At 46.8% G+C, this 105,299-nt stretch overlaps 6 protein-coding genes across 12 annotated transcripts in view; 4 read left to right on the top strand and 2 right to left on the bottom strand.

Annotated features, from left to right (window-relative positions):
- Positions 1-5,102: 5,102 nt before the first annotated feature.
- Positions 5,103-8,339, top strand: LOC140652047 (protein NYNRIN-like). The gene has a single exon (XM_072862324.1). It carries the CDS (start codon positions 5,103-5,105, stop codon positions 8,337-8,339), a length of 3,237 nt encoding a protein of 1,078 aa, XP_072718425.1.
- On the top strand, positions 7,808-11,778 carry LOC140652044 (uncharacterized). Its single transcript, XM_072862320.1, has one exon. The coding sequence runs from the start codon at positions 8,386-8,388 to the stop codon at positions 11,008-11,010; it is 2,625 nt and encodes an 874-aa protein (XP_072718421.1). The 5' UTR covers positions 7,808-8,385; the 3' UTR covers positions 11,011-11,778.
- Positions 11,779-15,070: 3,292 nt separating this feature from the next.
- Positions 15,071-44,691, bottom strand: KRCC1 (lysine rich coiled-coil 1). Of its 7 annotated transcripts, XR_012042759.1 has the most exons (11): positions 44,485-44,691; positions 31,588-31,694; positions 29,828-29,935; positions 29,564-29,738; positions 28,560-28,808; positions 26,857-26,971; positions 24,376-25,337; positions 23,209-23,340; positions 17,252-17,409; positions 16,278-16,387; positions 15,071-15,281 (listed from the first exon to the last, which is right to left on the bottom strand). XR_012042759.1 is itself a non-coding variant. In XM_072863089.1 (7 exons), the coding sequence occupies exons 1-7, from the start codon at positions 44,549-44,551 to the stop codon at positions 24,536-24,538; spliced, it is 1,623 nt and encodes a 540-aa protein (XP_072719190.1). In that variant the 5' UTR covers positions 44,552-44,691; the 3' UTR covers positions 23,949-24,535. The 7 variants fall into 7 exon arrangements, 4 of the variants coding, with proteins under 4 accessions (XP_072719190.1, XP_072719192.1, XP_072719193.1 ...); XR_012042760.1 differs by lacking the exon at positions 23,209-23,340; XR_012042761.1 differs by lacking the exons at positions 15,071-15,281; positions 16,278-16,387; positions 17,252-17,409; positions 23,209-23,340 and adding an exon at positions 23,378-23,611.
- Positions 44,692-45,689: 998 nt separating this feature from the next.
- On the top strand, positions 45,690-76,273 carry SMYD1 (SET and MYND domain containing 1). Its single transcript, XM_072862016.1, has 11 exons — positions 45,690-45,753; positions 47,280-47,409; positions 47,771-48,113; positions 59,549-59,725; positions 60,418-60,631; positions 62,345-62,475; positions 67,429-67,621; positions 71,019-71,111; positions 72,318-72,481; positions 74,084-74,252; positions 75,744-76,273. The coding sequence occupies exons 3-11, from the start codon at positions 47,977-47,979 to the stop codon at positions 75,900-75,902; spliced, it is 1,437 nt and encodes a 478-aa protein (XP_072718117.1). The 5' UTR covers positions 45,690-45,753; positions 47,280-47,409; positions 47,771-47,976; the 3' UTR covers positions 75,903-76,273.
- A 2,096-nt stretch (positions 76,274-78,369) lies between these two features.
- Positions 78,370-86,542, bottom strand: FABP1 (fatty acid binding protein 1). The gene is made up of 5 exons (XM_072863029.1): positions 86,480-86,542; positions 86,222-86,371; positions 85,021-85,193; positions 82,992-83,084; positions 78,370-78,436 (listed from the first exon to the last, which is right to left on the bottom strand). Exons 2-5 carry the CDS (start codon positions 86,286-86,288, stop codon positions 78,386-78,388), a joined length of 384 nt encoding a protein of 127 aa, XP_072719130.1. The 5' UTR covers positions 86,289-86,371; positions 86,480-86,542; the 3' UTR covers positions 78,370-78,385.
- An 11,679-nt stretch (positions 86,543-98,221) lies between these two features.
- Positions 98,222-105,299, top strand: part of THNSL2 (threonine synthase like 2) — an 8,322-nt gene continuing 1,244 nt past the window's right edge. Inside the window, exons 1-6 of the mRNA XM_072861588.1 lie at positions 98,222-98,728; positions 99,424-99,618; positions 99,886-100,038; positions 100,756-100,986; positions 101,865-102,013; positions 104,777-104,902. Of these exons, the coding sequence (XP_072717689.1) occupies positions 98,461-98,728; positions 99,424-99,618; positions 99,886-100,038; positions 100,756-100,986; positions 101,865-102,013; positions 104,777-104,902 (1,122 nt within the window). The 5' untranslated portion in view covers positions 98,222-98,460. The remainder of the gene's footprint in view (positions 98,729-99,423; positions 99,619-99,885; positions 100,039-100,755; positions 100,987-101,864; positions 102,014-104,776; positions 104,903-105,299) is intronic.

The raw sequence follows: 105,299 nt of genomic DNA, 5'->3' as shown, positions 1-105,299 counted from the left end.
CCACCAAAAGCCTTGCCACAAAGGGCTCGGCTGCTAAAAGTTAGTGTCGGCTGAACTGAATCGCTCCTTAAGTCCTTCCTGGCAGGAGAAAGTAATTTCAGTGCTTTCAAACACATTTCAGTGCTTTTAAGCTCTTGTTTTCAGAGCTGAGCCCCTGCTGCAGGGTGCAGCAACCCTTGCTTTTCCCCTCTTTACCTCCTGCCCACCTTTCCCCTTTTATTTCACATCACTCCCAAATTGAGACCTCCACAGAATGGGCTGTAGGCACCTCTTTTGGGGGGGCTTGTTTAATATGAGAAATGCCACTGGAAGTGAATTTTCCCTTTATCCCCATGGTGAAGTCAGTGACCTGAGCCTGATGTCCCTGGATGCTGCAATGGCTGCGTCCCCCTTTTCTCACTGCTGCTGTCACCTGGAGCATCTTCTGGTCTCCTGGCCAGGACCAAAATGCTCCCAGAGGTGGCTTTTGTCACCGATACAATCTTGGACATAGGGCATGTTACTCTGGGCACCAACTGCTGCCGCAAGGCTGGTGACACTGGGTTGTCTAAGTAGATATTTTGGCTTGGGAGGATTCCCCAGGCCATTATAGCAGCTTTAGAGATGCTTCCCTGCAGCACTTTTACCTATAGGGTGTCTCCTATGGAAATAAAAAGGAATATTTGCAATGTAAAAGCATAGTGTGTGTGCTGGAACAGGGACTAATTTTTAATTTTTCATACGCAGCTGAGCTATTTACCGGCGGCCAAGCTGTTCTCAGGACTAGGTGTTGCTCCTACGAGAAAACATTTTGGAGGTGGGATGCCTTTGTCTGGCAGCCCATTGCCAACAAAAATAAAAGCACTGTGAGAACGTGCAGGAAAGCAGCTGCTGTTTGTAACATCCCCACATTGTTTGGGGCTGCTGTCCTGGGAAGAAAATAGGGGAGGAAAAAAGGCTGTAAGTTGAACTGATCTGTTAACACAAGCAAGATTTGTTGGTGACCTTGGTGGGGTACAGCGGCTCCTAATCACGAGTGTTTGGCTCACGGCTGGGCCAAGATGGCGGGGATTGCCGAATTTTAGTGTAATTGTGTTATTCGGCTGCGCAATTTCTAGGGGGAATTTATTCTTTTTCTGAAATGAAAGACAACCATCCCAGTCCCCAGCCCAGCCAACTCCTTGCCCCATCTCAGTGCTCGCCCTGTGGGTCTCCTCCTCGCCCATCCCAGGGGGAAACATCCCCTCTTCTTTTTCTCAGCCCACATCCCACGTGCCTCACCACACCGACACTAATTCCCTGCATTTTCACCAGCTTCATTACACTTTTAACTTTTTATTTTCTCCCTGCGAGGGGTTTCTTACAGCAAAGTGTTTGCTCTCGGGGGCTTGGAGCAAAGCATCAGGGTAGAAGAAAGGGGTCTACACACAAGAAGCAGGACCTGTCTGGGGTTTCATCTCTGCTAAACTCCCACGTTGCAGCAGAGGTAATTGCAGCTGGGCTGTAAATGCCAGGCTGGAGGAACAGTTGCCATAACAATAAGGGAAAATCCATTCCCTCTGTGCTTTCTGGGATACAAGGGCCGACTTTTGGGATCGGGGAGGGCTGCTCAGCCTCAAGCCTGGTCCAACACAGCCAGTACCACAGGACCTGGAAATAAGGGCCTATTGGCGATAACAGGCTGCTGGATGGAAACTTCCCAGGACTCAAGCAGCCACAGGTGAACATTTGTTTGCTTTTAAAGATTTTTAAAAATTATTTTATTCCAGGGAAGGGTGTAGCTTCTGGAATATTTCATTAGGGGGAAAAGCAGCGATAAAAATGATAGCGTTTTCACTGAGTAAGATGACTACTACCTTTTCCTTAGTGTAATGGCAGAAAAAAAATCAAGTGGGTTGAGTTTTCTTTTCTAAACTGCTCCGAGCTAAGATGTGGTTTGTAGGACAAGGTTGGGGGGGTCCATCTGCCTTTGCCTTTACACCTGTACTTCAGCTGATGTAATATCACAGTCAAGGCTCCTGACATGTTGCGGGGTATCCCCAAGGTATATGCCAGCGTGCGGCAGGCTGGTTTGTGGCATGGAAAAAAGCCAAAATGGATCTAAACTACAAATTGTATGAATTTTCCTGCCATCTTGTCTCCCCCCAGCAAGCAATTTGTGCTTGGAGGGGGAGTTTGGGGGGACTGCGTGTGTTACAGGTGTCAGGTGTGAGCCCCATGTCTGATCTCCCCCAAAACCCAGGTGCTAACGGTGTGTGCGGCAACTGAGGAGGCCATTGGGGTACTTTGGGAGGATGGATGCTGAGGGGACAGGCTCCAGCTCTCCCTCTTCAGGGCACCTGGTGCAAGCAGAGGTTAGCATGAGCGAGCGGTGACTAATCCTGGGCCCCTGCAAAATAGATAAGGGGCAGAACAGCTGCTCCCATGTGATTTCAGCCTCCGTAATCAGTGCCAAAGAGGATAAGGAAAGACAAGGAAAGCGTCCTTGGGGAGACAAGGGGAGGGATGAAGTACCTGAAGGAGGAAAAGCCACCGAGGAAATAAACAGAGGTGTTATGAGCCCCAAACAATGACCTGCCATGGCTATAAAAAGCCACCGGGGTGAGACCTCGCAAGCACCTCGATCTTACAGGTGCTGAATCCACCGGAGCTCTGCAGTGACTGTCTCCAGGTCCCCGGGACTGCCAGGACATCCAGCCAAGGATTGGTGAGATCTTATTATCAGGGTCCTACTTCTCTGCTTTGCTTTGCCCGTTCCCGCGTCCCTTCCCCGTCCCCTCCCCGGGAGCCGGTGGGTCGCGGCAGCTGCCCGCTCGGCTGCGGCCACCCGTCCCCACCTTCCCCTTCCCTTGCTACCAGGTTCGGCATCCCCCGGGGGGCTTTTCAGAGGGGCGGGTCACAGGGTCGCAGCCTTCCTCTGCGGGTGGGTCAGTGGTGCTGGTGTTATGGTAGCTTTGCCCTGAGACGGAGCCGTCTTGGATCTCGTTCCCCTCACTATGATGACCGACATTGTTAGCAACTGGAAGCTGGAGCAGTTTGTGCTCCAGAAGTGTCTCCCCCCAGTTTGGTCCCCAGGGGCCTTCCAGGGCCCGGAGGCGTACCAGCAGCTGTGCCAGCAGTGGGAGAGCTGGTCGGAGGAGACCAAAAAGCCCAAACCCACAAACAAGTGCAAGAAGCGAGCGGCTTTGCAGGGTTTGCTGATGGTGGGGAGGGAGTTGTCCAAATTGCTGAAGGAGGCTCTTGAGAATGTGCAGACACTGGAGCAGACCAAGAGCGAGCTCAAAATGCAGGTGGACAACCTGCGGGCAGAGGTGCAGGGGTTGTGCGGGGACTCTCTGCGGAGCGCAGTGGAGATCACCCGGCTGGAGAGCAAGCTGGGCTATGAGAAGCAGAAATCGGAGGAGCTGGAGAAGGAGGTCGGCAAGTGGATCGGGGAGACCCACGATGCTCAGAGCGCGGTGCGGGCAGTCCTGCAGGATGTCCAGCGCGACCGGGGCACTGGCCCCGATCACAAGGTATGCCACGCCAAGATCCAGGAGCTGCAGGCAGAGCTGGGCGTGTCGAGGGGCATCGTGGCTGCTATTCAAGGCAAGAGGAGCCGGTTCGGGAATGGCGAAGGGGAGGACTCCCTGGACCCGCACCCGCCCCACTACGACTACGAGGATGACGTGTGGGGTGCCAACGGCCCCACCAGGCCATCCCCCTATGCTCCTCTGCGGGAGGAGATGTGCCAACTGCAGGGAGGGGAGGTGGAGGCTTCCAAAATTAAAAAGACCCCCCCTGATGAGCCGGCCGGCCATGGCCCACTCCAGGCCATAGACACCAACAGGGCTGTGCTCTGGTTTACCCCTGAGCAGCTCAAAACAGTGGGGAAAATGCTGGGGCCATTGACAAAGGAGACGGCAGTCAACTGGCTATCCAGGGCCCAGCGGCTGCCCAGGTGCCAGAGCGGCAACTTGGTGAGTGACCTGATAGACGTGGTGAGAAAGTGCATGAAACCAGACGATTTCGCAGCGCTGCCAGGGGACGTGCAGATGGGCAACGTCCAGGACATCAGGGATGTCCAGTTGGCCGTGCTGAAGGTGTTCTTCCCGGAGGTCAACCCCTTAGTGCTCTTCCACCAGGAGAAGCAAAACCCCGAGGAGCGGCCAGATGCCTATGTTAACCGTAAGAAGATGCTCTACCAGATGGCTGGGCTGCCTGGCTCAAAGGACTCCCCCCTTGATTTTGACAGGCCCGAATTCAAGGAGCCGCTGGTGGTGGGGCTGACCCCCCCACTGCGGGTGATTGCTGGTGGGGATGCGGCCAGAAAGCCGCTGTCGGAGCTGGAGCAGATCCTGACCCAGAATTTTGAGCTGCAAAAGCAGGCATTCCCCGGGTACATGCTGGGGGGGAAGAAAGGGAAAACCTCGGCCATGTCCTTCCAAAATGCGGGGATGAGAAAAATGCAAGGAGACAACCGAAAAGATCCCGATGGCAAGGGCAGTTCGGGGAAGGAGAACCAGCAAGGGCTGAGGTTTCAGAAGTCCAACCCTTGGCGGGCCGAGCTGAGGAAGCGTTTGATAAAATACGAGAAGCAGGAGGATATCGACGGCTTGCCAGACGCGGAGCTCTTCCGAAAACTGGCCCTGCATGAGGCCAAAAAGCACAGCAGCTCCAACCCAATTGACCCGGGGTCTAAGGCTCAGCAATAGGGCTGCCAGGCACCCGCATCGCCCCTTTTTGTGGCACCGATTAAGACCGATTCGTGGGGGCGCCTGATAGTTGATATAACTATTGGAGGAGGGGTGCTTGGACAAGTGATGTTAATTGATACTGGTGCCTCTTATTCAATTCTGAATATGGTCCCGGGCAAAGCCGGGCTCTTCCAAACCTCTGAAATTATTGAATTGACAGGGCCGAATGGCCAAAAATCATCAGTGCCATTCACAGGGCCTGTACCCTTTGAAATTGGGACTGCCAAAGGGTCTGAAAGATTTGGGAAAATGGAAATGAAGGGAAAGCCAGGAATTTTAGCCATCTCTGCACTGACAAAGATGGGGGTGGTGGTGGACCTGGCAAACCAAGCGCTGTTACACTGTCCCCAAAGTGATGTGCCTGTTATCCCAGCGAGCCACAGGGTGATGTCGGTGAAAGCCCCCGAGCTCCTGGTCCACCCTGAGTGGGAGCCCCGAGTGAAACGGGTCACAGAGCAGTTCCCCCAGGTCTGGGCAAGGAGCAAGCTGGACTGCGGGCAGATTGACGCTGTCGTGGCAGTCAAAGGGCCGGATCCCCCTCCTCAGCCACAGCCCCAGTACCCGGCTGAGGCTGAGGACAGCCTGTGGGACACAGTCAAAACCTTGTTGGAGCAGGGGGTGCTGGTGGAGCAGCAGAGCACCAGCAATGCCCCCGTGTGGCCCTTGCGGAAAGCCGATGGGAAAACGTGGAGGCTGACAGTCGACTTTGGCACCCTGAACCGTGTCACCCCACTGCGGACCTCCACGGTGGCCAAGTACCCAGATGTCATGGCGGCCATCTCCCGGGGATCCGAGTGGTTCTCAGTGCTCAGCCTGACCAGCCCGTCCTTTGCCATCCCCTTGCACCCCGAGTCCTGGCACAAGTTTGCCTTCACCCTTCGAGGACGGCAATTTGCCTTTGCCAGAGTCCCCCCGGGCTTCCACAACGCCCCCGCCATCTGCCACGCACATGTGGCGAGGATGTGGGAGAAGCTCGGCCACCGGGAGAGCGTGCTGTCCTGTGTCGGTGATGTCCTCATCCACACCCAGACAAAGGAGGAGAACCTGGAGGTCCTGGCGGAGGTGCTGGCGGCCATCCAGAAGATGGGCTTCAAGATCAGCCCCACGAGGGCTCAGCTGTGCTGGAAGGAGGTCTCCTACCTAGGGGTGACTCTGGGGGAGGAAGGGCGCTCACTGGAGAAGCAGAGGGTCGAGCTAATACAGAAGGTGTCGGCGCCGGCTGATGCCACCACCCTGAGGTCCTTCCTGGCTCTCCTGAGGTTCTCCCGGGAGTTCATTGAGGGCTACGCGGAGAAAGCTGCCCCTCTCTGCCACCTCCTGAAGAAGGACACCCCTTGGGAATGGGGGCCAGAGCAGGACGAGGCAGTGAAGACCTTAAAAGAGAGCGTGGCGCGAGCCCCTGTGCTGGTGCATCCCCAGGGGGACAGACCCTATGTCCTGCAGCTGGCCAGCACGGGGAGGGGGCTGCAGGCCACCCTGGGCCAGCAGCACGGCGCCCATCTCCTCCCCATCGCCCATGCGTCGCGCCTCCTGATGCCGGCCGAGCAACAGTTCAACGACTACGAGAGGGAGGTTTTAGCTTTGACCTGGGCCCTGCAGCACTGGGAGTACTTGGTGGGGTCGGCCCCGGTGCTGCTGAGGACCTCCCGTACCCCGGTGAGGTATCTTGTGTCAGGGAAGGGGGACGAGGGCCGCCCGCGCTGCCCCAGGATGGCCAACTGGGTGTTGGCATTGACTGACAAGGAGGTCCCTGGGGACCCCTTGCCCGGCACCTATGGGGTGGTAATCAGTGGAGAGAGGGACCGGGAGGAGCTGGGGCATCCCCCAGCCAAGGCCAAGCTGCGGCGGGCACCCCTGTTTGAGAGCAGCCTCAGCCTGGCAGAGGCCAAGGAGAGAGGCTATGTCGTGTGGTTCGTAGACGGGTCCAACTACCACGAGGAAGGGGTTCCCTACACGGGCTACGCCGCCATCAACCAGGGCACCGGGGAGGTGGTGAAGGGGAAGTGCCTGCCACACTCCATCCAGGCTGCCGAGCTGGTGGCTGTGACGGCCGCCCTGGAAAACACGCCGGCAGACCAGCTGCTGGCCATATTTTCAGACTCGGGTTGGGTGGTGCGGGCGGCGCTGGAATGGCTGCCACTCTGGAGGGAGAGGGACATGCAGTCTGCTGACGGCAAGCCCGTCACCTATGCCAAAAAGCTGCTGTACCTCGCGAGACTGGCGGAGCAGAGGGCGTGCCCAGCCCAGATCATTAAGGTGAAGGCCCACAAGAAGGGAACGGAGGAGGCCAAGTGGAACAAGGAGGCGGATGCCAAAGCCAAGCAAGGCGCGAAGGAAGGGCTGATGTGGAAGCCCAGCAAGACCTTGGAGAATGACCCCGTGTCGGTAGCTCCCAGCAGACACTGGGAGAGTGTGGACCTGCTGGGCTTGCAGGCACAAGACCCCAGCATCCAGGAGTTAGCACAGGGCAGGGAGTATAAAGGGTGCAAGGTGTGGAAGGATGTCTCGGGGCTGGTGCTGGCGCAGAGGGAGGGGGCAGAGTTCCCGGTCTGGGTGGTGCCTGAACTCGTCCGGACAGAGCTGGTGGCCCTGGCTCATGAGCAGGGGCATTTTGGGATGGACAGGACCATGGTGAGGCTGCAGGGCGCTGGGTGGTGGCCTGAAATGAGAGAGGATGTGGAGAGGTACGTCAGCAACTGCCTGACATGTGCGGCCAACAATCCCGATGCCAAAACGGCCAAAGTCCTTCTGGGCCACCAGAGGATTTCTGGGCCGTGGAGCAAGTTGCAGATGGAGTTTATTGGCCCTTTGCCCCAAACAGCCCAAGGGAACAGGTATTGCTTGGTGATCAGCGATAACTTCACCAAGTGGGTGGAAGCGTTTCCAGCTCGAAACAACACGGCCAGCGCAACCGCGAAGATCCTGGTAGAGCACGTCTTCTCACGGTGGGGTGTCCCAAAGGAGATCGACTCAGACCATGGCCAACGCTTTGTCGGAGAAGTCACGAAAGGGGTGTGCCAAGCCCTGGGAATCAAGCAAAAGCTTCACATCATGGGGCATTTCCAGAAGCCTGGCTCGGTGGAGGGGCACAACCAACTGCTAAAGACGGCGCTGAGGAAGCTTGTGAACCAGCAAAGGAAAGACTGGGATGAGAAGCTCCCACTGGTCCTGTTGGCGTTACGGGGGGCTGTGGCATCTCACACGCCTTCTCCCCAAAAGCTGCCTCCTGCAAGAGATCCAAAGCTGCCAGGACACTGGTGGCAAAGAGGGGAGCCGCCGGATGAACTGCAGCCCCGTGTGCTGACGGACAGGTGGGTCCAGGACATGCTGAGGACCGTGTCGGCTATGTACCACCAGCTCGCCTCGGTGCAGGAGACCAACATCCCCAAGATGGATAAGCAGCTGGGAATGCTGCTGCGCCCCATGGAGTGGAACACGGGGGACCTGGTAACGTATCGGGGGGTTAGAGAGAAGAACCAGGTGCTGGGACCCCAATGGATGGGGCCTGTTAGGGTTGTGAACAAGGCCAGCCCCTCCATGTACCAGGTAGAAATCAGAAAGGGGGCGAAAAGGCAGGAAAAATGGCTCCATTCTTCACAATTAAAAGCATGGAAGGGAAATTAACGGGGCTGGAGAGCCCGTCTTGCTTATGTTTTGCAGATAAAGGAAAATGGAAGGCGATTGTGACCGGCGGGAAGGGCGAACTTCGTTGCATCACCAGCCCTGTTTGTGCTGCGGGGAAAATGCTTTCAAATTTCTCGTTGCAGGATTTGCTTTGCTTTCTGGTATGTGCATAGTGCTGAGCACCCAACATGCCCAACCAACCCATCAGCATCTCAGACAAAAAGTCAGTCGTTCCCACTTAGAAAGGCACCCGGACACATGGGCCACAGGCCAGCACAGGGTTAGGAGGTACACAAAGACTGGGACCGATTGGCCCTGGTCTCAAGCTCACATAAAATATACAGGAAGCATGGGATTAAATTCTAACAAATGCTTAAATTTGTCAACGGTGGTTATGCACGGGACGGAGGTGTACTTGGAAAATGAGTGGAGCTGGGATAGCACAAACAGACTTCCACAGCTGCTGGGGAAGGTGGGACAAGAAATAAAGGTAGGGTGCAGGGTAATTAATGGATCCACTTACCAGCGAGTAACTCAAATCTCTGTAACTGAAGTAAAAACTAAGAAGAATCAGAAAAAAACCTGTGCTGTGGAAAAATTGGACTGTTGGTGCAATTTTACTTTGGTCCAGCCAGTCTTTGTGGTCTGCCTCTGGGCACACGACAGCGTGGGGCTGTCCTTTAAATTCAAGATTACCACCATGACGCGCTCCTTTGCTGCCATTAAGATCTCAAAGTGCCATTTTTTGGCCTGGCATGCAGCCCAATATGCTGAAGTTGGCAACCAAGTAAAATTGGAAATAAAATACTCCCAAGAAAGTATAACCGACCCGATGCAAATCGATGGCACCACCGTGACTATCACGGCCCCTAACGGCCGCAAGTGGGTCGTGTCAGTAAACTGCCTCCGTGAGAGCAAAACACTTAATAGATCTGAATTAGGCACAGAGGCTTCATGGTATAATCAGGATTATGGACGCTGCCCACACCTGGTCATAAACCTCCAGGTGTGGTGTCAAGGAAACCTGAGCGTAGAAATGTCCCCTGAGCTTGGAGGAAAGTGGTGGATAGGAGGCCCCGAAGGATTTAAAAAAGAGTTTACCATCATTGCTGTCTTGCGTCCCTTTGTTTCCAAAATAGGCCCTTATGTAGTCAAGCAAAATCACATCCAAGAGCTGTTGACTGGGCCTGTCCGGTCACTGAAGAAGGTGGTGTTGTCTCTGTCCACTGTTAATATTTCATCCATCAGACCGCACTGTACCCCCTTTCTATCCACCCTCAACACTGGCTGGCTGGCATGGCTCCACAGCCGCTCCATCCAGGGGACCCGGGCCAGGAGAGACTTGCTAGCCACGGCACTGGGAGGAGGAGGCACCGGGCTGGGAGTCCTCAACAGCATGAACGTGGAGGTCTTGGCCAACAAGTTGGAGGCTGTCACCTCAGGCGTGCAGGGTGTCCTCAACCCCCTGAATTCATCCCTGGCCAGCCTTGGGATGGGGCAATGGCTCGTGTCAGAGGTGTTGCCCACCTGGGAACAAATAAGCGAGAAAGACCACCAGGTGCTGTTGCGAGCACTGGGCATCGAACAAAATAACGTCTCCCTTGCTCTTAGTTGCATCCAGGCCCAGATGTGGGTGCAGAGTGTCGTTGCAGGCATCCTGAGAGATGGTGACAACGGTGTCCTCCCCACTGAGATCCGCAAGATTGTGTGGGATGCAGCCACAGAGAAGGAGCGGCAGCTCCAAGCATGGTGGAGGCTCGTCAACTTCACCCATGACCAGCTCCTCAACGCAGTCATCGCCCACGTCCTGACCGTGGCGGAGGCCCGCATTGAAAAGGTCTACCCCATCGTGGCCCTGGGGGTTAACACAAACGGGTCCGTGGTCTACCCCCTGGACCACCGTATGTGGGCGAGGGTGTCTGATGGGAAATGGCAATCGGTAGATTTGGAAGCCTGCATTTTGGAAAGGGGGCTGGGATTCATATGCGAAGATGATGCCCTTAAGGCGAGCGATGTTTGCTTTGACACCAAAGAAGGGGTGTGTCATTTTGAGATCAATCCCCAGAGCAGCAACAAAACCGTGTTAGTGTACGTAGGGAAAGGGTGCGTGTGTTTTAGAACGATGTGTAAATACGTGCAAATTAATGACATTTATAATCAGACCGTGTTTAATGACTCAAATATGTGTGCTTGCAATGTAGCTATTATTAGAGGCTGTGATTTTGTGTATAAACCGCCTGTGTTTACTAGCCAGTTGCTAATCAGAAACTATACCTTGTATCGTAGTATAACCCCGACCCCCATCGGTATGGATTTGTCACTCGTAAAAGAAATGTTAGAGCATGCAAATTTACAGCAGCTGTTAGAAAATGCCAAGGCAGAAGCTAAAAAGATCCTAATAACTGTACATCATGATGGTAATGTTATAAAACAGGTAATGGAACGAATTAAGAGGGTGGGAGAACACCACTGGTGGGAAATTTTCTTTGGCTGGTCCCCCACAGCCACCGGCATCTTCAACATGCTGCTGCACCCCATTGTAGTTATACTGCTAATGCAAATCTGTGTGTGCTTTGCTATGGTAGTGACTTGTTACTGGATGAGGCAGGTGAAGCTCTGCATTGACAACCAGGTGAAAGGACTGGGGCTGGCCAAGCGCCTCCTACCATAGTCAAGGGCAAGACTGGGTTGGCCTCTGTGTTTGCCACCAAGAAGAACTTTTAGCTCCGCTGTTGGCTGCAACCCAGTAGGCGTTGAGCGGTGGGGACACACGCCATACCAGACCTTGATGTGAGGGATGGCCTCCTCTGTTACAAGAGGGCCATCCAGGAGGGGAGGGCAGGCCAAGCAGCCTGCGGTTGGCATGAATCACAGAATGGTTGAGGTTGGAAGGGACCGCTTGAGATGATCTAGTCCAACCCCCCCCTGCTTAAGCAGGGTCACCTACAGCAGATTGCCCAGGACTGTGTCCAGTTGGGTTCTGACTGTCTCCACAGATGGAGACTCCACAACCTCTCCGGGCAAACCTGTTCCAGTGTTTGATCACCCTCACAGTAAAAAAGCAAGAGTTAGCATAAGCAACTTGTCTTTGAACCTCCCATCCCCAAATGCTAATGTGAAGAAGCTGCTTTTATGTGACTTAAGACTCCTTAAGCAGAGAACAGGATAAGGAAAGCCAAGGACAGTGCGTCTGGAAGGAAAGAGAAGGGAATGTAACGCCTGAGCGTGGAAAAGCACCCACTGAAAATGGCAGAGGTGTTACGAGTCTCAAAGACTTGGAAAGACAATAAAAGATGAGCAGAACGGAAGACCCTGTAATCACCTTGGACTTAAAGGAGCTGAATCACATAGACCTTTGCAGCAACCATCTCTGGGTTCCCAACACTCCCAGGACGTCTGGCCAACGGATTGGTGAGATCTTGTTTTCGGAGCCTGGACATCACCGCTTTGCTTTGCCTAGTTGTGCATGTTGTACTCAATAAAATTTGTCTGTTAGAGCATGGACTGTCTATTCAGTTACTGCCTGCTCAGCTACTTGCTACCCAGGCTTGTAACTTTGGCTACACTGGTAAAGAGAAATTCTGGTAAAAAGAAAAGATGTGGGGTTTTTTTTCCCCTTTTATAGGCCAAAATCACTCACTTGCTTTTTGTCTGCAGAATATTCACTGAAACACAAAGATTTCTGCCTTGGGCTGAAGAGTGGGGCTCTGAGCACACACCCGCTCTCCTCTTTCATTCTGCCTCTCCCACCCTGCATCACCCCCCTGCCTCTGAATCCAGAAGGAGCCTTAAAATATAAATAGGGCGTCTCAAACGATTTAAAACCATTGGCAATTTCAAAAAAATAAATCAACCACCTCATTGCCAGCGCATGCATCTGATCTCATCTCAGAGGTGCTGCTCTCTCTGAGAATGGAGGTGGGGGGTATGCAGACAAAAAGCCCTTTGCAATCCAGGCTGAAATAAAAAGATTAAAGAACTGGCCTTTAACTCAGCAGGAACTGCTGGGCTAGTTCAAGAAATGAGTTAAAAACCCCCACTTTTCACAATCACCCACCTGGGAAGTGCAAAGAAACGGCATATTGCCACAGCATACTTTTTTTGAAGAAAAGTGAAACTTCAGTGTATAGGTTGGATAAAGACACTTCTCTTTAAGGAGCACACATTATAACTGAGCTCATGAAAACGTGAATAAAAAAAATCACTGTCTAAAAACACAGAAATCCTTTTTCCCCCTCCAAGCACCACGAAAACACCCCCTTCACCCTTGGGACGGGAGGTTGAACTCTCCCCCCCCAGCCCTCCAACCCACCTCAGAAAGGGTCGGTGCCTGGTGCCCTCTATGCTCTGCTGCTCCCTTCATTTTACCCATAACAAAGCCTCACAGAAAACACATGGTTATTTTGGTTAAAGCACCTTTCTTACTTGCTAACACCTTACATGTTTCATGAGAATTAATTTCCCTGTGAATAATTACGCTTTTATACAAAGCCTTTACCCTTCTAACCTGTTTTGGGAGCCTGTAGGGGAAAAAGGAACCACAGAAAATTCACATTATCCACTCTTCAGTCCTAAACTTGCACCAGGACAGTGTGGCACAGCAGGGGTTAGCCCTAGGATGATGGTATAGCCATAGGGAAAGGGGTTTCTACATCTACATGCAGGTTTTAGCGGAATGCAGAGTCCTGCATGGCTGCTGGACGCGGCAGCAGCATCCTCTGCAGCTGCAACAAGCTGCTGCCCTCCGCAGAGCCGGCACACGGTGCACATAGGTTTGGAAAGTTTGCAAAACTATGGCCCCTTTTAGCGTCATTTGTTTATCACCACAAACTGAGGAGGGCGGTTGTCACGGTAGCAGCGGTATCGCTGTGGCTGCGATAGACTTTGGGTGCAGCCTGGGGGCACGACCTTAAGTCACAGTTTTTGTCTGCTTTTCCAGTGGCTTCAGTAGATCCCATAAAGGATTTTACCTAAACTTGCCTGCTTTTCCAAGCCAAATGGGTAACAGAATCGCATTTATTTCCTGGTATTTTTGTTCCTGTCCTCTGTGCTCCGGAGCGGAGGGGAGTCTGCCTGTGCAGAGCATGCAAGCTGTGGCCTGTGGAAACCCCCAACCCATCTGCAATGCACCAGCTTTCCTCAGTTCCAACCAGGTAGATCGAAGAGGCAGTTTTCAGAGCTAGCCCAGCCTGGCTGCCTCCGCTTCAGGCTGCGAAGATCGATGTGGGCAGGTCACTGGCCCCACTGGTCTAGCCCTGTGGCAGTAATTCAGATGATTAACTTTTGAAAAACTAGGGGCTAAGATGCTGCTGCGAAGCAGTTTTGACTCAAGTGGAACAAGTGATGTAAAAATAAGCCTTGGTGGAACCCCGACATGCTGGGATCCTCTGGAGAGTCTAAAAAGAGCCCACAAGGCTCAGGAAGGTACCAAACACATAATTTAACCCAAGGACCCTGTTCTCCATGCAGAGCATCTGCTTACCTCTGGATATGTCTCATGGGACTGCAGGGATACTCTATTATTTCTCTTGGGTACCTGGTGTGATGGACCTTTCCTGCTGCTGCAGAGGATCCTGCCAGTTTTGGGACATGCCCTGCAGCCACGTGGAGGTGCCACAGCAGGTCCTCACTCCATGTGAGCAGACACGGGGAGTCTCCATCTCATCTGAAGCAAAGGTGAGGGGCTACGTGGAGATATCTGGATCGTGGCTGCATGGGGCCACCTCCAGAGCCAGTCCTGGGGTAAAGACCTAACGGCTACCCTGAACCTATAAATCCCACATTGGCTCAAATCAAATGCAGCAGGAATTTGAGCCTGGGTTTTCCCCTGGCTAGGCTTGTACTTGAAGTACAAGTACTTGTACTTGTATTCACAGAGAAGGGATTCATCTGGCTTAGAACCTCTCAGTGCTGATGTCCTTCAAACCTCCTGCATTTTGTAAGCCACTGCGCATCAAAGGAATCCTATAAAAGCAAAAGTAGTAGCCGGCGGATTGATACCCTCGAGGGCTCAATCTCAATACAGCACTGGAATGTCTGCTGCAATGCTCCGGTTGTGACCCCTCCATAAGATACCCTTATGGTTGAGAACAAACGTTTTACTCCTACCAGCCCTGCTTAGTGGCTAGGCAAGCTGTCCCCCAGTTCCTTTTGCTCCCAAGCGTTTTACTCCACCCCAGAGCACACCAGGTGATTCACAGAGAAGCTGTGAACTATTTACAATCTCTAAATTTACTGCAGACACGACCCAGTATAGCAGAGCAGTAAGAAGGGAAGAGCGAGAAAGCCCCAGGGACAGTGATACAATCAGACGGTGATATAGTGCAGTGTGCTATATCCCGGCTGATCACTATTTGTTATGTATGGGCAGGATGGAAGAAATGAGTTTTAGGAGGCGGAATAAAGAAGAGCATCACGGCTCAGAGGCACAATAGGGAGAGTTGGTATGAGAGCTAAAAAGCTGGGTAGCTCATCTGGGATGTGGGACAGATTCTGGCTTGTGTTGATTTTTTTTCTGCTTTGTAGAGTCCCAGAGAAATTCTGTGATGTGCCAGCACTCAGCATGAAGGGAGACGCTTGATTTACTCCTCACAGCAGACTCAGGAAGCGATCAGATATACATCAGCCTGGCTGAGAAGGAGTCATGAATAACTCAGTAGGGAGTTGGTTTACTCTTAGGAGTGGTGAAATGACTGAAGTTATATCCCGCAGAGGGAAATGCAGGGAATTCTTACGGATTTACTCATTTTCTTGAAAAGACACAATGGAAACAATTTCCAATTTTGAGAGAGATCTATCATTGGCACAACTGTTGAGTTTGGCAAAGCTAACATAAGACACTGTAATTAAGAATTAGGCCTTCTACAGCATGGGGCAATCAAAATGCCCTTGTTCCTCTAGCTGCTCTCAGCAGTTTCACCAGTGGATGAGAGTCACAGGTACCTGGAAAGAGAACAGAAAGACATGAGGTTACTTGGAATAGTGCAGGCTAGAAGATATGGGGGAAAAAACATCCCCCTTAAACTTTCAACTACATTTCCCTTTCTTCCCTTTCAACTACATTTCCCTTTCTTCTAGCATCTCTAGAAGTAATGCAAGGCTTTATTCTATCGAGAGGCACGGGAAGTTGTCGATACCTGCACGAGTGATGGTGGATATGCCTTTTGACCTGATCTGAGAGCAGGAAGCAGCTGTAGGGCATGGCTCTACGAGGTGAGTGATGGTGTGAATTTACAGTTCATCGGCTGCTCCGTGGAAACTGCTCTCTCCAGGCTTGTACTGCAGGGTGTGCACAGAATGACTTCTCCCTCAGTCAAACTGAGGTACATTACTCATACTGGTCCTGTGACAAGAGTACACATTTGGCCAGCAAACCATGCCCTATTTTGTCTCCTGATAACTTGTTTGTGCAGCTGGACACAGATTTACAGGCCTGGCCCTCCCACCTCATCTGCCCAGATGGGCTCTGTCCCCTGTATGCCCATGGACGCTGCACTGGTCCATGCATGGTCACAAACAGTGCGGGGATAAAAGTAATGGCTGGAGCCACCTGCATTGTATGTATCTCCCCCTCTCCACCCCTCAAACAGATGAAGGCTTGTCCAGTATGATAATGAAGGTCCTGGCTGATACCAGCACAGTAGGAAAAGAAAATGGGAGTAAAAATTCCCTATCATTGGCAATATGCAGTCAGTACTTTAATATAACCCTTTGTTTAGCTTTTTCATGCAATTCCAGAAAATTATTTTAGTATCATCCTTCCAAGCACATTCAAAGGACACAGACAGGCTTGCATAGCAATATTCTCTACCCTTAGTGTATTTTCTGTAAGACAAACGTGTTTTGGCTGTGTATACAGGACTGACACAAATATTTTCAGAAACCCATATATGATCAGGCATTACTGGGGACAGAGGAAAGCAGCAAAGACAGACTCACCTCACTGTCAGAGCCAAGTGTTGTTCAGTGGGGGGAGAGACAAGCCCCCCTGGCTTATGCAGCAAGTGGTCCCAAGGGACAGAGGGTAGACACCGACCTTTACACTTTCCCTGAGGAAGTAAACAAACAGTAAGTGCCATTAGATAGTTTAATGACTGCAGCATTTCCACAGCCACCCTTAAACTGATTAAAGATCAGAAGCTTCAAACCTGGAGGCTTAACACAAGACACCCAAATCTCTTTTTAGACAGTTCATTGGACCGTCTTTGATCTTTAGTGCTACTGAGCAGCAGGTAGTCAGCTGTTCTCAAAACTAAACCCCTTTCTGAGGTGCCTACAAGGGGATATAGATGCTTATTTATTATCACTTTCAAGAGTGCTTCACTGGCCTAGGCTTCATTTGATGATCTCCTCGGAAGTCTCTTGTACTTGTCAAATGCCACATGAGCACATTCTGAAGCATAAACACTACAAATCCATCTGACTGGGGGGCTCCCATTGCATTATCCTTGCTCTCCATTAGCAAATGTTGCAGTGATGCTGCAAAGATGCCTGCTTGCCTATGTTTGCCTAAGCAAACAGCATCAGAATACTCTATAAAACATTGCTAAAAAAAGAAAAAAAACCCAAAGACTTATTTGCCTCAACAGCACATCCACAAATGAACAAGAAAATACTGCCACAACAGTGGTGGTATGTCTGTCCTCACTTCCTTCGTGCTTGTTCATAAACCTGACCGAAAATCTTAACTCAGTTAGTTGCCAGGGCTAATGCGGAGCAGCAAAATCATAACGAAAGTTGACGTAGCTATGAGAGGAGCGTTGGAGAGCAGGTAAGGCTACACAGTGGAGGTTCAGATGGACACCAGCTTGCGGCTGTTGTCTCAACCTCCTTTTCTTCACCAACTGGTGCTTCTTGCTGTTTTGAGCGTGGAGCGGAAAGATGAAAGGCAAGCTGTGCACCGGCGTACGTACCCCATGCCCAGCGAGCCCCCTTTTGCAGCTGTGCGGCAGGCAGTGTGCTGGCTCTGCAACACAACACCTTCACCGCAGGCACAGCGCCGGGGTCGGCACACCAGTGCTCTTAAATGAGCGTGGCTGGTGTGTGTGGTCTGATTTCTTCATTTGCTGAGCTAGAAAAAAGAAGAATAAAAAGAGATGTAAACAAACCAGAAGGCAGGCAGCAAAGCAGCTGGCATCACCTTCTCCCTCAGGTCTGAGAGGGGTTTTTCTTAAAGCAAAGCCCCTTCCATGCAATTCTCTCATTTTGAGGGCAATTCTAAGGAAACAAGTACGTCGCACGTGCTTGCTTTAGGCTGTGAGTGCAGATACCCTCACACAGTGACATGAAATAACTTAGCAGGGAAGAGACACTCATCCTGAGAGTTTTCAAAAAATATCACAGCCCTGTAAGCGCTTAAACAGGCACAAAAGCCAGCAATACCAACTACTGACCATTGACAGAGGGTCCCAAACCCCAGACTTTATATAAACCTGCAGGGGTAGGCTTTATGTCTCATGTTGCTTTGTAGGATGCAACTCCACTATCATGGTCTTGATTTCACATTGGCTTCCCAGGTATCCTCTTCCACCCTGAGCATGACAGCGTGGAGCAGGGAAGGAGCTCGCATGTGAAGGAATTGCTGATGCACGTTCAAATTTGACTGCTACACGCAATACAGGTGCAAAAGGTGCCTTCCCAAGGGGCCCTGAGGCCTCTGCGTCATGGGCAACACTGACATGAGCTGTTTGGCCCAGGAACCTCAGTGCATGCACAGATGTTGCTGCTGAAGGCAAGCCCAGGTGCTGTCCGAGAGAAACCCATGTGAGCTGAGTGTATCCTGCATGGTCCCTTGATCTGGACTTGCATGAAGCTACCACACCAAAACTTCTATCGACCTCTAAGAAGTAAGCAAAAGAGCCAAATCTTGCAAGCTGCTGAGACGTCTCACATTTCAGTGGTCACACACTACCTTGCCCGGGTGACTCATTTGATCAGACAGCGATGCAACTGGTCTCCTGGTGTTACAGCAAGATGGGGAGTGCAAAGCAGGAGAAGGAGCGTTACTGGGGTGAAGCTGAGCAAGGCAGAGTGATATTTTTTTTTTTTTAAGCACATGAGATGGATTTCAGAAAGGCTGAAGGCAGGGTAGGAAAGAACAGAGCTGATGCAGAAAGCCCCCAGAGCTTCTCCCGTCGTGCTCTGGAGGCACAGGCTTCATTTGCACATGAAGTCAAACGAATGTAAGGATACAGACTTCAGAGTTTTGATTAACACTCCAAGGAGAACCTGTGTATATATATATATACACCATGGTACTTCAATGTGTTATTAACCATTGATGTATCACTGACATGGGAGAGTGAAAAGAAATAGAAATGATCATTTCTGCTGACTACAAAAGGGAAGGTTTTGCCACTGTGGCTCAGAAATAGCATCGATAAAGACTCATTTCAAAAGAAACATTTGAGGGAAAAAGCTTAGCATTGAGCAAGAGCTATCACAGTCAATATATTTCTCATACAGCATATTATAGATAACTGTGGTTCAGCCTGTGGAGCTTGAATTTATAATCCTGATCGTTTGGAAATGCCTAGCATTAAGCTTTGGGGAAAACAACTTTATTTCAACTGTTTGTTAGGTTAGTGCTCAGAACATTGCAGTGAACAGTTTCATCGTTAATTCTAAGAAATCCTACTTCCTTTTAAAGGTTTCTTTTAAAACTCCCCTCCCTCCCACACAGTGGGAGATTTTCAGTTTTCCCCACAGCTCTCGGAGGAAAAAAAACAACCCAACAATGCACCACTTCTTTCACATTCCCCCCAGTGAGATTCTGGTTTTATTTCAAACTTTCGTGTCTTAAGTAGGGAAATAGCAAGGACCTGAGCCTGTCAATGCAAGAAGAAAAGGTCTGTGACCTGAGGGCCTGTGTTTTTGCCTGGTGTTGTTGAGTATCAATCCTACGATGAAGCCCAACTGTGATACAAGTGGTACTCGGCCCATTGAGCAAGGTAGGCTCCTGCAGGTGTTCAAGACTTGTGGAAGTGTCAGCCACTTGTGGAAATTGAGATTTATGCCTGTGGCCCAGTCTTATACCCTGGTGCAGGAGTGATTCCGAGTGCAAACCTAGGAGCAAAGCTGGACAGGCAGTTTGCTGGAGCTCTCTGAAATCAAAACAAAGTTTTCTTAAAGTTCAATAGGAATCAATGCCTCAACCTTTGCTCTGCCAGAAGTAACTGGCTGAAATAGCACTTGATTGCTTTCAGCTGTAAATCGAGCTCTTTGAAATAAAGGACAGTAGCTTATTTGGAGATGAGGAACACTGTTGCTCTTTTTCCAAAGCTTTACCACAGAAAGATTTATGGCCCTGTACCTATTTATGGTTTCCTATTTATTCATTTTTTGTGACCCATTTTTGTGATACCTGCATTCATCACCAGTTTAAGGGTATAGTCAAGAACTGCTACAGCTGGTTGGGGTTAAAAAGATGCTGTGCCTGGCTGCTCACCACCTCACTCTCAAAATATAAGCAGGATACAAAACAGGTACAGCTGGAAAGACACCAGCAGACCTGACAGGGCTGTAACCTCCTCCCTCAGGTCATTTCCACCAGTGGATGTGAAGAACCACCAGAAGCTATATAACATGTTAAGGTTAAATAAGTGGCAGCTGGAAGAGCTCATCTGGCACCACGTTCCTGGCATGTTGTAAATCACAGAAGCAGCTTGTGGAAAGGCTGGAAAGAGGACCCAAATCTCCCAGTCCTCACCCTGGTGCTTTCATCTTGGTGTTCTGGCTGATAAACACAGCCATTAAGCACACTGTCAGCTTCTGTGTTTTTGGATGGCAGTACTGGCCAAGAGCTCTATGCTGAAAAAAATACCTTAATTAAACTGTAATAGTCCTCTAACTAGCTCAAACAACAGTTTTACACTGTAATCTGATTCCACAGATACATGGTAAATTTGAGATGCAGCTCAAGGCATTGCATTCAGGCGATTAACACAGATTTCAGTTGAACGCCTTTCAATCTTTATAGAAATACGCTTAGACAAGTTAGCAAGTTAGATATGATGAGGATGTGTCTCCTAGGCCAATGGCAGGGTTAACTTGCCAGGTGTTAGCATTCCCAGTGTGCCTTGCTGAAACCACAGCCTGAGTTCAGGGCATGCAAGGCGACTTTAGTGGTTCTCCCTTTTATTGCAAGATTTCAAATGAGAACCACCGTGAAAACAACTTTTTGCTCACTTCACAGGACGCAGAAAGAGATGTCCTGTTTCAGTTGTGGCTTTTTTCAGACAGACCTCGCACTAGAATCTCACTACAAATTTTTCACATACTGCAGCCAGTCATGAAACCAAAGTATAAAAAGTCATAAAAAGGAAAACAAACTACAAAAAAGTGACAGTATTTTGCAGAACAGCACATTCACACTACTCTTCATAGGACACTGAACATGACAGCTGCTTTCAGAGGTGAGCATCTAGGCTCTATTACATGTTCACTGAATAAGCAACTCCAATGCTTTCAGGCATTTTTTGTTACTCCTGCTCCAGCAGAAGGGTGGCCCTGTCTCCCTCTCATGTCAGCTGCCCCTATGGAGAGCTTAAGCTGATCTGTTTGCCTGTGAACGAGCATAGCGGATGCAGGGACACAAGGATGTCCCAGGGATGGTAACCTTCAGGAGAAAGGAGGGGAAACTGGGAGCAGCAGGCTGCTTCAGGGACACATCATGGGCAGGATAAATCTGCCAGAGTCCCCTTCTGCACCATTTGTAGATGAAAAAAAGAGGCCTTGGAAGAATTCAGTACTTGATCCAGGTGATCTGGAGAGCGCCAAAATCGAACCAACCAACCATGGAGAGCGCCAAAATTGAAATGCAGGAGTCTTCACTTAAGCCCAGCTTTAAACAGCAGTTCTAACCTTGTTTTGTGCTCAGCTACATGTACCCAGTTTTAACTTTCCTTTTTCATATACAGCAGCTCTTTCACAAAGCCAAGCAGCACACAGGTTTACTGAAAGAGGAGACAGTGCTTTTGGGCCTTCACAGAGGAACCCTCATACCTGCATAAAACACCATTGACTCCAGGGGGTCTCCAGTCAGAACTGCAAGTCTATCTCCTCAGATGTGATAGAAAAATCTGTGATTTAATCTGTTCTCAAATCAGACTTGTAATGCTTTGGTAGTTTTAATGGGAGGAACAGATGAGCAGAATTAGCGTTCATTACAGACAGTGTGGATTCCTTTGCTACTAAGAAGTTAAAAAAGACGTATTTACAGTAAAGGGTAAATAAAGTCATCAATCTCTGTGCCTAGCATTTTAAAATATCTAGTATGTAGATAACTATTGGCACAAATGTGAAAGGCTAGGAACAAGGCAATCAGGAAACACACAAACAATAATCATTATTTATGACCTTAGGAAACTGGATATCACTCATCTAAATGGGAGCTATAAGTCACTTCTGCTAGATGAGAATCCGCTATGTCTCATTTGCGGCATTTACATCATAGATTAATCATTGTTTAATCAAAATATGGCAAGAACACTTCTTTTGGGATCTTATATTTCATGTTTGATATCAATAAACTTTGTTTAGAGCTATTCTACACAGTTTGCACAACCACTTTCCAGTGGGTGGGTGAGGAGGGTATGGAGTTCAAGTACAGATTTGGGGATGATCACTGAAAAAACCAAACACATCTCCTGTTCTGCCAACTCATGCTTTTACCATATTTTCAGAGCTGTTAATCTCCTCCCAACTTTCAAAAGTGCAACTCTTATTTCAAAAGCAAGTAAACTGGTGCTTATTTCCCTTCAATTAGTCTGTTCCCTGTGTACAGAGTACTACACCATGGCCTTTCCACCTGCTGGAGGTCTAATTGTTTTCTTAGACTGACTTCCTAAGGAAAGGAGGTGTACGGGACCATATTGGAGCAAGGGTTCCTTACTAATAACTGTGAAAAACACTGGCCATATTTGTACAGCCCTATTTGACAGAGTGGCAGAAATATCAGAGAGATGTTACAGCACCCCAAGGTTTGCTAAACTAGGTGTCCTGGGAGAAGAGAAAGTAATTATTTGTCTTACATGGGAGACACACTGCAGTGCTGCCCACGTTATTCTCACAGCAAGGAGTATGCACAAGAGAGAGCGCTTAAAAACCTCCCCAGTTACACTGTAGGACAATACAAGCAGCCTGCAGTTGGCAGTTTACAACAGCTCACAACTGTCATCAACAGTTAGCATAAGTAAGTTATGATTGAATCCACTCTCTTCCCAAGTAAATAATGAGAAAAGCAGTTCTTAATGTGTGACTTGAGACTCCCTCATTAGATGAGCAGGGGGTAAGAAAGCAAGCCAGGGAAAGAGTCCTTGGAAAGACACAGAAAGGCATGGAACTCCTGAGCGAGGAAAAAGAGCCACTGAAGAAAGCAGAGGCATTATCAGCCTGAAACAAAGACCAGGGGAGATTAGGAAAGGAGACCAGAACAAGGACCCTACGTACACTTTAAACTTAAAGCTGAATCTCCATGGACCTCTGCGTTCAGGTTCCTGAGACTCTTGCCCAATGAATTGTTATTGGAACCTACGTGCTCCTGCTCAACTTTGTTTAGTTGTGTATGTATCTAGTTAAGCTTGTCTGTTAGAGGATGGACTAAGTTTCTTGACAGGTCAGATGCTAACTACTCAGATTTATAAGTTTATCAGCAGCAGAAAAATCTAAATCCAAAGATTGCAATCAACCACAAAACACAAATCCTTAAAAAATAAAGTAGACTACATTATTTTGAGGGCTTTTCAACTTGCTTCTTATACCCGCAAAACTAAAACAAATTAGACAGAATTCAAGGCTTGAGGGCCCTGGTCTCTACTCCATCTCACACCACAACAACCCACAACAGAAAGTTTCAGTTAGGCAGATATACCAAGAGCAGCAGCTCAGCACAGGTGCCTCTACAAACATTAACCCAGTGGAAAGTGCAGTCTGAGTGGTACAAACCAACAGCGTGATGGCTTTCAGATCCCACATCAAGGTTCAGAAAAAGCTTTCTTGCAACCTGAAGGCAATAAGACAGATACTAAAGGGTGTGTTAAGAAATTGCTTTTAAATTATCACTTTTCAGAATTTAACTGTATTTACTCAATCCAGCAGCTTTCAGTAAGACATCACACAGGCTTCAAATCCTCTACACAACCCCAGCTCGGCACAGTGCAGGCAGACATTGCAATTCCTCTCTTCCTCTTAGGCAGCCTGCCTGCCCCAGGCCCTGTAGAGACTGATGCATTTCTCCAGTGTCCATGGCTCACTGAACGTCTCATCTGAGAGTCCTAGGAGCAACACAAGAGCTTGAACGCTATCATCTAAGTTTCTCAATTAATTGCACATACGTAGGACATGAGTGCTCATGCCACAATAACGTAAATCCATATTGTGAATGAAGGTCTGGTGACATGACATTTCAAATGGAAATACAAAGCTGTTACTGATTTTTCAGAGTATTGTTTGGATCACAAATCTAGCTTCATTCTAACATTCCTTCTGTACATTACTTTGAGTGAATGAAGCAGAAAGCAGCCTCATGCTAGCTATCAATTTTGCATATTGCAGCTTTTCTGTGTTTCCTAAATGAAACTAAAAATCAGGATTACAATGAGAAAAATCTACCAGACAATGTATATCTGACAACCAGTTGCATGTTTAATAGACTCATTTTCCACTCAGAACTGGGTGACAAAAAAAACCAAACCAAACCCCCAAAAATCCCAATATCAAATAAGGTTTGGAATCAAAAGCCTTTCACATTCTCTTTTTAAAATCTGTCAGAGAAATGGTTACAGACATGGCTGGGAACATTGTAGTGACCTTATTTATCTTACAAGTTTATGTACTTTCCTAGAAGAATAATATAAACCTCAGTAGTAGGCACCATTAATATTAGAAAGAAGCTATACATTTTGGTGAAAATTCCAGCAGTATTCTGTAAGCTACTGACTCTTATTTGTGGTATATTCCAGAAGAGATTATAGACTTTCAAACTTGCATCACTGCAATGGCTGCTGTATGTGTAAGATGATTAAAGACTGATGCCTACCTACTGCCCCAAAATTTCAGAAGACAGGCTTTTTCTCGCTTCCAGATTGGAACAAAAACTTTGCTTAAAACATAAAAAAAAAAGAAGTCATAATATAGTACAAAATGGTTAAGTGAGTCTACAAACAGCATCAACTTCTTAAAGCTAAGCAAAATCTTCATCAATATCCCAAGACAGATTCATCCCAAAGCAGCTCCTCTTCTCTTTTGCCATCTGTCTCTGGCTTCTTTTTATCCTTTTTGTGCTTTTTGCTCTCTTTCTCAGTGGGGTTTTCTTTAAGTCTTTTGTCTTTATAAGGTCTTGATTTCTTCTCATTTACCAAATCTATCTCAAATTTAATTCTCTTTTGCTTCTCATTTTCTTTTCCAAAATCTGCACCTTCACAATTTTTCTTTCTTTTCTGCTTTGTGGCTTCTTTCTCATGCTTCAGCTCTTCACTGATGTATTTTTCCTCCTCAAAATACTTTATCTGAAATTTCTGTTCTTTTCTGTAGGAGCTGGTAGTAGTTTCAGCAAGCATAAGTTTGTAGCAGTCTTTAGATTCTGCAACAGATAGGCTGAAGCTCTTATCTCTGATGGTGGCCACCTCAGTTGCTTGCTCTTCTTGCTCTTCTTTACAGTATCCCTTGCTATAGTGACAATTAGGTGCCTTTTCTAGTGCATGCTCACAAGTTGATGGCCAGCTTGGCGATCTATTTTCCCTAGTATTTGTAGGTAACTGGGTTTCTGAGAAAAGGCTGGAATGCTGGCCTTGTTCACATTTAAAGTTTGAAGATATAACCTCACCAAGGTCACTTCCTCCTTCAATGTTTTTATCTTGAAACGCTTCCTCTTCTGCTTTTCCTAAATACCTTCTTGTCTCTAAACTTCTGGCTTTCTGAACTTTCATGTAATCTGTTAATTCATCTTGAAAGGAGTCATATGTCTTTGATTTCTTCATGAGATTGACAAGCACTGTTTCTCTGCATAAATTGGATAGAAAATCTTAGTTATTAATACTGACCAATTTGCTTAGCATCTGTTGAGTTAAAAAAAAAAAAGTTGTATTTCCAGAGTTCGAAGAAGAACATATTCCAAATGTGTTGTTCTGTGTAACTACATGGACCCTGTCACACATGATCATATCTGTAAAGCTGAAGTTACAGGGCACAGATTCTACTCTTTGTGAAAACTGAAAATCCGGAATAACTTCCTGAAGACCAAATGAGTTTCTTGCAACCTAGGGTGCTGCAAGAATAAGATGCTTTTAAAATGACTGCATGCATTTTAAAAACTACTTTTTAAAAATAAAATTTAAGATTCTCTCTTATTAACTAATCTCCAATTAGCTGCAGATAAGAAGCAATTACATTATATACTGACTGTCAAGTAATAAAGTTACTAATTTCTTTATGAGATTCATTCTACTGAACAGTTGTAGTACAGTAATTTCAGGCAAACTGTGTGACTCCATAGCAGAAACAAAACAGAACAGAAACAACCAACCTGGATTGCTAAAAACCCCAAACAAGATAAATGTGCTCCCAAGGCAAAACTACCTATCAGTTTATCTTCTACTCTCCCTTTCCTCAGGCTGGAAGATGTTAGATGTTAGAAGTGGTTAGATGACAAAGACATCCCCTGCGGGAAGAGCATCTCCGAAGACCTATCCCTTAAACATATCTCATTCTGCCTTAATTCACCAGCTTTACACATTCATTTTTTTAGATGGATAGATAGGCTTGTAGCAGTTCCCTACACTCCTGTTTTTGGGGACTCTAATTCTGTTAGCTAAACAAACATTTAAAATCATATCAGTTCTACATCAGTCTCTTGTGGTTATATTATTGTGCCTTCACTTAAAATATGTCTTATCAAAATGCTTAACATGTAAGCAACTTCATATTTAGCCTACTTGCACAGCAATCTCTAAAAAATACATCTTAAATGACCACAATATTCATTCTGCAATTAACACAGTCTACAAGCCCTCTTCTGGGTAAAAGAAAAAGTACAAGAGCTATCATCTATCTCACAAATGATCTTATGCCAAATGTAAGAAGCATGCTGATGAATCCTGAAAGCAAGACAACTGATGGAGACTTGGCACTTTTTGGGATTAAGGTCTTCTTTGCCCTGTCAGTAGGAATCTAAGTTCAGACCATTTCCTTCTAGACTGAGCACTGAAGATGCTGTACCAAAACAGGTCCTGCTATCCCCAGACAGCAAAATAAGTAGGAAAATTGTACAGGTTTCAGGACCCTTCCCCTGTAGGTTGTCACTGAAGATGCAACTGTGGGAACTCTAAGACTGAATGTCAGTCACAAATATGATGTTTACATGGACAGTGCCCCTTTAAACCAGTAAACCAAACAACAAAAAACAAAACCAAACCAAAACCCCACCAACTAGTTAAAGTCCCTTAAGAGCAAACAACAGGGCTAATGAAAGTTTGAAAGTACTAACTACAGAGGAATAGTAACAAAAGACTTATTGACTTACTTAATCCGGTGCTTATTTCCTTGCATGTGGGACTGGTACGTTTCTATAGATGTAAGTGTGATGTTACATACGGGGCATATGTAATAACCAACCCCAAATGCTGAAAAGAAGGAACCTGTAGGTTAGAGAGACTACAAATGAAAGGTAAAACTCAAAGCACAACACGATCCCATCCCACCCAAGAGTCCTAACATAATGTTCCCATAAACAAGGTTTATAGACAGATATAAAGTCTCTGCTGCCATTTTACACAGAATAATATTTATGAAGGGAGCTAGGAAGGTGTTCCCTAAGACAGTTGCAGTGTAACCATGGTTTAAATATGAACAAAGAGTATTTCTGATGACTGAAGTGATCCAAGACAATTCCAGTGAACTGTTGTCAAGTGCTGATGAGGATGAACTGTGCTGAAAAATTAAATACTATTGTAAATACCTGACCCAAAGCAAGCACCAACAGATACCAATCCAGTCAGTCCAGATTTAAGTAAAATAAGATCAGTTTAAACATTACGTGCTCGAATGTTCATGCAGCATTGGTTCAACCCTGTGAAGATGCTGAGGGACTTGTCACTACAGTACATTATGAATATGGTACGTGGAGCCTCAGGCAAATATAAGGCAAGGTCAGATGAGGAAAACCCTTGTGTTTTCTAGGTTGTCATTTTCTCCTCTCCTACAAGCTGTGTCATGCATAGACCCAAGTATTCTGAAACCAGTGAGTAACCTTTTTCCCCATGCAAACCCAAAAGCTTCGTCCATCAGCAAAATGCAGCATTAATTCTAATGGGTTATTGCTTTGCATCAAAACGTAATATTTTGTTTAAATTATAGCATGACTTAATGAGAGCTGGTTTATACTAACAATTACTTTTGACTATCAGGTAGGATTCTGAATTCCTTACTAAAGAAAGGATTGACAGTTCTGTTGTACAGGACCAGATGATGCCCCCTCAAAAGTAATGGAAGTTGCACAGCAACAAGGCCTTGGCTTTGGACACAGTTCTTGAGCGGGATAGAGTCCTGATGGGAGGCTAGAGAATAATGACTGTTTAGGAAAGAAATTTCCTTATCTGGGAAGACTGAAATAATTACAACAACCAGTTTCATGAATAAAAGATTAAGGGAAGACATGACACCAGTTTTCAATTATTTAAAGAATGCGACAAAAAGGAAACAAATGATTCAATTCTTGTGTCTGCTGCTTGTTCTGTGCACAGTGAAGAAATGCATTGCGGTCAGAGAGCGCAGAGTTCAATGTCAGTAGAAGGTTTTAAGACAGAGAAGGTAAAGATCACGAAGTCCTGGGAGATGTTCCTTATGGAGGTTGTGGAGCTTCCAGCACAGATAGTTTTTAAGAACAAGGTGGATGAACATCTTAAGAATGACACAGGTACAACTGATCCTGGCCTTGGATTTAGGGGACTGGGCTATTTTCTATGATCCTTTGAATTTGACTGCAGAACTCGGTGAGGACTGGACTTGGGTCTCCAAGTCAATAAGAAATATGTTCCAACCTACAGCTGTCAGAGACAGAACTTTAGCAGTTCATAGACCAAACAGAAAGGAAGAAATGAACTTGTTCTGTAATACAGGAGGAGAATATAATTTAATTGCACACATCAGAGCAGTTCCTTGAACAAATCAGAACTGAGCACTCAAGCTACACTCAGAGATTGTAACACTTGCTCATGTTCTGCTTACCATTTGTGCTCGATTCTGCAGGGACAGCTTTGTCTCCCAGGTCCTCCAATATCTTTTTCCGTGCTTCATTTCTTCTGTGTTTTTTACCAACATAATGCTGCTGGGCCACAAGTGGATTATTGAAGGGAGCACAGCACAGCTTGCAGTACTTGTCTGGATCATTTAACTTCAACCTTGTGTTGGAGGATGATGAAGACTCTTCAGCTTCCGAAGGCAGCACGGGCTTCTCAGCTGATGACTTCTGTAAAGCTGGAGACATGGAAGTAGACAATAAATCTGCTGACAGCACAGCAATGGAAAAGCTAAAACAATTCCATGGAGCAAAACAGGTGACTGCAGAACTACAGAGCTGGAAAGGAGAACAGTCTGCTGGGTGCTGAACTACTTGCAAAAGGCTATAAAATATCTTAATCCTTGCAAGGATATGAAAGTACCGACTGATAAGGAACACATTCCTGGAATATTCAGAAACCCCACCATTAGACACCTAAAAACCAGCTGTGTTTGACAGCTGGTCACTCTAAGGTCCTTAAACAGTGCAAGAAGATAGATGTACCCTGCAGAGGGTGATTCAGAGCACATACACTATGCTCCATCTTTAAATACAGTTCAGCAACTTGTACAGGACTAACACCAGTTAAGTGTTGCTTGTGGACTAATTGTTTTTTAATTTCTTATCTTAATTTATCAGAGGAACATCTTGTTGGGACTGCAGTGAATTCTCAGAACAACAATGAACACCTTTCATTAATAAAAAATCAGAAATATTTGCCTTTAGTTTCAGTCAATGAAAGATAGGGAATTTGAAAGCAAGGTTCCATGGCTTCAGAGTTGCACAGGGTAGTATCTTTGTTTATTCACCTAAGGAGTTACTACAGGACAGCTCCACAACTTTGGCAGAATATAAAGGCATAGACACATGTCAAGTGTAGGAACATAGTTCTCTATATTTGTTTCAGAGAGTGACAGGAAAACACATGCAAAGCAAACTATTTAGTTCTTACCAGAAACAGGCTGCGTGTTCTGTGCTGGCACGTGGGCTTGGTCTCCTGATAATTGCTTCAGCTTTTTAGCGTGGATCTTTCCCAAGTAGTGAGACAAAGCAACAACTGGGGAAGTAAAAATCACGTTGCAGAGATTGCAGTATTTGTTTTTGTCCAGTACGCCACTCCCATCCACCTGAAACCAGGCAAGGGCAAGCTCAGTTACAAACATTCACTGAAGTATACAAGGAAACATTTTATTTAGCAATGAAGAGGAATAGTCACCTGAAAATTGATACAATCCGTTTTCTTCTGTTTGCCATGCTCCTGCCTCTCCTCTTTCTCACCATGCCTTTGGATGTAAAGACGAACTTTCTGAGCGTGCTTTTTGCCCTGGGAAGAGATTAGAATTATTCCTGTTTCAGTAACAAGGATCCAAGTAGTGATATATCCAGTGACTGGGACTTCATTCATCAAAAACTGCTTTCAACACTTGCCAAATTTTATATGTATAAAGCAGAGCCACAAGTGGACAAACACCAGCTCATTTAACAATACTATACTTTAATCAATAACATAGTACTAGCATTACTCATAACATTTTGCCTTGAGCAGCCCTCGGAGTCATCTACTCTCAACTCTTTGGGGAACCAGAAATCCTGACACGTCCCCTTACAAACAGGGATACTAAAATAGGTAAGGAAAGGAATGCAGCCATGACACAGAGCAAGTCTGCTGTGCTCATTTACCACTAAGCCTGGGGGCTTGACATCAAGGCTGTCCTGTGTTGTGGCACAGGAGAATAACAGGCAGCAGGACTGGACTTACCTTCCTAAATAAAAAGCCGTCTTCCCATACAGACAGTAAGAAAAGCAGGTTTCCCTGGAAGCTGAGTTAAATTATCTCCAGCTTGGAGTCAGTCTATGGAGATTTCTACACCTTTCTACTGAGGATACAATAGTGCAGGTACCTAAAATTGGGTGTTAACATATACTGCCCTCAGCTGCAATTATTTTTTAATTCTTAGATGCTCTCTGAACTCATAACCTTCCAATTCGTCCACTTGTAATGTCTATACCCACGTGCCACGCTATACAGTGGTAACCTACAAAGCAAAACAAGTAACTTGTCTTCTCTGACCTGATGCTTTTCAGATGTCTTTTAAGGATTCTGAGGAGCAGTGCAGGATATTATAACAGTATTAACAAGAGAAAGAGGACCTATCATACCTGGCTAGACAATACAAGCACAACTGAGAAGAATCAGTTATTTCCATCAATTCATTTTGTAATGGTGTAGTCAGGTAACTTTACTATTATCCTCAACTGGATTTTGATCCAAGAAACACAAAATCAAACTGAGGGTCTGAACTCTGTGAAGTTCTGACAGTACAACTGCTGCTTAAGTTCAATTAAAGTAAGGAAATACAACACCTTGCAAGACCTGAGTCTTCGTAATGCAAGAAAGACTCCTGACAGCAACTGACATTTTAAACTTTAACTTTTGCAAGAAGAAAGGAAAAGACAGAAATGTCTGTGCCTGCAAACCTGCATACCGTCAAGATCAAGTTTCAAAATAAAGCACACTTTCCCACTCTACAGCAATATCCCAAGGCACACAGTTATTCCAAGAAATGCCTTCAGCATGATTCATACAACCTGCCTCAAGCAGACACCGGTGCACAAAGCCACACGTGTGTATCGCTGGGTGAAGTGTCAGAAGGCATGACCTCGATCCTCTATACCTAGCACTGCCCCATGCCATACATATGTTCTGGCTCACAGGGTGCAGTTCTGCTTCAATCCCATATACAGCATGGCCTGAACCTGCTCAGTTCCTTCTAAAATCATGCTGCAATATGCAGGTGTTTGCCCTTCACTATACTGAACCCACAACTTTCACATTCAAGTCTAGTTAATGTCTAAGCCTAGCATAGGCCTTGAGAAAGACACTATAAAAAGTCTTTTATAACACTACATAGAAGCCCCAGACAAACAAACCAAAGCCCCAGTGCTTGCTGAGAGAAATTCTCCTTTCCAGCCTACCTTATAGTGTGACATCCTTTGAGACTCAAACTGAAGCACTGCCCCACAGACCTTACAGAAAGTGTCAGTGAAAAGGTCTTTCCTTGTTGCCTCATCTAAAATGTCATCTAAATGGAAAGAGCAAAAGACAAAAATCAGCCAGTAGTTAGGACAAGATATATTTGCATGTCTTTGCTTACACAAAACATCAACCACTTTAATATTCACATGCAGCACAAGATGAAGGAACCAATGTCCATCCACTGAATCACACCGTACCTCGCTGTGGCTTCAAAGCAATGCTGTAAAGCCACCTAAACCTTCCCCCTTACAGAAGTATTGCTCTCATGGACTAATAAAGTATTAATATAAGAGTACCTGGGCTTTGAAAACAGAAACAGGGGGTTTCTTCATTGAGTTTTCAGTCCACTTCAGATAGTCAAGTATTTCTGACATTGTGCCCTAACGGCTGAAAAAGAAGTAGTTTAACTGGACTAGATCACACAGTTAGTTAAATACGGGAATACTCCTTAAAGAAGAGATTTGAAGAAAGTCTGGGAGTAGCTCTGTACATGGGAAACGCCAGGAGGCCTCAGCTTCTTAGGAAGGTTGTACCTGTGTCCCCTATAACAATTTAACTGATTTAGTTATATGGGGAAAAACTGCTCCAATGGCTTGTTTTGATTTTCTTTGCCCTGTTCCCAGTTACCTCATGGTCTATATACACTTTAATTCATAAAAAAATTGGCCCAGACCTGAAGCTATTCCTGAATAATTGCATGTGCAAGCACATTTGATCTGGGGGGACACACTCTAATAAGCACTTAAAAGTCGTACCAACATCATGTCAATTAAGAGAATTAAACACACCCTTCAGAAGAGCATATCTGTGCTAGCAAAACCCTCACAAAGATAAAGCTACATCACCACCCCAGTTCTTTCTCCTCTTAATACACTTAATTCATTAGGGAAACCAGTTTAACTCATATTGCTTGAAACGCTTCTCTGGTACAGGCTACGCTTTCAGGGAGCAAGTTTACCCACACTGCTATACCACCAAAACTTTTTCTGTGCTGACAAACTCTAAGACTACCTGTTTCTTTTTCATCCCCAGTGGGTCACACTATTTTCAATTAAGCTAGAATTTCACTTTTTGCCATGCCCTGCTCTTAAAAATAAGCCAAAGTTAAACAAGTTTAAAGCAAAAATAAAGGAAGCCACATAACTAGACAGTTCAACTAAACCATGCTCTTCAAATGAAGCTGAGGTTAAAGAGAAAATATTGGGGAAAGTATCATGATGTCTTAACTGAGCTTAAACCCTCTAAGTTTACCCAACGGTCCATTCTGGAAGCCACATGTGGAGCAGCTGGCTTTCCGTGCTTTGCACACAGCCTGGAGAGATTATGGGCAAGGAAAGCATCGCTCCCTGTGGTCTCAAGGCTCGGTGCCAAAAGGCACCTAGAAACCCATAAAGGCAATCAGCCTTTACCCTCAATTCTAAGACTGCTCTCCTGGCCCCTTGCCAAAGCAAAGTCAAGTCCAAGGGAACATGAAAAAAACAAATCAAATACCATGTATTGTAGCTGTAACTCTAAACAACGGTGCTAAGCTGTGGGATGGTCAGTTCACAAATGATTAAGGATGGACTAGAGTCCGCCCAGTCCCCTGCATGTCCCGTGGACAACATGACTGCCATCTTTGCACAAGTAAAAAGCTGCTTAAAAACAGAGCCTGAATTTCAGTACAAGCTGTACGACATATACTTTAACTGAGCCAGTATCACCCCAGGAATGTGGCTCCAGTGGAAGCCTGAAACAAGGAATGCCAAACTGCTTTGACAAGCCAACATTAACGTGTGCAACCAGGTGAAAACCCATCACCAACTCGATGGGCACTGACAAAGCCTGAGGAATGGCAGATGCAGAGGTCTTTCTCAGACTGCATGCATGGCTAACCCCACTTCGCCTTCCCAAAGCGGCACTCCTGATTTGTTTAACATACGGATCTTAATGAAGCTGGCTCTGATGAGGCTTTTGGCTGAGATCGCAACAATGACTGGGTATCAAAATGCCGCTGTCTAGCATGGTTTACCATCAGTCCCTGATACAAGAATTCATTTTCTAATAAAACCTTTATTTTCATGAGGCACAATGGCCAGGTGGCTAGTCCTTCAGAGCTTTTGTTTTTTGTATTTTGAGTCATCCAGAAATGTTCAATATTCTACAGTTACTGATTGATGTAGCTTAGCCGCTTCAAGCAGAGGAGTGAAAGATGGACACAGTAAACAACTTGAGTTGATCCACACAAGAAAATCCAATGACTTGGTTCTGGGCACTAGATGAAAGCCCATCTTGCACCTGAAACACACGAATTGCCAATGTTTGCAGCAGAAAAAAGCCACTTACAGAGGAAAATTACACCAGTTTGCTCAAGTGTACTGAAATGTAAAAATAGCTACCTAGAGAAAGATAACTGGAACAGTATTCTCTATTTAAAAAAACAACAAAAGGCAAATTGCAATGCAACTAGGCACAAGACTATGAAATACTACTATCATGGGCAGTATTCACTATATTTCAATTTGTATAACTTCTCACTGGAAAACAGATCTTCGTTTCAAAGACAGACTTCTTTATATTAGTTAAGGACAGTATTCTATGCACATTTTCCTTGACTTAGCAGTGAACTGCACAGCCTTCTTGGCAGACAAAAACCAACCAAGTGCATGCTATAAATAAAATCCTACAAACATTTTAATGTGAAATTAAAATTGGGTTTTTAATTCACCTTCTTCTTGCCTGACCACTGCAATTAGACTGGATTATAGGGACCAGAAGCCTGGTTGTCCAAGTAACTCCTATTGTGCCTCTTAGAGCCATCCTGAACTCTGCTAGGTCTTTGTTCTCAATGGCATTTTGCAGTAACTGATGAATTGCACTAATATATATTCTAGGGACAGTTTTAAATATTGGTCTTCATTGTTACAAGAGTTGTTTTCATTCTTCAGTATTGTAAAAAGGCTGACAGGACTTGACTTACTCAGACTCTTTCTTCTTCGTAAATTTATCACAACTTCTTAGTTCTCTTTTCTCTTTATAGTGTTGTGTTTTCTATTTCTCATTAAGTCTTGCCATTTTTCACCTCCTAACACTGTTGTCCCTCTGTTTTGGCTCTATCTTTTCTCAAGACAAGGTTATGCTACTACAGCTGAGACAGCAGCGATGAATGCAGAACTATAATAATCTCAGTAAAGTCTCCTACCTTGGTCTAACATTTGTAGCGTTGCTAAACCCAAGAATTGGTTTCCCCCAACAGAGATAGATCTACAAAAATAAAGACACAGACTTCACAACAGTTGCCTTGATTTTGGAACCTTAAAGATTTGCTCTACTCAGTTTTCTCCATGGTCACAAGCTGACTATTAACACTTACCACATGAAACAGGCAGGGTTCCCAAACAATAACTTGGCTGGGGAATGCAAGCCATGAGCATGGTAACGTAACCTGCTTTAACGCAGCTCTTGGCATTCACAAGCTGTTAAATTAGCAATAGCACGGGAGTTCAGCTCCAGCTTCATCAGTATGATACAGCCAAGCACAGCATAACCCTGTCTGCTTTCCTTAGACCAAACAAGGCCAGAACATCCTGATCCACAAAAAGGATACAGCAGCTGCTACCCAAGCTGATCAGAAGCACAGCTACCTAGCACTTCTGAAAAAGCTGGGTAGCCACTTTTAAAATCCCTGATCTGATAATTTCAGCCTCAAACCACATGAAAAACTGTACATATAAACATAACATTTTTCTCTTTATTTTCTGTATCATTAGCTGATTTTTAGGCAAATATATGTGCCTTGGACAACGTATTTCTACGTGGGCTTCTGATGAACTGCATGGAGACAAATTCAGGAATAAACTGACGTGTGTCTCACTTAAATCCCAACCAGGCAGTGAGTTGTAAGCGGTCTTCAGTCTGGTCTGGGCAACTGCAGGCTCCTTCCCAATGGCACCCTCGCTTCGTTATATGACACACCTCTGCTCACCTCTAGCAAAGGGTCAAGAACAAGTCTGCTCTTTCTCCTTTTAAATATGTCTCGAGGCTATTTGTGACACACGAAAATAACAGAGCACGGGGAGATGTATGCTACCGCTGCCTATGTGCAACCAGTTCTATAAATATTAAGCTGAACCTGAGGTCTTCAGCTTTCAGATTCACAAGACATCTTTCCTGGCAAGTAAGAAAAACTTTTTTTTAAAAAAATAGCTTACCTTACAGTTTGCAACCATGCCATCAGAAACTTTTCAGAGAATCAATCAAAAGCAATAGCCTTGCAGAACTGCCATACTGACCTCGTCATTTTTATGCTTCCAAAATGTTTAAATAAAGGTACTTGTATCATGAATTCAGAGCAACTGTTTGGATCAGCTTTTTGTCATTAAGAAATGGCTCACTGCAAAACAGACCAACTACTGTTTGTCACAAATTGACTGCTCCTTAATAAAAGGATATGGATTAAAATGTTTTAGAAATAGAAGACATGAGATTAATTTTTTAAATAAAAGATATAAATGTTCATGCTGCATGATGAAGTCAACCAGTAATTTTCAGTGTAGATTTTCCCTTATTTTTAGGCTATTCCCCCAAAAAACATTTACATTTGTCAACAGCCCATACTTCGGAGGAAAAGACAAGTCTCTGGACTATCTGGACTGGAGTCCTTAATCCAGCCCACACCTCCTATTTACTAATGACGCAATGGCAATATTTTCTCATGTGATTCTTAGTAGGTCTTATGGGTTTGTCCTTGCCACAGTTTTCTCAGCTATATTATGAAACCTATGGGATTTAGTACTGCCACAGACATGCTGTGAGATCTCATGTTACGCGAAGTCCACTGACATCCTCAGAAAAGACATACTATAGCAACAGTAAATATTAAAAGCAGTTTATGTGTCTAAAAGAATGCACAAAGTGAAGTAGCGCACATAAAAGTTTCTGGCAATCAAAGGATGAACCTGATCCCACTGAAATGCCAAGAGCAGCTTTGCAAGTGACTTTAGCACAGCCCATTAACCTCAGATACTCATAATGTCATCCCATTAAAGGAAATGCAAAGATCCACCAAAGATTTAACACAATGTTCATGGAAAGTGTGGAGCACTGTAACAATCTCCCCTGGCTCCTGGGCTTAGAAACCCCACCGACCAGATTGGTGCTTCTCTTCAGTAATGGCCCTGTTTCCAATGTCATCTCACAACAAGATTGCAAGGACTGATCCTGGGCAGCATAGCTCCTGAAAGCACAGGTGGTCCAAACTTTGTTGGTGCTTACAGATGTTAACATCAGCTAAGGCTGTCACTAAAAGATACAGGGTCTGGTATGGTAGATTAAAATTATTAGCTTTGGGGCTTCAGTAGTCTTGAGCGTGCTCCCCTTACATGAAGATATGTGACCACACAGGGCTAAAAACCGAGAGTGCAGTTCTTGATTTGCAAGTATCTAGAAGCATCAAGAAAGATAAGAGCCCATTACTAGTGGGTATAGTACAAGCATTAAAAAAAAAAAAAAAAAGAGCTTCTACTCTGATCGAAGGTGACGCTGACCCTACCAGAAGGATGCACACAAATGGAAAGGAGCCAGGATGACAATGGACAACTACAGAAACACGAGGCTGCACGTATTAACCATGTGTATTTATAAATTTCTTATTTCAAGCAAACGTAATTATCAGCTCACCAACACACCATCTGCCTCACCTGTACCATTTGCTTTGCCCCATTATCCTTCCTAAGCTAGAAATACTTCTCTTCAGAGGGAACTGGGCTGAGAAATGTATCTGTCAAAGCTGATTGATTAGACAGAATGGGAAACGAGCATTCAAGTACCACCCAGGCATAAAGGGAAAAATCTAGCAATAAACCAGGTAACATCTTCCTGTTTCATCATGCTTCACTTGTATGCCCAGAAAGAAAATGTGAAAGACAGTCTAGACTTCCATGAAGGTACTACTTATAAACTGTCCTTAAAAAAGCAGATTAAAAAAGCCCCTTCCTGGGCTTCCAAGTGCCTGCCATGCCAAGCGCTCCTGATGCCAGAGACGGCCTGGCAAGCTGCCTTCCTATACAGTCTGCAGAATTAAGAAGTGATCGCTGACTGCAATATCATGCAACCTTACCCTAAACAATGCTTTGGTTCTTCCTGCCCATTTAGCCCTTGCTCTCTTTACTGATACAGCCAAAGAGAGCCCCTTACTGGTGCTAAATTTGGAATGATCTGGGTGTTAAATACCTCATCGCATGCATGTCTCAAGAAAAAGGGATGCACCAGCTCTGGTTATGTTTCAAATGAATGCTAAGGCTGCTTTCTATCCTACTACTAATTCTCCAGCCACCCAAATCACTGTTTTAGTAGTGTGGATTTATAAACATATATAATTATTGATACTTCTGGATGCCCATGTTAAAATCACATTGCAGGACTGCAATAAAAACAGTTCACTCAAGACCTAAGATTGAGATCAAGAAAGTGAATGTCAAATATGCAGGCATCTATGGAAAGGAGGACTTAACTGTTAATGTCATTCAGTTGCATCCAAATGTGACTTGAAGCAAAACAAACCCAAAACTGTTCAGTGTCAGGGTCTGACTGGGATACCCTGGGATTACTCTCAGCTCCGCTGCCAACTTGTTAAACTTTGTCAACGCCTTGAAACCTACATTCTCAAACATAGATATATTTGTATTTAGGCATTTAAGCTTGAAAACTCCAGCCTTCATTTCTGTGCAGCTTTGATTCCTGCAACAGGACCATAGGAGAAACTAGTTACCTACTGCAAAGGAATGAGTTCAAAGCAATTCTTATGAATGTAACTGTGTTGAGTTCCTCACGTGGATGGACCTATTCAATATTATCCTAAACAACAGAATTGGCATAAACAGTCACTTGAAATTACTGTTTTTAAGTTAGGGTACAAACAATCTTGGTTTAAATTCCTTCGTTTTCTTAGAAAACAAGTGTTTCAAACCAAGTGCTTTTCTAAGTGACTCCAGATGCCAACATCTTGCTATTTCAGTATGAAACAAGTAGAAAGAATCAGAGAAGGACACAATTCCTCCTTCCCACCTAAGCTGCATTTTACAAGTTACCTTTTGAAACGTACTCAGTGAGCTACTGCCCATAAAACACACCTCCGCTATAACTTCTCACTGTAGTGGCTAGTCCACACTCACGTAAGAGATGGAATGGTTCCTCTTTCTAATGGTGCTGTGGCCTCAAGAGACTGCAAGTCCCATCAGGTCCTGATCAAAGTTAATAACACCAGCTCAACTTCACAGGGATCAGAGTACACTGGAACTTTGAGCCTGGTGAGCTACTGCTGTAGACAGGTACGTATGGCCAGCCCTGAGCACACGTAGCAAAGATGGGTCAACCCAGCCTGGGAGTGATGATCTTCACATTCCAGATGGCAAACATACATCTAATACAGAAGGGGTAAAAAGCTGTGTAGTCTTAATTCATAGCCAGCAGTTAAAGAAAATAATATAATTCCACAGGAAAAAAAAATAGTACATTTTCAGATGTTTCCAAAGGCTGGAGAAGCAAGCCACAGGGCAAAACGATGTCTTCTATTCTTCTTCGAAGAAATACCATCAGTATATTTGCTTCATTACTGTTCCCTCTAAGTCAGTGTTCCGTTTAAGTCACACTTGGAGTTCTTTATAATGTTATTTTTTATGATGCCACCTTCAAAGCTTGAGATTGAGATGTAACCTAATAATTCAATTCAAATCTAATCTTTTAGTGAGTTGGTTTCACTGTTACAAGTCCTCCATCATTAAGATAAGCCACGAATCATTGAAGATTTATTAATTACCGAAAATCACTCAAACTTTACAAAGACTGGTGCAAGAAAAGTTTCCTAAACACATCCACTTTCACTCTCATAAAAATGATTTCTCATTCTTAACTCCAATGTGACTTATAAAATGTCTGAGTAAAAAGAAAAATCTGTTATTAAAGCAGAAGTAGATCATAATAAATGTATGCTTAAAACCCAGCATATTGGTATAATTTTCTGACTTGGCATCTTCTGAGAGTGTTCAGAAGACACAGAAGTGAAATACTTCATATGAAGTGAAATTAAAAGCAGTCTGATGTAACAGTGAATGACATAGGTGAAGACAGAGAACATCAAGTATCACCTGAATATCCAGGTGGTATCCAATATACTTACGTACATGCTCATTCATTTAGCATTTATAAAAATGCTTCTCCAGAGATGTGTTTTATACAATTATTTTTTTAATGTCAAGAACACATTCATAAAACAAGATCGACTTGATTGTTTAAATGTTCAAACACTGAAATATGGGCACTAAGAAGGCAATGGGAACTGCAGGTGCTCAGCATATCTCAACAAGAAAACTGAAGTAATTTAAATAAATTTTAAAAAATCAAAATAACAGAGGTGGATTTTAGAAATCTGGAACCAAACAGGATGACTAATAATAATAAATCAGACTGTTAGTGTCTGAATTGAAAGATAATGATTTGCTTACTGTTTTTTGATTCTCAGTTATGATCTCAGAAGCACACCCAGCGTTTTTAATTTTCTTTTTTTTTTTTTTAAATCTTCTTCAGTGGAACAGCAATTCAGTTAAGGCATTAAAACACTGATGTGAGAAGGCTCAGGGACATTTTAACATTATTGTACTTGTATATTTTACTACTTGAGAGAAGTTCGAGGATGTCTTTTCAACTTTAAACCTGTGCTATCTGTTTTTTTACTTTACTAGGTTAATTGTAGAGGAATCTTTGTGGTGTGCCATGTAGGAAAGGCAGGGAAAAAAAAAGTCTTCCCTCAAGGCAGTATAAATGTGGTAGGAAAAATACTAACGTTAATTAAAATATCAGAGACCAGGTAATTTAAAAAAGCCTGTTCAGCCCAGGATTTTCTACCACTTGATTAAAAAGGAAATGCTCCCAGCTTTAGTCTATTATTAATTTTTCTTTTCCAATTCTTGAGAGTAGAGAAGACAGAAAGCAGAATAATGTAGTAAAGAAGAAGTCTAGGCTAGACAAATCCCTTAAGGCAAAGGTATAAAGTTTCAAGTTCAAGGTACTAAACCCACAAAATGACATAGCCAAATTCTGCCCTCAAATGCCAACAGCAAACATAGCATTTTAATGAAAAATAGATGGATATACATTAATCAAGTTCAACAACTGCAAGTCCTCAAGAGCAAATTTTGACCCACTTATTTTCTCATTTTACAAGCCCTTTCACATGGCTGTCTCCAAGGCACATCTGGACCAGGACAAGCAATGGGGTTAAGTGCATCTTACCAGGCTACCACCTGTCAGCCTCACAGTAACTGAGTGTGCATGCTGAAGCCTGTCCCAGCTGCAAAGTAAAACAGGTTAATTTACATCACGTGCACTACATTAGTTTGCTTTACTCTGCAAGCAAGAAAGGCAGGAGCCTGCACACAGTCAGTTATCTCATCTCAGCTGGCCGGCTGTAACTTCACGTGATGCACAAACTCTACTGCTTGTAATCAGGCAATCATGTTCCTACAGGATGAAAGACAAACAAAAGCTTGAATGCTTAGAGTATCAGCTGTCCAAAACTGCAGGCAAACAGCATCACTGAAATCCAGTCACTTTTGGTTATGGTACAGTGGGAAAGCATGGTCACTGTACAGTAGGAGTCAGAAAGCAATCTCAGAAATAAAAAATCAGATGTCCACAGGTATCCAACTTAGAAAAGTTGGCAGGCAAAGATAACAAACTTTAAAACCCTTATACAAATACACTGAACTGTGGTATTACAGCACTGTATTGCTATACGAGCAAGGGAGTCTGAACCAGATGGATTTGCATTTCTGCAGTTAGGTTGAAAGACATTTCTCCAAGGAAACAATACTGTAGTAGCAGTAAATTTTCATTTTCTCAGTGAGTTTAGTCATTGAATATCCTTTTGAATTATTGTTTTGTTTTCAAAGCTCAGGTGATCATAAAAAAAAATGAAAAGCCAAACTGGACTCTGTTGTTTGGAAACAAATGCTGTTAATGCCGGCACTGCATGTTTCCATAAACTAGTTTCACCACTCAAACTATAAGATTCTTCCCCACAGAATACTATAACAAGTTAACTTACAAGCATTTATATGCATCTTTGAATACTCTATGTTATCACAGATTTGAGTAAGACACATGGCTAAGCCTGTACACACGCACGAGGCCTTTGAAGCATACAACTACACTACAAAAACAGGGGTTAAACCTAGCGTTGCCCAAACCTTCTCAAATGCACAAACTAAACCAAAACAGTGCTAAAAGCCTTGACGGCCAGATGGATCTGTGATCTGCCCTGGCACACAACAGAAGAAGCTTGCAATTGATGCGAAACACAATGCTCCCCCTTTTGCCCAGGATGAGCAAGTAACAAGACGCTTCGCCTGCTCTCTTAGTGCTCTGAACTCAGCCAGGACACAGAAAATATTTTAAAGCATTAAGACTGAAGTACAATATATCAATCACTACTAACAAAATTAAGGCGTACACTTCTTGCAACACAGTTCCTTGATTCTCTTCATTTTTCTCCCTGTTGGTCCAAGTCCTCTTGTTTCTACTACTCTGCCTCTGCTGAACATCACACTGATCTCTGCTCCCTGCATCCTATCACACCCACGAGGGCTGGACCAGCCTGTCACAGCTGAAGCAGACTGAAATCAGCTATTCTGCTTTTACCAGCAAAAAGGTTGCCATTTTTTTTCCAAGTGTCAAATCATTCCAAGTGCAATAAATTGCTCAGGATTTCAGAAAACAAGTGTTTGATTTTTTTTTTTTTTTAAATTTCTGTGAGCATAGTTTGATCCATCTGTACTTTACTTCTTGAAACACACTGTCAAAATGTGAATAGGGTGCAACAGAAGGCTGATTAAGTCTATGCTGGGTGGTTGGTTCCTTCTGAAGAAGAATCTAATGCATTAGACTTCTTAAACACTGCAGGATAAGCTGTTAGTTTCCTTGCCAGGCATTAAGTTATTTTCTTAGGATAACAGACCCTTTTCCCTTTCCACTCTGTCGTGGTTTAACCCTCCTTGGGTCCTAAGAACACATAAGAAATACACCTCCCAATCCCCACTTTGTAAACTGAGGCAGGTTAAGACAAGTTACTTGCCTTTCTGCCTGGCTCTCTTCTGACATATAAATGCTCCCATACGATTGTATGATAGTAGTTTGTGCAATGTTATTTCTCAGCCTACTCTCAGTGCTATTTAAGATGGGCTTGTGGAACACTGGGTGAGAAACATATAATTAGTGAATTGATACCTGACTCTTTTTTTCCCCTCCAGTAAGTGAAGATATGTAGAATAGAAAAGGAGGGAGAGGGGAAAATTAGTAATTTATAACATGAGCGCGCTACATACTGAGTCTTGAAAAAGGATGCCTGGGTGCAACTACAGAATAATTACGCTCTTACAGGTATTAAGAGTTTTAATCTTGTTGCCACTGAGTCAAAAGAAACCCCTTAGGCTAAAACAAACAGAAAACCCCAAGGGGGTGTGTGTGAAGAAGTTAGCAAGAATGGTTGCCATGAAGTTTCCAAAGCCAACAGTTACTGCTAATTTTGTATTTAAGAAAAGGATACCCTCCCACCCCAACAGGCTATCAAACCAGAAATTACCCATAATATCCAGTTCCACAGCTTCTGTTTGGCACAGGTATGAATTGACAAGCATAACCAGCAATCCTTGCTGTGTCTGGCTTGCAACAAAACCTGTACCAGCTGTGCACTAAAAATAAGGGTGTGAGCTACCTCTAAACACTGAGAATTTAAGAAACACAACCTTCAGACCCTTAAAATCCCTTGAAATTCCCAGGAGGTCAGAGTCCTTCTAAAGTTAAAGGCTTTGTTGCTAATACACCGAAGCATATTTTGGAGTTCAGGAACATGACAATTCAGTTCAAGAAATACATGTGAAAAATGGAATTTAATCCTAAACATAGCAAGACCACATCTCTAATTTTCCCCAAGTATATTCCTTTGAAGAGCATACATACTTGTGTTGCTTTTTTCCTCCAGAAAGCTGACTGCTTAAAATAGCTGTCAGCTTTTTAAACAGAGTGATTAATTCCACCAGAGTTATTTCTGTTCAAGAGTACTACTAAATTTAACTGACAATGGGGAAATCTGCTGTTAATGGATGTTTCACATATTTAAGAAAAGCTCATGTTCATGCATTGCTAAGTGTGTGGCTTTTTTTTTTTTTAAATTTGATTTTCATTATACAACTGAACAGTCAATGCTTATAAACCACTGACCAAAGCCTTTCAACATGCAAATATTTTATACCCATTATGAATGGCTTGGTGTTCCTGGAAGCTCAACACTTTTTTTGGGGTGCTATTTGCTAGATTTCAGGAGAGATTACCTGGGAAGAAGAAGACATGGAAAGGTCTCATCACTTCTCAGCCACAACCTTAAGATTCAATTCCAGGGTTCTCTATCACAGGTCCGGTGTATAAAAGTAACCTGTTTGTTATCTTACTGTCCCAGAAGCATGAGCTTAGCTTACGAAGCTAGAGCAAGACCTCTTTGCACCAAAGAATTAACTGTAAGACCACCTTTTACAAGCTGTGTATCAGTTTCCCATTTCAGATACCCTACCTGCTCCTTCCACGTGCTAAACACAGACAAGACTCTCGTTGCATTTTGCTCCTCATTAATTTCTGCCTTTGGTATCAAACGCCTATTGCTTTTCAATACTGGCATCATGAGAACATGCTTTATTTCACAGAGGGAACGCCGCTGCCATGCCTCTACCACACTCCGGCAGGCCCCTGTCACCACCTCCCCTCACGGCCCCCGGGGCGGGCCTAGCTCCGCGGGGCCGGGCCCCACTCACCTTCGCGGCGGGCGGCGGCGAGCAGAGGCCGCAGGGCCGCCTCCCCAGCCCGCTCCGCCGCCGCCATGGCCCCGGCGCTGCCAGCAGGGAGCCGCCGCCGCCGGCCTTAAGGACCCCGCGCCGCCGGCGGGGCCGGGCCGGGCCGCCTCAGCGGGGCCTTCAGGGCCGGGCCGCCTTAACGGGCCGCGGCCGCCGCCTCTCCCGTAACGAGCTCCTCCTGCGGGCCGGCTTCACCCCCCCCACCCTCACCGCCCCCTCGGGTCCACTTCAACCGCCCCGGGACGTCCACCGGAACCCCAGCCAGCCCAGCTGGCCCCACCGGTCCCCGGCCCGGCCTCCCTGGCTGCCCCGCGCCCGGCCCGGCCTCCCCCTCGGGGGCCCACAGCCCTCCGGGCTGACTAGGGACTACTTGTAACTGCCTGGTAACTACTAGGAACTACTAGTAGCAGCTCAGTGTCTGCCTACTAACTTCCTCGTAACTACCTAGTATCTGCCTAGAAACTACTAGTAACTGCAGCCCTCTCTCCTCATCTTGGGTGGCTTCTCTCCGTCCCCGGCACCCAAAACACCCCCAAAATCCCCCAAATCGCTGCCAATCCACCAGCCGGCCCTCCTCTTTATCACCCCATCGAACCATCCCTCTTCAGGGCCGAATTCCCCCCAGCCCCTGTTGCAGCCACCCCAGGAGAAGAGGCAGTCTAATTTCCCCCAATTTTTCCCTGCTGTTGCCCCAAATTTTCCCCACTGTTTCCCCAAAAAGGGGTTTCATTGGGATGCAGGTGATGACATTTAACGTTTAAAGCTGAATTATAATGACAGCACAAGTCCAAGGAGCACCCGCCTAGGACAGTTGGGTTTTTCCCCCTCTTTTTTTTCCTTTTTTCTTTCTAATTCACAACTTGTCTGAGCACTGCTTACCACAGTCCAAAGCTGCTGCGATTAAATTTGATAAATTGGATAATTTTTTAGAGGGCAGTAGAGGGTGCTGTTTGTTCTCCTGTTAGGAGGACAGGGCCACTCACCCCTCCAGCCCAATATCCAGGCAGATCCGAAGCGCAGAATAACTACCCTGCTGTTGAAGGGTCAGCCTCGCTCGGTGAAATTTGAAATTCAGTGTGTTTCTGAGGGGCTGAAAGTAGGGTCACTGCTCCAAATAGGTATTTAAAAAGCGGGAATCCCTGTTACTAGCCTCTTTTGGCCCTCTCCAACTTTCCCAGTGGTTTTTTTTTTTTCAGATTGACAGTTCTACCACCGTGTTTTTGCACACAGGTGGGTCTGAAAGCATGCCCCGGTGGTACCAAGGGTGGGATGTGCAGCCAGATGGCTGATCTCCTGTCCGACCCGGCTGAGCACACACCACTGTGGCATTCACTGGGCTGGAAGGGCAGAAATTAGACTTCTGTAACGCTCTATCTCAGCCAAAATGGGGGTTTTTTGGTGATCTGAAGGGGCGAGGGGTGTGTTGTACTGGGTACACCATGAATGTCTGACTGTGCAGAGACCTGCTCTGTTGTAACTGTCCTAGAAGGACTTTGATCTGTTGGTTTTAGTTGGCTCCTATGAAAATATGTAATTATGTTCTTTGTTATAGTTATATTCTTTGTTATTCTATTCTATTCTATATCCTTTGTTATCTGGGAATCAGAAACAGTATTTGATGTGATTAATGACTGGGTTCAATATAGCCACACTCCAAATGGGGTTTTTTTTGAGAGAAAAAATCAGCACCTAATTTTGAGGTGCTAAAGTACTGCTGGCAAATGTATGTATCTAAAAGGCACTTACACCCAGGGGAATTAAACATGGGTAACAGGTGAGACCTGGGCGTCCGGACATCACATATCACACAAGTAGAGCATTGCAATTAAAATTGTAATTGCTTGTAGGGGCTAATTGCCTGTAGTGACTTTTCTACGCTGCACAGTGTAAATGCTGGGAGGTGTGTGCTGATGGCTCCGCAACGACTCTGGCCCTCGTCAGGACGAGTGGAGGAGTCTGGTTGTTTGGGGAAGATTGCTCATAATCACATGAACACCCGGATCACCCTGACTTTATAGAGTTGTGGATTGATATCGTTTGTGCTTGGCACAGTCGGGCAGACTATAACACAGGATATTTGTGCTGAAGCATGATACATACTTCATTCGCAGGCAAGGAAAATTGCCAGAAGCTTTTAGCAGAAGATGCTGAGCAGTTCTGTGACTGTCTTGAAGAGCACGACAATATTTCCCACTGCCTTGGCAAAGTAAAGCATTTCTTTTACGGTCTAGGGATGCACAGGAATTACACTCTTTATTTCTCTGCACCTTCTCTGCACCCTGTTAAAACAGACAGGTTTTTCTGTGCAGCACAGAGGTGTGGGAAGAGGTTTGCAAAGTGCGGTGCTTAGAGAGCCGGGAGGAAATAGCATCAGGTTTTCTTGGGGAGGGAGGGTGAGGTTAACAGGAACCAGCCCCACAAAATGCTATTAAATGATAAAAAAATGCTGAATGACAGTCTGGGCTGGGTTCAGTTTCCACAGCAAGGTTCACTCTTGTACATGGAGGCCTTCTCTTATGTCACCCCGAACATGTACTGGCTGCTGGGGGCAGAGAGCAAAGCAAGGGCCTGGCTTCTCATGGGTTTGGTCTCACTGGTGCACCCTCCTTTTCCACTCAGGTGGCTCAAATTCCCCCATCTCTTCCACAGCTGAGCACTGGAGGTGGGGAGAGCCCTCAAATGCAGTGTTGTTTCAAAGAGGTTTAGCGCGTCCAGAATTGTGCAGATATCTAAGATGTCCTGCTTTGCTTCCGCAGCCCGTGCCGAACTGCTGCTGTCCTTCCAGCTCCTTCCACGCTGCTCTGTGCACCCACTGCCACCGGCATTTGGGAAGTGACGCCCCTTTTCCAGGCTCTGGTGGCGACAGAGGATGCCGAGAATTTCAGGGTGTGTGTTTCACTGTTATCCCTGCCTCTAAACACGCCATCCATCTCCTAGAGGGTAAAAATAAAGCAGCATTGTTTAATTTCTGGAAAAAGCCAGATGACAGTGGAAAGGGTCGGAAATATGTATACCAGCCCTCCCTGTCCCACTGTCTCAGCTGTTGCTTCCTGAGAGACAGAAGCATGTGGTTGCTAAAAATACCCTGCAAAAAGAATACATTCTCTCTCCAATCAGAGAGTATAAATGAATCCGAGTTGTAACATATACAACTGCTTGTGGCTGGGAGAAACAATTCCAAACGTGGTTTTCAGAGGGGGGTTTCCTAATGAAGCAGAAGTCCCAGCCCTGTGCCTTCCCTGCATAGGTCAGCGATATTGTGCGGAGGATCTTCGCCTTCTGCCTCTCCTGCTCCCACCCCCTCACCCTCCTATGGGAAACGGTGCGGCCGGGGGTGGGGGGAGGCCAGCCCTTTTATAAGCGTGGTCTTGCGGCAAGTCAAAGTTGACAGGAGTGGCAGGAGATTTGGCTCGCTCTGAGATACCCACCTCCCAAGCCTTGGGGTCCTTTGGGATGACCAAAGGGGGAATGGAGTCAGTCGAAGTGTTCACGTCCGAAGGCAAAGGCAGGGGCTTGAAAGCGCAGAAGGAATTCTTGCCTGGGGATGTCATCTTTGCAGAGCCAGCCTATGCTGCCGTGGTTTTTGATAGGTAAGAGAAAAGAACTTCTAAAACACAGACTGAAAGTCATCTCAATGCAAAATTTCATCTGGCCGGGAGGGTAAAAGTTTGCAAGCGCCTGGACAGTATCAGAGAAGGGTGTGAAGGGAAGTCAGAAGCACTTCTGTAATGCATTCAGATGCATTCACAGCTTGCAGTGAATGTTCTTCCCTGGGCTCAGATCAGCTTTTTTACTTTTAATATGGTGCAATCTGTTTCCAGGATGTGATCTTGCAAGGTGCTTGGTGCCGTCAGCTTTTATCAAATGCAGTGAAAGTTGCGTGTATTCAGTGCCTCACAGAACCGGACCCATGTTACGCTCCGGTGAACTGCCAGGAGTTAGTGTAATTCAGGTACAACAATCTCAGACTGACTTTGCTGAAGCCTCCGATGTATAGTGCGTGATAAAAGTGAGTTACATTGTGCTCTGCTCACGTGTACCACCTCCCAGCTGTACACGCAGCTTCATCACCCGCTGCCTGCAAACTAGAAGCTAGTGGGGATCTGCGAGTGATATTGTTTCTGTTGAAGTGATTTTATATTTATAGCTAGCCGACTTAACTGGAGACAAGTTTCTGCTTTCACTCTTGCACAAGGTGTTTTTAAATTTTTGTTCACGCTGATGTAGCCAGAAACGGAATTCTGGCTTAAATACCCTGAAAGCTAAAGGACACAAAGAACCAATTCCTATGTTAATCTCCCATGGGGTAAATCTAGAAAAAAGCTTCAGACATGAATGGAATTTGTTCAGACTTATAATATGCTAACTGAGAACAGAATTTGTCCCAAACTTTTTAAACGAGGAGCTAGATGCCAGCTGAAGGTTTCCTTCTGGGCTTAGGAAATTTGTGAGCATTCTTCAAGGGCATCATGGTGAGTCCTGAGACTGATTTTTTTGCCACAAACTGCCAGTGACTTTAGTGAATATTCTGCACACTAAATAGGCCAGTGAGTGATTCTGCCTAGCTGAGCTTTCCCTGATTGAATCAACTCCACTAATGAAGTCTGGGACACAAGCAGAGCTCATGCTGCTGTTTTAATCCCGGTCATCTTGTAGCTGAAGCTGATTCATGCTACTGTGTGATCTGGCAATAGCAGAGAATTGGGGATTAAATGGACAGAGCAGGAAATAAGTTTTTTTGTCTTTCATTCACTTTTTCCTTGCCCTTACACTGTCAGTGGGTGAACATGTTTATGAATCTTTACAATAGCAGCAATGACACTTTTTAGTTTGTATTTTAATATGTCATTGCAAGAGCTGACATTAAAAATGTCACTTTTTATTTTAAAATGTTAAGTTCTTGAAGTCTTAACCCTGAGTTCAATTACAGTAGTTAGTGACAAAACCATCTCTCCTTGACGTGTCCTTCTAGCTCTTGTACTTTAGTTTCACTTGTGTTACTAGCTGGAATCTTGCTGTGATACTGTTTGCTTTGGAAGTGCCTATGAACAATGATTTCTGCCATATGCCATATTAAAAATACTAATTATCCTTTAAACCATTGAAAACATTTTGCCTTTTGATTGCTGGTTGAGAATTTTTTTTCTTCTATGTGAAATGTTGCGAGCATCATGTGTAGAGTGGAGCTGCCCATGTTCAAGAGCTACAACTTCACTGCATTTTCAAATGTCACTTGTGTAATGTGAGATAAGGGGAGAAATTATCACCACATCGGCTTGCAGACTGCAGACTATCTTAGACTTAGGTTTCCAACAGAAAACCTCGGTTAGGGAGAGGTGTGCTTCCCTCTCTCCCCAGTCTGTGTTTGTCTAGCTCCCAGAGGGCAGATCCAGACGCTGAGCAGCAAGGGAGTAAAGTAAACACATCCCTTCTCTGCGACTGCAGAGAATGGGGATAGCTTCAGTCATTCTTATCTCTCTGCTTCTTCTTCATGCTGCTGTGCAATAATAATGGACTCTTACCCTCCCATGGCACATTTCATCCCAAGGCACTTTATATACGTCAGTGATGAAATGCATTACCAAAATCTCCGGAGCAGGCAGTGCCAACTAAATGCTTGTTGGTTAGTGCTCAGCAGGGAATATCCTGGGCCTGAGATTTCATGGAAACATGCATTTTTCTTGTGAAAACTGCTCTGATGTTTTTCACACACACAGGGCTTTAGTTTTGAAGATACCTTCTACCACTATCCCAGGGTATTAAATTACATATAACCCCCATTGAAGCGATTGCTATCAAAGAAGGATAGCCTGGATCCTTGAAGGACGTGCAAGAATAAATCCACACTAGGCCGTGGTGGCTGGTTTTGCCCTGAAAGAACTGCTGTTGCCTCTGCATGGATGAAGAGTCCGATGAAGAGGCATGTGTTTTTCCATGCCCACAACCAAGCATTTATAGGTCCTAGAACTGGTGTTGAGCCTACACTATTAAAAAGGATCTCACCCTGCACTGAGAAACCCAAAGTCCAGAATCCATCATCCTACTTCCACTCAGCATCTTCATCTCTTGCTGAAAGCATTGTATATGTGTACTATGGAAAGGGGATTCCAGTATGAGTGATTGGTAGGTTTAATTTTTCAGCTCAGGTCCTACCAAATAGGTGACCAGATTTTCCACAGAGCTCTGCTTTCTTTGTGTTTAAAGGCCACCACAGAAGCATGAGAGTGCAGAGTGCTTGGAAAAGTTGGTCTGTACTTTGCAGCCCTTTGAGGTGCTTAGTTCTTTGGGAAGTCTGGTCCCAGTGGGGATGCTGAGCCCCTGAAATCCTGCCCCTGATTTTGCTGTTGAAACCAACTTCTGTATGGATGTCCATCATACTACAGTGGCCACACTGCAGTCTTCTGTGTGACTACATGTGATGTGGAAACACAGCAGGCAAAGCGAAGGTGTCTTTTTCAGATTAGTAGGAGCAGCTTTTCAGAGATACAACGTAGTTTTCTTGGTGTGGCCGTACTCCAGGATGGAAGGCAGCTTGTGTTTGTGCCCAGGCACAAAGATGTCAAGAGATGGAGGGTGTTACTGTTCAGAAGTGGGGGAGCCCCATAAAAGCTGATCATCATTTGACCTGCTGAAGAACGTAATTATGAAACAAAAAAATTTGCATTATCTGCTACAGGTGTTTAATTTCAGGTGTGTAAGTGAGAAACCCCTCCATAGGGCTGTTGCATAGCAGAACTCTACCTTTCATACTCTGAGAAACTATCAGAAGAACAAACCTCTTTTCCTCGACTGTACAGGGATCTAGGGAGCCTGAACAATGAATCTTGGCACCTGGTGTTAGGTGCTTACAGCAGAAAGTGTGGATACACTACGCTTTGGGCTTAAATGATGCAGAGGCCTTTCTCTGTGTATTGATGTAATTTGGAACTGGGGCTGTCACCCAACTGCACTGTATGAATGTCTGTCTTTCAGTAGGAGGCTGAGTTTGAGGAGGTGTTGAGAATTTTATTTTGCTAGGAAAAGGAGAAATGTGTTCTTTGAAAAAACTCTATAATCAGCCATCATAATCTGAGCAAGTAAGACCATCAATTTAACTGGACCAACCTATAGGGTGATGTGATGGCTTGTCCAGCAATATGCTTTGGGACTCAGCTTGCAAATTAAGACACCCAAAACTAAGGTCTGTGATAAGTGTCTCCGTAGAGCTAAGGGCAGGATTCAGTTGCTGTAGGTGTTTAGTGTCATTTGAGATGCCCCAGAGTGTCTGAGACATCCTCTTAGGGCTGACAGGTACAAAACAGGATTTATGAGAATCAGGCCTCCTCTCAGGCCAGATGGGTGTCCCTGCAGAGCCTAAAATAGCACTAGGCTCCTATGTCCAGGCCAGTGAAACCAGCCCTAAATGTCCATTATAATCAATGGAGCACTATAATGTGCACCAAACACAGATACCTACCTTTGAACGGAATGGCTTTCCAGACCCCACTGAGTGTTTTGATGGGATCTCTACTTGGACACTGAGGGTACAGATGAGCACATCTAAGTGTCTAAATCTGCAGACTGCATCCCACCCTAGAAGCCCCTGAAGGTCCCTGAAGTCATTAAAGCTGGTGAGGGCTTGTACTCTTCAACCCAATAATGGCCATCTGAGCATTTTCAGCAGTTTCTTAGCTGGTGCCAGAGACCTTTAGTCCAGAAGTACATAAAACTCAAAGTGAAGCTAAAGAAGGTTCCTATAGACATCAGCCAGCTCATAGTTTCTTAGATTTTAAGACCAAGGTATGACTCACAAGGCTAACCCTGCTCATTGCAGGGGGGTTGGACTAGATGACCTTTAAATGTCCCTTCCAACCCAAACCATTCTGTGATTCTATGATTCTGTAACCTTTTGCTTAATACAGTGGTTACCTGGCATTGACTCCCGCATCAAGCCCGTTATTTCTGTCTGAACTAGAGCAGGCTGTTTAGAGAGACAGTGAATACTGATTAAAAGAGGGTGCAGATCTCGGTGTGATCTCTGGTATTTTGCTGTTTGGATAAAGTGCAGACACACTCTCTGATCTGTTTGAATAAGCCTTGCTGTTATCAGCTGAAATAGCACTCAGAAAACACCAGTGTCAGGCCTACTTTGCCCTAAAATAGATGCAGAAGGTTGGAAAAATATCTTCTCAAGGGATTCTTTGCGTTTGTTGGGGTCATTTTTTGATTTGCAAAGCCCCTGTGCGTTCCCCATTGACATTGACTCTCACTGAAGCTTTCTCTAGTGCTCTGCTTACATGCTGGGTTTAATCCTTCTTTCTCTCTTCACTTTCTCTTGGAAGATCCCCGGTCTCCTTTCCTCACTGCCACCTTCAGGACGATGGCATTCCCATTGCCTGGGCTCAATGTACAGTATGTGACCTTCTCCTGTGCCCGTGTCATTTGGCTCTCGAGCCTGTAAGAGTTTACATTTCCTACAGGCATGGGGATGCCTGATATATCTCTGTCAACCTTCGTCAAGAGAAGGTTTGCTCTTTAACCAGTGGGGTTTGAGAGACAGTAGTCAAGGCAAACAGTGTCATGTGGTAGGAATGCCAAGATCACCTGAAGATCTGCTTGACGAGGGATCTGCAAATTGCCAAAAACCTGAGATCATGCAATTTTTGAACTCCTTTTTGATGTATGAAGCCGGCCCAAAACATTTTCCAAGGGAAATGTGGGGACCTCCATTATTGTAGCTGGGATGACCTAGGGATATAAGAAATGCAAAATTTTCCATAACAGCATGACTGAAAAGATTATGGAAGCAAATTCTTTGAGCTGATACCAATAAAAACTGAGAGCCAATGTGATCATATTCACATTGTTTAAAATTTTCTGGGGTTTGATTTTTTATTATTATCTCATTTGTTCAAAAGCTTAAATAAAACCTAGCTTTTTTAAAGGAAACCACACCCACATCTCTCTAAAAAGAGGCAGAGAAAGCTTGGAATGAAAGACTAAAAGTAAAATAGTCTAAAATTGGTCTAAAATAAATCCTCTGCTCAAATCAAACAAACTAGGATGTGTCACCCCTGACATTGTAAAGATAAAAGTACTAAGTTCCAACCCCCTTTTTTAAAGGAGCAGAACTGTTCTTGTGCTAATAATTCACCATTATAGGCATCCTCAGTAGAAGTCAGCTATTGAATACCTCCCTTTTCCTTTCAATGCTGAAAAAGCAGGTGCATTTTCTTAGGCTGTTGTGTTTAATGAAGTGTTACAGCCTCTGCTTTGAAAGCCAAGTGGACTTTGCCTACATCTTAGGCTATTCTTATACCGTCCTCTGTAGGACCTTGAGGAGAGAGATGCCTAGCCAGCCAATAATAAACATGAAGCAGGTGGACTTAGGTGTAAGTTAGGTTGTCTGTGTGTGTCATCTGTCATGTACAGAATAGCATAAACTCATATTAAATAGTTTGTGAGCTTCTCACCATGTCCATTAGCTATTCAATGAAATCCTACTTTTATTCCTTTGCACCACAGCCATCTCACCTTGCTTTTCCAGATCAGTGAATGAGATGCTGTGGGTGCTGGATAGGAAATGATTCGCAGATGTTTGGGTTGTGCATGTCTCAGAGATGAGGTTAATATATTTCCTGTGGCAGTGCTCAGCCCTCTGTCCTGGCAGGTCCAACAGATCTTAATCCATCTGAATCCAATCCAAGCAGTCACAAGAGCTATTTGTTTCTTCTGCTTTCACTGAGAGCCGTGCTTGCAGGAGCCACGGTTTAGCTGACAGTGCTCTGTCACCTCTTGCATTTGTTGGCTGGCACATTGAATCATTGCTTTTGTGACTGTAGCTACGTCCAGGATTAGTAGCAGTTGTGCGTCTCATCTACGTAACATCAGAGCTCATGAACCCCTGAGGGTTGAGCTCGGCTGATGCTTGGATGAGTGGCCAAGGAAACCTGAGACTCCCCAGAAAGTCATTTAGTGAGTCAGTCAGTGGCACCTGCCCTCCAAGTCAGTCCTAAATCCCTGACCTGGCAAGGCTTGGATGGGCTGGAGAAATCACTGTGCTAATGAAGAACCTGCTTTTGGGCAGGGTGAAAAAAAGAAGTTCTCACTATGTGTGGAAGATGGCAGTGAATGAATGGCCAGAGATCACCCCAGAGGCCATGGTGTACATAGACACAGCAGAAAGCAGTTGTATTGTCCCTGTGTTAAAGCAAGGGAAGCCGAGCACCGAGTCTCTAAGGGTTCAAACCTCCAGGGCTCCTGCGTAGGTACCACACATCTCTCCAGAAACCTTCAGTGCTGCCTGGCCATGCAGCATCCTGACCACATGGGCATGGGCTGCTCTCTTTACAGGGAGAGTAAGCTCCATTCGGGCCACCTGGAGCCACTTTGGGTTGTGTTAAACAGTTTCTAGGCCAGATAGAGAAGGCTTTATAGATCAGTGGTTTCCACAGCCTGAGAGACTTGGGTTTAACCTGCTGGTCTCCTTGTCCTTGGGGGACCTTAACCATTGCAGAGGGGATGACAGGGGAGACTGTGGACCACTGCAAGCCTTTGGTGTCCTTGGTGTTGTCTACCTCTAGGACAGATGATATCAGAGCCTGTCATAAGGTCCAGCCCTGGGGCCAAGGGAGAGCCCCACTTTTGGGGTGTCTGGCTCTGAGCTCCTCTGAGACAGCAGGAGTTTGCATGATTGCCTAGGGGCACCTGGGGGATTTAGGTGCTTGCAGAGTCAGGCAGTGCTTGAGCAATGTCTGTTGAAGATTTAGGCAATAGATCTCAATACCTGTGTCTCCTGATTTAATTACTGCACCAAGAGTTGAGTCCAGGCCTCCGGAGTCCTGGTAATGCACATTATCAATAAATCCAGTCTTATTTTAAACCATTTCTGAGCATGAAGGATCCTGCGAGGGTTTTGTGAGAGGTGTGGTATTTCTTATACCTGCCAGTCAGATTACCTATGAGTAATTGTGTCTGCAGTTTCAGTACCACATGAACTGTTCCTTCGCCTCCTTGGGAAGCCTGTATAACTTTTTTTTGTGCATTTCTGCATCTCCTCAGAAATGAGGGCTTTCCAGGGCTGGTAGTAAGTTCCATCAGCTGGTTTTGCTTTGGAAACTCTGGACACCTTATGCAATAAACAGCAAAATGCAAAGCCAACATTTCAGTATTTTTCTGTTCTCAGAGAGAGAGCTGGGGGCAGACAAGCCCCTGTTTGAGGACTCGGGTTTTGCTGCACTGTATTCCCCTCTGACCTGTCATTCCTCTTTACAGGGAAACTTCTTTAACTGCCTTTTCACTTTCTGACTGCCCTCAAAGCACGCAGGCGGCAAGAAGGAGCCCCATTCCCTGCGCGAGATATCTCCCCACGCTTCCCAGCACAACGTAACCACACGGGTTTTATCAGCTCTCTGGCTCTCCTTTGCCTTATAAGGAGTGTAATCTCTCTTGCACCTCTCTGCCCCTCTGACTTGACAGCTGACAGAGCACAGCCTCGCATTTCTCACCAGCTCCCAGCTCTTTCATTTGACTTAATGGAGTTTGGCTGCATCCCCCTTCCTGGACACGTGCTCCCCCCTGCCCCATCCCGGGTGCTTACCTTGTATCAGGCTCCCTCCTGTGTGTTGGCACTGCTCACTGTCATTTTCCAAACCTCATTTTTGCACGTGGTGTTGTCTGCTGCAGGTCATTCTGCTTTAAATCAATGGCCCTCTGCTTTAAATCAATGGCCCTTTTCATCCTGCAAGAGCCAATGCGCAGGGTGGATTGTGTCAGCAGGTCATGCAATAGTGCCAGAGGAATGAAAGTGCATTTAAAGTGTACTGTGATAGATATAAATATGCATACATATGTCTGTATAGTGGAGAGGCAGGACAGTCTTGGGGCTGGGGACTCTGGGGCTGTGGGTCTGATTCCTGCTGTGGCACAGACTCTTCGTGTGGTCATCAATACATTTTTTCTTTCCTTGTGCCTCAGTTTCCCCACCATGGGTTCTGGATAATGATAATGTGTCCTTGGTAATGAAGCCTCTGTGGTCAGTGAGTTTTTTGCAAGGAGAACCTCCATCCTGGGGCCAGCAGTGTCTAAGTGATGGGAATTTAAATTTTCCCGTACTGTCGAGCCTGGCTGGAGGCAGAGATAAAGTGGGCAGTTGCCTGGAGAAGCAGGCAGCTGGGGGCACCAAATCAGGCAGTGAAAAGCCTTCTGTAGCAGTAAGGGGAAAGTCCCAAAGTTGTTTGGGCAGGAGACCAAAGTGTCTCCCCCTCCTTCCCAATGAAGCAAGACCCTGGAGCAAGCAGCTGGACGTGTGAAAGGGGAACATGGGGGAGTGTTGCAGATGGAGTGAGAGTGCACTTCACTTGTAAGAAAGAAGCAAAAATATACTTTATTGATATAAAACAGTGAGTTAACAAAGTTCAATGCAACAGTGGTTTAACAAGATTCGATGGCAAGGTACACTTGATTATTTACTGCATAGAGGACAGGGTCAGACAAAACTGTCACGAGGTTCGGAAAAGGATTCTCCTGTTGTGTCATGAGGTTTGGAAAAGGATCCCCTTGCTTTCTAAACTCCTTCTCCGAGAGGAGTCTAGGTGTGGCTAGATCCAATCCTAGTCCCAGACTTGGTCAACGGCTTATGTCTAAAGGATTATATATGTGCAATCAATCCTTTATATCACTTAGCTAAGATTTCAAAGTTTAGCATGCTATTAGTCCCTTACCAAGGATCTGTTGTGGCAAGGAATCTCTCAGCCTCGAGGAGTAACCTTGAGAGGCGTCTCTGCTCAAGGGGAGATCCTGGCGTGCAGCCCGCTGCCGTGCAGGAGAGCTCAAAGGGCTCTTGGGCTGCTCACTATTTATGGGGGTAAGATGATTGACTCATAGTCATATTTGCATACCGACCACAGATTTTAGTTTCTTAGGTGGGTGCATCGCACAATAGCCCTAGGCTATTGTGTTGTTATCTGTCTCCTGAATCCACTTTGAGCGGATCCAGCCATCACGACCAGATGCATCCATTGCGACCACCACTGGTGGTTATCACCTGAGCAGGGTTACGGGAGATAAAGGTTGGGGGCAGGGGAAGCACACTTGGTCTGGGACCCTGGACACTCTCGGAGGGAGGACATGAGGTTAGAATTCCTCACCAGTATCCTCTGATACATTCCTCCCCCAGCCTTGGTTTTAGTTGCATATATAGAATTGTAGGATGCTTCTTGGAAATCCTGTTTTGAACCCCCCAAAGAAGCAACCTGCTCCTTTTGAGAGGGTTTACGAGTTATCCCATGACCATCTAACTCACAGTAACCTCTCAACTAGTTAAACTGCAGAGCCAGGAGCAGGAATAGCTGGTGAGCAGCACTTACCGCTGCTGGCACCAGAGAAAGACACGTCAGGCTTTTGGATTTGGAGGAGAAATCTGCATCGCTAGCCCGTCTGCAGGAAGGCTTTAAGTGGCCTAAAGAGCACAGTGCTAAAACTGACAGCGGACTAAACTTCATGCCCTGATAGCAGAGCACATCCTCACATCAGGCACTGTGCTCATTACCTGGGATGTTTAAGAACACCCCCGTGGGTGGCATATTCTGGGCCACTGACCAGCACTAAATCATTGACGGCCTCAGCTCAGCAATATAGCAGCCTCGTGAAGATGAAAAATCCCCTGGATTTATTAATCAAATCTTAGAGTGGTCATAAATGCAAGTACTGCTCTCTAAGCTTGGCATTACAGCCAGCCCACTCCATGTCCTACCCCAGCCAGTACTCCTGCGAGCTCGAGCGTTCATGTTTCCTCTCTCTTCAGCTGTTTGGTGTTCCTTGTCCATCCTCGGGCAGCTGAAAATCCATTTGTGCCTTGGCGTTTGTGCTTGGGGGTCTGCTGAACAGCCGGGATCCTGCCCTGGTCCCTCAGACCTTCACTAATCCACATTAAGCATCTGTCTCGAGTCACTGGGACCGGGAGAGCCCCAAACCCATCCAGCCTGGGCCTCCGTGCTGCTGTCTCCTGATGGTAGACAGCCAGGAGACATGTACTGCGACTGAAGGAAGGAGGAGAAGACATAAACCACTCTGCGATGAGAAGATCTAACTTGAAGGAGGCAGTTTTCTTGGTTTCCTCATGTCATTTCCAACACAGTGCCACAATTGCCCAGTGCAATGCCTCTAGTACAGCTACACCTTTGGCCCAGTGGCAAAAAGAAGTAACAAGCAAAGCTGCTTTTTAATCCATGGAAACATATCTTGGTTTCAAGCAGCACAAACACAGGGTTTCCCTATGCAACCACTTCCATCTTTCAGTCTTCTTCATCGTGATACACCTCTGGTCTGCTCACTAGCAGAGAATTTCTGATGTATATTTGTATCCCCACAGCATGCCTGTGCCTGAGGAAGGCTTAGGAGAGCAGTTAGGACGGCTCAGAGCCATGCTCCCGTTTGGTCCCTCTCACCCAATGTTTTCCTAAGTCGCTTAGGCATGATGGTGGCTGCTGCTCCATTTTGTGACCTGGCCCATGCAAGGCCCAGGAAAGCTGTAGTGCTCAGGAGGGGTTTCACTTCAGCCGAATTCAGAGGCTTTGCAGGAAGGTGAAGCTCTTAGGCTGGCTCTTTGCCTTCATATTCTTCTTTGTGCTTGCCTGAGCTATAGACTCATTAGGCATCTGCTTTCTGCTCAGCAAACGAGTGGCTGGTGCTTCAGCATGGGCCAGACAGAAAACTAAAACAGACTGAAAATCCTGTTAACAGCGGCGGTGCTGAGGAGCAGATGAGCTGCAGACAAGAGGGCTGAGAGCTGGGGAATGCTTTATTGCCGTCCTCCTTTAAACAAAATATCTGTCTCTTTGGCACAGCCAAACAGAAAAGCAACAGCACTGGGCAAGCACACAAGGATTAGGCTGGGTGGGATGTTTCTCTGTCCTCCCCAAAAATATCAGGGGGTCCATCCTCAGTGGGTGTGGGGAGCCCAGGGACGCAAAGCTGGCTGGACCCTTGCTGGGTGGAGCTGGCCCTTCACTGAGGTACAAGCCAACGGGTCCTTCTGTCCTTCCAGCCTGACGCACGTCATCTGTCACACCTGCTTCAAACGGCAGGAGAGGCTCCACCGCTGTGGCCAGTGCAAGTTCGCCTACTACTGCGACCGGACCTGCCAGCGAGCAGCTTGGCTGAACCACAAAAATGAGTGCTCCGCCATCAAGAAGCACGGCAAGGCACCCACCGAAAACATCCGGTGAGAGCTGGCCCCAGGGGCTGAGCCAGCAGCCTGGGGATGGTGGGAGAGCAGAGGGCATCCCTCCAGAGGGTGGTGAGGAAGAGCTGGGTGGCCTGATTTGGACAGGGTGGAGGTGGGAGCTGGTTTGGGAAAGGCCAGGAGCATGCATGAGCTGACAGGATTGGGACCTGGAGGAGCATCCCGGCTGCAAGGGGGTTGTGCTCCTGCTTTTTTTTTTTTTTGGTGCTGGGCCCCAGATACTCTACTGCAGCTGAACGTGGTGAGGCAAACCCGCCTGGGGTGGTTTAGGAGGTGTGGGAAAGTGGGGAGCAGGTGGAAAAGTGGAAGAGGAGATGGGCTCTTCCCCAATTTGTCTACGGGGTACATTGATTTGGATTCACATCCTGGCTCTGTCATAAGAAAGTGAGAGGAATCCCCAAGAAAATGAGAACTGTTATGAAGGGCTGGGGACCTGGAGGCCTGTAGCACTTCTCCAGATGAGAACATAGATGCCGGGGCAAATCCCTGCGTCTGTCTCCCTTTCCTTCAAAAGCCCATGGATGGTGACCAGCCATCAGCCATCTGATGCTGAGCCTGTCTTGGTCTGTCTACACATAATTTCCCACCCATGAAATGAATTTTGATGGCCCTTCAGTCCTTATCCTTGCACTGGGTGGTGGTGCTAACGCCTGGGGCTCTCTCCTGGCCAGGCTGGCTGCCCGCATCATGTGGAAGATAGAGAGGGAAGGCAGCGGGCTGGCAGAGGGCTGCCTGGTCTCCATCGATGACCTGCAGAACCATGTGGACAGCTTTGGCGAGGAGGAGAAGAAGGAGCTCCGTGCTGACGTGGAGAGCTTCCTTGAGTTTTGGCCGCCCCAGAGCCAGCAGTTCGGCATGCAGTACATCTCCCACATATTCGGAGTGGTACGTCAGAGGGGTGGGAGAGCAAACAGGGGGCTGCTTTTAGTGCAAGCTCCCCAGAGAAAGTCTCCAACTGGCCTGAGTTGAGGAAGCCCGAGTTCATCCCTCTCTTGCCCTTAAGAGGCCATAGCAGTTGGGATAGCCAAAACCGGCGTTTGCTGCAGGCGGTTTGAATACTGCTGCATTCCCCATCTTCATTGCTTCTGCACCGACACTGGGAAACTGAGGCATGACAAGGGCAAGGTCTGAAACCTTTTATCTGTCTAGGCATGCAGGCAAGTGGCTCGCTCAACCGCAGGTGCTGCATTGTCATCACAAGTCCCACTGGGCATCTCTCTGCACCTGGGGGAGCTGAGAAAATCTATTTAAATATATTTTTAGTAAATATACTTAGAATATATTTGAATATGGCAGATCTGTTTTAGTATGTACATTGATGTCTATTATATATTGTGTGCATTAGATTTTTACATGTATATTATAGATATATATTTTTATATATGTATAATAAAAATAGGTAAAGTATACTACATATATTTAATAATATCCATTACTAACTTGTTAACTACAAATTTTTGTTCTCAGCATAGCAGAGGAGGAAATTCTGAGAAGCCAGTTCAGGCTGAGCTGCTCTGCCCCCAGCGCCGGTGCAAGTCGGTGTATCCCGGGCTGCACTAACCCCTCAGCTAACAACACTGCCCGAGGGGCCAGGGTGAGCTGAGCTGAGATGCACGCTCTGCTCACACCTCTGCTGATGGCTGATGTGGCGGAGAAGTTGGCTTTGCCAGCCCTAGCACAGGGAGGGGACACAGCATCCTTTAGTACCCACTCTGCAAAGAAAATCCAGTCCACTGGGCACACGGAGACCTATGTACTAGTGACCGACATAACTTGCCCATGCAGAAGTAAGGAAGTACAGATAAAGTACAGAATCAGTTAAGAGAGGAGATCAAACTATTAACAGAGTAAAAGAGTTAGCAGCCGAGTTAATTATTTCCTTTGGTATATCCTATCACATTTTATCTTTGCAAATATTTCCTTTGTTTATGTTTGCAACTAAAAACTGTTCCATTCATATGTGATAATAATGTACCATATAGAAAAGTATAATAATTTATTCTTGGCATATATGTCACCCAAAAGTAGTCATTCGGAAAATTGTTTGGGACTCATAACAAACAGTAGTAATTAGTTTTTATAAGCTCTGTGGGTCATCCAGCAAACGTAACCAGGTTGAATGCATCTCTCAAGGTTAATTTCTAACTGATACCTGTTTTAATAAGCGTGAACTTTGCTTTCTGTCTAGGCTCTCCTGAATTGCCTCAAATTCATTTTCCTCTGACCTTTTTCTGAATTATTTGCAGGAAGTGAATGTCAGGAAACCAATGCATGGTCAAACCAAATTTATCTCAGACATCCCAAATGAATATTAACAGCAAATATTCTGCAACATTTACTCAGCTTTGCTCTGAGTTGCTCCATCTGCATGAGTCCTGCATTGCTTCTCTTCTGATGTTTTATCCCAACTAAAGATGTTTCTACAATTACTTTCCGCAATAATCTTGTAGGCACTCCTCCTTTCTCCTTAAAGTTTGGAGATGGGATGCTGGAGATATACCTCTTCTAAAGCATCAGTGGGAACTGAGAAATCCTGAAAGTACCTGAGTTCAGCTTTTTCTCCTTTAATGCTTCTTCCTGCCTATGTTTTGGGACTAGATCAACTGCAATGGCTTTACCCTCAGTGACCAAAGAGGACTGCAGGCTGTTGGTGTGGGAGTCTTCCCCAACCTCTGCCAGGCCAACCATGACTGCTGGCCCAACTGTACCGTCATCTTCAACAATGGCAAGTGAGTGGATATTTCTTTCCTTGGGCACAGCAGGGATGTATCCTGACAGGCAACTCAGCAGATTCTGCTAACCCCACGGTGTCAGATCCCTGCCCCAGAAAATCTATTCATTCTCGTTTCCTTCTCTAGCTCTGAAACAAAAAAAAATCAGGATTTTCTTTCTAAAGAGGAGCTGTTTTCTCTCTCATTATTTTTATTTTAAAAAATATTGTCTGATGCACTAAACAAATACACAAGATTTGACCCCAAATCCAGTGAACCAGCAAAGATTTTTTCCCTGATTTCTGTGAGTTTTGAAACAAGACTCAAAATAGGCAGATGAAGTACTAAGTAGCTGCCTAGATCACCCCTTATATTGAGGCTTTATTTATAAAGAGTTAAGGAACAATTATGGTTAATAAATTATTAAAGATTATACCAAGTCCATAGTCCAAGAGTTTCTCATAACTGTAGTTTGCAATCAGCTGTGTATCAGTATCTGCTGATGTGTTTATAACCATTCCTAACACAACCCTCATCTTTGTGAGAGTGTACCATCTCTATTAATCACTGATTAACTCTTTAGCAATGGGATCTTAATGACAATTGTGACTGTTATCTGCAAACCGAGTCACGTGCGAGTGCAGGATGCCCTAAGCCGCTGTGCATTCCCCATCCCCACCCTAGTGCTGTAGGAAAACTTCTGCAGCACATGTGAGATAGAAAGAGATGAAGTGGGAAATGCAGGGACGTTTCAGCAGAGCTGGGAGCGGAGGCTGTGGCTCTCAGAGCTCAGGGCAGCCCGCGGGAGGGATATTCTGCTCTTCCCAGCCTCCTCCCAGACCAGAACAGGTATAAACTGCCACTGATCCAGCAAGTTGCATTGTGTGCAAGACATTAACTGTGGGAAACTGCTTGCCAAAAACTGCACAGCTGCAATATTTCATCCAAATTTTCCAGTCGGTCTTAAGATTTTATAACTTCCCATGTTCACCAAACTTTAGTGCTGTAAGTTAACCCCCCAGCCTCCCCTTCTTTAACTAACACATTGCTTGTGCACTCCAGTTCTCGATGCTGGTTTTACCTGATAAAACTATGCCAGTGTTTATCAAGCAGCTGGTAAACGAGCAAAGAGAAAATGAAACTGCATTAGGATGGTTACCTTGGTGGGAAATAGGGTCTGATCCAAAGTCAAATTGGAGTCTGTGCTCTGATATCCAGTTGCCCTGGATCAGATCCATAGTGGGATGATGGAGAGCCTCTCCCACCAGCCTGGGAAGTGGAGGATGTAACTAGCAGTCATAGCAACCCCGAAGTCTGAGTTTCTGTGTGGTAAGTAGAGGAATGGCATTTTGTTTGCCTGGCAGCTTGTCAAAGTTCCCACATGTATCCTATTACTGACTTTAAACCTTGACCATCTAGTTATGTTTTACAATTGGCCAGGTAAATTATGAAGGTTTCTTGTCTTTCTGTGGAAACCTGGTGATAAGCCCCTGTTGTGGGAACTGAGCTCTCTGTCAGTGCTCAGGGCACAATACCAGACTTGAGGACCCACTAAACTCATCACACAGACCACAGTCCTTGTTGCTGATATCCCAGTCTGATTTCCATTTCAAGCTATGTTTTAGAGAGCATGGCTACTGATGTTGGTTGGAGACATTTCAGTGCAGGATAACTAACCCTAATGCACCTGGCAAACGTCAGAAGCAGGTTTTGCTCATCCCCTGGCCAAGACCACTCCTGAAATCACAGTGCCAGGACAGCTCTCCCCAAAATCCACTGTGGCCCAGCGACGGGTGATTCAGTTATGTCAGCTGCATAGCAAAAATGAAGCTCTACATGCAGTGAGACATGAGCCAGGCGCTGGGAACCCCCGTGTCCCCCTTCAGGACGATGTCCCGATGCTCTACACCGTGTACCCATTTTTTTTTGGTTGTACTTGTACCTGTGTAAACTGCAGATGTTTGTTTTGTCTTTCAGTCATGAGGCTGTAAGATCAATGTTCCACACACAGATGAGGTGGGTCGGTCTTGAAAGCATCGTCCTTCCCCTTGCCCTGTACCCCTCATGCCCCGTGTTTAATGGAAAAGCTGCAAACAGCCTCAAGGGGCTCCTGTGTTTGCAGAAAATTTCACTTTCCCTGTTTTCTGAAATCCTCCCCCGTGTAAAGTCCCACTAAACCCAAACCTCACTTAACTCTGCATTTTGTAGTAAATTAAATGATAGTGGTAATATTGTGACTGTCTCCCCCTCAGAAAATTCCCTCCCTGCCTTCCCACCCTCTCCTTTCCTCCCTGTCAGTATTTCCCCTCTCCACTTCTCATTTCTCCTCCCCTGACTACGGCAAGAGCATGAAAGTCAGAACAAGGTCTCGCTAATCTTGTACAGCCCAAAATAAAACCTTGCGTATTAGGAGATGAGAAATGATTGCATTACTGACATACTAAATAGTCCACATTTCTTCTGCAACAAACAGTGCCCGTTGAATGCGTTGACTACAGTAGCAATACCGTGAGATGTAGGTTTCATCCTTTTTTATCATAATATCCGATTAATGTTTTACCTTTTAATGATGCCACTGTTACCTGATCCAAACTAAAGAAATCACTAAAATGTGTGCAAAAAAAAGAAAAGTCCTCTGCTTAGCTCACTGTGCTTGGTATATTATAGTCAGTTCTGTTAAAGGGACACTGCTGTCTTTAAACTTTAATTTCAAGCAAACATGCAATTTCTTCAAATAAGACGTGAAATACTTTTGAAGCGCTCTTCTTCACCATTGACGCTTACTCGGTGCATTATAGATAGGACCATAAAAATGGGCAAATGAGTTTCACTTCTGCTTAGAGATGCTATTTTGAGGCAATTTGAGTTTTGAGCTATCGGGCACTCACTGTGCCTGTGCATACCTCTTTCACGGTCCTTGGTGCTTGGGGCAGATGCTGGGGGAAGAGCACAGGACAAGCTCAGTGGGGTGCTCTCGGCTGACAGTGTCTCTTTAACTATAGCATTTAAAATATGCCATGTGTTTCCAGGCTTATCCCAAACGCTATCAATCCCCTCCACACAAGGGATGGCTGCTTAAAATATACCTATGGTGCTTAGGCTATCAGGGGCATCATAAAAGTCAGAGGCTTGATTTTGCTTCTCTGGTTGCATGACTCACTTTAACGAGGATCCCATTAAGTCTGAACAGGAATGTTTATATGTGTAAACCTTTCTGGTGGGAATTGCTCTTTTTCATGCACTTTCTCCTGGAGTAGCAGGTTGCATCTTTCTCTGGCTGCCATTTTCCCATGGTTGTGACATAACTAATAGCTGCCTTTCGTGACGATGGCATGTTTAGTGATAAATTTTGTATGAAGTATGCTGTTGATATGATCTAACACCCGGAGAAGATCAAGACCAGCCTTGGGGAGCAGTTTTCACAGCAGCTTTAGCACAGCTGAAAGGCTCAGAGCTACGCCCTTGATGCTGAGAGCTTGTAATGGGAATTACAAGGGAATTACAAGGGAATTTTTGCAGAAATATGATCACACAGAAAAAGTCATGTCAGAAAAAGTCATGGCCTCACCAAAAGACTTACTCTTAATGCACCTGGTGCACCTTCATTGGGTCCCATCTAAAGCCCCTCGTGTTCAGATGGGAGCCAGCAGACTTTTAATGCAGCTTTGGTGAGACCTTAATTGGGTCCCATCTAGAGCCCCTCGTGTCCAGGTGGGAGCCAGCAGGTTCCCCCAGGTCTATCCTGTACACGCGTGTACATCAAACACGCCGTTGAGCTCATCAGGAGGATGATCAAGGCTGCCCGTGGTGAGGGAGTCCCAGGACTGATGTACCACACTGTAGTGCGACGGCAGGGTGGGAGCTCAGACCATGGGACTGGCTTCATTTTAATAACACGTAAGTATGCCTAGCTGCAAAAATACGTTTAACAAACTAACTGTCCTGAGCAGAGAGCCCAAGGTCACCAGTCTCAACTGAATTATTTCTAACCATGGGTAGAGTCACTAGTAGATGGGGGAGTAGATGGGTACAGAAGCACCACCTTGCATTTGGTATTTGATGGAGGTTTTTCCCACTCTGTCCAAATTCTTGTGACTGTCCAGCTCCCGTGACTGAGAGATGGCCCAGAGTAACTGGGAGATTTAGCTTGTAGAGTGAAACAGCAAGGGAATAGTTTTGAGTGTCTACGTTATTTAAGACCTTTTGCAGGGAAAGACATGAGAGAAAGGCAGGTGCAAAGATCTGGCTTTCCAAAAGCCTGTCATTAAGGATTTGCTGTGGATTTTGGTTTAGTAACAGGGACTGGTGATTTCCTTGTGTTTAATATTAGCAATATCAGATCAAATAGGCTATATAAAAAAGAGACTATTTCCAGGGAATTGTTTCTAAGCCTTTATGTAGAGATTCATGAACAGGGTGAGGGCATCTCTTACCCAGCACCCAGAGGGAATTTGTCTTAACTTCTCGGAGTGAAAACGATACTGAAAGCAGCACAGCTCGGGATCTGGGAGTCTAGCCAGGGATATGCAGGTAGCATGCAAAGCAGTACTTAAAAAAAGACCCGAAGTCCAAACTCAGCATTTTGCAAGGCTTGTTGGGTATTTCTGATCTCAGGGTTTTCTTCTGGTGAGATTTGCAACATAATAAAAGTTTATGCCTAGGTTCAGTCCCCACCCAGGTAAAGTAATGGAGCCGATATCTCTTCATAGCTCAGGCCCTTACGTATCCCTGCCAGGGACTTGCAGAGGGGCAGGAAAAACTGGTGTGACCGTGTTTTTACTCTGTATTCAGTTAACCAGACTGCTGCCCATCTCTGCATTGTCTCCCTGGAGAGCTAAAGCAGTACCTTAGGGCAAGGGCTCACTTTTGCAAGGCAGGGGCAGGTCGCAGGATTTTTCCCTGACGGCTCTATGGCTGCACCTTTGCTTCTGCTGCTTTTCCAAATCCACATCTTGTCTCCTTTGCACTCAGGATTGAGCTGCGGGCACTGAGCAAGATTTCACCAGGAGACGAGCTGACTGTTTCCTACGTGGATTTCCTCAATCTGAGCGAGGAGCGGCGGAAGCAGCTGAAGAAGCAGTATTACTTCGACTGCACCTGCGAGCACTGCAAGAAACAGATCAAGGACAACCTGATGCTGGCAGTGAAGGAAGGGGAAGGCAAGGTATGGTTTGTCCTGCTGTGTCCAAACCAAGAGGCGGCTGCGTCTCCTCCACCAAAGGCATCTGTGTTTCTCTGTGACCATGGCTCCTCAGCCCAGGGACACTCACAATAGCAGCAGAGTCAGATTTTGACAGAAGCCTGACTAGTGCCAATGTAAAAAATGAGAACAAAACTGAACCTTGATTGAGCACAACACCAATTCAAGCCTACCATGCAAGGCCAGTTTAACCCCTGTTATGCAACATATGTGCAGTTTTTAATTTTAAAAAGCTCACAAAAGTTCCCTTTAACCTAAAAGTCCATCAACAGGCAGAATAATAAAATATTAGAAAATTAGGTCTAGAGCTGAGAAAAATGCTGGCATTTAGATTGTGGGTTTTTTTTGAGGAACTGAAAGGGAATCAAAGTTTATACAGCAGAAAGGAAAACGTGTTGCAGGTGATTCATGGTGACAGGACTAATCAGTGCTGCTGAAGCTGTATGGTTTGTAAAATGTGTACCATCACATTGGCTCCAGGAAGGTGGGAAGCCTGAACATCCAGTCCCTCCTTGCAAAGGCCTGTCACAGGGAGTTTGTACCATCGCTTGACATTTGTGCATGGTTGTTGTGGGCAGACTGACTGTGAAGAATTAACATGTTTCACTGTTCATTTTTAAGTAATCTGTGTTTTCCTTGGAGATCTCACAAGTCATCGAGTGGGAGGGTGTAAGGCTGTGTCTTGCTGTTGGCAGTGGGATGTGTTGCTTGGCCAGCGGCTCCAGTTTATGAGCATGCTGCTAGCTCTAAGAGTTTCTTTTTGGTTCCTCTGCCCAAGGATATAATTGCTCATATTTTGTGTCCTCTGTGGCAGTGTTAGCTTAGGGGGTTTCTACTCCTGCAAGCTTTACAAAGCGTGTAAGGGAGGGTAAGGCAAGGCAAGGCAGGATAAGAGCCTTTTAATGTATTATCAAGTCATTGATCTGCGCTATTGAACAGTTGTGTAATGAAGCAGACAGTACAGCTCAGAGGCTGATGTGGGGCAGGACCAAACAGCAAAGGTGGGATGAGGAACCATGACCTCTTAGACCAGCACTGCCACCAGGAGAGGCCCATGAAGCTGCAGCTTCCTGGGAATGAGTACAAAACCCTCAGCTTCCAGCTCAGCACAGTTACCGGAAAGCCAAGTTCAGACCCATGACTCTTCTTTCATATAGGTGGCAGTCAGGAAAAGCTGGATATTGCAGAGCAAAAGTCTCTCCTTGAGCAAGGTTTGGAGAAATGGGATTGAACTGATATCAGGGAGCTCCCATGGGAAGTAGGATATGGGGCTAGAAGAAACCCTTTGCTTTTTGGGTTCCCCACTAGTGCAAAAGACCCTGCTATATAATCCCATTACTAAATTATCAAGCTTCATTTTAAGGCTAATCCTGACTACTGGAACTCCTCGCTTCTAATGTAAAGCTGTCCCAGAGCTCAGTCCTCTGATGCAGAAGCGTTTTCATCTGACCTTCTGTAGAAATATTTTTGAACACCTCCTTCAGTGGATGGCATAAAAAAATCTCAGCTCTCATTCAACACCTGCTATCAAGCCTTGACTGAGCAGTGAGATGCGCCATCCCCTTTTCATGAGCACTAGAGGTGCTCTGCAGCACGCAGTGGGAAGACATGCACTTTTGGGTAAATGTCCTCCACAATCTGAAGTGCTTGTATAGAAAAAGCCTGTAACTATGCAAGGTGCATTATTTCAGCTTTTAAAAATACTCTCCATCCACACACAATAAGTATCCAGACTGACCTCACCCACAGAGCACGTCTGCTCACCACCGGCTGTATCACATTTTCTGAATTCAGGCTCACTTGCCTGAGAGCAGCAACGCTCACAGCTGTGTGGAAAAAGCGCTATGAATATATGGAGATTGACAGCTTACATCCTCAACAGCCGCTCCGACCTCCAGTCCTTCACCCCTTCCAAATAGTAGCAAAGTTCCCATTGTTTATAATGGCAACAGGCTTAGGAGTCTAGTAAATGCAAGAGAGGAATTTTATTAGACTAAGTGTGGAAGTGCTGTTTAAAGTACCTATTCTGGGAGTCTTTACTCAGACAGCATAGCGATGTGATTTGCACTGACGTTAACATTGCCTTTGAATGTGCTCTGCGCACTAGGATACCCTGTGTGCTGCTCAAACAGCTGCCAAAATCTGATTAGTTATGATAGCTTCAGTCTAATAATATAGAATAATAAATCATAACACATACATGCGTATCCATAAATAGATGGGGGGTATATGGCTCTGAAAAGCTACTGGTTTTCCTTCCATACTAAACTTTCAAGAGCTTTTCCCAACTTGCTGAATTTCACAGATTCCTCAAAAATCTGATTGACCGGGTGTGGGAAAAAAAACAATGGGACAGTCCCACAGTCCTGACTCCAAATCTTTGTGTCCTTCGTTGCAATGTTGGGTCTCTGCTTTTGATCCGCACCCAGAGGTCCTTCCTGGCTGCTGTGCACATGCCTGTGCTCTGGCTCTATCGTGTGTCTCTAGACCAGGCTCTTCCTGCAAGCTCCTGGAGTCAGGCAATTGTGGGCTGATTTCAGATTTCCCATTTATGAAAAGGAAGGCTGTGATAGCTAGGATAGTTTGAAAATGCAAATTTGAAAGGCACAGAAAAGCAGAAGATGATTGATGGTGCTGGATATCATAATGTTATATTTCAGCATTAAATGAAGGGAAAGGAGGCAGCTAATTAGGAGCTGGTTAGTGTTTTGTCAGGTATGCCTAGATGTGCATCATGCCTTCAAATACACAGCAAAATCCAAACTTCGAGGTGTGTGGGAAAACACATTTCACTCTCTGGATGCAACTGAAATCAACCATCTTATGGTGTTTGGACCTAATGACAGCATTTCTCAGAGTGGGTAAAATTTAGTGATCTTTCCTATCCTTATTCCACCCATCTCTCATTCAAGAGCCTCATTTCTCTCAAGCAGCTGCACTAGGAGCACCTGATACATGCCAACCAGTGGCTTTCACAGCCTTTTTGGCATCTTGTGAGACCTCCCAGTTGCAGGGTCAGTTCTGTCCCTTTTCCAGAGGAGAGAAGTGGAGGGAAGAGTTGAGGAACCCAGTTATGCATGCCAGATGTACATGGCTGCGACCCTGATGAGCAACACTCTTGCTGAAGTCAGCAGGAGCTTCACCTCTCCTGCGGGACCATTTCAGTCCAGTCTTAAACAGGTCTGAGGAGGCATGCTGGGATATCCAGCCAGCGATAGGAAGGTAGCAAGTGATGTGGGAAGCATCTCACTGAGCTGATTTGGGTTCCCAGACTGCAGAACAAGCATCCCTTCAACCAGGGTATTTTGGCATGCGTCAGGCAGTGCATTTTCCTCACTGGTTTTCCTAACATTGTCCCCAGCCCTCTGCAGAGACGGTGAAGGAGGTCATCCAGTTCTCCAAGGACACACTGGAGAAGATCAACAAGGCCCGCATGGAGGGACTTTACCACGAAGTGAGTCCTGGTACTTCTGCTCTCTTGCTATATATGCACTGCCAAGGAAAGCAGGTCTTGTCCCTCTCTACGTCAATGATTTAAGGACGAAACAAAGCCCCGTTGCTGTAACCTGAGTATCCCCATGTGCTTCCTGCCCTCTTGGCAGTTCAGATTGCAAAAGCTGACACTGGTTTCTGCCCTCTGTAAAGCATGACCATGTCTGAGACAACATCCCAGACTGATTTCTTTTGTAGTGATGATACAAGAAGATTCAAGTGACTTCCAGCACCTCCAATTGACACAGGTATTGAACCAAGGGCCTCTTGGGCAAAACCCATGAGTTACAGAGCAAGTGTAAAGAGTCAGGTCTGCCAGGTAGCCTCATAAAAAGGAGGACAGTGGGTTTGGGAGAGGGCAGGACAGTCAGGAGACTTGCCACATCAAGCTGTGGGCTACATTTGCCTGTGTTGATCTCCTCTTCACCTCCTGGCTCCTGCATGCTGCTCATTTGTCAGGTGCTGAGGGTGGGTGTGTGGTGTGGGAGACCCATGTCCCACTTGGAGCACAGGCCAAAAGGGCGAAGAGTGAGAGAGCTCAAGTCACTTCTTCCTTTCTCCCTCTTTTGCTGACCCAGGAAATATTTAATTTTTCTCTTCAGAGTGTAACAGCTTCAGGAAAACAGTCCGGGTTGAGCAACAGCCTCTGGGTTTGAACTTACTTTGGGAAAACGCAGAAGTTCCTCAGAGCAGAGATCTGGATGTTGGGTCAGGGCTAGGTGCAGCTGTGATGCAGCTGAGCAGACAGGCATGGGACAGTGCAGCTGCGTGTCCCTAGCCCCATGGGGTCATTAAGAGCATTCATTGCATCAAGTGCTCGAAGAAGGCTGGGTGAATGGTGTTGGAGTATAAGAGTCCTGTAGGCACTTGGTCTCTGACAAAACCCAACCTCCTGGGGTCTTTTGTCTCCTGAACAGTAGACATCACTTTTTCCTCACCAGTTTTATGAATGTAACCCTGGGAGAGGAAGATTTGAGCACCAATCATTTTGCTAGACTGATGTTTTTCAACAAATAAAAGCATATCTTATCTTCCTCAACCTTCATGGAGGCTGACTTGGCTTCTAGGACTGGTATGGACCATGCAACCCACAGGGCTTTGGTGTGGCAGCTTCAGGGCCAAAGGTGCTCTGACTTTCCCTTCCTCTCCCTGCTTCCCCTGGGTGCAGGTTGTGAAGCTGTGCCGTGAGTGCCTGAAGAAACAGGAGCCTGTGCTGGGGGACACGAACATCTACCTCCTGAGGATCCTCAGCATTGCCTCCGAGGTGCTTTCCTACCTCCAGATGTTTGAGGAAGCAGCTGACTACGCCAAGAGGATGGTGGATGGCTACCTGTATGTCTGTGTCTTATTTTTGGCAGCTCTCTGTAGTTAAGCAATGTTAGACAATGCATTTTAGGAATAATTTTCTTAGTCTGCTCCCATCAGGGCAGCGGTGCTGGCATTCAGATTGGGACCTGATTATATCACCAGACAGAGAGGGACCTCTTCCTAAATGCTCCCAAACAAGAGTTCCCAAACACCTTGATTTACTAAACTGTAACTGGCAAATGGTTTGGGTACCTCTTTCATTAGCCTCTTTGTTTTGTCTCAGAAGCATCTCAGGGCTGCCCTGGTAGCAAGACACAGAGCCTGGGTGCAGGACAGGGAGGCTGTCACTGCAGGACATGGTCTGTTCCCCTGCACCCTGTGGGAAGGGGAAGTTGCAGAGAAAAGAGAAACTGTGTCAAATGGCTGTCATTCAAGATATCCCTTCACTCTTGAATAATACAGGGATTTTTGTCTTGGCTAATTAATATGCACAAGTCCTGTGGTAAAAGCTTAGTGACAATAAAGAAATTCAGGCTTAGTTCACATAGATCCAGGACAAACCTCACAGTAAAACTTATGTACTTTATTATTACTGAGGTTTTACTACAGGACTGATGAGTATTAAATAGCAAAAAAAAAAAAATTAAAAAAAATATTTAAAAGTAAAGGAAACCATAGAGAAGAGAGAAAAGCCCATTTTGTCATCTTGTTCACCCTCCTGCTGAGAGTATCTCATACACATTACTTGTCTTTCTGGTCAGTTCTACCTCAAAAGGCCTGTGATATTTTGTTCATTTTCAGAGGGGTGACAGAGTCATCTCCCTGGCTTGCAGGCCTGACAAGCCACTTCATGTCCCAGCCCTGGCACTGAGCTAATTGAATGACACAGAGGAAATTGCTTCCCCTCCCTGTTCCTCAGTTTTTCAGTCCAGAGTGAGGACTGCAGTAATTTCCTTCCTTGCTTTAAGATCTGCCAATTCAATATGCCAACTAAGCCTTTGAAGACAGGTTTTCAGATAAATCCAAGCAGCTTCTAACTCTTCCTGTGCTTCTAAAGTTGGATGTAGAGGCCAGGATTCATCTTGCCCACCTGGGGTACTGACCATAGGGGAGTGATCTTACAGTCCCTGGAAGCAAGGATGCATCTCCAGGTGATGAGATGAACATTTCTGGAGTTTCTGGAACCGCCCATTTCTCTCCGCACTTTGAATGAGAAGCTGGTGGTTGTTACATTATCAATTTAGGCACTTCATTAAATGTCTGAAGTTAAGTTGGTGCCTTCTGGGCTGTAGGGTCAGATCTGGGTTTTGTTTGTGCCAAAATATGCTGGAATGACACAGCTTGGCATTCTCCAGCCCAGGTGTCCAACTTTGCCCGTTCGCAGGTCATTCATCCTCTTTCACAACTCATGACCTCATTTAACTCCTGTCCTCGTGTAACTCATGCCTGCCCCTTTCTAAGCAGGGCTGCACATTTCAGTGGCACCGAATGCAATAGGTTTTTCACCTGAGTAAACAGTCTGCTCTTTGGCAAACATATTTTGCCACTGTTTGTCACTGTTTGACACTGACAAACATTGGGGAATGCAGATCTTTCCTGAACTAACATTACTCAATGTTTTTCCAGGAAAATATACCATCCCAACAACGCACAGCTGGGGATGGCCGTGATGCGGGCAGGAGTGACTCACTGGCATGCTGGTCTCATTGAAGCTGGGCATGGCTTGATCTGTAAAGCCTATGCTATTCTCCTGATAACCCATGGACCTTCCCACCCAATTACTAAAGACCTGGAGGTAGGTGTCATCTCCTGTGTTGTCTCTGCTGCCTGTCTGGGCAAAATCACATTCAAGCTGTAGAAACAACCCATCCATAAGAGCTGAGAGATGCATCAAGCAAGTACTGACTGCTTCTTACTGGTGTTGTGGTTTTCTCTAGATTATGTTACAGTCTGCTGGGAAATGTGTGTCCCTTCCTATGGGAAATTTTCATCCCTGAAAAATAGCTTTTATCCTGCACCAGGACATACATTAAAAATGGCCACTGAGCCCCGGAACCTTCTTTGAAAATGCTGTGTCCAAGGACAGAGCCTCCCATTCTTCAAACAGCCTGATCTGTCTGCTCTTGGATGGATGGCATTATAATTTGACTATATCAAATTACGTATGGTGGATGTTCCCAGTTTACCAACTGATTTTCTTTATCGGTGTCCATTCTTTATTTACCACTCCCCAGTCCTTCTAAGCTGCAATGTATTTTTTCCTCACATGACATAGGTGTATTTCCTGGCTTAGGGTCAAGAGCTGCAGATCCCAGGGAATTACATCTGCTCAGCTGTGATGAACTAATTACAATTGCAGCTGAGGATCTATCATTTCTTTAGCCTTTAACTCACCTGATGTGACCTGTTGGCTTTACAGCATTCTCCTTTATTAGCCAAAAAAATTACACAATACCAAATGAAATCCTGTATTGATGTCTTAGTCCCCGTTATAGCAGAGCTATAACCTTTATTAGTGCAATTTTATATCATCAGAAAAATGAGTATCTAGTAGTACCTAAAGCCAATCTGTCTGTTGACTGTTTCCCTATATATAGCAGAGGGCAAGACCCCAGCACTCCCATTTCTGTATCTCCCTTCCCATTTACTTCAGGAGGAAAATAGTGGATATATGGCACATGCTTATCTCTGTGCTGTTAAACCAAGGGTTGAATAAACTCACTGACAGGTGTAAAAAGATTTCCTAAAATCCCTTCTGAGCCTCTGCCATAATGCAGCACTAGGAATGACTCTGCTCACAGTGAATCCTGGGATGCAGGGGGTGCAACTGTGATGTGGTCGAAGAGGAGCTGAGCATCCCCCTCCTCCTCTCCTGCCTCCTCCCACATGAGGTGACTCTCACCTTGGTGATGGGTCACACCACGGGTCAGGCCCAGGGTGTGGATGGGAAGCACACTCACTCCCTGGCTCTGCACAGCATCGCCTCTAGGTCCTGCATCAGGTTTGGGAGCGTGGGGCTTCCCAGCAGCCTGCGGAAGAGCTGGGTGCAGGAAGGGCTGATGCCTTCTTCACCTTCACAGCACACAGGTAACTAGGTTTGAGAAAATAACTGGATATCTGTGTCCAGTCAGCTTCGGTCCAGCTGGTGGGACACGTAGATTAAATTGCATCAGTCACTACATGGCTTAGGACATTCCTGAAGGACGGTCCCCATTTTTAGGCAGTGCTTTATTCACTTGCTTCGAGATCCCATGTCACAGGTTTTATAACATGTTGTGTCCCTCAGGTCATGCGTGTCCAGACGGAGATGGAGCTGCGTATGTTCCAGCAGAATGAGTTAATGTATTACAAGATGAGGGAAGCTGCCCTCAAAAACCAAAAGATTCAAGTCATGCCTGAACCCAGCAATGAGACCTCACCGAGCCTCTTCCACAAGAAGGAATAAACCCTGAGCTTGACACAATTCATGCCTGTGGGATAACATTGCCTGTGGCACCTCCAAACATGGGGAATGTGATATAGGAATGTGATATCTCCATAAGGATTGTTTCCAGTGGCACCAGTCTGACAGCATGGACCTGCTGGAGGAGAGTCCTGAAAAATCTTCTGAGGGCTCAAAGCAGAGGAGATCTTGGCAGAAACAACATCCTTTTTCTACCACTAGCATTAAAAATCAAAGCAAAAAAACCTGTTATAAAATTATTTACATTCTTATTGGAAGCCTGTTTGTCTCTACACAAGTCCTGATCCTGAAGTCCTTGGTTAAATTTTAATTGATTCTTTCCTAAGTGGTTTTTTCCCATTGCCTCCTTGTGATCATCATTTCTTTCCAACGATGTCCATGAGTGGTTGACTAAGGGACGGTAGAAGTGGGAAGCTGGTTCCAAAAAGTGTCATGTATGCCTGTGGGCATTGAGTGCAAACTGAGTAACAACGACAGATGGTGTTTTGTGTAAAGTGGCATTTTTCTGATGAAAAACTGATGAAAAAAGATTCTGCAGCTGACACAGGTGCAACATGAAACTGTGGGCACTTTGCAAGTGAGATTAAGTGGAGTTCCTACATCAGGATAAATTAATTAGGGTAAATTAGTCTCCATAGTTAAAAATCAGAAAATGTTTGCAGTGGTGGCAGCAGATTGATATGAGACAATTCTGTGCCAGAAGCCAGTTGCACTGGTGTGGTGCACTGGCTGTGTGGATTGCTCTAACTGAAGAAGCAGTTTCCAGGGAGGGGGATCCACCGTTGCTCACCTTCAGGGTGAGCTGGGGGCTCTGATGCCTTTCAGGACCTGCTTTTCAGCTTAGACAGGTGCTTCATCAATTTTGCACTCAGCAAAAAAGGGATAGTCAATGGATCAGCTGCCAGTGGGCAGCCAACAGAGCCAATGAAAAGTCTAAAGGCAATGGTTGGATTTCTAAATAAAAAAAGGGCTTTTCTGTTTGCCCATCTATCTCAAAATCCAACTGGTTTGCTCCATACCTTCAGTGGAAGCCAAGAGATGAAAAGGGATGGTTTGTTCAAGAATCCCCTACCTGCTCCTCAGCAGAATAACAAGAAAACAAAACCAGGGGTTTTCCTCTTTGACATTTCTCAGTGGTTTTTCTTATGTTTCTCCACATCTAAGATGAGTTCTCTGGAAACCAACATCTGCTTTTTAGGACCTGTTGAGCTAGGCCTTTCCATTTGTCCATGAGGTGCCCATCTGATGCCTAGTGTAACAATCCATATTGGTTCAGTTCCTAGCATGAGGATCAATGTCGACCTGTAACGTGAAAACCTTGGAAGATGAAACCTGAGACAGGAGTCATGGGAGAGATGCACGTGAGGACAAATTGGTCCTTTAGTGGCATGTATTGGGGTTGCAGCAGGGGGTGAGGAGGCAGTGGTGGTGTTTTCTTAAAATCCTGATCAGCTTTGAGCGGTTGTGAGAACATCATCCCGGCTAGGTATATCACAGCCAGCAATACACCCATTTCCCAGTGATGATTCCCAATCATCATCCAAGAACAAGGCTTGGAAAAGGCAGCTAAGAAGGAAGTGTTTCCTCTCCTGTGTGTGTCCGAAAACCACATCTCCATCCAGCCTGCAGCGCCACGCGAGAGTGTGGGAGGTGGCTGTGGTGTTCCTTCTGTGTCTACAATGTGAATAACCAGTGCCCATCTCCTGCCAGGACAGAAAACCTGTATTTCACCCTGGAAGGAGAGTTCAATTCCAGTTCAACCCAATTTATCAGGCGTGGTTTGGGGCAAAACGTACACTGGACACCTTCAGGCAGTCCAGGGCCCTCTTGCTGGTAGGAAGGGATAGGGAGGAGATGGAGATGGAGTGGCCACAGCCTGTAGGGCTGGATCCTTTTGCAGAGGTGTAAGGATGGGGATGGCAGTTGGGACACCCGAACTGCCCCCACGCCTGTTGCTTCCCCAAGGCAACTTTCCAGGCAGGATCACTGACATTTTTTTGAGCCCACCTAAACCTCCCCACCCTTTGGCCTGGCCAGTCACCTTGTGGTCATTTTGGCCATGTTTGTAAGGAAAAGGAACAGAGCCCTTTCCTTGCCCAGTGCTCCTCCATCCACCCAGCCAGGGCAGCCATGGGTGCACAACCCACTGGGACATCCCCAGCAGGATGCTGGCACCTGTCCCCAGAAAGGGGCTGGAGGAGTGCTCATCAGTATGGAGCACATCTCAGAGGGTCACTCAATGGCTCTGAGCCTGTGCCCTAGCTCGGCTCTATTCACCAACATCAGCCCAGCCTTGGCTCAGCCTGTTGCCTAATTTCTACCAGGCCCTGCATGAGTTTTGGAGGCTTGCATCTCTTTATAGCAACAGTGAAGAGGCTGATGATAATAATGAAGAGGCCTTTAATACAAATTTTACTTTAATGGACACATTTTATGCAGTAAAATGATTGGCATGTGCAGGGTCTCTAGATTCTCTTGCTGATCCTCTTGAAGGTGAGGTCTCCCATGGTCAGCGTCTGAAAAACAAATGTAAAGCATTAGCTTTTCATGGTGCTTGGCTCCAAACTGTACTTGGAAAGGATCTGGTCTTGCAAATCAAAACAGGACTGGTCCCCGGTCTATCTCCCACAAACTGAATGATTAAATCATAGAATCATAGAATCATAGAATCATAGAATCATAGAATCATAGAATGGTTTGGGTTGGAAGGGACTTCAAAGATCCTCTAGTTCCAACCCCCCTGCCATGGGCAGGGACACCTTCCACTAGACCAGGTTGCTCAAAGCCCCATCCAGCCCGGCCTTGAACACTTCCAGGGATGGGGCATCCACAACTTCTCTGGGCAACCTGTTCCAGTGCCTCACCACCCTCATAGTGAAAAATTTCTTCCTTATATCTAATCTAAATCTACTGTCTTTCAGTTTAAAGCCATCACCCCTTGTCCTATCGCTACATGCCCTTGTAAAAAATCCCTCTCCAGCTTTCTTGTAGGCCCCCTTCAGGTACTGGAAGGCTGCTATAAGGTCTCCCTGGAGCCTTCTCTTCTCCAGGCTGAACAACCCCAACTGTCTTAGCCTGTCTTCATAGGAGAGGTGCTCCAGCCCTCTGATCATCTCCATGGCCCTCCTCTGGACTCGCTCCAACAGGTCCATGTCCTTCTTATGTTGGACCCCCCAGAGCTGAATGCAGTACTCCAGGTGGGGTTTCATGAGAGCGGAGTAGAGGGGGAGAATCACCTCCTTTGACCTGCTGCCCACGCTTCTTTTGATGCAGCCCAGGATACAGTTGGCTTTCTGGGCTGCAAGGGCACATTGATGGGTCATGTTGAGCTTCTCATCAACCAACACCCCAAGTCCTTCTCCTCAGGGCTGCTCTCAATCCATTCTCTGCTCAGCCTGTATTTGTGCTTGGGATTGCCCCCACCCGTGTGCAGGACCTTGCACTTGGCCTTGTTGAACTTCATGAGGTTCGCATGGGCCCACCTCTCAAGCCTCTCAAGGTTCTTCTGGATGGCATCCATTCCCTCCAGTGTGTCGACTGCACCACATAGCTTGGTGTCATCAGCAAACTTGCTGAGGGTGCACTCAATCCCACTGTCCATGTCACCGACAAAGATGTTAAACAGCACCGGTCCCAATACCGACCCCTGAGGAATGCCACTCGTCACCGGTCTCCACTTGGACATTGAGCCATTGACCGCAACTCTTTGAGTGCGACCATCCAGCCAATTCCTAATCCACTGAGTGGTCCATCCATCAAATCCATGTCTTTCCAATTTAGAGACAAGGATGTTGTGCGGGATAGCGTCAAATGCTTTGCACAAGTCCAGGTAGATGACGTCAGTTGCTCTTCCCTTATCCACCAATGCTGTAACCCCATCGTAGAAGGCCACCAAATTTGTCAGGCACGATTTGCCCTTAGTGAAGCCATGTTGGCTGTCACCAATCACCTCCATATTTTCTATGTGCCTTAGCATAGTTTCCAGGAGGATTTGCTCCATGATCTTGCCAGGCACAGACGTGAGACTGACTGGCCTGTAGTTCCCCGGGTCTTCTTTTTTTCCTTTTTTAAAAATGGGGCTTACATTTCCCCTTTTCCAGTCAGTGGGAACTTCACCAGACTGCCATGACTCCTCAAATATGATGGATAGTGGCTTAGCAACTTCATCTGCCAGTTCCCTCAGGACCCGCGGATGCATCTCATCAGGTCCCATGGACTTGTGCACATTCAGGTTCCTTAGATTGTCTCAAACCTGATCTTCTCCTACAGTGGGCGGTTCTTCATTCTTCCAGTCCCTGCCTTTGCCTTCTGCCACTTGGGCAGTGTGGCTTGAGCACTTGCTGGTGAAGACTCAGGGAAAAAAGGTGTTGAGTACCTCAGCCTTCTCCATATCCCAGGTAACCAGGTCTGCCATTTCCTTCTGGAGAGAGCCCACATTTTCCCTAGTCTTCCTTTTATCACCAGCGTACCTATAGAAACTTTTCTTGTTGCCCTTGACATCCCTGGCCAGATTTAATTCTATCGGGGCTTTAGCTTTCCTAACCTGATCCCTGGCTGCTCAGACAATTTCTCTGTATTCCTCCCAGGCCACCTGTCCTTGCTTCTACCCTCTGTAGGCTTCCTTTTTGTGATTGAGTTTGTCCAGGAGCTCCTTGTTCATCCATGCAGGCCTCCTGGCGTTTTTGCCTGACTTCCTCCTTGCTGGGATGCATCGCTTCTGGGCTTGGAGGAGGTGACCCTTGAATATTAAACAGCTTTCTTGGTCCCCTCTTCCCTCCAGGACTTTATCCCATGGTACTCTACCAAGCTGATCCCTGAAGAGGCCAAAGTCTGCTTCCTGAAGTCCAGGGTAGTGAGCTTGCTGTGCACCCTCCTCGGTGCCCTAAGTATCTTGGACTCCACCATTTCATGGTCACTGCAGCCAAGGCTGCCCTTGAGCTTCACATTCCCCACCAGCCCCTCCTTGTTGGTGAGAACAGGTCCAGCATAGCACCTCTCCTCGTTGGCTCCTCTATCACTTGGAGAAGGAAGTTATCATCAACACATTCCAGGAACATCCCAGATTGCTTATGCCCTGCTGTGTTGTCCCTCCAACAGATATTGGGGTGGTTGAAGTTCCCAATGAGGACCAGGGCTTGTGAACATGCGGCTGCTCCTGTCTGTCTATAGAGGGCCTCATCCACTCGGTCTTCCTGGTTGAGTGGCCTGTAGCAGACCCCCACTATAATGTCACCATCCCTGCCCTCCTTTTAATCCTGACCCATATGTTCTTGGTCAGCTCCTCATCCATCCCCAGGTGGAGCTCCATGCACTCCAGTTGGTCGTTGACATAGCGGGCGACACCCCCTCCTCGTCTGCCCTGCCTGCCCTTCCTAAAGGGCCTGTATGCTTCCATTCCAACAGTCCAGTCATAGGAGCCATCCCACCACATCTCCGTGATGCCAATAAGATCATAGTCTTGCAGGCATGCACATGTCTCTAACTCCTCTTGTTTATTCCCCATGCTACATGCGTTTGCACAGAGGCATTTAAGTTGGGTCCCCAGTGAAGCTGACTTACTGGCTGGAGTGGCTGGAATTCCTTTGTGCTGCCTTTTAGGTGCTCTGTGCTGACCCATGATCCTTCTCCAGGCTCTGGGCATCTACTGCTGGCACTGGCATGCAACTGGTAGGACTGGGATGGATTGAGGTTCCCTTCCCCCGGCAACTTTAGTTTAAAACCCTCTTCACCAGCTTGGCAAGCCTATGACCGAAGATGCTCTTCCCCTTCTCTGACAGATCGACGCCATCAGCCCCTAGTAGACCAGGTTTCTCAAAGCCAGTCCCATGGCCTAAGTAGCCAAACCTCTGGCTGTGGCACCAGTCCTGTAGCCGTTTGTTGATTTGCCAGATTTGACTGGCCCTTTCAAACCCCTTCACTTTGACTGGGAGGATTGATGAAAGAACTACCTGTGCTCCAGAGTCCCTTACTGCTGCTCCCAGGGCTCTGTAATCCTTCTTGATACTCCTCAGATTGCTCCTGGCTGTATCACTGGTGCCCACGTGAAACAACAGCAGCGGATAATAGCCAGTGGACTGTACAAGGCTTGGTAGTCTCTCAATGACATCCCTGATACGAGCCCCCGGTAAGCAGCACACCTCTCTAGAGAGTGCGTCAGGTCAGCAAATGAGTGGTTCCGTACCTCTCAGAAGAGAGTCACCTACTGCTATCACCCATCGCCTTTTCTTAGTTGTGCTGGTTATTATGCAGGGAGCAGCTCGGGCTGCCTTACTCAGCTCCAGCGTCCCTCCTGGTGTGACGGGTCTTTCCTCTTCAGTCTGCAGAGCAGTGAAGCAGTTCTGCAAGGGCACCTCCAGCTTCGGGGGACGTCTCCTGCTGGTCCTTGCTGTTGCAACCGTCCATTTTCTGCATTATTGGCCCCCCTCCCTTCTGTGTGTGCTGGTGGGGGAGTTTTTGGCTGTTTGGCCGTGGGCTGTGGGTCTACTGCAGACTGTGCTTGGAACCAGCTATCTAACGCCTTCTCAGCCTCCCTGATGTTACGCAGCCTTCTCACCGCCTCCTGCAGCTCGGTCACCTGCTGCAGGAGGTCCTCCACCTGGGCACATCTTTTGCAGGCAGGTCTACCGCCTGTCCCTGCCCCAGGAGAAAGGTCTAGGCACTTCCTGCAGTCTGCTTTGGATGTCTTCATGAATACCCCAAAGCAGGTAGGGATAATCTGGCATCCCTCAACTGGGATCAGTCTGCTGCACCTCTCTTCTTTAAAAGTGCCAGGCCCAGCCACAAATATATACATCTGAGTGGGCGAGAACATGCCCTCATTGCATGAAACTTTGATCAGAAATGCCTGCTGGCGTCTCAAAGAGTACTTTTTTGATCAGACTATACCGAAAAACTGCCTTCAGTGCCTGGCCAACTGACCAGCTTTGGCTACAGAGCCTGAGTGCAAGCACGTGCTCATCTCCAGCACCTCTCTAAGGTCCCCAGCATCTCTGCAGGCTTTGTAGGGCCAGAACCCTGAAGGCAGCTGTATACACCGTTACTCCAGCCATTGCCCCTCTCATCTGCACTTACATGGGTGATGATGTCTCCGTTGAGTTCAGTGACGGATTTCAGCCCTTTCAGGTTTGCGACCAGTTTGTTGTTACCCTCCAGCTGAACAATAGCCTGGTAGAGAGGGGAGGAGACAGAGGCATTCATGTTATTGCTGGAGACCATATCAACCCCTGCATTTTGTCTTTCCCCTTCTGTACTGAGTCGCCACCATCCCCTCTGCAAGCTGTTTGGAGCAAGCTGCTCCCCCAGTGATTTTTACTTTCCTGGGAGGAGGAGAGAGAGTTGTGCTGGTGGTGAATACAGCACAGCAAGGGTATGGATGTTTACCTTGGGCTCTACAAGGGTGCGAATTTGCCACTGTACCTACCTCTCTCCCCTTCAAATTGAGACTCACTCATGGCTCCTGCACTGTTAGATGGCAGAGCAGGGATCCTTGGGATCCCTTGGCATCACACCAACACATGAGTTTTGGGGGAGAACAAGGAAAGCTCTTCACCCCACCAATACTGGTGCCTCCGTGCAGCCCTGATGCTCCTTGGGGCAGCTCCTCATGCAGCACACAGACCAAGAGGACTCGCACACCTCCAAGGAGAGGACTGCAGAGCCACCTGAGTTGGGCCAGGGCATGCCATGTTGTCTCCTCTCCACCACCCACCTATTGCACATTGCTGCAGCAGCCTCCTTTGGGGTGGGGTGATGGGGAGCTAGGCAACAGCATGGGGCTGGGGGGAGTCTCGGTCAACGTGGGAAACAATTTAGGAAGCTTTCAGAAACACAGTCATGGCTGGAAAGTTATCAGGGGGATGGGCACATCTGCTGAGTCTCTGACACCCCAAGGAGCTGCACGTCTAAAAAGGCTAGAGACAGCACCAACACCCTCAGGGCAGCTATCACTGATCATTGAAACTACTCAAATAAATAACCCAGCAAAAAACATTTCTGTTCATCTGTCTGTCCAGCTGTAAGACATGCTCATCTGCCCTTGAGTTGCTGATTTATAGAGGGTGAAACTCCTCTAATAGCCATTTCCCCCAAGTTTATCTGCAAGGGACTTCAGTGATGCTGGAAATTGCAATACAGTTGGTGTGGTTATCAGAGCCCGATTCACAGGGGCATTTCTTTGGTGGCCATTCCTTCTGCTTTCAAAAGTCCCTGCAATATCATCTTCTCCCAAGGTAGAGGTGAGAGGCAATATTTGCCAGTGGCTCTGTCTTGACATTTTATGAACCATTGGAAACTAATGTCCAGGAACAGGAGCTGACCCAATTTCAAGGCTGATAAATCCTCACCTTGCCAAATCGTCTTACCCCATGTAAACAGAAGCAGTGGAAAAGGCTAGCAGAGAAGCTAACAGCCACTGGGACAAAAGGAGAGATTTATTGGTTTATGATTCATTGGCTGACTTTCCTGCACTACCTTTAAGTCAACAAAACGAAGGTGGGGGTATGTTTTGTGTTGCAACATGACAGAAAGTCAACACTTTTCCACCTCAAATCTTTCAGACCTTTTGCTGTCAGAAGGATTTACCAAAGCATCTCTATCCCCCTTTTCTAAACGGGCTATTAAAATGCTGGCTTCCAGTGTTTTCCAAACTGGCTATTAAAATAGCTGTAGAAATGCAAGACTTCCTCTGCAGAAGTGCTGGCTGGGGAGCTTGTACGGTGTTTTGTAGAAGTGAAGAGGGGAGGTGGGAACTTCAGAGTCTTGGGTTCTGAGTATCTCAGGAAGGTGGCTCAGAAATGGACTGTCGTTTTCAGAAATGTGTCCCTAAGAGCCTTGCTGAGGAGCTGCCGGGAGCAGGGCAGCGGGTGTCACATCTGCAGATGTGGTTTCAGCAATTAGCCCCTTCTGATTATATTAAATCATGTATGCAAACTGTGAGAGACAGAACCAAGCTGGGGAATTACCTAGGTCTTTGCCCTGTGTCAGCTTTAACACCCATGCTCTGGTCATTCCCTTTGGCTCAAGTGCAGAGGGAATGGCTGGAAAGGAAACTTAATGTCGCCAAGCCCATGCAGCCCTGGCAGAAGAGGAGCTGATCACTCACCTTGACTTTTTCTCCTGTCAGCATCTCCATCTCGCACTCCTCCCCGATGGTGAACTCATTGTGCAGCACTTTGGAGCCAGTTGTCACAGTAATCTTGAACTTTTTCCCATCCTGCACAATTTCTGAGATGCTCTTGATGTCCTTGCCCTTCTGGATCTGGTCATCAGGAAGCCCTGCCCAGGAACAAGAGACGTTAGGTGGACCTTGGAGTTATCGGTGGGCAGACTGCTGCTGCCAAATGAATGTGGTGGGATTTGGGGACCCACAGCTGGAAGGATTTCTATTCTAGTGTGGAAAAGCCTCACAAGGATGATGGTTCCCCAAGGGCCACACAGCCCTGAGTCTGCTGGGGAGGAAGAATAATAAATAGTCATCCTGGGTTTGTGTGGGAACTAGACTTCTCCCTTGTTCCACTGACTTGGTGGGGAGCAGAACAGCTGCCTCCCTGGCCAAGCATCAGAGGGAAAGAAGAAACCCTGTTTTCCTTCTTTCACTGAGAGGCAAGCAGAGAAAATGGAATAAACTGATGCAGAAGGAGGGAACCAAGTGTTTTTTAAATGAGATTCAGGGTCCCTCAGAACCAGCTCACTAAAGTCTTCTCCCAAGGCCTGAAGCTGATCTGACAGGTAGAAGTAGTGCAAAGCCTCCTGAATCCCTGCAGGAGCACGTTCCCTGGCACTGTCACTGGTGGAAGTCTAGCTAGCCACATTCATCATTAAGCATTTAAACAACCCGACTATTTTTCTGATGAATGGTGGAATTTGGGGCTTTGCAGCATCACCGCACAGCAGCACAGTGGGCTGAGCGATGTCCTGCTTGCTCTCGCATTCCGCAGCCTGATGGGGCAGATCTGCAGTCACCCTAAGCAGGTCCCGCTGGCTCAGCATGTGTGTGCAGCACTGCCGTGCTGGCCCGTGGCTGCAGAGACTGCTGGGACCTTTTTCCTGCAAGCCGTAAAATTTCACCCAGCATCTCTTGACCACCAGCCACCAGCCAGAGAGATGCTTTCTCTTCTATTTTGAGATCACAACTCCATGCACATGCATTTAAAAAAACCCAATAATTGCAAGATGACAGATAGAAATAGGAAATCTGAGAGATGTTTTCAATCTACATCATCAGCACATCAGCACAGTTGGACTCCCAAATATCAGTGGGATCTGCAGAGGCAAAGCAGTACACAGCGCACGCAGGCACTTACCAAGGGCTTTCATAAAAGGCTCGAAATTTTCCTGGGACTGGAGTTCGTACTTTCCAGTGAAGCTCATGATGGAAAGGCTCTCTGTGCTCCCAACACAAGAGAAGGTGCCTTGCTGGTAAGCAGAGCTTGGTTTTATAAGGTCCTTTTGCCCTAAAAGTTGGTCACAAGTAAGATGATGTAATTCTTTTATGGCCATGTTCAAACATTAACATAAAACTGGGCAATGGTCAGTGATAAATTGCTCTACATTTTACAGACCTCAGTTTACAATGTGGAGGCAGGGAATACCCCATAAACCCGTTTTATGGAGGTAGCAACGTGGCATCCATAAACAAATGATAAAAATATAATTGTGCAAAGAGATTAATTATCAGAGGAACGAGCCAAATCATCTTATCAGCTTGCAGTCTGGAAGTGCACATCTGGAAGAGGAGAAAGTAGTGAAAAGTTATGGTGTCCCCGGTGACACCGGTGGGGTTTCTACTCGCTGATGTACGCATGCTGGGTCTTTAGCACTGGCACAAAGAGTAGTGGTGGCATGCTGGCAGCGACTAAGTTACTCACTCCTTCAGTTGCCTCGTAGTCCTCTGTAACGGTGGGTTTTGGTGTAACCCAGATGTAGCAGTAGTGACAAAATCATCATTGTTCCCTAAGGAAAAAACATGACTCAAAATCAAATCCTGGGCTTGAACTGGCCCATCCTGGAGACTGCAGTTTAATTCAGACTCCATCACTGTGGCCTTGCCTCCAGAAAGGGGTTTCATGTGGATAGAGGGACCGGTGCCATTAGTGATCAACCAAGGCTGTTGCCAGGAGCCACTGCTAAAACCCCTTTTCCTCTCCTTTCCCCAGAGGAGCCACAGTCACTCGTGTACTGAAGGAGCATCCCAGCCCTCGGAGCTGCATTTCTCCCACATGCCACATCAGAAGTAGGGCCAGCAGCAGTCTCCAAGCTGAGCCCAGTTCCTCCCTCCAAAGCAGGACTCAGGGCTGGGCTCCTCTCCCAGTGTGGTCCCCTTGACTGAGCATCCCAGGTTGCTTCATGGCATCTGAGCATTTATCCTCTGCGTCTGGAGTCCCAGGCTCCGCTTCTTGCTCCCATCTCATCCTCTGCCCCAATGAATTCCTCCTCCCTCCCAAAGTCACCAGCTCAGGGGTTTTCCTCCTTTACACTCATATGCCTTCTCCTCTTTGCAATTCTTCCATTCTGCCTTCTCATAGCAACTTTGGCCTTTTTTTAAGTGAAACTACAGATAAGCGTGAAAAAAATATGTCTCCTTCCCTTCCAATTTGGAGATGCTGCCAGAGCCCTCTGCAGCCACCCGTCCTGCTCCTGCAGGCTCAGCCCGGGGCTGCCGCCTGCCTCTGCTCTCTGTGCTGCAGTGGTGCACAGTGACGCTGCCTAGGCTAGATTCAGCCTGTTTCTGGTTAATTAGTACAGGCAGCGTCTGCCTGACAAGGCAGGAGAGGGAAAACCTCTGCCCTTCGGTGTGCGAAGTTGGCTGGGGGGTGTCCGCGGGGGAGATCACCCCTCCGCATTGTGGCAAGGGCCAGGCAGGTTCAGAGAGCACTCATGGAGTGGTTGATTCAGCACTTTCTCCAAACAGCTTTTCAGCTTTTTTCCCTTTTATTCCGGGCTTCCCAACAGGAATAACATCACCTTAGGAATTGCATTTCATTTTTTCCCCCTCCCCTGGTGAATACCCTGGGGTCACGTGGGGCTGTGCTGCCCCATGTTCCTTTTCAGTGTCTTCTTCATAGGGACAGTGGTGACTGACCTCTCTGGCCAGGTCCTGGCAGCAGCCAGAGCTGGCAGCTCCCTGCATCCCGCCAGGTAACGTCCTCCAGCCGTAGGCCACCTGGAAACACACGTGTGCCTCCCACACGTTCATGCCCTGGACCTATGGCTGCTCCTCCAGGCAATTCAGGTCCCCTCTCTTTGCATGATGGGGAGAGAGATTCAGACTTGAAAAAACGCCTGAATATTTTTCTATCATCTGACTCATTTTGGCGCCCCGCGCTCCCAATGCACCATGGGGTGATCACCATCGGAAATCTCCAGCTCTGCATGGCTCATTTTTCCCTGGCCATCATTGACCAGAGCAGCCTGGAGTTGTGGTTTTCATTCATTTTTCAGTGAGATGCACTCCTGGACTGGCCATGTCTGACCACATCCCAATGTCAGGGTGGATGCTCAGTTCTCACCCATTTCCACGTGCAGGCTAGGGAGAAGGGGTGGCTGCTAAGTCAGCAGGGAGAGACCTTTCTCAGGTAACCCCAGCCACTTGAAGTGCAATGAGTATCTCTGAGCTGATGTCTAGATGAGCTGAAGGAGAGAAATAGGAGAAACACATAATAAGGGCTGCCTATCCCCCTCCAGAAGAAGCCTACATGACTAGGGTATTCGTAAACACTTCATATTAGCCAAGATGAATCCAATCTTAGGTGCTTGAAGGAGCACCTGGTATTTTCCCTGGCCCCCCATCTCAGCCACTGCAGACTTTCCAGGACCACAATCTCCATACCAGCTTGAAAGGAGATAAAACCACCGAGCTAATGAGACCTGAGCCTAAAACAGGATTTGGAAAAGCCCAGCAGGTTTTGTCCCACGAACTTTTAAATGGTTATCATGCCTAATCTGGGCAGCTGAACCACTTAGAAAACCACCAGAAACTGGGCGAGAACTCACTCTGGGCAGGCCAGGCTCCTAAAGGTCTGGATGTCACCCACCAAATGGTAAAAGGAGAATATAATTGTTCAGAACTCTCTTGGTAGTTGGCAGAAATGTGCAACTCATGAGAGAATTCACCCCCCTGGGACCCAAGTTTTCTGCAGGTATCCTCTCCTCTTCTCACTTACTGTGGATAGATATATCTATGCTCCCAGCCTTGGTGCATTGGATAAATGTGAACTATGGATCACTGCTGGCAGGTTTGGAAATGCAACCAACTGATTTTTGATCAATGATCAAAAATAAAACCTCTTTGTTCTGTCTGCAAGTATTCTGCTAGACTAATTTTCTTTTGTTTTCCCTAGTAAAGAAATGCAGAAGTTCTTATAAAAAAAGAAGAAACTCTTATTGGATGAAATTTGGCCAGGGTAATTATTATCTAGCCAGGCCTGCTGAGCAAATGGCGGGTGAGATAAACTTAATCTCAATAGCAAAGTTCAGAATATTTGTACATCTCCTCACCGGAATACAGGATCTTTTAAAACATGACATCACTTTAACTTTCCAGGGCCAAGAAAATGCACCTGATTTGCATTAACGCAACGCCAAGTCAGTTCACCATCAACTAAATCCATACCACAAAACCTGGACGTGGTTTGTAGAAAGAGAAAAGGCATGGATCATTTTCAAAAATTATTGAGGAGGCTACTTCTTGTGGGAAGCCAGCAGGTACTTCCATGTTTAAGTTGCTTTGAAAATAAAGCACAGGATCTTAGAAGCTTGTCAGAAAAAAGGACGCAAGTGTCTCATTTCTGCTTTTTGCACCTGAATCAAAGATATGGGCATGCAAAACTTCTCAGCTTCCTCCTAGCCATGGAGGTATCTGAATGCTCTGTGTCCCAAGGTGACGAATTGGAGAAAAGCCGGTTGGGAGGGACCTCTGAAGGGTCAACTTCCTGTTCAAAGCAAGAACATCACCAACACTAGATCAGCTCAGCTATGGCTTTAGCCAAATCTCAAAAACCACCCCTTCTGCCTCTCTGGGTACCCACCCTGGGTCTGCACCACCCACCTCTCAAAGAAGAGATGCTCAACCCAAATCTCCCAAAGGGCAATTTGTGAGGGCATTGCCTCATGTTCTAACATCTGCCATAACCAAGAAGAGTTTGGTCCCGTCATCTCTGTAGCTGCCCACGGAACAGTAGCAGTCTGTTATCACCTTCCCTCAACCCTTCCCTGTGATTCCCACTCCCAGCTCCTATGCACTTTCACTCAGTGTCTGCCAGGGCACTCAGAAACCACCCTCCTACTTGCACTGCTTCTTGACAATTTGGACGTTATAGTGGGGAACAGGATTTTGAATCTCAGGGCTCCTGCAGCAAAAATCCTTCTCTGCCTCGTCCAGTTTGAATCAAAACTTTGATTAAGCTCTGAACTCTGAAAAGGACTTTACAGGCGGAGTGCTGTGTGGGGAGAGGCATTTTGCTGTAGCCCAGGATGGGGTACCTGGCAACCTTGTGGAGGTTTGGGAATGTCTTCATGCACCTCCACATCTTCTCTCACTCTTCTTATCTATCCCACCAGTGACTCCCCAGACTTTGTGAAGCCTTTGGGAAGCTGGGACTGGGCTCTACACTAGGATTTTCTGAGCCAAAATGTGAAAGGCTACAAGCCATGGCTTTTGCTGATTCAGTCATGGATTTCTCCAATGCAGGTCCAGTTGGAAACCCCAAAACCCGTAGCCATTTTTTGAAGAGCTTGGTCACAAGCTTGCCAATCACAGATCCCCAGGTGACCTTCCCTCCATCTCAACCCATATTATTGCTTGAGTCATCCCTGTTTCTGCTGTGCTTGTACCTGGGAACTTGGTCTGCTGCCCAGTTTTCACATCTTTGGTCTGATTATTTTTACCCTTGAGGAACAAAGGTTTCTTCAGCAGGCCACATGGCTGCATTGCTTTGAAAGGTTGAATAGGATGGGAAAAGATGCTGCTGCTGCTGCGAACTCTCTGTCCCTCTTGGTTTCCACAAAGTTTTCATTATGCTGAATTACCAGGACAGCACTGAGATGAAATATGGCACCTTCCCCAGCTTTTTCTCTTTTTGAAATGGCCATTGCAGTCTCCCGGAGGCTGGCTGCCTCCAAGCTGTAGCTTCCAAGCTGTAGACATGCAAGCACCAGTTCATATTGGTTTAGATTAGATATGCCATTATCAGAGCCTTGACAAGACTGCCGAAAGCGGCAGCTTGTACAGAGCGCTGCTGTTTGATAAAGCTTTCCATTAATGCCGAAATTCAGCAAAGGGCAACCCTCAGCCCTTATTGTCTTATTACAAAGTTCCCAAAGGGAGCAAAGGCTCAGTATTGTTTTTCCAAGGGCAAGGCAGCGGTTTCCCTGATAGCATGAAACCTACCACTGCCTTAGCTTGCTTGCCAATGATCACCTGGGGAGCAGAGCTTACAGAAGAGCTGGCCTTTGCTGTTGGGGTCTTGCCTTATAGCAGGAATAAAGCTGGTGGCTGTGCCACTCACCTCCCACTCTCTTGCGTCAGACATCTGTGGCATGGTGTTGTTGCCTCTCTCTGGGCACGTGGATCCCTGCTCACGCCCTCAGAGGGCACTTATCGCCCTTGCAGCTGGCCTTCGGTGGGATAAGGCTGTCCTCTATCCCACTGCCCAGCTTATGGAGTCAGGGGACAAGGACTGAAAACGGTGCTCGTTGCTTATGGAGCTAGTTTGTGCCAGGGCAGGGAAATAAAATGTTGGGAAAGAAATGGAGCCATTAGCTATTAATGTTCTTGAGCGAGGAAGGTCTGGAAGAGTCCCCCAAATCAGAGCCAGTGAACATTTAACCAATGCAAATGTGTTTCATCCCACCCGACCGTAAGTCTGCAGTGCAGATGTATTCATCTGATCCAGGCATATGAAGAGCCCCTGAGACACAGTGGGGATAAGCAAACCTTCATCTGACCAAGTGGAGACTTGCAGGTTGGGATGCAAAGAGCAGTAGCTTCCAAGTGCCTACAGGTGGTCAGATGAACTCCAGTCCTGGAGGGACACCTGGCTGTCGCTCTGGGCCTGTGCTCACCTCTCCAGCTGGCCCATGCTCTCCTCAATCCTGATTTATCAAGCACAGCAGCTCACTTAATAACTGCTCACAGTGGGTTGCAACTAATTAGTCAAGGAGAGCTACCCAGGCCCATACAGGCATGAGAAGGAGCCTGTGCGTCTCCATACCCTACTGTTTGCACATGAGTCCTGATGTGCAACCCATCTTACCACACACAGGCACTATATGAATGTCCCGTTCCCTGAAATGGCTTTTCATAAATGTAATATCACTGTCAAAGCAAGTGACTTGGTGTCCCATACCCATGATATCTAGTGGAGCCTCACCCTCCGGGGTGATCATTACCCTGGTATCTTCACTGCTCTAGAGTGAATGTGCAGATGCACTGTGCCAAAGACCAGTGTTTCTGTCTCTCTCTGAGCCAAATGTATAACCACAGTTTATATTTAAAACAAATGAAAGGTCTAAACAAAAGCCCCAAAGACCTTCACTAGCAGATGGTGCTCCTTGATCAGGGAAAGCAATGACACGGGAGTGATGCACCAACCAGAGGCTTAGTTCTGAGGCATGACACTGCAGCAAGAAGGGCAGAGTGAGAGGTTGCATGGGGTCTGAGAGCATCTGAGTTTTCACCAGGTTCACGGCCAGGGCGACGCTCCACAGGAAATGACCACGGTGCCAGCAAGGCCAGAGCTGTGGACAAAGTCCAAGGTTGCTACCATGCATGTCCCATTTAGTGCTGCTGGCATGTTTGCTATAGTCAAAGCACCTCCCTGAGCACAGATATCCCCTTTTTGTACATGATGGAGTGCACAGAGACTGACAGACTTTCCCAAAGTCACCTGGAGAAGCTGATAAAGTAAACATGCTGTAACTGCTCAGCCTCCACAGCATCTTCCTTGTCAAGTCCCTGGTGGGTGGCCATAGAGCCCATATCCTATGGGATTGCAGATTTTGAGATAAAATTTGGCCCTGGAGTTTAATATAATCTTTGGCATAGTAGGACCAGATTGCACAACCTTCTCCAGGTAATAGCGTCTTCAACGTCCCACTGTGGGAGCCAGCATTGCACAATCCCATCGTCGCGCTCCCTTTCTGCTCTGCCTTTATGAGCGGGTCCTGCACTTTGGTCTACAAGACCCAAACCACAACATGGATGTCCTTGAGCTTGTTGTGAAACACCTCACGGTGAGGAAAGAGCATCGCACCCAGCCACGGGGAAAAGGCCAATGTGCTGGCAGCTCCTTGCCCCACAAAATCACCAGAGGTGGAGGTAGAAAAGTGTGTGCGCACATTGATAGGTGAGAAGAGGTGTTGTCCCACGTGGAAGTCCTACTTCGTGTCAGCTGAGATACTGACTATTTATATCAGATTTAGAAAGAGGGGAAAAAAGACACATTTTCTGTAACAAAGGGTCAGATTCATGTGCTTTAATTCATTTATATATGTACATATCTGCCTTGTATCTCCTTGTATCTCCTTGACATGAGTCTCAGACAAATGATTCTGGGTGCACGTTTGCGTGTGCAGCTGCAGACACTCTGCAAACTTCCCTAGCTCCCTTCCTGCTATGGGTCTCTGAACCTCACCAACACGTGGGTCTGCCCCTGAAAAAGGCAGAACTGAAATAGTTTGATTTCTGGCCAAACCCTTATAATTTTTACCTGGAATCTCCCTGTTTTCTCTGTGAAAGTTCATACTTCTGTGTGTGAGAGGGCAGGGGACACATAACAGCTTCAACAACCCTCAGCGACAAGCTTATATATTTTTTCTCAGACAACATAACACGCTTCCCACTGGGACGTATGCTGCATGGGTTAGTAAATGACATTGCAAAACCCCAAACGTCCTTGTCACCCACTTACTGGACCTGCCTGGTGTTGCTTGGGTCACTTATAGGTCTGAAAGCTTTTGCTTGTGTATGGTTTTCAGACACCAGACAGCTCACAGGCAGAGACAGGACTGGGAGATATGGGGAGATTTTTGTGCTGTTCAGGCTTATGTGATGCTTTTTTATTAAACTTGGCACGTTCTGGTCCTGGTTGCAAGTTGGGATCTTTCCATGTGCCCCTTTCTGAGTCTCTCCCGGGGGTAGGCTCCAGAGACCCCCAGGGGAGGAGAGACCCTGCTGGAAGGAGGGTGATAAAACCCCAGCTCAAATCTCAGGGGGAAGATGGGGTGAACATGAAGAACCTCCTTCCCACCTCAATGAGCCCTCGCGGTGGCTCAGGTCACCCACCTTTGTAGCCTGGCCTCCCGCTGCAGGACATCGCCCCTGCTCCCTCTGCCTCGGCTCCAAAATCGGGCTCTTTGGTGTTTCCTGGCTGTTGCCTCGAATCCCTGCGGGATGGCTGGGTGTCCGTGGCCTGAAAGGGGAGGGACCTGTGCGAGGGTGGGAAAGGCTGGGTGCGAGCAGGTCAAGGCTCCCCGCAGGCTGCGTGCCTGCATCTCCTCCCTGGATGCGAGGCATTGCCGCCATCTAGTGACACGGGGATTCACTGGTGGCTCTGGCAGAGCCTGTGGTCCCCGCTGCTCCTGGGCCTGGGGATGCTCTGCTGGGGGTGCGGTAGGGGGACCCAAACCCAGCGCGTTGCTTGTGCTTGGGACATGCAGAGGGGCCCACTGTTGGAGAGGATAGAAAGCTGCTCAGCAAACACGAAGCTGAGAGTGTTGCGGTGCTTTCCTTCCAGTGCTGCAATGCTCTGGGGTGAGACCTGAAATTCTGGGGGGACTTGTGCAGGAAAAAAATTGGCTTCTCACAGCTGTATGTGCCCTTCTGCTTCCTTGTTCCTCGCCATGCTTTGGGATGCCTTTGGTGGGCGGAGAGGCTGAGGAAATTCTGTCTGGAGGGATGAAAACTGACTGATGCAGTATGAAAAAAAGTTGGAAAAGTCTGACAGCAGCCTTAGCTGCTGGGTTTTGCAAATACAGCTGATTTCTGACAGGTGAGTCCAAAGAGCATGAGCTGCTCAGGACAGGCAAGGTTCCAAGTGGAAGTGCAAATCCCAGCAGGAATCCGGAGGCACCAGGTAAGACCAGGTTAATTAAAAGCTGTTACATTTTCCAGCTCTTGGTCTGTTGCTGCAGTGGATAAGTCCAGGTGGGCTGGTGTGCAGCAGCACAGACATGCTCTTCCTCTCCTTGCTTTTAAAATTCAAAACAACATTAAAGAAATGGCACTCTAAACATGAATACATGGAGCTTGTAGGGCCAAGCATGGGAAAAGCCCTCCCAATAAATGGCACTGTCACCCCAGTGCATGTCCCAGGTGCTTCCCTTGTGCTCTCTGCTCGCTTCTGGCTGCCACATAAGCAGCCCTTGCCATCACAGCATTAACCGACGATCTCGTTAGCGAGGGCTGTCACCACTGATAGGCCCAGGGCATAGATAAAGCTGTGGCAACAGCCCTGCTGCTATTTCTGTCTGCGAGCGCAGAGCAGCGGGTATCCTGGTATAACCCATTTTTTTGCAGGGCTCCTGCATGCACCCCAGAGGGGTGTAATGCTGAAGTGATCATTGAACTCATTGTAAGCTCTTCACTTGACAAAAATCAACAAATTAGATGAATCAGTGGTTATCTCACACAGCTAATGCACACATTGAAAGACTTAGACATATGGTAAGTAAATGCCCAGAGGCATAAAGTCCCACGGTGGTGGGAGTAGCTGAGGTCCCATCAGGGTGTGCTGGGTGAACAGGAGATGCTCAGATGCATATTGGTGATATTAAATTATTACATTGGTAATAAAAGCTATCAGCTTGTGCGGCTTTTCCTAGGGATTTGATCCTTTCCTCGTTCTAGCCTAAATTTGAGCTAGGCTCAAAGTGTGCTCTGCCTTTGCATGGGCAGAGACTGCTGCAAGGAGGGAAAATCCTGAATTCACCTCAGCACACTGTCGTGAGAAAGGGGAGAGGTTAGACTAGAGGAGGCAAATCATGTATCCTGCAGCTTTTAGTATTTTCTTTATTTCTAGTATTTCACTGTTTTGTCCAGAGATGCTACTTCAAATTTTTTGTGTCAGCTACCACTGGAGCATGATGAGGAAAAAACCCTTTCAGAGCTGGTAAATGAGGAAGGGACTAATAACTAACCTGACTGGGTATTAAAGGATCATTTACCCTCCAAAAATACACGGCGCATTAAAAACATATGGGATTGAAAACATCATCTCTTTACACCACTTTGCCACGGCGGGATTTGCCCTGCACATCAGGGCCAGCTAAAGCTCCATTTTGGGGACATCGGCCACTCGCCTCAGCTGGCCAGGTGTCCCTGGAGGCTTTCAGTGACTCCAGGGATAGCCCTGGGGAGGTTTCACCATCGATTTAAACCCAAGCCATCCCCAAAGAGCAAGGTCCTGCCCTGCTGCCTGTTTTTTCCAGCACTCCCTGGGTGTGCAGCGGGGATGGGGACGGACCCCATTACAGGGTCGGCACCCCACTACACGCCAAATATGCCATGAGGACCTGGTGGCTGCAGGTACAGGGATGACCCTGGGACCACAGCAGGTTTGGGTGGCTCAGGATTCATCTTTGCAACGTGATGAGAAACGTTTGGCACAGAGACCTCCTGACAGTGGGGAGATGCAGGCTGGTTGGGCGATATAACTACAGATAAGTAGATCCCTTTCTAGCTGATTTCCTAGACGTGGTCAGAAAATGGAGACTGTTAACACCGCTGTGGCCCACTGGGTAAGCTCAGATATATTATTAAAAGGCTGCTGTTTGCTTCCCTGCCCTATTACAGCTGCCCTGTTTGACCATGAGCAATACCATCATGGGCAACTCCGTCCAGAGCCTGAAATTTAGCTTCTGCCTCCTGCCGAGGAGCTTGCAGTAGCGGTCCTTTTCGGATGTTGGGTGCAGAAAAGCCCATTTCCATGTTGGTGCTCAGGGCAAGAACTGGACCACTCTCTGCTAGAGACTTTTCTCATGGCTCCAGTTACTTGCCAGAGTTACAGAAGCAACACATTGGGTCAGACTCCAATGCTTTGGCAGGTGATGTGTCCCTTACTGCAGACGTGGGCTTTCTGACTCACGGCTGGCTGTAATCAGCTATCCTTTGTACCTCTGCACCTTGCCTTCCTGGGCTGAAGTCCCCGCACACGCTCCAGCAGCACACGCTGTGCTGCACCCCTGGTCCACACAGCCACCAGTCCTGTGCTGACCTTGCCCTTCAAACAACACTTACTATTTATTAAACTAAAAAGTAAGGAAAGGGATGCACATCCCTTCCCTGCACCAGCGAGCTTAGGTTTTTTTGCACAGCCCTGCACATGTCCCCTCTCCCTCCTGTGCCTCAGTTTCCCCATCAGTGGGACTGGGCTGTTGTGACATCCCAGCCTCGCAGGCTGAACATGTGGCTTTGCACAGCTGAATTATGGACTGATTTTGCTTGGAAAGGACCTCTGGAGGTTTCTGACCCAAATCCTGCTTTAAGCAGGTTCAATCTCAAATTTAAATCCAACCTCACAGTTAAATCAGGTGGCTCAGTGCTTCCCCAGTTGAATTTTGAGTTTCTGTGGGGTTATACTGGAGACAGCAAGCTCTCCATGCTCTGTGCTTGATCACCCTCATGGTTAAAAGCTATCTCCTAATATTTAACTAGATTTCTCCCCAGCTGCAGCTCGTCCCTGCTGCCCCTTGCCCCGACGCCCGTTACCACCAGGAGCAGCTCGACTCCATCTTTCCTGCATATTCCCATTCCCAGGCTCGGTGCAGGGCGGCCACCTCTGCCAGCTGCTCTGCAGCAAGGGGAACAGCGGCGGGTTGCAACGGGGAGAAGTTTTCCGTGAGCACAAGTGCAAAGGGTGGCTGGGTTGCAAGCGGCGGTGAGTGGCTTGTCCGCTTTCCTGCTTCTGCATGGGGTCGAGCGGCCTGCAGCCGTGCTGTGCCGTGCCGAGGGGCTGCACCCTTGGCCGGAGAGCCCCAGGTGGGAACGGCTGTGGGGGTTCACGGGATCGGGGCAAGAGGGGGCCTCTCCCAGCAGTGCCTGCGGCTGCTGGATGGGATTTGCATGAATCCGGTAGATTTAGCTCAGCTCTTCCTACACCGAGTTAATCCTCTCCTTAGTTTAACCCCTTAGAACAAAATCAGCTTGCTCTAAAAGCATAGTCGGTTCCTTTTATTTACGTATTTATTCTAATTTTAAAACTCCAGCTTTTGCAAATAGCCTGCAGGGGACATGACGTGCTTGCGCAGTGACTTCTGCGCTGTCAGGGCTTTTGCCCAGGCTGGGAAGTGTCTCCGGGGCAGGGTGGGAAGGGCACAGGGAAAGCGGGACAAGGAGGCTCCAGCCACCTCTGTGCAAATTTCAGGCAGCATTTCCACTGCCTGCAAAACGCCGTGTGCCCTCCACCGGCTCTGTCTGCTCTAGCTCTCTATGGTGTGAGATTTTTTAGGGGAAGAGGCATTTTCTTCCCTGAGGAGCTCTGTCTCTCCACATGGGAAGTTTTGGGAGGTGTCAGCTTGGGACGCGGGGCTGTTTCCAGTGGGGGCGATGCTCTGGGGCCCTGGCAGTGACTGCGGTGCCTCCCCAGCACCCATGGAGTACGTCAGCACACGAGGAGGCGCGGAGGCTGTCGACTTCGAGGAAGCCCTCTTCTCCGGCTACGCACCCGACGGGGGCCTCTTCATGCCCCAGCACATCCCCTCGCTGGATGGGGACACCCTGCGGAGGTGGAGCCGCCTCTCCTACCGGGAGCTGGTGAAGGAGCTCTGCTCCCTCTTCATCACGGCCGAGCTGGTCCCGCGGAGCATGCTCAACGGTGAGCCTCAACCATGCAGGGAGCTGCTTGCAGGGATGTGCATGAGGATTTTGGGGCGTTCAGATGCATCTGCCTGCCTTTGCCTCATCCTCTTTGCAGCCCCCAGAGGATGGAGCCTGTTGCACCATTGCCTGCTCCTTTCTGTACCCTCTTCTCCTCTGTCACCTTGCTGGGGCTTGTTACCTTCTGGAAAAGGTGTCCCCTCTCTGCCAGCAGGGATTGTGGTAACTGCAATAGCGATGGCTGATGCCGTGGTCCTGCTCACTGCTCCAGTCCTGCCCTCCCACCAGGGCTTTCTGCTGCTCCATGCTCTGGTTGAGATTCGATTTTTAATGTTTTTAACATTTAACAGCTATCACTTCCACCAGAGGGCAGCTACAACCTCTGTCTCAACAGCACGTTATGATAAAACTTGGGTTTCCTGTATTTTATATTTTAACACAGTTTGCTCTGATTGTGTCGGATGTCCCCTGGGGTCTCTCACCGTAAAGCTATAGAAGACAATAAAGTGGGCTGGTTTACTCCTAATAACTAAGAATAACTTGTTGGATATTTGTCACCTCTCCAGCAACTGAGAGTCTTTGGTTGTGCAGAAAGCTTCCCAGGAGCATGAAGAGCACAGATGCAGGAAGCCATGGGTCAGAAAAATACTCCTGTACCCAAGCTAACAGCCCCTTTAACCATTTTCCCTCTAGATCTGATTGACAGGGCCTTCAGCAGGTTCAGGCACAAGGACATCATCCATCTGTCCAGGCTGAAAGATGGGCTGAATGTTTTGGAGCTGTGGCACGGGGTTACTTATGCTTTTAAGGATCTGTCCTTGTCCTGCACAGGGCAGTTTTTACAGTACTTCTTGGAGAAAAAGCAGAAGCACGTCACTATTCTGGTGGGTGAGTATGCCTCTTTGTGGGGGGTAAAACTTCTGGGCAGGTCTTTACCTTGAGAGCCATCATCCCATGGCCCTCCCCATAGATGCCCTGGGGTGGTATTGCCTCGTGGGTGGCTAGTGAGTGATCTCCAGGCAATGCCAGAGTGGCTGCTCTAGCCAAAAATATCTCATAGAGCATCTCTGCATCTTTTTCTTAAAGTGCAGTGATGCAGGTTTGACTGACGCATCAATTTTTTCCTTTTCTTGGTTCTCCCTCACTTTGAAACAGGGACTTCAGGGGACACGGGGAGCTCAGCCATCGAGAGCGTGAGAGGGCAGAAGAACGTGGACATCTTTGTTCTGCTGCCCAAGGGGTTCTGCACCCAGATACAGGAACTTCAGATGACCACTGTCATTGAAGACAACGTCCACGTCTTCGCTGGTTGGTATTACTGTTGCACTGTCCACTTTATGGCCTTGCTATGTCAAAACCATGACCTGAAAAGTCTCAGGGGGCTGCTGCTTTAGCAGCTGCAGCCAGCTGGGTTGTTGCCATCATGGCCATCGTGCCCAAATGTCTGGCTAACAGGAGCCTATAGCAGACGTCCCCACTTTGATGAAAAGTGGTTCAAGGCTTCCTTTTCTCCTGGCCACAGATCAGAGCTGCCTCCACGCAGGTGGTTGGTGTTCAGCTGCACTGAATGCAGCACCATTCCTTGGCACTAAAAGGATCGAGAATCACCCCTTCCCTCTGTCCCCTCACCTTCATGGATGGTCCTTCTCCATAACGATGGAGACCTCTGTGCAGTCCCCATCGTTAGGAATCACCGCTGGATGCTTGAGCTGTCCCATGGACTCCTCTGCTCAGCCAAGTCTCACCTTGGCATCTCACAGGGGATGCAGGTGTTTGCCTTCCTGGCAAATATATACTTGACGTAAGCAAGAGCCCAGAGTGCAATGTCTGCAGAAACCACACGGCATCCGTGTGGTGCTACTCAACCCCTGGCTCGTACAGCCCCTGAGGCAGGCGGGCAGCTCAGGACACCCCTGGCTGCAGCAAACCCCAGGGCTTGAGACTAGCCCTATTTCTGAGCAGAAATACTTTGTGCCTGATGCGCTGATGCCGGCAGATCTAATCTTTCCTTTCTCCTTTTGACAGCTCATGGGAACAGTGATGAAATCGATGAGCCAATCAAGGAACTGTTCGCTGATGTCGATTTTGCCAGAAAATACAATCTGATGAGCTTGAATTCGGTCAATTGGTCTAGGATTATGGTGCAGATTGCTCACCACTTCTGTGCTTACTTTCAGTGTGCCCCGTCCCTGGATACCACCCCGCTGCCAGTGGTGGAAATTGTTGTGCCAACAGGAGGAGGAGGAAATATCACAGGTGAAGAGAAAAAAGATAGGTTAGATAGGGAAGAGAGAGAGTGCTGTGACCTATGGACTAAAAGCACTTTGCAAATGCTGGGTATTGCTATTTATTAAAACACCCACTCTCTGGTAGGATTTCTTCAGAACCACTTATATTTTATTACTCATGTATGGTTATTACTCATTCAGGTGTCACTGATGATTTGCAAGGTGCAGAAAATCCCAAACCACCCTTTGATGACTGTAGCTATCTTGAGGATGGGCACATTAGAAGAGGGCAGAATGTGTTTGATCCAGAAAAGAGGGAAAATACTGTGGCTCTGATTTCCTAAGTGAGACATTAACAGAGGTGTGGAGTCCTGCCTGGTCCTACTCTGGTTTGCATGGTAGTGCGCAGTCGAGAGAACCACTCCTAATTGCATAATCTGGCCTTCTAAATGTGAGTCCTTGATTGCCTCCATCCCAAAATAGGCGTACAACTGTCTTATGAAAGCAATAAAGGATTCGATGCACTCAACTGCACACACCGTATTTCCAGGCTGCCCATTTGAGGCAGCATTAATAAGATGTAAGAGCCCAAAAGATTCATCTCTTTTGCTTGAATGGCAGCTGCCTGACCTCTCGGTCCCCTGCCCATCCATCTTCAAATCTGCAGATGCCCAAGGATCGGTGTTCAATGGACTGTCATGGCAGGAGGAGCATTGCATCCCAGGATTTTATAATCTGGTGCTCAACCAAAGCATTAAAGATAGATATCTCAGAGTCCATTAGGGAATGTCATTTGTAGCCGCTTCTGAACTACATGCTCAATCAATTTGTACCATGACTTCTTTGCTAAATCTCTTTTGAATGTTTCTTCATCAAGCATGCATGTATTTTTTCACTTTTTTCTAGCTGGCTGTATTGCCCAGAAAATGGGTCTCCCGATTCGACTTGTTGCTGTGGTTAACAGTAATGACATAATTCATAGGACAGTTCAACATGGAGATTTCTCACTGTCAGAGAGCGTGAAGGCTACGTTAGCATCAGCCATGGATATTCAGGTATGTAATGAATTGGCCAAAATGGGAAAATACCAAATATTGTATATTTTTATATTTTTTTTCCTTGTACTCTGTTCTCCTTGGTTTAGGAGAGCATAATTCTGCCACTGGCAATGCCTCTCAGCGATGCATTAAGAGGTGTGACTCATATTGAGCATTTATGCTGTAGACTGCTGAGCTGAGATAGATCAAACACCTTCTTCCTCACTTTTCAGGGCTTGACTTTGTAATCTTCATTGTTAAATGCTGGGTTTCTGGGGTTTCATTATGTGCAAGGTTAGCAAGAGAGGGATGTTTTCTCAAAATGTGACACTCAGAAGATTATAAATCCCGTCATGTCTCAAAGGCTTGTTGATGCTTCTGAAAGGCTCCACCAAGAGCAAGAGAAAGAGACCAGGAAGAAGGTAGGGAAACCCAAAAGAAATGCCTCATCTACGGCCATATGCAGCTTGCTCAGAGCAAAACAAGTCTCAGCAGGCAGGCAAAGGCCTCAGAAATGAAAAGTCATGGAGGTACAGAAACCAAACACCTGGAAGCAAATACCTCCCATTTCATACCTACCCTGTGATCCACAGGGACTAGATCTGCTTCCAAACAAGTGACCAAAGTGTGAAACACTTGGTGTTGTATCACTGTGGCCTTAAGCTACCTGGATTTTCCAAAAGCTGCTCAAACACATTGGGAGGACCTGGGAGCCTGGAGGAACTGCCATGCTTTGCAGTCAGTAAGTCATTATGCCCCACACCAAGCTGCTGTGGTCTGCAGCTTGACTTTCCACCTGAGGCGTGAATTTGTGGGGCTCCTCAGAGCTCAAAGGGTAGCTGGGCTTCTCTCTTGGCCCATGTCCCTTCAGTAGCACTGGTCTGCTGAGGCACCTAAGCATGTGCCAGACTTTGGGATCATGAGGGAAGGCAGCCAGGCGAGGTGATGTCCAGAGATTCCTGAGCAGCTGGATGGGTGTATCCCTCTGCACATCCCTCTCCATGGCTGCATGAGACATCATTGTTCAGCTCACATCTGAAGCATCCATGCAAATATTTCCATAGCTCAACAGATCATTCATGCTGGAGGGGAATTCAGGAGGTCTCTAGTTGGAACCTGCTCAAAGCAGGGTCAGCCTTGAGGTCAGACCGGGTTGCTCAGGGCTTTATCCAGTCGGGCGCTGGAAACGTTCAAGGATGAAGACTGCACGACCTCTTTAGGTTGCCTCTTCTGCAGACTAAGCTAAAGCAGAGAAAACTTTCCAGTTAGACGCTAACTGAAGAGTTGAAGGTGAAGCAGAAAGTCTAGTGTGGATGAGCCTTGTAAGGAGCAATCCCAGGAGAATCACAGCAGACGCTGTGTCTTTGCAGTACCTAAAGCCAACCTGGGGCTGTTCTCTGGCCCTGAGGTCAGGAAGCACCATGCAGCTCACGTCCACATGCCAAAACTTTCCCTGGGAACAGTCCCCAGCATGACTTATCCTCCAAACTGGGCCCCAACATTCTCCTGGACAACTCTAGTGGCATGGGACAAAACCAGACCAAAGAGCTGGCAACTTAAATGGCAAGGCCAGTGCTTGCACCAGTGTCGTGGCCCAGTTTGACTTACTGGTATCAATGTAGTGATCTGTAGTGGAAACCATAAGGCTGGTACAAATGGAGGGTGAAGGGGAAGGTCTGGATGTGGGAATAGCAGAAGAAAGGACAGGAGAGGGGGTGTCAGGAAGACAGTGCTGGAGGCACCTCCAGTACCATCGAAGTCCAGGCATGCTGACACATAGCTTCTCAAGTCAGCCAGGCTGGGAAGCAGAGGACAGCCTAAAACAGGGGACAGCCTAAAGCAAAGGCAGGCTACGCTCAGACTAGACTGAAGTTTACAGGCTGGAGGCTCTGGGAGATGATGGTGGGAAGATGAAGAACAGGACTGGGGCCATAAGCCACCCAGATAAGGACATGAAAGGCTGAGTAAGTCCCGATGACTCGCCGAAGTAGGACAGGATGGAGAGGCAAGAGGTCACAGGCACTGCCAGCTGCTAAAAGGTATAAAGAGCTCATCCGAAACCAGCACTTGAACCCAGGAGATGTGATGAGGACTCGGTAGCCGGTGCCCCTTGTCCTGTCTGTCCCTACAAGGTATCTCAGCCAAGCGACCTGGATGAATGTTTCTTGGTGCTTGTGAGTGTGCAGGAATGAGACAGTGAGCGGTGAAATTAGTTTGGGACCCTCCTGTATGGTCTTGCACCGAGTTTTGCTGCAGTGTTGCAACACTGATTGCTACATAGCCATGCAGGCCGGTCAGGCCCTATATGTGCCTTGTATGTTCATAAAGATTATCAGTCAGCCCTGCAGGGAGCTGGTGTCTCATTAAGTCACGCGGGAGCTGGGTGACTCACAGCGGCATCTGCAACACTGAGTAAACAGCTGGATATTTCTGGTTCTCAAATACCTAGTGTGTTATTAGCCTGGGTTCCTCAAGGTGATTATACAGATGTGGTCACACCGTCGATTTATCAGTTGTCCCTTCGTTAAGGTTTTTTAATCTGATGGTCACTGACAGACTGCTCTGACAGGTCAGAGGTCTGAAGGACATTGGGTTCCCAAAGACTTGTCTTGGAATGTAAGTGTGCAGGGGGAAGACACAAAGCCCGCCCCAGCCTCCACAAAAAAAATGATGGTAGTAGGACTTCAACCCTAATTAGACATCAGAGAATCCACACAGGTGCTCTCCCCCTAAGACAGATGCTTGAATTTCTGCTGCTCACCTATTGCCTTATTATTCCAGGAGCCTTACAACGTGGAGAGGATCCTCTGGCTGCTCTCAGGCTCTGACAGCCACCTGACAAAAACACTGATGGAGCGATTCAGTGTGTCAAAAAGCCTTAAGCTGCCAGAGGATTTGCACAGAAAGGTCAGTTCCTCACGCATGTGGCACTGTGTGTGTGTGTGCGTGTGTGTAAGGAGATGCTACCAGTTGTTTGCAACTCATTTTCAGAATAAAAAATTATAGTGGAGAGTTGCCAACCAAAAATTTAAGTGTGAGGCCAGAGGAGTTTTATATCAGTGGGTGTGCATGGAGATGTTAAAAAACCCTTTTTAATTATATTTTTAAAAAGAAACCTCTTTCTTCTTTGACTAAAAACTGCCTACAATTATTTAAGTAGAATATGCAACCACCCCTTCCTTGGCCACTCCAGTGTCAGCATTGGCCGTGCACCGAGGCATCGTGCAGCGGGTGCCGGCACAAACCCAGCGTGACTTTTGGGAGTGTGTCTGCTGGGTTTGGTGCTGCAATTCAGGCTTGGTGT

Source organism: Ciconia boyciana, chromosome 5 (genome assembly GCF_034638445.1).
Source record: "Ciconia boyciana chromosome 5, ASM3463844v1, whole genome shotgun sequence".
Classification (NCBI taxonomy): Eukaryota; Metazoa; Chordata; class Aves; order Ciconiiformes; family Ciconiidae; genus Ciconia; species Ciconia boyciana.
This window is presented reverse-complemented; position numbering and strand designations above follow the sequence as displayed.

Bases quoted from the DNA above. Each gene is read 5' to 3' on its own strand.
- LOC140652047 (XM_072862324.1), top strand. From the start codon at position 5,103: ATGTCGGTGAAAGCCCCCGAGCTCCTGGTCCACCCTGAGTGGGAGCCC.
- LOC140652044 (XM_072862320.1), top strand. From the start codon at position 8,386: ATGGAAGGCGATTGTGACCGGCGGGAAGGGCGAACTTCGTTGCATCAC.
- KRCC1 (XM_072863089.1), bottom strand. From the start codon at position 44,551: ATGGCGGCGGCGGAGCGGGCTGGGGAGGCGGCCCTGCGGCCTCTGCTC. The intron at 26,972-28,559 runs GTAAGCAGAACA...TCTAACCTACAG, and splicing joins TGCAGAATCGAGCACAAATG to GTTCCTTCTTTTCAGCATTT. The intron at 25,338-26,856 runs GTAAGTCAATAA...CAATTTATGCAG, and splicing joins GGAAATAAGCACCGGATTAA to AGAAACAGTGCTTGTCAATC.
- SMYD1 (XM_072862016.1), top strand. From the start codon at position 47,977: ATGACCAAAGGGGGAATGGAGTCAGTCGAAGTGTTCACGTCCGAAGGC. The intron at 67,622-71,018 runs GTATGGTTTGTC...CATTGTCCCCAG, and splicing joins TGAAGGAAGGGGAAGGCAAG to CCCTCTGCAGAGACGGTGAA. The intron at 71,112-72,317 runs GTGAGTCCTGGT...CCCTGGGTGCAG, and splicing joins TGGAGGGACTTTACCACGAA to GTTGTGAAGCTGTGCCGTGA.
- FABP1 (XM_072863029.1), bottom strand. From the start codon at position 86,288: ATGAGCTTCACTGGAAAGTACGAACTCCAGTCCCAGGAAAATTTCGAG. The intron at 83,085-85,020 runs GTGAGTGATCAG...CCTCTCTACCAG, and splicing joins TGACAGGAGAAAAAGTCAAG to GCTATTGTTCAGCTGGAGGG. The intron at 78,437-82,991 runs GTAAGTGCAGAT...TTTGTTTTTCAG, and splicing joins ACGGAGACATCATCACCCAT to ACGCTGACCATGGGAGACCT.